Source organism: Patagioenas fasciata, chromosome 1 (assembly GCF_037038585.1).
Source record: "Patagioenas fasciata isolate bPatFas1 chromosome 1, bPatFas1.hap1, whole genome shotgun sequence".
Classification (NCBI taxonomy): domain Eukaryota; kingdom Metazoa; phylum Chordata; class Aves; order Columbiformes; family Columbidae; genus Patagioenas; species Patagioenas fasciata.
Genome location: NC_092520.1, coordinates 89,013,914 through 89,143,811, shown reverse-complemented (window position 1 = coordinate 89,143,811; position 129,898 = coordinate 89,013,914). Strand labels below are relative to the sequence as shown.

At 39.9% G+C, this 129,898-nt stretch overlaps 4 protein-coding genes across 17 annotated transcripts; 2 read left to right on the top strand and 2 right to left on the bottom strand.

The window, feature by feature from the left end:
• Positions 1-14,309: 14,309 nt before the first annotated feature.
• On the bottom strand, positions 14,310-37,042 carry GABPA (GA binding protein transcription factor subunit alpha). Of its 9 annotated transcripts, none has more exons than XM_071810088.1 (11): positions 36,645-36,742; positions 34,854-35,599; positions 32,803-32,903; positions 31,035-31,179; positions 30,244-30,328; positions 25,633-25,878; positions 24,335-24,529; positions 23,482-23,538; positions 22,312-22,452; positions 20,786-20,978; positions 14,310-17,260 (listed from the first exon to the last, which is right to left on the bottom strand). In XM_071810088.1, the coding sequence occupies exons 3-11, from the start codon at positions 32,877-32,879 to the stop codon at positions 17,032-17,034; spliced, it is 1,368 nt and encodes a 455-aa protein (XP_071666189.1). In that variant the 5' UTR covers positions 32,880-32,903; positions 34,854-35,599; positions 36,645-36,742; the 3' UTR covers positions 14,310-17,031. The 9 variants fall into 9 exon arrangements, with proteins under 9 accessions (XP_071666189.1, XP_071666219.1, XP_071666197.1 ...); XM_071810118.1 differs by having other exon boundaries at positions 35,541-35,599; positions 36,645-36,741; XM_071810096.1 differs by lacking the exon at positions 36,645-36,742 and adding an exon at positions 36,083-36,363.
• On the top strand, positions 36,821-42,022 carry ATP5PF (ATP synthase peripheral stalk subunit F6). 3 transcript variants are annotated; one of them, XM_065862664.2, is made up of 4 exons: positions 36,821-36,957; positions 37,644-37,832; positions 39,568-39,692; positions 41,899-42,022. In XM_065862664.2, the coding sequence occupies exons 2-4, from the start codon at positions 37,663-37,665 to the stop codon at positions 41,925-41,927; spliced, it is 324 nt and encodes a 107-aa protein (XP_065718736.1). In that variant the 5' UTR covers positions 36,821-36,957; positions 37,644-37,662; the 3' UTR covers positions 41,928-42,022. The 3 variants fall into 3 exon arrangements, with proteins under 3 accessions (XP_065718736.1, XP_065718735.1, XP_065718738.1); XM_065862663.2 differs by lacking the exon at positions 36,821-36,957 and adding an exon at positions 37,055-37,181; XM_065862666.2 differs by lacking the exon at positions 36,821-36,957 and adding an exon at positions 37,123-37,218.
• Positions 42,023-42,496: 474 nt separating this feature from the next.
• JAM2 (junctional adhesion molecule 2) lies at positions 42,497-79,826 on the bottom strand. 4 transcript variants are annotated; one of them, XM_065862662.2, is made up of 10 exons: positions 79,465-79,822; positions 56,459-56,524; positions 52,064-52,177; positions 50,863-51,015; positions 48,877-49,082; positions 47,529-47,631; positions 45,747-45,854; positions 45,304-45,319; positions 44,379-44,409; positions 42,497-43,243 (listed from the first exon to the last, which is right to left on the bottom strand). In XM_065862662.2, exons 1-10 carry the CDS (start codon positions 79,517-79,519, stop codon positions 43,211-43,213), a joined length of 885 nt encoding a protein of 294 aa, XP_065718734.1. In that variant the 5' UTR covers positions 79,520-79,822; the 3' UTR covers positions 42,497-43,210. The 4 variants fall into 4 exon arrangements, with proteins under 4 accessions (XP_065718734.1, XP_071666241.1, XP_071666263.1 ...); XM_071810140.1 differs by having other exon boundaries at positions 42,497-44,409; positions 79,465-79,826; XM_071810162.1 differs by lacking the exon at positions 45,747-45,854 and having other exon boundaries at positions 79,465-79,823.
• Positions 79,827-89,657: 9,831 nt separating this feature from the next.
• Positions 89,658-97,908, top strand: MRPL39 (mitochondrial ribosomal protein L39). The gene is made up of 10 exons (XM_065842923.2): positions 89,658-89,751; positions 90,166-90,372; positions 90,724-90,863; positions 91,343-91,442; positions 92,458-92,525; positions 93,111-93,223; positions 94,266-94,331; positions 95,469-95,622; positions 96,498-96,545; positions 97,781-97,908. The coding sequence occupies exons 1-10, from the start codon at positions 89,700-89,702 to the stop codon at positions 97,862-97,864; spliced, it is 1,032 nt and encodes a 343-aa protein (XP_065698995.1). The 5' UTR covers positions 89,658-89,699; the 3' UTR covers positions 97,865-97,908.
• The last annotated feature ends 31,990 nt before the right edge of the window (positions 97,909-129,898 follow it).

The following is a 129,898-nucleotide window of genomic DNA, read 5'->3' as shown; positions in this document are numbered from 1 at the left end:
TGGGTGGGACATGTCTTTTTCTCCTTGAAAAGTATGGGTGAAGGTTTTTCAGGCAAAATCTTTCCATTTTTGGAAAAAGAAAAAAAATCTGTCCCACAGAGATGTCAGTGGGAAAGACAGACAAGTCCAAATTCATGTATTTTCTTCAGATAATAAAATTTCTTCTAGCAAAAACCTAAATCTGACAGACAGCTCCACCAGCAGTGATAATGAAATGGAAAAGTTTCTTCTTTCCTTTTTGCCCATGCCCTTTTATCCTCTAACTCAGGAAAACGGGGTATAGGATGTCTCTTGCTCTCTAAAAGCCTGAATAAATTCAACCAGACAGATGTATAATGAGGTTTATTTAAGGGACCCTTTTACACTTCAAATGTTTCCACAGACAAGTGTGCATGTGGAATCCATCCGTTTCACAGGAAGCCCGTAATACCCACTTGAATTCAAAATACACACTTAAGAAAAAATTGCACTGTGTCCTTATAACTGCAGGGGACTTTGGAGGTCATGAACATGAAGAGACAAGTGGATGTATCAGCATCAGGCATTAACTCCCTTTTGTAAGGTCTAGCAGCACATGGCAGCCCTTGCCTTGTCACAGTGCAGTGCTGATTTTCCGATCTTGAGCGGGCCTTTTTTGACGAGAAACCAGTGATCGTAATGAACTATATTGCAGTGTTACTAATCAAACAAACACCCACTGCTGATTTCCCTAACAACTCGCTGGTGTCTTGGGTAAAATCCCATGCACGGTGCCAGCAGGGGTTTAAATGGTAATTCAAAGTTCAAGCCAAGGCTCGTGTGTCCACTATCGGGGCCACCTCTGTAGCTGCCAAGTTTCATATCAGAGTGAGGAAAAGAGAAGAAATAGCCAACATGAGCCAAGTCATCTGTGAATTGCTTTGGTCAAGAAATTACTGATGGCACCCCTGTATTTACAGAACTATTTTCTTTCCTTGATGGTCATAATGAAAGATCTGAAAAAGCACACCTGACATCTTCCACATGTCCACATGCCTTCCAGTGCACTGGGAGATACATGTGAACAATTCCTTACGGCAGGACACAGCTTTCTCAGAGCTCCCAGTCATGAAAGCAGCCCGAGGGCATCAGTGTCACCCAGACACAGGGTCCCTCCTTGGGCTGGGAGTCACTTCATCCATTTGTCTTGTCACAGCCTGAAAGCCTGCTCTGTTTGCAGCTGCAGAAATATTCCCCAGCCACACATTTCCAGCCTGCTGCCTGAGAGCATTGCAGGGCTCTCTGATTTCAGTTGGAGGAAATGCTTTTAGGAGTAGTGTCTCTGGCAACCCATATTTATCATCCTGCTTTCACATTATTTGCCCAGCCTTTTCAGCACTATTCAGTCAATGCTCGATTAATCTTGGTTGCAAACCTTTATGTCTAAATAATTTGTATCTTTCTTTTCAATAATATAAACAGATTTCAAAGCAGGTATCACAGCATAATAAGTATTATTACATGGACAGCTCATGTGTGTAGGAGAAGATTTCATTACGCCTTTAGCTTCTTTTTCTTCTCAAGACAACAGAAGGGATCGGGCTATCCCGATGTCCTTAAAGAAGTACCAGGATGAAAGATTTTGCTGAGCAACCCCTATTCAGGCATATGGCAGCAGGTTGCTAAGACAAAATACTCTGGTTTCCCTTTTCAGCATATGCAGGTGATGATCTCGGAAGGCTCAGAAAGGCTGCAGGGCACTGCTGGCTTTCGTCCGTGCATCAGACTTCTCAGAAATAATAGACTTGTAGGAAAACAGGATAACGACTGGATATTGCCTCCTATTTTAAGGTTGAGCAGGACAGTGATTTATAGCTGCACGTCACCACATGCAAAAAAAAAAAAAATCTGAACCCAAAAGGTATCACAAGGGTCTATTAGGTCCCTGTGAGTATGAAGCCAGCGTTTCACACTACTTTGCTGCCTTTAGTGGCTGCATCTGCCCAGAGTTGAAGGGGAACAAGCTTCACCTTGGCACAAGCTGCTCAAACCCACAGATGTTGTGACAACATGTCAGAGTATCGTTTTTTTTCCTGCACCATGCTGCCTTCACGCACGGCCTCAGTCTGTCAGTGTTGCTTGAGATCAAAGCCTGGAGCAGAGTGCTGAGATGAGCAAACAGAAAGCAGCAGCGTCAGTAACGCACACAGTCATCTTCTTGTCTTTGTTGGCCTTGCTTGTTTCCAGAGAGAGGACTCTTGAAAATCCATGATGTGCTGTCTTGGGGTTCAGCATGATTGCAGGCAGCAGTAGGAAGCCTCTGAAAATGAAATATATCATAGTTTTAACAGAATAGAAGACTAATATGGTGGCTGGAGGAAGGGGGGGGACCTTGTATTTCCTTAAACCATAATGGTTACAAAATGTGAGACTCCTGTGTCTCTAAATTACTGCTTACTGAGGCACTTCCGTGAACCAATCTCTGCAAATAGCGATCCCATTTTAACTTCTCACTAGGCATCCACTAACCCGGCCTCCTGCTCCGACTCTGAATGCAAGAAGTGGCTTACACTGGCTGACGAATTATAGGCTCTGGCATCATCACAGTGACATTTCATAACAACAAAAATTAGCCCGGGTCTAAAATGGAAAAAAAAAAAAAACCAAAACCACAAAAACACAAACCAAAGAAAAAGGAGAAAGCATCTGAGAGCAGAAGGATGCTTCTCCCTTCCAATCACTGTACATGCAACGGCATGGCACCCCCCTATGACAACATAAGCAGGACTTGGTGTCAACACACCGAGATGAGCCTCCTACCACTTCTCATGAAATTAAAGGTGAGGAGGATCCCCTCCAATTGTCTAACAATATCATAAGGCCAGTTATTGGAGTTCAAGTGTAATTTTAGCAGCTGCTGGCATTTTGGAGATGTGGGCAGTAGTGTATGGTGCATACTAATGACACATAACAGTGTCAGCTGATCCTTCATTTCTCTTTACAAATCACACTTCCAGAAAGTCGGGGTTGGACTAGATAACCTTTAAAGGTCTCTTCCAACTCAAACTGCTCTGTGATTCTGTGATGAATCTATGATGCTATGATTCTACAAACTGACAAAAGGAAGCTTTAGGGATTCGGGCTAAGAGGTTAGAGTGTGTCTTAGCATCAGCCTTGTGCCACCTCTCGGGTGCTGGTCCCAGGGACATTGCTGCCCATGGCAAGCCCAAGCTGAGCAGTACCTGGTCGCTGTCACTTGCAAGTGCACATTGCTATCCCTGTGAGATCTTCTCCACAGGGTCCATAAAGCAGCTCATGGGGCCACATCATTGACAGGATCACAGAACTGATTCAGTTGAAAATTAATCCTAACAGAACATATTGGGAGGGTTATTTTAAATAATTTATTCTATGCAAGTTTTAGGTATGTGTAATCATATGTCACATATAATTGCCATATATGTTTTCCTACATGTAAATTTATATTTTTTACTATACCTGTCCAAACATCGAAATTTGTCATTTTGAACATGGAGGAGTTTATAGCTGTGGCTTACCTTCTTGTGAAGCACAGCATTTTTAGCAAAGTCATTATTTCACACAGCCTCTGCCATGCACTGTTGCTATTTCTGCTCAGGCTCTGGTACTGCTTCCCAGCCGGGACTCACAGTCGGATCCTGTCACCTGACGAGGGCACAGCCCACAGGCTGCAGCCAGGACACATCACTTATTTAACTCAGAAAGCATGAAATCCCAGTGGTGCCAATGATGGCCACCCAAGGGATTGCCCATTTCAACCAGCGTTCCCCTGAATCATCTGGCTGGTCCATGACCCAGGGACAGGGAGAAGCAAGGCACGGGGATGCTCCCTGAGAAACACGGAGGCATCTGTGATGCTTGGCTCCGTGGCTGTGGGCAGCCTGGCTGCCTGCAAAAAGGCAGAGCAGGGGGTCAGCAGCGGTTCCTTCTCAGCCTCCCCTCCAAAAAACACTGCTGGAGGTTGAAGGCCTGTGCCTGTGGGCTTTGCAAGGGCCTCACCTTGCTCCAAAAAGAGGTGCAGCCAGTGGAGCCACTGGCCAGCCAGGCCAGGGCGTCTCTTTTGCCATGTGAGCTGTAGCCCCAGAGCCGCCCCCTCCATCCCCCACAGCTTCCTGTGTCTCGGCACTGAAACAGCAAGTTATGTGACTGCGTGACGGAGAGGATTTTTTGAATAAAAAAGGCCCTGCTTTTGAAGGCAGAGGTAAAAAGATCATAAATCTTCAGAAACAGCTCATTAGGAAACTGAAATTAAGCAAAAGCAAGTAGGAATTTTAAAGATGACAACCTAATTTTTTCATTCAAATTATTGATACTGCAATCTTCTATTAATTTCCCTATAATTTCTATATGCACTTAAGAGAACAGATCTCCTCCATCTGTCTTGTCAGGCACATACACACAGGATTTTACCAGTAAGAGACTGAGAGAACAACCCAAGGTTAGTAGAGAGAAAGATTCAGCAACACCCACTGTCACTGGGAAATCTGAGTGCATCTCCAGGAGATACACTGGAGCAGAGTTTTGTAACACAGGGGGCACACAGGCCCTATAGCTTCACAGTTTTGTTTTGCTTTGTTTTCCCCCTGCATCGCTTCAGTTGAAGCACTTCAAGCACACCACTGAAAATGTCAGAGAACAAATCAATATCATCAAGAGGGGAGTGCTGCTAATGCACCGCTGTACCACACGTGAGGAGGAGGACAGCACTCCTGCCTGCAGTGGTTTTGCTGGTGTGAATGCCACTGCCTGACACTTTCCCCTAGGGAAGAGAGAAGTGTTGGGATTTTCATTTTATTTCAGCTAGCCATCCTCAATCTCATTCAGCTCAAAGCTCAGAAACCATGACAAACCATCTCCTGGGTGTGGCATAGCAGACAACCCAAGTGCTTGTTTAGAAAGGACAGGAGTAATTTTCATACACTTTGAAAAAGCCTGGGTTGAAAATAACCATTTTCAGCTGATTCATTGCATCTGCTATCTTCTGCCCCAGAAAACCTGCCTTGCCTGCAGTGAGGAAGGCAAAAGCTCTGTGCCCACAGCCACCAGGTGCAGGTGATGGGGAAGAGGAGGAGGAAGAGGGGGAGGAGGGATGTGCCTCCACCTTCAGAGGTGCAACCCAACCCAGCAGCATCCGAAAGGCTAAGGGGCATCAGCAGCAAATGGGAAGATCTCTGCTGGAGTTTGTGACAAAATGCTGTGAAGCAGCATTAAAACATCCAATAAAAACAGGTGAGTGGTTTATATTTTTCAGTGCAGTTGTGCCAGGCTCCCTGGAAATTCAGACCAGGGGGCCTGAGAATGCTTTGTCACTGTGGTCCCCACCTCCTTGGTGCTACACAGACAACCAGTTAAGTAATTAACCAACACATACATCTTTTCACAGAAGGAAAAAAAAAAGGCTGTCTAACAGAGAGCTGCCATGTGAGATGGTCTTATTTTGGTAACATAAGCAGGAGTTTTGACAACAGTTATGGAATACGAAGGTGTTGGGGTTTTTTTTTACTCTTTTTTAACATCCTGTTACTTGCCATTACTTGCCAATCTTTTATTATGTTATGCTCACCTCATGTGGTAAGACTAATTGTTTTTAATTGCAGATTATCTTCTTAGATTCTTTCCAAGCTGTGTTCTCATGTGAAATACAACCAAGTTACATGCAAAGCCTTGGAGCACATTCGTTACCTGTTTTCTGAATTTAACTTTACCCAAATCCTTGATAGAATTATTCATGTGTTTCTTGGCTGGCATGAGTGTACTTGGGATACGAATGCATGACGAATCTATTGAGATCTGGACAAGAAACTTCCCCTGCTGAGCTGCTAAATACCTGTTGCAACCACAAGCTGCCTGTCCTATTTCTCATGGGGAGGACGTGGGCTAACAGGCTGCTGGGCAATGTCCTCCTCCACCCAGGCCCAGCCCTGCCACAGTGGAGATAAAGCTGGAGGCCACTGCCACATGGCAGCATGAGCCAGGGGACCAAAGAGGATGGAGCCCTGAGGGTGGCAGGTGACCATGGCCCGTGGTGCCATCAACTTGGTGATGTTCCACACCGTGAAGACATGAGGAAGAAATTTTTTACAATGAGGGTGGTAAAACACTGGCCCAGGTTGCCCAGAGAGCTGGTAGATGCCTCATCCCTGGAGACGTTCCAGGCCAGGCTGGACGGGGCTCTGAGCAACCTGATCTAGTTGAAGATGTCCCTGCTCACTGCAGGGGGTTGGACTAGATGAGCTTTGAAGGTCCCTTCCAACCCAAACTATCTGTGATTCTACATTTTTTGCTGGCCCAGCCACAGCAGCTCAGTTCTACCATGGGGCTTAGGGGTGGCTGGTGCCCAATGCTGAGCCTTCAGCTCTGCTGCATGTGTTAATACATCTCCCTCCTACACCCTCAGAATGAGCGTCCTCTTCGTTCAGATTTTACAGAGTGCTGCTATTCTATCTGGTGTGCTTGAATTCATTGTCAGAGTGACATCAGCTGGGAAAAGCTGGTAGTGGAGCAGAGCTTTATTTTAATGAAGTTTCCACCCAACAGCAAATTTCACCTGTGCTGCACAGAACAACTCAGTTCTTCTGAAATCCAAAATTCCCAGACAAATTCAAATTTTCCATAATATGAAAGCAACCAGTGACCTCCCTCTTCGAAAGAGTTACCCAGATTAATACCAAATGAAGCTGTACTTATTTATTCATTTTAAATGCAAATTCGTACATGAAATGAGCAAGAGAAAACTGGAGCACAACAGTGATGCTCAGCCTGGCTGAAGGACAGAGCTGAGCACAGCGGGTTTTTGTCTTTCAGTCATAGAGGAATGAAGCCTCAGCATCGGCTCCCGTGGGGGCTGGAGGTGGCAATTATCACACCGATAGGCTAGCTGCTTGATCTGGGTTTTTTTTGTGGTCCTTCTGGCAGTAGCAATTGTATTTTAATCCTGTATTAAGACTACACTTTTATCATTAAAAAGCAAGGCAGTTGCAACAAGATACTAAGTGATTCAACACATGTTTATAATAATTTCTGCTTCTGGCTGGCCATACGTAGTATTGCATAAGAACCCAATGGATTTCTTATGATATGGGCATAAAATAGGACTACATCTCTTTCTGAAATATATCAACAATTGCTGTAAAGGACCTTGGACAACTATGGCCTACACAGAGGAGCAGGAAATGATAAAGGAATTTTCCTTTGGCGGGAAAGCACGCTTTATTTCTGCATATGTGATAGATGAGGTTGGAGAAATCCTTCTCAAAGAGGAAGATATATCAAGAAATCCTTGGAGACTCAGATTGGCACTGAAAAAGGATACTTTTTCTTGGGGCAGGAGACCAATGTTTACGGATTTTTTTCAGCCAAAAATCTCTGCAGGTGCAGCTGTGCTTGTCTTTTGGGAAAAGCAGCTGTATGAGCTCTTACTCAGTAATGTCTATGATGTTTGCTCCTCTCAAATCTATTATTGATCTGCTGAACCACCACAACCTTGACAGAAGGGCTTCTGATTGGGATTTTGTTTAGCGACTAAAGTTTTGTAGTTCCCACAAGGGACAGTCATTTTCAACGTCTAAGGAAAGCCTTGCAAGGGGAAATGGGCCTTTTTGCACGTAGAAAACTGATTCCCCTGGAAGTCACAGGGGAAAATAACTTCCTAGACACAAGCTAATTTAACAGATGATGGAAAAATCCCATGAAAAGCAGTCTGCCCCCTGCATGTTTTTTGGGAGAGGGGGAAGAAGCTGAGCTTCACAGGAGAACATCATGCCTGGACTTGTTTTCATGCTAGACATGAGGAAGACATGAGGGTGGTGAAACACCGGCACAGGTTGCCCAGAGAGGTGGCAGATGCCCCATCCCTGGAGACATGCCAGGCCAGGCTGGACAGGGCTCTGAGCAACCTGATCTAGTTGAAGATGTCCCTGCCCATTGCAGGGGCGTTGGACTCAATGACCTTTGAAGGTCCCTTCCAACCCAAACTATTCTATGATTCTATGTTTTAGCACCAATGCCCTTTGGTAAAAACGTGCTGAGCTAGCACGCTCCCTGGGATCACTGTCCGGAAAAAGGAGTAGTATTGCTTTTAGTTCTTCCATTTCATAGAGGAGTTTCCAAGTTGTTATAAGGAAAGGGAAGGAGTAAAGTGCTCACTTCTCTAAATAGCTCCAGTAATTTCCCAATTATTTATGAAAGTCAGACTGAGTTGGTATGAAGTTTGCAAGTTTCTCTGCAGTGAACAGCATCTCACCAAAATTTAAAATTTTGCTGCTGATTGAAAGAAAATTATGATCAGTAGGTGAAGCAATGGAAAACTGCAGGAAAAGTGGAGAGCACTACAGCACACTCCTCTCTAGCAAGAGCTCCTCTACAATCACAAGTCCAAATACAGTTTAAAAACAATTAAACACAAGATTCCCTTGTGTGTAGAAGATTCAGGATTGAAGACTTTAAACAGGTTATTTGAAATGCTTCATGGAATAATGCTGTAATAGAAGAGTCTGTTGGAAGCTGTTTGCTCCCCAGGATCACTGGTCACCGGACATATCTGTCAGCTGATAGTGAAAATAATTCTTCATAGAACACTGAAAGTTTAACTAGAGCATGCTTTTGAAAATCTTTCAGTGAAGCCCCAATAAAGAGAGAAGAAATTCTTCTGGGTGTACACTGTTGAAAATGAAAGAGGAGAATCTGCTTTTATCTGTTGATTCTTCCTGGCCCAAAGGGATAACCAATGCCGGTTGCTTCAATAAGCAGCCAGCAAGGATATAACCACGAACTACCTTAACACCTCTGGTTTGGCTACAGAGGCTCTCTGAGACCAGGGCCAACAGGAGACTGTCCCTTGGCAGACAGCACCATGCTACTCCAAGCCAGCAGCTACAGATCTCACTGCGGTTTTCTCAGAGCTGCTTCAGCTGAGTCAGGAGTTTATTTGCTTCCCTGCATTTTTGTTTTCAGTGATGGCTCCATTTCCCCTCCCCTCTGGCTTTCCTGCACCTTCAGTCAACATCAGTGCTCTACCTGCATTTATATTCAGTCTGTTAAATCACGGAATCAAAGAATATTGGGGTTAGAAAGGATCTCTGTAGATCATCCAGTCCAACCCACCTGCTAAAGCAGGTTCACCCAGAGCAGATCGCACAGGGATGTGTTCAGGTGGGTCTTGAATGTTTCCACAGAAGGAGACTCCACAACCTCTCTGGGCAGCCTGTTCCAGCGCTCTGGCACCCCCAAAGTAAGGAAGTTTCTCCTCAGATTCAGATGGAAACTCCTGTGCTTCAGTCTGTGCCTGTTGCCTCTCATCCTATTGTTGGGCACCGCTGAAAGGAGTCTGGTCCCGTCCTCTTGACACCCACCCTTGAGATATTTATCAACATTGATGAGATCCCCTCTCAGCCTTCTCTTCTCCAGGCTGAACAGACCCAGCTCTCTCAGTCTCTCTTCATAAGGTGCTCTAGGCCCCTCATCATCTTCATAGCTGCTGCTGGATTTCCTCCAGTAATTCCTTGTCCTTCTTAAACTGGGGAGCCCAGAACTGGGTGCAGCACTCCAGATGCAGCCTCAGCAGGGTGGAGTAGAGGGGGAGAAGAACCTTCCTCAACCTGCTGGTCACACTCTTCCTAATACACCCCAGGATACCATTGGCCTTCTTGGTCACAATGGCACATTGCTGAGTCATGGTCAGCCTGTTGTCAATCAGAACTCCCAAGCCCTTCTCTACAGTGCTGCTTTCCAGCAGCACTGTACTGGTGTCTGAGGTTATTCCTCCCCAAGTGCAGGACACTACACTTTCCCTTGTTAAACTTCATCAGGTTCTTTGCCCAGTCCTCCAGCCTGTCCAGGTCTTGCTGAATGGCAGCACAGTCTTCTGGTGTGTTGGCCCTTCCTCTCATGTTGGTATCCTCACCAAACATGCTGAGGGTGCACTCAGTATCTTCACCCAGGTCAATTGATTAACAGGTTGAACAAGACTGGACCTAACACTGACCTCTAGGGAGCCCCACTAACTACAGGCTTCCAACCAGACTGTGGACCATTAATCACAACTGTCTGAGCTCTGCCATCCAGCCAGTTCTCAATCCATCTCACCATGTACTCATCCAACCCACACTTCCTGAGCTTGCCTATGAGGAAGTTGTGAGACAGTGTCAAAAGCCTTGCTGAAGTCAAGGTAGGCAATGTCCATAACGTGCCCACCCTCATAACTGACATTTCGGAGCAGCTTTGCATCTCTAAGGAAGAAGTTTTTATTTCTTCCTTCAATTCGTTCTCTTCAGTCAGGTCTCCCTTAAAAATAAACACTTCTCTGTTTAAGCTTTGTCTACTGCTTAGTGAAGTGCAAAGGACACAATACTATCTGACCAAGCAAAGCTAGGAGAATCTCCCTTGCAATGTGTACGTATATATATCTATAAACACGCACAGCACTTTTCTGTCAGGATACGCTCAGTCTCTCAACACAAACCTGTTTTGCTCCAGTCCTGTGCAAAGCCCCTCTGGTTGCCCTGGCCCAGTGTCCAGGCAAAGGCTGACCGTCTTCTTGGCCTGGCCAAGCTCACCTTCTGGTCCAGGGAAAAACCTACCTCTGTTGCCACCTCTCTGGCTTTATAAGCTTTTTACAGCCATTTTCAGAAATTAAATAGTATTGCAGTTTCCATTTTGGTGCCAGACTAGCATCATCAATCAGCTATCAGCATGGTACTGCGCTCTAGGTGGTTACCCTGTCTTCTCAGCAAAGTAGCCTTCTTTTGACTATATGTTTCAGGAGCAACAATGAAATTGATTGTTGAAACCTGTTTTCCAAAATAATCCAGGACTTTCAATCCCAACACACATGCCCAAGAATCACAGTTGTCTTCTGGTTTTTTTCCTTCTTCTCCACCTGGGTGAAATTCAGCCAGTGGCCAGTCCAAAAAAGCGTAGTGTTGATTACAAAAAGGCTGAATTGTGTTTTCTTTTCCTACCTGGGCACACTAATCTGAGCATGATCACACTTAGCCTTTCATTTTCACAGAAACTGTGAACCTTTACTCTTTGTAACCCTTTAGACGTAACTGGCCCATGGGTTGAAAAGTTGGTAGAGCAGGAAAGACAGACACATCTCCTTGATACAAAAATCCCTCTACACTAGAAGAATTCCCCAGCTGATTTTTTTTCCTCTTCATTCTTACAGAGCTCACTTCAAACCTGGTGAATTATTCCTCAGGACAAGTTCAAGCTCCTGTTACAGCTTCTAGCTGCTTGTTGGGTACAGTTCAGGTCATCTCATTAATTTATGGTTGCTAGCCAAGCCGCTTCGCCATCAGCTCCATCTCCCTCAGCGGCTTTTAGCAGATAAGAGCCACGAGAGACTGCAGTTTCACAGTGAGTTTCACATCCCCACCGACTCTCTCCAACCTCCCTCCACTGATCCCTGTCGGGGAATCAAAGCCCTGAGGTGGGTCTTACGGCTTTCTTCTGTACAGCTTCTGTGAAGCCCAACACGTTGGCATGCCTTAGGAGGCACGGAGCCTGCTTCGTTTTAGGAATAATGCAGCTTTGAGTTTCTGGATTAAAACATTGCTTTCATGGGGGAAAAAAATAAATCTGTCCTAACTCTGAAGTTTAAAGAACTGCCCCCTGTAGGTGTCCTTCCCCCTAGTTAATCTCATTAAATCTCATCTCTTGTATCCTCACTCTTGCGGACTCGTTTTTTCCACGCACGCTGTTTGCAGCTTTCAGTCTTCGAAGGTTTTTTTAAAACATACTGGTTTCTCATTGTGTTCTGCAGCCGAAGCTTTTTGCGAACCCAGTTCCTATGAGGGAGCTCCTACAGAACCCTTGAAAATGAGAATATTGAAAAACCTAAGCTTAGTAGAATAAAGGGGGAAACAGCTAACTAACATCTTTTCATCCCAAAAATACATTGCCCTAAGTAGGAAGATTTTCAAATAAACAACAAATCTCCTAATTTCTAATGAACAGCTTGTTTAGTGCCATCCACGCTTGCTTCAATTATAATTGATACATATTAACTATATTATAGATAATTTGTGTAATTTGCTTTTTGTCTACTGAGATGGGAATATTCTAGTTTGGTTACTGATTTCTGATATGTAGCCCACATAGGACTATAAATACAGCTCCTAAATGCTGATTTCTTCCATTTAACTTACAAGGTGGGTTGCAAAGCTAAGAAAAAAAAAGTGGTGTAAGATATCAAATCTATTATGGACAATGGTTGGGTTTTTTTCTTTTTAATACTAAAGACTCCCAGCTCATTCAGATCATTAGTAGCAAAAACCTGAAGCAATTCAACAGACAAAATTAAATGTTTCCATGAGTTTTCACACTCACCAAAGCCATGCTAAACCAAATAAGCATTTCTTGTGCTGTTGATGAACAGTTGTTTCAATGCCAGCAACCTGAAAATGACTATAAATAAAACTGAAATTTTATTACTACCTGCTGTCCAGCAGTTTTTTTGTAAGTCAGGAACTGTTGGACAATTAAAAATGAATGTACTGCAGGTAGTTTCAGCTGTTACTGGTGACAAGACAGCTATTTACATGAGGTTTTCAGGTCTTTCCGATACACAGTTATCTCCTCTTTTAAACTGCCCCTATTTTTATTAAGTAACTGCATAAGTAAGTTGCTTACAACTATGATCAATAGTTAATTACCTTTGTGGTAATTGGATTCTTTCTTTCCCATCATAGCCAGTTACAGTGACACCACCGACAAAAAGAACTTGCTCAGATGTTGTGTGTCACAAACCACAAACACAACCATATTCTTCCAGGTGACTGAGAATGTTTCGTGGTTACAGACCCATCTTCTGATCCCACTGCCATTAGCACCATTTAATTTTGGTTTCCAGAAGATCAGTTCCAGGAGTAAAGAACAATTTTAATTAAAGGCAGACACTCAATATTTGTTTCTCCCTCCTCAGCATTTTTTAAACCTTAGTTTCAAATTATTAATGGCTGAGATGCCAATACTCTAAAATTACAAGATGATAAAATTTCAGTTCGGCACTTGATTAGATCCTGTGGATTTTAATCCTGAAACAATAATGCAAAATGTAATTGAGGCATAATATGTCTAATGTATTGGGTCTCGCATTACAACTACCAAAACCAGTTAATATTTCCTCGCCTTTAAGTAGTTTTCTGCTTAGCATCATCCGTATTAAGAGTTACTTTTTCAGAAGAAAAATAGATTATACAGTATCAACTCAAATATATTGTAGAAGTCCTGATACAGCTTTATCAAAACCACAATCTTCAAGAATATGTATGATCTTGAAAACAAAACCCACTAGTTTAGTCTGTAAAAATATTCCCTGCAGACCTGTGTGAATGGATTTTATATCATGCTGCTTTAAAACAAAACAAAACACTGTGAACCTATGTCAATGGATCTTACATCATCCTTCCTTCACAACGGAGCTCTGTGTCAGCTTATTTTGCTTAAGACTGAAAATCACAAGCTGTTTGTCATTCCCGATATTGTTAAAAGAAAAAAATAGAATTCATTCTGAGAATAGCAACCCCAAAACAAAGTCTCACTGACATAAAGATCCTAATAACTATAAACACAAACAAAAGGTCCTCAACTAATAAGCTACTAAGTATTTTTTAAGTGTACTTTAAAAAAAGGCCAACAAATTATTGAAATGTTCTAAAAAATTATTCTGTCCATTACATGCTGTTGCTGCTGAGCTAAACATAAACATTTTTGAAATTAAATGATCTGGTAGGTTTAAAGACGACAAAATATTTCAGTCTTGAATTTGGCAGTCCAGATGGAGGAGTTCAGAGGTATAATGAGAATATTTCTACTGAGACATTAACTTAAAAATAAGGTAGTAACAGTATAATCAGAATTTTATCTTCTTTTTAACAAGGACAGTACTAACAACTGCAGTAAGTGGGGCTATTTGCAAGAATGAAACAAGTCCAATGATTACAGATCAACACGAACCTTTCCAATTTAAACACTCCTCAGATCATAAAACTATTTTACAGGGCTCCATTTTGTCCTACTTTTAAGATTCCTTCATTATTTTTATCAAAGCACCGTTTTGAGACTTACAATTAGGATGTTAAAGAAAGCTGTTACAGTAATGAAGGACACTGAGTTCCAGTTTAAAAGTAGAAACACGCAGTATTGAGTCAAAGAAGATGCCTCTTCCGAAAATAAGGTAGTTTGCCTTCTCCCTGTAATGAGCTTCTGATCTGAAGAGTAATGAGAATAAAGCACATGTATTCATCTTTAAACTGGTTGCACCTGAATGACATTGCAAATGGCTTTCAGAAAAAATAAGAAAACAGGCATTAGCTGTATAACATTTTTATTTTACTATATTGACAATTTATGCACAAATATTTTATCAGAGTAAAAATAGAAAATAATTGTTTCATGTAAAATTACCAAAAAAAATGCAAACCACAAAAGAAATACATAATTAGCAGAGTATAAGTGTCTTTATTTAAAGAGTAAAAAGTATGCAAAAAACCTTCCGTTTTACAAAAAATTGGGAATATTCTTTCTGTGTTTTCCTTCTGGCAGCAACAGAACAACCTTTGACAGTATATTCTACATCTTCTATTTTATTGAAGACATCAAGTTAGTCACAGACTTCTCCCCTCAACTACAGAGAATGTGGCAAGTGATTTTTATACTGTTTGAAAGATTCCTTCTTTACTAAGTAGAACATGGTGGAAAAGCGGATGATCCCACAACAAAGAACCCAAAGGACTATCATAGCTACCGAAAAGCTGCAAAATAATAATCGGATGTATTTACAAAGAAAGTGTGGTATCAGAAGTTTCCCTTAGTGGGCTCAGTCATGTAACAAGAACATTCAGGAGGAAAAAGCATTGATACAATATTTCCACTTTGCTGTTAGTTTATCCTCCCACAGTCCAGTTTGATCTACAGAGCTGGTATTTTAAGCTTATCTTCTTTTTACACTATGTTTTTACTAAAAAGGGCTCTCATAAACTCTGCTAAATAAAACCAGTGACTTGTATTGGACTTCTGTTAGTAATGGAGCAGTGTTAAACACACAGTTGCTGCCACCGACCTGACACCTTCACCTCATTCTTAGTAAGCAAACCTGCCTCTATTTGCGTAAGTCAACTCAAACACTTGCCAGCAGGCGGAATCAGGCTACTGTAACAGCAGTAAATGGACTGATGGCTGACCTCTCGTGATAGATGCATTTACGTATTTTGCTCAATGCCTAAGATTTTTTTTTAAAACAAAATCACCATGCTCAGTACATGGAGTGCTTTAAGAGCTCAAGAATGAAAACAATGTTAAGAGTTACTGAAAGAATCTGGCAAAAAAATATAAAGAAATTACAATCATCATCATGATGAAAAAGGTAGGCTAGAACAAGATGCAAGATTTCTAGTTAAGCAAAAACCATCTGCAGATGAACATCCTATAAACGAAGAGCTTTGTCCTCAATGCATCTTTAAAATACACGAGTCTTCAGTTTTCTTTCCCCTCTGCCTGCAAGTACGACTGTTCCTTTCCAGGCCAAGGGCAACAGTCCAGAGCTCTCGCTACTCAATATAAACACATTTTATGTTTAGGACCCTACTGTACAAGCACTTTTGATTTAAGGTCCAAGAATAGCTCGATCCCTCAAAGGTTTTCCCTTATACATTCACATTTTAATTGTTACGTGTTAACAGTGGTTTTCACTTATAAAAAGTTGGAAAATATGCACAGTGACATAACGTTTATACTGTTTAATAACATGTAGGGGCAAAAACAAACCCAAGATCGCAGCATTGGTAGCCATCGAAAGAGATAGTCGAACAGGCATCAGTACGGAAGCTCAAAGTTGCAGCCTACTTTTTACTGCACATATAAGTTTGCCTTAAGCACTCGCTGCAGCTCAGAAGTCAGGATACATTCCAACAATTTCTATTCATCATCCAGATTTCAAATTGCACCCAGCTCTGGAACATGCATTTGGCTTACAAAGCTTCAAAAACATCACTTGCAGTTCAGAAAGAAATTAATTTTAAATAAAAAATACATCTTTGTATTTTAATATATGTCAGACTGTACAATAATTTTGGAAATCAAACTCCAGTTCTTTGTAAAACTATTTTCAACTTGCATTATGTTTCTAAACAAGGACTCCTGACTGTGATTAACTTAAGTCTTCGGTTCCTAAGGTTGACTACCATGCAGGTACAAGCACCTTGCAGAACAGAGCACTAAAACCCCCCACCAAAACAAACTACTCTTTGGGTAAGGGCTATTTTGTCAAGTTTTCAAATCACCTGATGGGAGGTGGTAGTGGGGGAAGTTTGTCTTCACTTTTTGCTAAATGGCTCAAGTCAACAGTGTCTTTCAAAACAGGTAAGTACTTGCCCTCATATATGCAATATTATCTACATATTACAATGAAATACTCATAATTGGCTTTTCACCTAAGCCAGATCTAAACCTGGATCTCTTCCTTCAGCACTGATCTTCAGTTCAGTCTAGTCTTAGTTCCCTTTGCTTATAAACACAGATGCTATTTTAAGAACCTGATGCTTCGTAATGTTTCATGCATCTTTCAGCTCTGCTTGATTAAATGAGAATAATGAAGGTGTTTAACTTTGAAAGCATCAAATGCCATTTGGTACTTCAGCAAGGAACAGAAGACTGGAAAGGACTGAGTTCAGATAACTGATCAGCCTCCTTGCTATAGGTACTTCATCTTTGCTAAAAGCACTGCAAAAATTACTTTGTACAGCTGTGGGCAGAGAGTGCTGACCAGTTCCATCTTTCCCACCCATTTCAGATTGCATACCACAGAGGCCCTGACTCAATGTTGCAGAAGTTGTGGCTATCCCTTAACTTACACTGAAATACAGGCTGTTAAAAGATCCAAATTTATGCAAGTCCCAGTTCTTTGTAGAAAATCATGCACTGTTATTTTACTGCCAAGAAACAAAAGAAGCTTCCAATTCTGATAAGGTAAGTGCAGTTGCTGCTCTGGTTATACAGGAAAGGCCTCAGGCTCCCGCATTCAGGTCCCAGTGCTTAGCTCTCCTTCTCTGTTTGCAGGGAGGCTGTGGCCAGAGCCACGGCTGTGACTGGCTGCGCGATGCCGTGGAGCTGCATCTTGGCCAGTTTCTTCTGCTCACACTCTGTGACCAACCGGTTCAGCTCTGCTGCGCTGTAGCCAATGAGAGTTTTCAAGTCGCAGACAAATTTGTACACAAACCTCTTGCCTTGCACTTTGCAGATCATGTCTCCATCATAATAATACCTGTATAAAAAAAACCCAAAAAACAAACAAAAAACCACCATGTAAATTTTCAGTATCTGTAATTTCCGTATACATCAATCATGTACTTCAGGTCACTTGAAGGCAAAAATATGAATCTTTCTCATTATGATTCTCATACAATCTCATATACCAAGGATTGAAAGTTGTCCCTGCACCTGAATACATTAAGGAGAAAATAAACACGTCAGTTATTTTATAAGCTGTAGGAAGCAACATTTCAGAAATGAAAGTTTCTGAGCAGTTTAAGAACAGTTTGGTTGGGGGAGTAGGGAAGCTCTCTATAATGCTTTGCCTTAATAAAAAAATGTTGTCTCTCCATTACTGCAATTTGCTTTCTTTACTCTTGCCTCTGCTTTTCTGAGGGAAAAAAAAAAAAGCTTGAAAATTAGCATTGCGGTTTCTATGCTACAAAAGCAGTCATTCTCTCCCTGATGTTTTCAAAGACGGAAGTAAAACTATGAAAGTGTGGCGTGCTTTTTTTCCTTTTTTGTGTAGCTCATATGCTGGCAAAACTACATCCTTTGCCTTTATTTACAGCTAAAGGCAACTTCTCTAACTACGAATACTTTCTACATTGTGTCATGGAAGAGTTATCAGACTGAACAGAAATGCAGTAAAGGTAACAAACTCTTTATCACCCACTGTACTCCAGAGACATTATAAATCTTCAGGTAAGACCAAGACAACGGAAGTTAGAATTTTACAGTTTTGTTGCTCATCTTGCCTCACTGCAGGCATTAATAGAATGCATGTTACATTTCTCATGAAAGAAACCCAAGTGTCTGGGACATAACTTGGACTTGACGAGCTTAACAAGGCTGTGATAAATTTGGAAAAAAAAAAACAAACCAAAACCAAAAAAACCCCAAACCAAACCAACCAACCAAATAAAAAACAAACAAACAAAACACAACAAAAATATTCCACAAGCAAAACTAAAAAGAACAATCAAAAAATAAATCAATTTAATTTCCTCCAAATCATCAGTCCGCTGTGTGACTTGCTTATAAGCAAAGATGACTGTCATTCACCAGCACAATTAAGTCAATTAAAAGACTGACTTTTGTCTTCTAGCTCTAAGGGAAGAAGCGTACAGGAAATTAATTCTTTTCCCTCACATCCCACTTCCCTACTGGATAATTTAAAAGATGCTGATTTTAGAAAATTTACCAAGGTGTATGTACACCCCGGCCTAGTTTCTATACTGCCTGGTTCTGCTACAGCACGGCAGAAGATCTAGCATATTTAAAAATAATATCAACATCATTTTCTGTATTAATCAACAATTGACACAGTAATTTCAGTACATTAGTAAACAAAACATATTACCATTTTTGTTTTAATAAAACTTTAGCTTGACAACAGAGTTTATCTTGAGAGTAGTAAGAGGCATTAAATATCCCTTCAGACATTCAAGCGTTAGAAAACATGTCAATATTGATGCAGCTGCCAAAATGCCAATGTTTTGAGGAATGTGATTTCTGTAATTCTGTGACTAAAATATAAATTAAAAACTTCTCTAATAGCAATTTATGCAAATTACTGTGCAGACATCTGTTTAATATCTCAGTGATAAGAACATTATACTGAAGTTCTTCAGCTGCCTTTGAGATCTTCTGCAGTTTGACAAAACCCAAAAACCATTGGTATCATTTACGTAATTTTCATGTTCCAGAAAGTTTTCACGTATATCTTCAGTACACAAACATAAAGATTCACAAAAACAAGTTAGAAATACAGGAATGGTACTGCAACAACACGGGCTGGGGAGCAGCTGTACTGGAAAGGCGCCGCTTTGGGCAGGAGGTTGGACCAGAAACCTTGTGAGAGACTGTGACCCTAAGAAAGTAACATGCTAACTTAACACATAAATAATGCAAGAACAGCCATAAAAGACCAGATTAAAGACCTATCTAGAACAGGATTTAGACTGCAACAGATCAAAAGCAGATGTCCAAGGAAAAGCACGGAAGTAGGGCAAGCACACAGCAACGCTATTCCTTGCTTTCAGTGATCTGGGGCTCAGGAACCTCTAGAATGTACATCTTTCCATACCTAGCATCCTATAAAATATTTATTTTTCATTAATTTTTCCACTTTCCTCTCAAACTCATTAAATCATTCTGGCATGCACAATACTATGCCCAACGAAGTTACAAGACAAACAAAAAGGTGTATTTAAGCTGCATATCTGGTGCCTGCCAGTTTCTTTTGATGCCTCCTGTTCAGGTAAATGAGATTCAGAGCAGTTCTCCTTTAGTGACTCTGTGCCACTCATGGTCTTCTAGACTTTGCTCTCCTCCCTTGGAAGTATTACGCGTATTGATGTTATTTAAATCCTCCCTCAAAGATTAAAGAAGACCAGACTATGGTAACTTTACCATATTTCTCATAGAGATATTTTAAAACAGAACTTGATTTTACTTTTAACAATGGTAGATGAGTTTACAAAAATGTTGTAGCCAAGAGTGGAAATGCTGAAAAGTAAATCTTAAATCTCACTTAAACCATATGCAACTTCACTCATATAACTCCTAAAACTGCTTAAATAATTTGCAGGATTAGACAGTAAGTGCTTTTCTTGAAAACGAATAGAGAAAAACAGATTTAACCATATCAGAATAAGAAATTAGAAGTTCAATCTTAATGATTTCAGAGAACTTGGAGAAATTGTCAAATGATTCTAGAGGCCAAAACAGACGGCAAAAGTCATCTAAAATTCAGGTGCTTGGATTCTTCCCTCTCCTCAAGCACTTACCTACAGTGATTCCATAATACAAGTGCCTTTTACCAATATCAAGTACAAAATTGTAATGGAACAAAGGCAGCCTGAAACACTTCAATTTCTTCAGATTATAAAAGTTGGAATCACAACAACTGTTGAAACTTACCCGTCAACTGCATTTTTACATTTAACATCCCTATCATAAGAACAATGGAATGGACTGATTAATATTCGAACTTGGAAAAAGTTTTGTTACATACAGAAAACTACTAATAATTCTGTAACTACAGGAAATTATCACTTTATATAATACCATAAGAAGAGCAAGTGGAACACAAACAAGTAAACGGTAAAATATAAAAATAAATCAATAAATAAATCAATAATCCACATATTTTTGTATCTTTCACCAATAATCATTATTGTTTGGCACATTATGGAAAGCATAAATGCTGAAGATACATCAAAAATAAATATATTACCGAAAGTGAGCTACCCAAATTAACTATCATGTCAGTGTTCAATGATCTTGAAAAAAGAAAAAGTATTTTTACATGTTCAAGAAATTATTGTTCTGGCTTTTTTTTTTTTTTAACAGAAAAAAACAACAAATACTTTGCCCTTGAGCCCAGCATGACCTGATGGGAAGGAGGAGCTTCAAAGAATCTGTTTATCCATTTACTAAAAAAGAAGCAAGTCTTGCATTAGGACAGTTCAAAATACAATAGCCAAGTGGATGCTAATCACTTTGTATCTGATCAGTTCCTAAAGTTTCTTACCTCAAAGCCCGACTAAGTTTCTCATAGTTCATGGTGGGTTTGTTTTTACGCTGCCCCCATTTTTGTGCAACCAGTTCAGGTTGATTCAATTTAAACTCTCCTTCATCACCAACCCAAGAAATACAGTCCCGAGCATCTTTGTCAGTGAGAAGTTCCAATAAAAACTGCCACAACTGGATCTGGCCATTGTTTCCTGTTGAAATAGGGATAATAAGATCCATTTCAATTAGTTCTTCCTACATCCCTCTCTTAGATAAAAATTTTCAACCAATATATTAAAAGTAGAGCAAAACAGAATGTATGATGGAAGCAAAACTTGCACTTAATTTATTCTAGTTATTCTTTTGGGAACTTTTTTTGCAAAGTCATCAGTACTAATCTATTAAAAAAAGAAGCTGATGTATACAGGGGAAAAAATATAATCAAGAGTTCTCATAAATCTGTCTCTAGAACTTGAGAAAAAAAATTATATAGAAGTACGCATAATCATTTAGACATATACCTATCCCTAATATTGTACAGATTTAGCAACAGTGGCTTATTCCTCTTCAGGTATATACACACACACACACATATATATAAATATATGTAATAGAAGCTGTTTTTTTAAAAATAGTTTAGTCGCCAATTTTCAACATTAATATTAGAAATACAAGGACAAACAAATTTCAGCTTAAGTCAGTACGAGATCTTTCATAGCCAATCAAGTATCTGCAGCTAAATTTCTAGACTCTCAATGACATACAGACAGAAGACCTAATGTCTAAAGGGAGAAACAAGAAACACAGAGTATTCCCCACTGATGGCAGCCAATAAAACCTTGGCCTAAGAATTCTGAATGATATGATAATAGCTTTCTATGGATAGTCTAAAACAAATAAAAATTCAAGGGAAAGGGAAGGCTTTAACAGAAAAATTCACAACACTGGAGAAAACCAAAGCAAAAAACGGCAGCAAGAAAAAATAAGATAAAGAAATTAAGATGAGTTATTTATAATCAGAGACTATGTATACGTAACAGTAATTTCAAAAATAAACTTCAGATTTAGTGTGCCATTTTCCAGAACGTGCAGTCATTTCACAAAATAGGAATCTGAAAATTGCTGATTTCTATAGTCAACAAACTGGGTCGGGAGCAAATAGAGCATGTAGTAGCTGGGCTAGGATTCTACAACATGCAGTTTATTTTCTCCCCTTTCTGCAAATGGAAAGAAGTTAAAAGCTTGAATAAACGCTATGCAGTGGTTTGAGAGGACAGACTGTTAAGTGATAAGAAGAGAAATTATTTTATGCATCTCATTTGCTGCAGGACTAAAAAGCTGTGGCACCACACAAACATGGTGCCTGCATGAGCAAACCAACATGCCAGCCCTGCATGTGCTTCTCATATATTTTGTAGCTACGGTCCACATGGACTTCTACAAACCTCACATCTAGAGTGACAAAGATGTGTCCTGCAAAGCTGTTACTCAAATTAATGAACAAGTGTTTACTGCATTTGCATTTGAAAATAACGGAGACAATACCTGTTCTGTTCCCAGGGGAACTTCTGTCTTCCCCAGAGATCCTTGGAGCTCGCTGTACTTTAGCTGCCTTTGCACTGCTGTTTATTACTTTAATGGTGGTGGGGGTAGCAGGCTGTACAGATGCTGGAATAATCTGCACAGCTGTAAAGCAGAGAACATTGTGGAACATCAATTATAAATTGCTGGCACAGAAACAGGCATATATTATTTATTACCTGTATTACCATAACATCTAGGAACTAGTTCTTTCCTTTTTTAAAAAGACACACTGTGTAAGTTGTAATACTAAGAATAATTTAAAGACTTTTTACCTCTTATAGTGGAAATTGTGGTTTTCGAGTCATAGTAGAGATGCAATATTACAGATACAATATCGGCTTTCGTTTACTAACATGTTTATTACATGTTTCCACAGAAAAACCCCACCCTCTCCTGCCTTTGTTTTCATCTTTATGCTGTTCCCACACAATTTATCCTAATGCACTTTTCTCAATAGTCACTGTACCCTCCATACTTGCTATTCAAACAGCAATTAAATACCCTTCTATTGCAATGGGGCAGAAGGATGCAAATGCCCCACTCTAGGTGGTTTTAACTAGACACAAACCCAGCATGTAATACACAATCTATCTATTTAACATATAAGCTGCTTACAAGTCTTCTGAAAACTGGTTCATTTTAATAATTGATGACACTGCTTTAGCTGGAAGTTTCAAATAACTGCAAAGTTACTTTAATGTATTTTTTCTAGTATCAGTTTCTAAACAAGTCCTCTCTTCCACACTCCCTTTCAATTGTTGGAAACATTGTCTTTTGAAATCATAACATTTTAATATATCCATTAACTAATGCAATATATAACTTAAAAAATATAGAACAACTCAAGACTTCATATATGTATCCTAGACAGCTTATTTCAAGAGACTGGAAAACCTACCATTCAAAATGAAAGTTAGAAACTTTCATAGTTCAGGTCATACACCACCTTCAGCCAACAATAAAATACTGAGAAACCCAAAATTTTGCTTCGAAGTTTAAAATATCCCCTTTCTCCCCTCACCAAGTAAAACTACTCTCTCAAGTGATTTTCTAAATGTCATACTATTATATTGTTGTGCTAAACACACAAAGAGCTAATTGTGTGAATGAACTGCTGGCAGAAGTACTCACGCTGATCGATAGTAACAGTTGCTATTTCTCCAGAATGCTCTTGGCTAGCCAAAACATCTGCAAATTAGAAAAAATAATTGTAAGTTTTTATTTAACCAACAAATTTCAAGTCACCTGAAGATCAAACCCTTTCACATTTCATAGAGTAAAAAAGTGAAAATTTGGTATCACAAGAGACATGCACAGCTCATGGTCTTATGAGTAGAGACATTCAACATGTATCATTTGGTTTTTAGAAATAAGGATGTACATGGTGAATTTCAAGGTATCTTATGCATTCTGCATCCCTTAAAACCTTTAGCTATATCATGTAAATGAATATAGGAATAGTTCTTAGTCTGCCAAGTTACATCTAAGCATGGTAAATCTCAAATGCACATAGATATTGTTGTATTACGCATGTACAATGAAGCGCTTATCTGTTGTGTACAATCTAAGGATTTCATTGCCTATGCTTAATACTTCTCACTTCCATACGGCACAGAGATGTACATTGTAACTCACAATCAATATTTAATTATAAAGCTGTCAATTCCAGGAGATGCACAAACTAAAAATCTTTATTAAAACAAAGGAGGGATCATCAGTCACTACCTTCCTGCCTATTAGTTATGAAGTTTGATGAAAGACAGGCAAGCAGTATTCAGTATCCAGACATGTTTCATAGCAGCAGACATTCTCACTAATATCTCCTGTTGTCTTATATTGATGCCCTCATTTTTACTCCCAATATTAAACAGAGGAAAAACAACCGTTCACAATTGGTTTCATCTTTAAAGAAAGAAGGAAAAAAAAAAGCTAGGAGGAGGGATGGGGAATATGTAAAATCAGTTACAAACAAAGCCTTGCATACACTTTCGAAGAAGCTCCAAATGGCTCCAGAGGATTTCTCCCCGCGGGACGCGCTGGAAGAAGTCTTCTTGGCTGAGGCTGCAGAGCTCCCGCCCGGGAATGCTGAGTGCATTGAGGTCAATGTCCATCATGCTGAACTCCTTCATCACCCACAACACCCAATGGAGCACCTGGTCCGTCGACCACTGCACTGGGTCTGGGAAAAGAGAGATAAAACTGCAAATTGTCCCATTATATAGGGCAAGGCTGTTTCTCAATGAGGGAGATCACGATGAAAAATACCAGTATCCTTCTGGTAATGTCTCGCTGTTTTTTTTTCCCCCCAAACATTCTGCATCAAAACCCTGATTATCAACAGACATAGCATAATGAAAACTATTTTGGAAGTGCTTGCCAATGAGAACAACAAAAAGGCACGAAAAAGCCATTGCTTTAGTTATCAAAAATACATCCAAAATATTGGCAAGCTACATGTCCTGCAAAGACCTGTGATTTTGCTAGAATTCTCAAACACTTTCAAATATCTCACTTGTCAAATATATTCCAGTTTTGCCAGTCAGCTTAGATATTACAGCTTCATGTGCTGTCTGTGCCTTAACAGTACTTTTCTGCAAGTCAAAACAAGCAACTCAACTGGATAATCTCCTGGCCATGATGTAGGCCTAAACCCTACAGTTTCAGTTCAATTCTAAGCAGACATTCAGGGATACTTTTTCAAAGCTAACATTAAATTAGCAGCCTGCTAAGTAACAACACTAATTCAAAAGAGATTATGATCTACCAGAATATTTATATTCAGTTCTGAATCGTCTTTCTCCAGTATGTCAAAGTAAAGTATGGCTTTCCACGAAAAAAAATCTGATTTAACATCATACTCAGCATCCTACAACCTATAAACAATTTGTTTCAGTACCTTTAGAGGCAACCTCCACAAAGTACTGTGTCTAGTTCAAATTCAGACACACATGAAAAAGAGCTTTACCACTAATATAAACATTTTAAGGAAGGAAAGAAGAAGAAAATTGCTTTCCAAAAACTGCAATGACAAGCAGGTTATGAAGCAAAAAGCACTATTTTAACAAAACTGTTACAAGCACTTCTCTTTAGCCTTCTCTTATGCAGATATTTGCATTGTACTTACCCATACCATAAGAAGCCCCCTCTGAAGTATTGAAGCACTTTAACTATACAACCAAAATTAATTATTATTTATGAAAAAGCACTAAATCCCAAAACGAAAAAAAGAACTCAGTCCCTACCTGAACACACGTACGCACATACAGAGAGTTGTGTTATTACCATAGGGTATTCCAAGACGCTCCTGCTCCTTTCGGTAGCCTTCCAACGCTGCAGCCCATCGTGTCACTTGTTCAGAGGTTTCATCTGAAATTGTTGTGATGTGTTTTGTTCCATCCAAGGTTATCACTTGAGCTTCCTCAACAAGGTGAGCTTCAGCCTCTGCATGATGAGCATCTGGATCAATCACCACCTCCACAGTCTCCACAGGCTTCACAATTTCAAGGATGTTTAACTTGGGCTCTATCCCTAGGTATACAAAGAAAAACTCAAAACTTAAAGATAACAATGCAAATATGACAAAAATGTTGTTTTAAAGCTTTCTGGGTAACAGGTGTTATCACGTTTCGGAAAGAAACATGATACAAAAGCATCATCAAATTGCTGCAAGTGTCCTAAATTAGAACTACATCTTCTGTCATACAGTATATACTTTAGTAAGGTGAATACAAAGCTGTCCCTCTTTCCTCCTCCAATATTGCAGTTTCCTGTTCTATTTAGGTGGTCCATTTCACCTATCCTGAACAGAATGTTCAGCATGTAGGCATAGAAAACACGTATTTTGGTCAGTAAGAAAGATACAAAACCAAAGAAAAAAGAAAAAAGTAAACCTCAAAAAACCCAGAACAAGCATCCACATTTTTTTCCGCCTTTAAAATATTCTCCAGAGTCTACATGCAGGAGTTAACATTTTCATTCAGTACCCTACAAGAGGCACTGTGTTCACCAGCAAGTTGAAAGAAAGTAGAAAATTCTTCATGTTTTAAATTTCATCAGCTATTCATGTTTTGGTTTTTTATCTGTCATTTACGATATTAGACCATGGAGCTGGAAGATATGTCTGTATCTATTCTGCAGCAATGAAGAACACATTCACTAATGCCACCAATGCTTTGTATCACCACTTTCTCTGTCATCTTCCGAGAAGGTATTTTGCCCCACTGGTGCCTCGCCAAATTCCTGACATCGTATAGAAGAATTTTCTTGTCATTATAATATGTTGAACAGACAAAAACTATTTCCATTTTTGTGACATATAATTTCCATTAAAATTACAACTAACAACCTCACTTCTTTAAGATATTTTTATGAAACACATTTGCACATTAAAAAACCAAACCAAAACAAAAAAACAGTAAAATTCCATCTTATTATGACTTGGAAAACCTTGACTAGGGTTAGGCAGTTCAAAGCAGGATTCACAGAACATCACATGGCCAGAATAACTTCAGTATCTTGTGCAGTAAAGTATTACTTTGTGTCCCATCTCAACTATATTAAAGCTCAATGTGAGATGGTAGGTTCTGTAGGTGATGATGTTAAAAGCAAAAACCACAATCCATTCACAATTTCAGACAAGTATTGCTCTCGACTTTAAAATGAATTCAGCTGAGAAAAATATTAGAAAGGAAACACTGCAAAGACCATAAGTACAACATGCAGTAATACGAAATTAAGGAAGTAAAAAGAGATGGAGACAACCAGTAACTGGTTGATTAGGTGAAGAAAACGCTAAGAAGTACCTTACTTAGGAGAGTGTTTTATCTAGGCCATCGAAGATTAAAATGCACAGCACAGGCTTGCTTTAAAGTCAGACAGAAATAGGTAAGGGAAAACACTAAGGGTTAAGATTCTATTTTTGATCTTCAAAAAAAAAAAGTAGAGAGAAAAAAGCTTTGAGAGAGGAACAGTTCACTGTTGCTCAACAAAATAATTCGCTGTCTGTCAAATAACTATATGTCAAAAGAACTGTGAATCTACTCCTTTATCCATAATGCAAACATGGAGATCAAAGTGATGAGTCTCTGTAGAGGAATCAGCTTGTAAGTAAAAATGTTGTGAAGTAACAGTCTGCCAACTAACCTGCTGCAATGTTATATCAACACTAATTCACTGAGTTTGTCTGTATCTCTTCTCAGACCCCTCCTTTTACCTACTGCATCAGAAAACAGATGTCCAGTCTCTCTCGGACAGCACAGAAGTTACAAAACATCATGTGACAATTCCACAAACCCCAGAAGTAGTTGACTGCTTACTGTCTGAAGCTAGAGAATATATCAGGGTTAAGACTGATCTACAGAAAACCTGTTTTTTTTGTTCCCCTTGAAATATCTAGTATTAACCACAGCCAGAGACAGGACATTAGTCAAACCGCACCTTTAATCTACATCAATATGTCTCATTACACTTACGAATCACTCCTTTACATACTAAAAATAATAAAAGCCTACTTATTGTAAAAAATAAAAAAAAGTTTAGCAACCATAGTCAAATGAGGAGTTACACACTTAAAACAGGACTGGGACTGTCTAAATCCAGCTGTCTAAATCCAAAGAAACTTTTGTGCTTAACCACCACTTAGTCCCAAAATGGCAAAATGTTAATCTGATATGATCTATAGTCAGACAGGCAGGAGAAAGCCTTGATCAGATATAGTTTGTGTGTGGACTTAAAAAAAAAATTACTATCGAGGTCTTCCAAATTAAAGTTTTTTTCAAATTCTTTGACATACAATGTAACACAGTAATTCAGATCTCCACAGACTTGCAAGAGGCTTTGTTCAGAGCAGTACAGGGCAGGGCTGCACTCACAATTGTTGTTCTTTCAATGGCAAGAAAACCATACACATATCTGTTCTTCAAACAGGAAGAAAGGATTTAAGGCAAGGTAGAATGACAGAATAGTCTTTCTAGTAAAAAGAATAAACAGGACTGATATTTTACCTGCTGTGACTTAGATACTGATAATCTTGTAAGAACTGCTATAAAAAAACTGCAATGGACTGTATTTCAGCTGGTGTTTATTACTTTAACTTTACAGATGGCTAATCAAAATTTGGTAGAACACTGTAACTGACAGCAGTTCTTCTCTTAAGAGAGTCCAATCCATCATAAGGACTGGCATCACTGATTACTGCTACCTGAATTGTATGTATCATACAAGTTGGGAAAAATAAAAATAAGTAAATCGAGAATCTTTCAATACCTCATCCATACAAGAAAAATATGTGGATGGCATTAGATGCTGGTTTTTTTTCCCCTCAAATGGACACTGCAGTGAGAATAACAAGTCCGCTTCCCTGTTAATGATTCAAATATCTTCCTCTTATTTTTTACATCCATGCTGTTTGTTTTCTGATAATTTGTCCTGCCATATTGTACTTGCCTTCAATAGACAGATCTCTTACAAGATGCTTAAGCGTCAAGTATCATGGCCTGAAAGACAACACTGAGGATCGCTCTGAAGTTACAGAAAAGTACTTAATACACAGATGTTTCTTTTAAGGAGAGAGGAAAAAAAAAAGTGCTATATAGTCATGCAGCTCAGATTTACATTAAGAAAAAAGGAAAAAAAAAACAACACAGGAAGAAAATGGAAGATAATAGTGGAGATATTTATTCACCTTTTGAAAATGGAAGTCTGAGCACTGCATACTACAAGTTTAAAATTAACAGCAGTTATTCTAGTTCCCAGAAAGGTATTTCTACCCTATTTTTAAAAACAGAAAGGTAGTTCAACCCCCATTACATATGGGGAACTGAGGATTCAACACAGCACTAGTCACCTGACACTCAGCATTAAATGCAAATTGTCAGTCTTACTTACTATTGTTAATAAAAAACAGAAGGGCTTTCTTCTGCCTAATCTACACCAAAGCCGCAACAAAACATGTTCCCCGAATTCTGCTAATCTGCTTTGCTGATATAACACAGATAATCAAAGATGGCCTACACCAGTAGGAACTTGTTGTCACTGTTTATTTGAAAACATGGCAACAAAATCTGTAGCTGTTCTCAGAGCACAATGAGAACGTTGTCTTCAGTGAGTGGTGGTAGTCCTTCCACTCAAGACATATAGGGGGTCAAAGAAAAAGAAGAGGACAACAAGCAAAACAATGAAGCTACTAATTCCTGAGGATTTGACAGGGGAAATCCTGTCTTATCTGATAATACAAACAATGCATCAACAAATCCCTATCCACCTGGTTAATGCTCCTCTGTTGCAACCGCTTCCTCTAATGTCTCATTCGAAGAGAACGGACAATAGATAGCAAACCCAGCCTTTCATACCAATTTTCAGTTAGCTACATATACTCTCTTAATCTAATCATTCACGAAGCACACAAGCTCCCTCACCTGACAAAGATGAAATTGCAATTTACCTAGACAAAAACATTTTGCCTGATTAGATACTTGTTCTAGTATGAGCAACTACTCACCCTTAATGAAAGCCTCATACTGTAACTGTCACCTGTCACTCTTTGACCCAGGTTTGTTTGGTGTAGTGGTTTGTGTATGTTTGTTTGTTTCTTTTGTTTGGTTGGTTTTGGTTGGTTTGGGTTTAGTGTGTGTGTGTGATTTGGTTTTTTTTACTTACAATTTTAAATGAAGTAATTATAAAAACATTTCACATAACATCAGTCCATGGCATTTATTTTAATTACTACTACTTATAACCACAGTACACAATGAAAGAGACATTCTGAAGCTATGTGACCATTCAGTGATTTTCTCAATTTTATAGCTAGAAATCTAACAGTAGGGGATTAGGTTTGCTAATGAGCACTCCTACAATATTAATTTGTCTGTACAACAGACAAACATAACTGTTTACCTTGCCTAGATATTACTTGCACACTGAGTTGCACTGTTCCATCTGTTTTTACTCCTTGATCAAAAAGGCTTCGATCTGGGTCCAGCTTGACGAAAGAAAAAAAAAAAAAAATTAAAAACATGTATTAGTCTCACTATTGTAAGAAAAGCAGCAACGCAATACCTGGAAGTACCTTCACTTTGTGAGAAGTATCTAACAGTTGTGTTTCTCAGTTTTTAACACCTTCACAAAAATTCTTGTCTTTAAAGCAGTACTCTCCCTATTGTTTCTGGAGAAGTCACAAACGTTTGATTACAACTACAAATAAAACATGCAGCTAAACACAATGCAAAACAGTTATACTGTCTAACATGTGGTTATGCCTGTAAAAATACTGTGGGGGGGGGGGGGAATTTTTTGAGTAGTGTTTTGCTGTCTATGCACCTGCAGAGTATAAAAATTTTCTTGCTTATTCAGATTCAAAACAAGATTAGTCTCACAGAAGTTGAGGCAGCAACAAGTGATGTAGGCTACCTCAAGCGAAGATAGGATTGCCATTGCCCTCATTCTTCGTCTTGCAAGGTGGTAATTTTTTGCTTTTTTACCCTCACCCCAAAAGTATTCTGATTTTATTCACACTGAGTTTGTCTGTACATGTTAAATGGTCTGATGATAATGAACCTGACATAACTGTTTGTTGTAATTAAGATATCAAACAAAGCATGAATTCCACAAACAATGGAAGAAAGGGACAAAGTATGTAAAATGCTTCTCTATTAAGAAGTTAAGTCTTTCACAGCCTTTTAATTTACCTGGATATCTTGCAGGCAAATTTCATGTGCATCCAAGGAGCACTGCAGTCTGGGTTCCAGCAGCTTCTTAAGATTTCCAACTGGTTCATTGATGTCAATAGCTTGACTTACAAACTCTGCAGTGGTGTAGGTTTGCTCAACAATGCTTAAATACCAAATTAATACAGCAAATAATTACACATACGTAATACAGTAGGTATAGGAAAGCTTAAAATAAGTTAGAAGTAAACTACATGTAATACTGACTCTGAAGCCTTAATACCATACAGAAAAACTCTTAGCTTGAGTAAAGAGTGAATTACTAAATTGGGTCCCATTGATTTTGCAGTTATGTAACTCTTCTTTTACTCTATCACTGTTAAAAAGGTAGGTTAAATACCAAGATTACTTTCAGATCACTGTTTTCAAGAGATTAAGTCATGATTAGTATATTATACACTATTAACTTGCATGCAGAGTAAATTAATTCTATTTGCATTGCCTAGACTATTTAAAATATATTCAAGTTAAAAACAAACACAGAAACTTAACAGATGGGGAAAAAGGAAGTAAAAAAATGTCCCCTCTCATAGAGAGTAATTGCTCATGTATTTTCACCAGTCAGCACAAGGATAAGCTTAATGCATACAAGAGACGACCAGAAGGAACTACAGCAGCATGGAGCCTTGAAAGAAACATCAGTCACATGTCATGGTTGTCCTGCTCTAAAATCACGACAGTATTGGCATAGGCATATTCAGAAACATCAGTGTCATGGGACCCATGTCTTAACAACAACCTTAGACAGTTGGTCTCTCTACATTTATGCAGAAGGAAATCAAAAAGTACACAGGTATAGTCAATTTGTAAGTAGTAAAAATATACAAGGTGCTCAGAATAAGAAGAAACTAAGTGGTATTGAATCAGTTCTCTAAAACAGGTTAAGGAGCAGGACATCTAACATCCTCAGCTATTTCTATTCAACACGTAAACTGCCTCTCTGTGCTTTCAACAACAGTGGCAAGAAGTAGAACGGAAGCATTAGGAATTAAAAAAAAATAGACTGAGGTAATTAAGTAAAACAATATCAGACTTCAGTATCTATGGTTTCAATGGCCCTAACAACAATATAGTCAATAGATACAGGATATGATTTCTGCTCTGTTAAAAGCAAATTACCTTGTACAACAGTAAAACAATGAACTGGATAAACTGAAAGGTTCATCTCAATTACAGAAGGATACACTGAAGCTGAAAGGTTTGAGGCACATACATGTAGACATACTCCTAGGGACATGAAAGTAGGGGAAAAGAAATACTAAGAATGTAGTAAGAGATAAACAAAATAGTTTGGGATTTAAGCAATTAAGACTGAAGAACATGATAGCACCATACTGGTTTCCTATAGTGGTTACAGTTCCACTTGAAGAAAACCACCATTTAATGAGATAAGGAACAGAAAAACTTGAAAAAGCACAAACAAAGCTAAGATCTTTGTATACAGCAAGAAGGATGAAAAACTGTGGAAAAAAATATTAGCAGTAGGATTACGGATATCATACTGAACCAGTTACTTCTGCCAGTTTAAAGTTACTTCTTTCGCCTTGCTAGGAAACACTTGTACTTATTTCATAACTGTGGCCATCTCTGAAGCATTACACAATACTCAACAATAAATCTGAATATCCAGACTTCGTGTGTGCAGCCACAAATATCAAATTAATTAAAGAAACAAAATAAATAAACAAATTGCAGCCTAAGGACCTCAAAAAGCAAAGATAGTACATACCTTTCTTCAGTGCATTCCTGTTTCTCAGTTCCATCAATTTCTATTTCTATCAGCTCCTCTGCCTCTCTCTTAGTCATGGCTACAACGTCTTAAGAACAGAGCTATGAACAGAAAATATTTTTTTTAATAAGTGACAGACCAACAAAACTAGATGGTGGGTTGTATCCTATCAAACACTTCTTAAGTCAAATACCAGGATAGCTTTCTAAAGAAAATAATTCACCTAAAAATAAAGCCAAAAGCTAATACAGATTTCACAGAACGGATGACAATACCTGTTCTTCAAACAAACATTCTAGGGGCAAAACCAGGACTATAAGTAGACATTAGCACAGAGCCCAAAGCCTGATTTTCTTGGAGGCACTCAAATTTACTGAATGTTTTTATTATGGGCCAACAGCTTTCAGTGGCTGGTTGCAAAGAATTTCTGAAAATTCTTTTAAAGTTATTTTGCTGTCTAGATTCAGTTGCATACTATCTTCTCAGCAAGGCTGAAAGATGCTCGTTATTAATTTACACCTTACATAAAATGCTGCAACAGGAAGTTAGACAGAAGATCCATCGTTTCCTAATAGGTAAATAAATTCAACAATAAAGTGTTTATTGACTATTCCATCTTTCCACCCATCCCTCTCATGGGCAATCACTTGATGATATGTGCCTAACAAATACATCTTGTTAAGTCCCAAACTGATGCAGTACGTTAGCAATTAAAAGGACAGCTATTCTGTGATGATATTCTCATTTACACTACAGATTTTCATGCCCTGTAGAACACTGGAGTCTGATGGAATGTGAGGGAGGAAAAAGAATTACAGCATTTGGCCTATAAGGACATAGTTTGAATAATATGATCATGGTTCATTAACCATCCCATACATCATAAGTGTGAAATACATATGATAAAGAACTAGGCCAAATTATATTAACAGTTTACAATAAATAACACCACCAACTCATATGAAAATGAATAGGAAGTAGGAATACAGAGGAAAAAAAAATCACAGTAGAAAAAGCAAAACATTCTATTACTTAAATACCCACAACAGAAGAGATTAGTAAAATTTCCATCTTGGAATCATTCTTTCCCAGGGACTACTCTATCCCAAATCCAACTGTTACTAAGAGAATTTATTAAAGACAGGTTAATAAGGGAACTTGTTAAAACTTCAAAACTTCTCAGGATTAGCAACCAACTAAGTTGTACAGTTGTTACAGAGAAGGTTTAAAGAAATTCAAACTACTCATCTTCTTATATCCCTCAAAAACTACTAAGCAAAATCAGTCTTGAAGAAATCAAGTGCTGCATTTGATATCAATTTGTATGAAGCTATCAGGGCTAAATAGGAAGTGAACAGCACCTCATTAACATCTTGCCACTAGAAGCAAAACCAGAATCTGTTCTGCTTACAGATCTGGCTCCATGAAAATACCCCAACTGCCAGGCCAGGGTCCACTGAACAGAGTCCTTGAAGTCCAATTTCCCTATCACTTGATTTTGTATATCATCTTAATGATAAATGGGAAAGACTGAAACACCACTTCTGAAGAATGCAGACAAGCTTACTCAAGTACCCCAAAGAACTGATACCTGCATGGTTACAGGTGATCTGGTTGACTGTTAAAAGGTTTTTAGACGTTAAGTTTTGAGCAAAGTCCCTTCCCGAAAACTCCCAAAGAAGCTAACTGGTACCATAAAGAAGGAAGAAATTGTTTCCTGTATTAGCAATCAGATTAAAAACCCAAAACCATAAAAAAAGTTATCTTCCTTTTGTGTGTGTGTGAGAGGGAGTTTACCAGTAAGGTCACAAAAGGGGTTAAGCTAGGATTTATTTTCCTTGACATATGGGAAAACTGTACAGATCTGCAGAAAGAACTCACCATCTTTAATTATTTCTGGCAGAAAATGTTAAGCAACGGTAAATGCGAAGTGATGCACAGTGAGTAAATACCATAACAGCAGAGTAACTGTATAGAATTACGTAAGACATTTTGAAGTCCTTATGGATTGGACTCCAAACTGGCAGCTGGACTAGTAACTGTTCACTTACTCTTCCAAAGCAGTTTGTGGTTGCATCTCACAGGCTCTACAACATTTCTGGTTACCCTGGTGAGGTAGGAGAGGGGAGCAAAGAAGGGTACAGAAAGAAGGGGTACAGAAAGAAGAAGAAAGATGGTTCCATTGAACACAGAAGTAAGAAAGGGAGATGACAGGTGGAAAGAGGAAGAACATCACTATGAAAATACGTAAAGTCATTAACAGTTCAGAGAAACCTAACAGGGAAAATTATTCATTCACTCTTCCCTATGCTAGAATAGAATCTTGATGATATAAACAATTCACATGAAGCCTAGCAAATTTTTTTGCTAGAGGATGATGCAGAGATTGAAAGCATACATAGGTTCAGTTGGGACTAACCTTCCTGAGCCTTCCCAGAAGGCTACTAATAACCAAGAGTACTCAAACAGCCTGGTTTGCTAGGAGGGTCAATGTGGCAGGAATACCACAACAGCAGTGTTTGGAGGGACATATAAAACTGTGCTTGATTTGCGTAAGCTACAGCCTAGAGATTTCTGTTTGTTTTTCTTATTCCTTCAACCTAAAAAGGCCCTAAGACTTACCTGTTGTCCAAGAAGGAACATGGCCATAATGTCCAAGACAGACTGCCCCTAACATAAGATACAGCACCTGTTAAGAGCCTTTTTTTCCTGCATGACAGCTCAGTGCTTGTCAGTACCTTTTGGCATTCGCAGTCAGGGGAGAGACCTCATCATTCTGTTAAGATCTATCTTTTACCTGGAACACATGGAATTAAGCAAGTAACAAGCCCATCATGATAGGGGCATAAACTCTACAACTAGAGTTAGCATTTGCTATACTACCAGGCAACTGCAAAGTGGGGGCAACTACTGGAACCCATATACATTATCAAGTAACACTGAAGCCCAGTCACTGGAAATATTTGTGATTCTGAGATGCTCTGGTGGTTCAGTTATTCATGGAACATTTGGTACTACCCATCATTTGAACTGGTAAATACCAACACAGACAACGTATCCTTTACAGATCAGCTTTTGCAAGTTATCAGCCAGCTGGGAGTTAAGACAAGAACATGGGAGCACTAAAGGGGGTAGAATCATGCCAGATTTCAAGTGTTTTTCTCCCTTATCAACATTAAGAAGTTAGAAAATAAAACCAAACTGGGAGAAGTGGTTGTGCGGCAAGCACCTGGCCAAGCGCCAGGAAGCAAATCATGCCAGATACCAAATACCCTCTTACGTTTTCACCCGAAGTAAGTTTTTACGAACGGAATGAGTTTCTACACCCCAGGGAGGACCCACGGGCCTCGGCCCGCGCCGCCCGACTCAACCCCAGCCGAGATCACAGGACATGCGGCGGGAGAACTTGACCACCTCCCCGCTCACGGCGCTGCCGGAGGGACGCTACCGCGCGCCCCGCCGCCGCCGAGCTCCATCGCCCGCTCCCGGGCTGGCCGGCGGGCGGCGACCTGACCCGGCGGTGCCGAGGCCCCTCGGGACGGGCCGCCCCCGACCGCTCCTCCGGCCGCGGGGCCACCGCCACAGGCCCTCCCGCGAGCCCGGCGGGCGGGCAGCCGGCGCAGACCCGCGGGGCCGGGCGAGGCCGCTCCTCCTTGCAGGCCCCGGTTCTCCCCCCGCCACCCCGCCCGCTTCCCGCCCCCCCCCCCCCCCTTCCTCCTCTCCCCGCGGCGCCTCGTCGTTGTTTGAACCCGAAACGGAAATGAGACTCGCGGCGCCGGGGAGAAACGGAAACAAAACACGGGCCGAGGCCACCGGGCCAGGCCAGGCCGCGCCGCGCTCACCCGCCGCCGTCCGCCGCGCCGGCCCCGAGCGGAGCGGCCGCACGACACCTCCCGCCAGCCACGGCCCTGGCAGCTCCCGCGGGTCCCGCCGCCGCCGCCCTGAGGAGGCCGTCGCGCGCTCGGGATTGGGCAGCGCGGGCCGGGCGGGGAGGGCGCGCCGACACCAACACCCCCCGCGCGAGGGCGGGAACTACAGCTCCCGGCGGCCACCGCGCGGCGCTCATCCGTGGGCGGGGCTGCCGGCACCTGTCACTCCGAACGGTTTCACCTCACCCGGAAGCGTACCGCTTACTTCCGGCGGCGGCCGTTGGTGGTGAGCTTTTTCTGTGCTCCCTCTCCCCGCTCCGGTTGGCAGCTGAGCGGGACCACGCGGCGCGACGGGGCGGGTGCTGTTATCCCGGGGACACCGTGCGCGCGGCCGCGGGGCTCAGCGCGGTGGCGGCAGTGGGGCGTGCGGCCGGGGCGGCTTCCCGGCGTGCATTGGGCGGGGAGAGGGGGCGGAGCCAGGACGACGGCGGTGGCGGCGATTCTCCCAAGGTGACTGGAGCTAGGTCGGGGTGGCCCCGCGGCGCCGGTGGGTGCTGGGGAAGCGGCTGCTTCGCCTTCGCTTTGCGTTTGGGGCATCCGGGCCCTGGGGCTGACGGAGCCGGCCAGCTCCGCTGCGCGGGGCGAGTGAGGAGGAGACCGGTGGGGGTTCGGCGGCCGATGCTGCTGCTGGGTTAAAATTGTCGTGTTAAAATTGTTGCTTTTTATTTAAACAAGTCATTTAAACCGTGTTTATTTCGGTTGCGGTGCACATTGAGCGAAGGGGTAACTGCTCGCTGTCATGGTGCTCCTCAGCCTCAACGGCTGCTCGGCTTGCACCCCAAGCTGCATGCCGGTTTAAATACTCTCTCTGGTTTAAAGCTTATCTCTGAACGAAGCTTTTTGTTTCTTTATGCATTTATATTGCAGAAAGAGCTAACTAATCGTGTTTCTGTTTTGACTTTTTATTTTTAGCTAAAACTCTAGTGTCATCATGATCCTGCGTCAGATTCTGCGACTTTCTTCCACTTTTAGCTCTGCTGTTTCCATTCACTTGCGCAGAAACATAGGGCTTTCTGCTATTGTCTTTAATAAGGCAAAAGAGCTTGATCCAGTTCAGAAGCTCTTCTTGGACAAGATCAGAGAATACAACACAAAGAGCAAGTATGTAAAGGAAATTATTTTAAGGCAGATGGCAAAAGGCGGGGGGAAATGTTTATTCTGACAAATGTTAAAGTATGTTCGCTCTGTAGCTTTATCTGTAAATACTTAAGGTATGCTTCTCTGTCCACAGGCAATGTTCTGTTATGTGCTGAGATCACCTGGGAGCAGAATGAGTTCTTTCAAAAGACATTTGATTGTTTGAATTCTTACTCTGATAACCTTGCCTCTGTCTGGTAGTTACTGAAGGAAAGTGGAAAGGACAGTCTCTTGAGTCAAATTTAACAACTTCTGAGAGCCCACATAAAGCTTGATAGAAGTATTTCACATAAATATTTTAGCTTTAAAAATGAGTGAAGGATGGCACAATTCTTTGCGGTTTTGTTTTTTATAGAAACATAATTCTTCGATGCAGCTTTCACTAGCAGACTTCTTTGGTATAAAATGATAGCTTAGGCAGAAAGTATTCCCAGGTTTAAACCTAAATTTAGAGCAAATCTAGTACTTGTGCTTTGAAAGAACACCTGAAACCACCAACATATTGGCTGATAAGTGGTGGTAGTTCTTCTCCTGTTCATGGTATATACTGGTGCAAGAATGTATTGAGAAGGTGGCATTGGCAATGTTGCAAATGGAAAATTCAATTTTTTTTTTCCCTCTGGTGCAGGAGAAAGTTGTCTTATGGCATTGGCCATTCTGAAATGAGTTTCTGGTTTGATCACAAAACAAGCTGAGTGGGTTTAATTCTGCTCTGAGAGTTCTTGCTTTCCAGCAACACTTATTGATGGTGTAATGAGTTAGAATGCTTATTCTTGTGTACCTGACAGAAAATGCCCATTTTTTCCCCTTTGAAAAGGAAAAGAATAAAAGTAAAACTGATGTCATTCTTCTTAGGGAGACAGTGGAGTGGTTTGTTTTTTTTTTTTTTTTTGGGTCTGGAGAAAACAGCTGTTCTTCAGTCTTGTTTCCAGAAGCTGAATGAAAAGGGCCTCCAAGAGCTAAGTACTTATTTCAGATGGAATCTTAAGATTCCTGTAATGTTTAAATGAACTATTTAACAGGAAAGGCTAGAGTAATTCCTTGTAATTTGTTCTTGGGAAGGAAATAAGCCACTTCTTAGTTCTGCTGGAGGAAGATGTATGTGCACACACCTACAAACTAGCTTCTGTAGGGAAGCATACTTTCAGTGGCTTTACCCATCATATGCAATAACTGTGGTGCTGCTACTGAGCATTGGCAATCTAAAGAGTTACTTTTTAAATTTATATTTGTATTCCAAGAAATTCCTTTCTGAATCTGTATGAATGCATGGTGCCCTGTCTCTTGTTTTTTTGCTTGTTCAGTATTCAAATCATGTTTTCTTTGCAAAAATACTTAAGCTTTATTAACCAAGATCACTAATTCAGAAATAGCAGAGGCACAAATCACAATTTTGTCAGGAAATCACACCTGGAACAAGTCAAACTAAAAGCCTGAAAACCTGGATATTTAGTGTAGTTTTGTGTCTCAAAAGGCTGTTTCTGAACTTTACCCTGATAACCTTGTACCTGTGTCAGGTAAGCAGGCCCTATGGTGTGTCATATCTCGACTTTCGGAAATATTTCAAATGGTTTGCTTTAGCGTGCTGTCAAAATATTTTTAAATTTTGGCCATGAAATGTAGATGGCCATGCAAATGTAGAACTTGCACAAGAAATTTCAGAACATAACTGTTAACCAGAACTTTCAATGTTTTTCAGGCAAGCTGGAGGGCCTGTTGATGCAGGCCCTGACTTTCAGAAAGACATGAATGAATCCCTTGCTAGACTTCAACGGCAGTATGGTGAGGGAGATCTAACCAAGTTTCCAGAATTTAAATTTGAAGGTGAGTTAACAATCTTACTGAACTCCTAACTGAAAGTAAGGGTATGTTCAATAACTGTTTTTCTTAATTAATTCCCATTTATTTTTTATTCAGACCATTAAATTCATGTGAGGTGCCCTCAGTGAATCTCCTTACTTTTGCACAGTTCACATCTGATTCTCTCTGACTGCTTTTTTTCTTTGAATTATTTGCCTTTATCAGTAGAAATCATAGAATACCAGTTTGGAAGGGACTACAAGGATCATTTGGTCCAACCTTTCTTGGCAAAAGCACGGTCTAGACAACGTGGCCCAGTCCCCTGTCCAGATGTGGACTTGCACTGGTGCTTGGCCAAACTTGCAGTCAGATCAGACCCATCTTAATTAGCCTTCACAGACTCTAAAGAAACAAACCAAACAGAAACAGCCCAGGGCTTACTGTTCTGTTTTCTTCTCATTCTCCCAAAGAGGTCAGCAGGCTAAAATTTGAAAACCAGTTGTCTATGTCTTTGAAAGTGCAGTTTGAAAACTTTCTAAGCTCATCTGGAAAGCCGGCAGTTTCAGAAAATGAACAAATAACTTTGTTAATGATTACTTTGTGACTAGATTAAACATTTTTCTTTGGTTATTAGCATATAACTTCTGTTTAACTGGTCTAGCTTTGAGTGCAGAGACTGCACAAACTCCGTTTGCCTTGGGACATAATGGCAACTTAATTGTTTTTACGGACAGGCTGATTTCTGTAGTTCTTTTTTTCTTTTGCTTGCTTATGTAAGGACAGCTCAAAGTCTTAATTGCTCACAAGTAGTTTTAGCTGAAGTCAGGTTTCGGGCGGGTAAGATGTCTTTCCCATAAGCTGTAAGCAGCTGGTAGCTGGGATTCAGCAATCTTTTGAATGTCCCAGAGAATTTGGTTCATGTGTCAAGATTTTGGTAGTGGGAAGCTGCAGGGGTGGCCTTTATGAGGAGAGGCCAGGAGTTGTCCACATGTCAGACAGAACCAGTTCCAGCCAGCTCCAAAATGGACCCACTGCAGGACAGAGCTGAGGCAGTGAGCAATGCTGGTGGTGCCTCTGTGACAATGTGTTTAAAAAAGGGTGAAAAATACTGTCTCTCTTCTCAACCCTTCAGTGCAGGAAGCAAGAGAAAGGGTGGAAGAGCATGATACTTTGTGGGCATCTGGCAGCCAGCCAATGTCAAGCCACCATAGTCACAGACTTGTAATTCTGATCAGACTAACTGGAAATTCTAATTTAGACCAGGAACTTAGCCCAAAACATTTTGGTTTTTGGTAGCATTTCAGGTGGATTAAGGAAGAATTTAGCGTCCTATTCTTACTGGTGCAAATGAAATAGAGCATTTGTAAAGTATGATCTATGGTGTTTCTTTTTTCTTTCCCCAGTTTTAAGGGATATGGTTTCTTTGTATTCTTATTTCTATGTAGTCTGAAATAATACATATTCAAGTTTAGGTTTGTTGGTTTGTTGTTTTTTTTTTTTTTTTTTTTTTTTGTAATGAAGCAGCATTTGTGCAACCATGGGAACAGACCAAAGGGGATGAGACCATGTTCTTTTACCACTGTTGCCTCTCTTAATCTCATTTCAACAAGTTTTCAAAATTAAGTGGCTAGATGGGTAGAAGTTTTTTTTTTTTTTTTGTCGTAGTGAAGATTATTATAAGCGAGCCTTACCTCTCAGATTCATTGTTTCACAGAGAACAGGCATTAATAAGCCACCTGTCAAAAGCCCTAACTCAACCTTTGACTTTGGAGTTGAAATTGTGCGCTCCATTCTGTTATTCAGCTAGAAGACATGGAGAGAAAAGAAGAGCTTGGTTACTTGTTCTTGAATCAGAGCTATGTTGTAAATACTAGTGTCAGGTCCAGCAATGTTCTAGTTGACTTCAGTTTCTCTGCTGCCTTCTCCCCTACCCCAGGTATTACTAAAAGCTGTTTTGGCAGAATGCATGTCTGTCTTAAATCTTATGCATAATTCCCCTAAGGTGGAAAAGACCTGTCTCCCTGGTAGTTTTTTAGTGCTGCCCACATCCAATCATACCCTGATACATTGCAGTCTATACCACCACTTGCTTTGTACAAAAGCTTACTTTAGCTTGCCAACTTAATGCTTCATTTTCTTTGAATAACAGATGAATTGTGGTGTTTGAGGCTGGAATCAAGAGACTAATATGACTTTTTTTTCTTTTCTTTCTCTCCTCTTCCTCTTTTAGAGCCGAACTTTGAGGAGACTCCAAAGTGATCTCTGCAGGTTGTACACCCGACAGCAGTGTACATCAATGGAGTTGCTGAATGTGGCGCCAGTTGTAATTTAATAAATGCAGAGTTTCAGTTTGATTTCAGAAGCGTGAATAAGTTCTTAACTACAGGGTGAGCACAGTTAGCTACAGTTGTTACCTCTTTAAGTGACTGAGGCATCTGGGTAATGTTTCTCAATGTTAACTGCAAAGCTCCTTTGCCAAGTTACATTTTAGTGCTGAGAAGTTATAACACTGATACTGATACACCACAGTGGAACTACTTGTTTTTCTGAGTTTGTCACATATCAAAAAGCTTCTTCAGAAAAAAAAACAAACAAACAAACAAACCAACAAATCAAAAAAACCCCACTCATAACATGAGCCCTGAATCCGTAGCAAAGCACATAGTAATAGACCTGGACAGCCAAAAGCGTAGCCACAAATTTTCTAGTTTTACACTGCATTAATGAATGCACAGGTGATGAAATGTTACTCTTAGAAAAGCAACTGAAACCTGTTAAGGAGGTTGTGAGATTTAAATTTTAAGTAACTGAACTATTGACACAAGCACTTCAAGTTCTGAGAAACTATTTATTTGTGAAACGTCAACAGTTAGAGTCCAGATGCTACAGCTTGAGTTGTACTGGCATGATTTTTTCTTCAGAATGGAACTACATATGCAGTCTACAGAGAGATCTACTTCCTTCTGGAAAAGAAGCTGTAAGCATTTCATATTAGACAATAAAATGCTGCTTGAGCCTCAGTTACAGGAAGCCTCATCCTGTCAGGATAGTGAGTTTAAGTCTGCATGACCACTTATGCACTCATAGATGGCTTTGGCAAATGAAACACAATGTCAAGGTACTAATAAGTCAGAATTGCAGGAGACTTTGAGCCCTTGACAATGGTGCAGACATAAGTAGTAGCAGTAGCAAGGTCATCCATGCAAGTTATTTGAACAGATTGTTCCAAGCTATAAAAATGAATCCTGGATTGCTGTATGTGTACATGGACAAAAGAACAACTAGAACTCTTCACACCATTTGTTTTGTGTATTCAATTTAGTTCTATCTTTTAAGTTTTGTGTGGTGTGTTTTTGGGTTTTGTTTGTTTGTTTTTTGTTAAAGCACTCACAGACAGGTTGACTAGATCTAAACATCAGCAGTTTCTTTTTTCAGTGTGTAGTATGTGGGAACAATATTTACAGAGTAGAAGTCAAAAGATCCCTTTGATGGTTTTGTATAACAAGTAGTCATTTGATGTCCCTCACAGAGGCTGAAATCTTCTAAATAACAAAGGACTTGGTATGCTTGAAATCCTAAATGAAACAAGAAAGGTTACATAAGTAACAGTTCCAAGCTCTTAACCAGCTTAACATTTTGTGTACATTTCAGAAGAAATGAAGGTATCAAGACTGAAGAGAAGCATGCCTGAAACATTGTTAATGTTTTCTCTTTTCTGGAAAGGGAAGCATGCAAAATGCACTGCTACACAGAACACAAGTAATAACCTATTAAAAACCAGAAGTATCAAACAGCTCTAAGCATCTGATTCACAAGTCCATTAATACTGATAAACAGCTACCACAGCTCTTTTAAGTTTGCTCCTTCCCCCTCAGACCAGCCAGGTAGCTGGCCTCAGTAAGTTTCTTACATAGATACTAGGTGAAGAAATAAACTAATGCTGCTTAATAAGGTCTGTTTTAATTAAAGAAATGGGTGGTGTTTAGTAAGCCTTAAAGGCTATTAATGTCCTAATAATACTAATGTAAATTTCACGATCTGTAGTTTAAAACAAGTTGCTCCTAGTTGAAGTTTTAGCTGGAGCTCCATTCTTTTTACACCAATCTGAAAAGCCGGACCAATGTACATGCAGTTAAAGCCCTTGAATCCTTTCAATGAGCTTCCGTATTTAGTCAAGCCTTTTGATCCACATTAATTTAGAGGAATTAAGACCCAGACTTTCTCTTGCTGCTGCCTTTAACTGTGTCTGAGTTACATTTCCTTGGTTAACCAATACGCACAAGAAGCAAGGCAGAGCAGAAAACTTCACAAACAAGAAATGGCATCATTAAGTGGATAGCATAGAGATGAGATTGTCAATAAGTGTAAGGGTGTTGCCTTTCTGGTTTATCTGATGGAGGGAAAGTAATCATGAAAAGGGGAAAGAGAAAGAATGAAATAAGGTAATAGACCGGGGAGATGCAGGAAGAAGTAGGTAAAAGGCAACCAGGTAAAAGTCTGGTTAGTGTGGTAAAGAAAAGGATGGTGAAGTATGGAGCAAGGTGCTGTAATTGTGTGGCACTTAAGACTAATAGGAACCTATACACAGAGAGATGGTATCTCCAGCTACTGGTGGCATATAAGGTTTGGGAGTGTGTGCAAAAACAGATATGAGGAGTTTTGAAGACATCTGAAACTTTTTAAGCACACTACTGAATGCAGAACACTTGCCTTTTCACTCGTAGATTGATAGTTGGTCTTTCTGTTAATAGGAAAGGAACATAGGTTAAATAAGGACTTTGCTGGTATTTGAACCCTTTGAGAACCTTATTTATGAATGTATTTTTCCTGTTTTCCAGCAATTCTTAAGAGTTTTATTCCCCTCTTAGAAAAAAACTGTTGAACGTTTTTAGACAGCTGTCATTATTGCATGAACCACTGCCAAATTACCTTCCCTGGCTTGTCTTTTCAGTGCATCCACTTACACTTTTTGTCTGGCTCATGGCCAGTATAAACAGCACAGTATTTTAAAGTCGTATTTGTATTTCTCTTTAGTATTTTTTTTTACCTGCTATAACCTAGGAGTGCTAAGATAAACTTTTAAAAGAAAAAAAAAATTGGAGGACAGCTTCCAATGAAGCACACAAATTTAGCCTTGTGCGGGAGCTCTAAAATAGCTTGAGGAATCCTGACTTGCTACTAAGAAATCTAAGTGCATGAAATAAATCCATATTAGAGTAGACAAGACACCCTCAGAAAGTCTCTACCCATCATATTTTTACAAAATATTTCCTGAAATAATCTGCAGACATAGATACGAGGACAGTTCAATTCAGTTCTGAGCATCTTTTGTCCAGTTTGAAGAGGAAACAAAGGCAGGCCTGTAGCTGAGTTAGGGGTGTAAAACGTAACTATGTAAAAAGACTCATCTCTGCACATTTATCACAATAATAAGTCACAGTTAAGTCACTATCGGACCAACACAGTAGTTCTAATAAGGCGATCAGCTGGTGTGCAGGATAAGGGTTGTTTCAGTGTTTGAAATAGCCAGTGTACAAGAATAATGGGAGAACAGCCTTAAACAATCATCAGTTATCATCAGAAACGTAAATGAAGTTTGCAGTGATTTGTGTCCTACTTGCATCAAGATACTTACTGGGAAGAGCTTCCCTCTGAAAAAGAAAAAAAGGGGGAAAAATTAGCACAGGAACAGTTTCCTTAGCCAACTTAAAGTGCACTTTCGCCACGACCCAGAAGAGGGAGCCAGTCATTTAGTTTTCCCTTCAGAATTCAGCCACTCAGATCTTTGAGACCTCAAGCAAACCTGCCTGGCTTGTTTTTATGTCGCTTTTCTTTGCTGTCCCTTATCAAAAGCCATACGGTAGCCTTATGCAACTGCAGAAACGTCTCTGTGTCATTCATAGAGTATCATTTGCACTAGAATTTACTGAAATAAAAATCTCTGCACTAAAAAAAGTTGCTGTTGCAATGCTCTTTAGCTTCAGTACCATGGAGTTAGAGCCCTCGTGAAAAAGAGGACATGTTACAGTCAGCAGAACTGACATTTTTTTGACACAAGAAAGAAGTGATTTTACTTACTTGCAAAGTAGCCCTTTTTTTGGGCATAAAATACTCCAAGGCCACACAGTGCCATTACCAGAGCCACAAATACTACTGCAGCGATGATACCACTTACGTTAAGGTCATCTGTAATTATAAAACATAAGTCCAATATTGCAAATTGTAAAAATTTCCATTGGCTGGATTTTTTCCCCTAATTATTACAGACACCTTTTGTATCTATAGGTGGTCTTCAGCCCAAGCTGCATAAGTTAATTTGTAGATAAAAGCATTACTGTATCACAGCCACATTAAGAGGAGTGCTTGATACACTGCTTAATTTGGGCCAAAAGTAAGGAAATAAGAAGAGGGGTCAAAGGATATGTACTCCTTGTTATACCTATCCCCAATAAGGATTATCCAAGTCATATGTCTCTAAGGGAAAATATCTTGAAATCTTTTGAAGTCATAAAACAAGTGTCTTCATATAGTTTGCTTAAAATAACTGAGGCAAGCTCATGGCAATGTCAGGTCCCAGTTCAGAAGAACTCTTCAGGTGAGTTCTCTAAAATTCAATTTTTTTTTTAAACAGCAAAGCTTTTAAAATTAAACAGAATAAAGACCAACAAATATTCTAGCCCAGATGTTTGAAGTTGAACACTACGCCGGGCTACCAAACCATCTAACCATTTTTATTTTGAAGGTGATGACTCGTGCCCATTTCCTGATATAATCCCTAAGAGCTTCATCCGTTTCAGGAAAGACACAGACATTAACAAGCAGAAAGGTTTTCACAGGTTTTTGTTTTATGTCCAATTACTTATTTGGCTCCTGACTTTAAGCATACATTAGTATATGGTAGGGAGTTTGATCCCCAAACCTATACATTTGTGTGCACTGGTTGACAGCAATTTAGGACTTAGATGAGTATTTCCACAACAGGGGGATTCTATTCTATCTTAGTACCTGGTGGGACACTTGCTTATAATCAACCAGGAATGCATTAAAAGCTGTGATACAGTGATTTTCACTTAAGTTCTAAGAAGGCACCAAACAATTGCTTTATAGAATTCTTGGCCATGAATTTCTTGCAGTATTTGTTAGGAACTTTTAGAAACTTTAGGCATTTCTTTACCATCCGTTTTCCTATCACATCTGCTCAAGCTAATTTTATATTTTGCTAAACTACTTATACATTACGGGTTATTATAGACTCTGCCCTTCCAGCTTTTGCTAAATGCTTTATTAACTAACCAACATAACACTTCACCTGTGCTGTACAAGTAGAAAAGGAACAGGCAGCAGGATTTTTTCACTTTTAAGATACACTGATTTCTTCAGTATTCCTCTGGCAGGTATAAATGAGTCATTCGGTTCAATTTTTGATCTGTTACATTAAGATCTCACATGAATGCATCTCAAAACAAACGCTTTTCATAAAGAAGATAACCCCAGTGGACTGACACATCCTGTACACCTTCCACAAAAGCATTCTGAAATGTTAAAAAATCTTGCATAGGTAATGCTGTTCTGTGAAGTTCAGTGTTTGGCAGCCTAAAGGCTACATACTGCAATAATTTTAAGGTACTAAACTTGTTGCTTTTCTGTGAAATGCAGTGAGATACGTTTGTGCTGTAAGAAAGGCATGCTTGAAGTATCCAAAGCAAAAACATATAAAGGAACTCATTATTCCTCCACCAAAATGTCATAATCAAACAAAAAGATATAATTCAATCTGGTCGTAGCTTCTCGGTTGCATCATGCAATAAAATCATTAATATTGCAAGACTGTTTTCTGCCCTTATTTGATTTGACACATACCAACTTGCATTCGCTTCGCTGAGCATTTCTGAGATAATCCAATCCCATTGGAGGCTTCACAGAAATACTCTCCAGTGTCATTCTTTGTAACTGTGTTAAATAGCTGTTAAGACAGAGTCCAAAACCATTATCAGAATGGAAAATAATTCAGAATTTCCTGTGGGATAGAAATTTTGACATGTCAACCGGGTCGGTTTGTTTGTTTTAAGCAAACAATAACAAAACCTGAAAGTGAGAAATTCTGGTCCAGTTCAACCCCATAATTCAGCTCCCTAGTCATATTCCCTGGTTCTTAACTTCAGCTTCTGGTCTAAGAGTGTCTTTTAGATGGACATTTTAAATGGAGTGTACCTACAAGGAGATTTTTTTCAGTGGATCAGTACTTTCCAATAAAATGCATTTTCTTGGACGTGCTGTAATTTCAGAATCCCTGAAATCAGAACATTTTGTTCATATTACCAAAAAAGCAACAACAAGTTAGTTAGAAAATAATCACATACCACAAGAAAAAAAAAACCCAAACAACAACAGCTAGTAGTTTTGAGTAGCCCACCTAATTTCCACTGTGTGCTGAAAGATCCACAGCACTTCTGAATGCTTAGTCGCATTTCAATTTCCAGGTTAAATCATGCACAAAAGCAGGGCATTCCTAGAACAACTCTTCCAAAAAATCTCAGTTGCCAGTGCATCATTAAGTAGTGTGTTTTCAGAAGGATCGGCTAATTTGGGGGGAAAGGAGGGGATGGGAAAGAGATGGAAGAGATGGCCACCAGTTCAGAGCTGATGGGGCAGAGGGAGGGCAGAATCAAACAACAACTAAAACAAACAAACAAAAAAACACTAAACTGTCTTAAAGCCCTGACTCATTCCCACTGACTTCATAAGAACTGAATGGGAACTTGTGAACACCACTGGATTGCACAGATTCTGGACTGCCCTTAGTGCTGCATTCCCACTGAAGCAAGCGAAGTTGCTATTGCAGATTTTAAGGCGCTATCAACTATAACTCTGTTGACATACTGAGAGACCATTTTCACCTGGCACTAGATAGCTAACTGACAAGGTGAAATTTGTCATATATTTTCAAGATTCTGCTCATTGGTCATTACTGCAGCCTTGCAACTCAACTCACTCATTTTGTCTGTATCACTCAACACCTACAGCTTGTCATTGGTCTGAGGCAGAAACCACCTTCTACATTTGTTAGCAGGTTTTTTCAGCATGACACTGATGTCTGACAAAGACCTTGTGCATTTTTGGATTAAGACCCCTGTGCATCGTTGTACGAAACAGTGAATTTGGTCTTCTTGATATAGCTGGTTTTGACAGAGTTGCTTATTACACTTACCAGGGTGCCAGACTTTTTATTCATGGTGTAGGTGATGTTTGCTGCTCTAGCACTGCCTGTTCCTGTCTTTTCCAGTAAGGCAACACCGTTCTTGTACCACTGGTACTCAGATGGAGGAGACCCCTCGGTCTCCCTACAGCTCATTTCTACTACTGTTCCTGTCATGGCAGAGCTGGGCACCTCACATACTGGAGTAGTCGGAGCAACTGGAAAATGAAATTACACTGGTTACAGAGTCTTAATCTTATCAGCCCTGTGTATATGACGACTGTTTGACAGTCACTGGTGAGGAGATGAACACTTGTGTACATGCTTAGCAATTGCCATGTTAATGAAGAGAGGTGCTGGAAAAGGGGATGAAGGCAGAGTCCTGCTACTGGAGAGCACAGTAAAATTTGTGAGTTGCTAAAAAATGGAAGAAAGAACCTTGGTCCCAGCCTTCCCTGTCACATGCTGTGTCATCTTGTCTGCAATCTACACGTTTTCATCCAACCCGAGAGGTTGTTTCATCCTATTTCTTACAGGCAAGAGAGCAGATAACTCGGGGAATCTGTAAGTTCAGAAGCCTCCCCCTCTCTAGTATTTAAAAAGTGAGAAAGAATAAAAAAAAGGTTTTTTTGTATTAGAAGAAGTCAACTGTTAATTTTGAAAAATGATTGTCAGAAAGAATTACCAAGACTGGCCATCATCACAGCCATTGTGCAAATCCCAGGTTGAGGATCAAAAACAATTGGCTACTAAATTTTAGTTTAAATTGGAAATAAACATTCCCACACATAGAGATGCTGGAGAACTGCTCATTCCTTCTGCCATGAAGATGTACATCTGTTTTCCAATTATTCTTATATGAACAGTTTTGGGGATTTTTTTTGGTAACTTGAAGCTATGTGGAAGAAAACTAAGGGTGAAGAGGCATGCATGCTACATTAAAAGCACAAGTGACACCTTAACAAAGATTCATAGTTTTTTTTCTTGGTTGCTTTTAAAATAGGAAGCAAAAATAAAGACAAGTTAAATATTAACTAATTCCCAGTAATTTTCAAAAAGGTTGGTCAGCAAACATACACACTCTCCCTTCTCTCCTTTGAGCTCTAGAGTTTCAACTTTATATTAACAAGTCACATGTAAAAGAGTAAATCTGTTGAAAGAATGGAAGAAGGAAAAAGTGGTGTTACCTCATTGGAGCTAATCAGAAGTTCATTAATTTATCATCCTTTATGGAAAACTTTGAGACTTTCTGTATAACTTTAAAAGATCAATTATTTTTGTATACAAAAAATAAAGATACTAAAAAAGAAAGTATTTTCTTTCTCCCTACACAGAGAAAACAACAAAACTACCAACCTCTACCACTCATGTATTAGGAAAAATAACAAGAACAATGTAAGAAGAATGTGCTCGGTATTCACTTTTCCCTCCTTTCCTCAACTAAAAAAGAAAACAAACAAAAAAACACAAAGAACAACCACCCCCCTAACGCAACACCATCTCTACTGTAAATGAAGTCCACAGATTGCTAGCTCACTGGCTGGCATTGCGCAGACACTGCAGCAGTTTCTCCTTCCAAAACCAGGAGGAGACTGTAGCATATTGGAATGAACCTCTGCTTAGGAATATTTGAGAAGTGTTGACAGATGCTGACTTTCCAGTGCCAAACACCATGATCAGCTTGTCCAGATTTTCAGCCACTGAGTGACTTTGGTTTTAGTAGACATGGAAGTTTCACCATACCATAAATTGGCATACTTGCTAAGTTTTGAGAACCCAGCTACACATTTATATAAAAAAAAAACTAGTTATGTTCCTTTCTGATGCAAGTATGTATTTTGCAAAAAGTTCTTCCGTGAAGTAGGTTGTAGAATGCATGTGTGCACATGTATTTACAAACTCAGCTGCCACACACTATTATGGACACCCCTATCTCCAGCACCCCTTGCCATTATTCCATTTCTTTACAGAAGCCCAAGTATTAAAGTTCGTTTGTACCCAATACTGTGAGAGTAATCGTAGCCTCTCCCAGGCGTTGCCCCTCTTCACTCTTTGCACTGATTTCGCAGCGGTAGGTCCCAGAATCCTTTCTAGTCACATTTCTAATACGGATTCCTGTATTCAGCATCTCTGCTCGGCCTTGAAGATCACCTTTAAAGGAGAACAGACAGAGGGTCTTCTGCTCTTTGCTTATTGCAAATGTCTACATCTCATTGCCTTGCTCTGAAATCCTGTACAATTATTAACTATTGCTCATTTGTTCAGTGTTAGTTTTCTGTCACCAAGAAGCAGTATGTAATCCCCTTCCCAAGACAGTAAGTACCTTCTACAAATTGTCCAGTTAGTCCAAAACCATTCGGTTCAAAACCCTACATCTGTCATACATTTTCTAGCTGGAAGATGGAGTACTTATTTTCTGCAGACTTTTCAAGAAAACGCATACCAGTACTCAGGTGACAAAAAAAAAAAAAGTCATTTTCCACAAGAAGGATGGTCATCACTAATTCTAGCCCCTTACAGAAAAACTTCTGCACGAGACCACAGCAAAGTATTTGACATTTTAACTTGGCATGAAAAACTTGATGGATTTAGCAAAGATATTGCCATCAGTCTTTTTACAGTGAGGTTTTTTTCATTCCACAGGTTGTTATGAAATTAAAGTTACTTGCACATACAGAACAAGGAGTTCCAGTATCTCTCTAAATTAAGTACATGCAGAAAAAAACAAGTCCAGAGCAGCACATCTGGCAAGCTCTACAAAGTAACAAAATTGTTGTGCTTTTATTTTACTTCTCAACTTTCATTTATTGTGTACAAGGTACCAGAAACCCTTATTTTCTTCAGCACATAAAGCTGAGGTAAGTCCTTTTAAGAGCATATAAACAGAAATTCCACTTCTGAAAAGAATACAAATAATTTAAAATATACAGCTGAGTTTATATTTTATGTATATAAAAATTGCTGCATTATTCATATCTAAGCCTCCAGCTCTACAGAAGGCTTCAGAAGCCTCTTTGGAAGATACAAATGCAGAGCTTGCAGTAATTTGGGGGAGTTCATATTTGAACATAATTTTTGAAAAACTTCAAGGAATTTGCAGTGCCATTTTTCATAGTCTTTGGTTTTATTATCTTGAACTTAATTAGAAAGGTAACTAATCATTGATGACTTTATGAAGAATTTTTTTGTAGTACTTTACCTGTAAATTCACCATTATAGTAGACAAATGAGACTCCTTGTGACTGGATTTTCTTCCATTCTATTCTTAAGCTCATTCCTTTTGAAAATTTGTGCTTGCAACTAAGAATAGCCTCTAGAGGGGAGAAAAGAAAAAAGTGCAAAACGGAAAATTAGAAAGTTTAGCATTGTGCTTGGCACACATTCAGGCCCATGAAATTAATATTCCCTCTTCAAAAGAATTTGAGCAGTCAGCAAGAGCCAGATCTACTTCTCAGGGTGATGCCATCAGACCTTCTCCAGATTTACACACACGCAATGGGGAAATTTTCTCATATTTCAGTGGCTTTTGGATCAAACTTCAGTTGTTGGGGACTAGATATTCCCACATTGGATGGGCACAGATTCTGTATTACTACCCTTATTCTAGGGTAGTAATGCAGACCTTGTTAAAATAAATATTTTGTGAATTGACATCCTGAATTCAGAATCAATAGTTTAACTGTTTAAATTTATAACTTAAGGCAAATGGAAAACATACCAGTAAGATGGTTAAATAGCCTCCTAAGTAACTTAATTACAATTTCACATTGGTTATTGTAAAGGTATGTGGAAGGTGAGAATCTGCTTCAGGAATGTTACCCAAACAAGGGCATTTTAAGTGCAAAGGTGATAACAGGTAAAGGAGGCACTGACAAACAAAACCACAGCAACACAAACGTGGTACACAAGGACTACCAGAGATGATGACAAAGACCATCAGTCTCCAAACAAACCAATTGGCCTGTGGTGTCGGCAACTGGCATGAGTGAGGGTCTCTGTGTCAAAAGATGGAGGAGGCACAGATCTTGGTGAATCTTCCAGCACGTGTGCCTGGAGTGCCAACTATTCCAGCAGAACAGGGCGGCTTGAGTGAATTTAATGCCAGCAACTGGGGTCACACTGGGGGTGTGAATCAATGTTTTATGTGAGCCCAGGCAGTGTTGTATGTGGGTGCTGTTGAAGGCAGTGCCTTGTCTGAGAACGTCCACGTAGCTGGCAGTGTCAGGGTCAGTGTGTGTACCTGTGGGTGTGCACACACAGGCACACATCTTTGGGGTACACGCTGCCTTGCTACTAATAGAACCTAGAAACGGGAAAACAGCAGCCATGTCCACAAGCCTGGCACAAAGATCCAGGTCTGCAGGAGCACTGGGCTGGGATCCAGTGGCCAGGCAGGAGGAACCCTCAGGCCTCAGAGCTGCTGGAGGTAGCAGCTGCTCATAACATCTCTTGGTGGTTACCTTTTATTTGTTCATCCAATTGTTCACCTTTCTCTCTGTTCACTCAGGTTTCCCTGACTTATGTATAGCAGGCATCACCAACCAAGTTTCACAGCGGCTAAGCTTTCAAGAGTTGCTGGGTTTTGCAAAAGTTGCCATAACTGGGCAAGATGCAAACCAAAATTTGTGCTTCTAGTAAAGAACGGGTCAATACCAGGAGCTCAGCTGTTTTTTTTTCCCTCCCATCTTGAATATGTAGCTTGTATCACAGTAATTGTGGTCTATGGTCAAGTGTGTAGTTATGGGGGAACTGAGGAGGGAGAGAAGACATGACAAACTGTATGGGTGATTTACTGGGACAAACTCAGTGCATTTCAGTAGTTTTGCTCTCTGTGGAAGAGCATGCTGGAATTTTTTTTTCCTCTTCCAGTAAATGACTCTTAAGCCAAGGTATTAATCAGAGTTGTTGGGAGACAGTATCAGAGAAAAGAATCCAACCACACATCTAATTGGCTCCTAATCTATCAACAAAGTAAAATTTAGTATCTCCCAGAAGCTTCTGTGAAAGAAACCAATACAGTATTGATCTTGTCACTTTAGACTGCTCATCTTCCAATATAGGCCAGAGTATCACAGATCAAAGGCCTTCATAGTTTTGGCAATGCCTGTCTAGCTTCAGGAGACAAACATCTATTGCTCAAACACACAGCCAATCTACATTAACCAGAACCCTCGTTTCCAGCCTCAAACAAGGCTGAAGAGCAATTAGGAGCTACCGACAAACCTACTAACTCACCCTTTAAATTCCCAGGTCTGTTCTGCAGAGGAACAAAAAGCTTCCAAGGGGCCAGACTGGTAGCCTTGGTGATCTCTCACAGAGGAAAAAGTGTTCAGACTTGAAAGAAAAATTGAGGTAGGAGGGCATCCTTTGCCAGAAACATGTTACACACACACTGGCCATGCTGAAAAACATGCTGTGCACTCAGGAAGCCCAAGGTTCCTGACTTCAGGTTGAGTGGATGGGTGGAGACTTCCTGAATCTTAAGATTTGCTAAAGTTTCCTTTCCATTTTGTTTTTGTATCCTTCTAACAAAGAAAAGCCATCATTCAAGTTCTGCTTGCTTGAGCTAGTGACCTTGTGACAGCTGGCTGGTCTCATGAGTTAGTCTGTATTAGCTGACAGAGACAGCTCAGCTGAAGTGTTCTCAGCTGAACAGGTCACCTCCATCTTGAATGAACTGCCCCTTTCTTGCATACCATGTTTTTTCATTTCAGAAAAAGCTAGCACTGATGCCCTTCCACTAATCTTATTCAGAGAAAGAAAGCTGAATGGAAGAAGGGGAGCACACACAGAACAGAGACAACATAATTAAACCCTCCTTAGTTACAGTTCCCTTCTCATATTTTTTCCGTACTAGCAGTGTCAGCAAGAGGTACTTCCCAGGTCTAATTGACTTGCATTAAGGTAGGCCCACAGGATGCTGTGCATCACCACAAACTCTGCCAGGCCTGGAAGAACTTTCTGGGAACTTGGAGAGGTCTGGACAATGTTTAATTTGGATTTACATCTGGTTTGGAGGCTATCATTTGATTACAGAATCTCAGGTTGGAAGGGACCCATAAAGATCATTGAGTCCAACTCCCTTGCTCCTCACAGGACTACCTAAAACCAAACCATATGACTCAGAGCATCGTCCAGATGCTCCTTGAACTCTGACAGGGATGGTGCCATGACCACTTCCCTGGGCAGCCTGTTCCAGCAACCAACCACCCTTCTCTACAGTAACAGGAGTTGGAGGAGAAAACAAGAACACATTCCACAGAATCACAGAATATTAGGGATTGGAAGGGACCTCAAAAGACCATCTAGTCCAATCCCCCTGCCAGAGCAGGAACACCTAGAAGAAACTACACAGGAATGTGTCCAGGTGTGTTTTGAATGTCTCCAGAGTAGGAGACTCCACAACCTCCCTGGGCACCCTGTTCCAGTGCTCTGTTACCCTTACTGAGAAAAATTTTCTTCTCAAATTTAAGTGAAACCTCTTGTGTTCCAGTTTGAACCCATTACCCCTTGAGATTGCACCAAGGATAAATTTTTCCATCACTTTCCCAGGGATGAAGGTGAGGCTGACTAACTATAGTTACCTGGGTCCTCCTTCTTGCCCAGATCAGCTGCATTCAGTTGAATAGCTACATCTGTCAGCACCTGCCATTCCCTTAGTGCTGCTACACAAAAAGAACTCAGCAAGGTATCTGAACCATGTTAAACTGATATATCTTTATCATATACATAACAACAGAACAAAACGCAAGCCATACCATATAAAAAGACAGAAGCTAATCAAGTTTTAATATTATCTGAAGAGCTTCTCTTTCCTCTTGCCTGTCCTGAGCTCTAAATGCATTAAGTTTTTCTTCCTCAAAAGTGACAAGAATACTTGACAATAGCCCGGTTGACAGCTTTAGAGACCACGAAATACTTGACTATTCTCTCAAACAGATCAATAAAGCCTAAAGCTCAGCAAACAGTCCTTTCAATTCCCAAATTCCCATCTCTCTCCATTCCAACCAATTGCAAAGAAAAAACAATCAAACAGAAAAACCCACACAACCCACAAACCTCACATACACACTACTAGGATCCGTTTCTCATCTACCCAGCAAACATCAGGTTTTCCTCCCTGCCTCTTAACTTCTCTAGCACATTATCGGAAGTCATTTGTCATTTTACGTATGACACATACATATATAAATAGCTATTATAGTTACTGTCAATTAGATGACTTACAGTTGTTCTCTCTTACGTCCCTCACTTCTCTGTCTTGTAAGATAACTAATGCTTCTCTCTTCTGTCAGTTCCCAGCGTTTTAGATGGAGGGAAACCAGGCAGAAGTTACAGAGTGAGCTATCAGGACTAACGAACAAGTCACAGAATAGGTGAGGCTGAAAAGGACCTTTGGGGAACATCTAGTCCAACCCCACATCAAGTAAGAGAAAACAAAGACAAGACCAAAATTACACAGAGTCAATGGAGAAAGTAGGACCAGGGCCCCTCAGGAAAGAAGACAATCTCTACAGTTGCACAGCTTCTGCATGCATAGCTTGCAAGTGTTGCGTATGTATTTAAAACAATGACAGCAATGCCCATACTGTACCCTTAAACTCCTCTGCTTTTACGTTTTTGTTATCCGTTTCAATGGAAATTCCAGACACTTTACGATCTGCAAGGGGACAGAAAGAAGAAAAGACAATTTAGCAATAAAGAGTTGTAATTTCACGTGTGCTTCAACAGCTACAAGTAATACTTTAAATATGTCCTTATACTGGACAGAATAGATATTGACTACTAGAGACACCACGGGACAAAAAGCTACATCAGGCTGGCCACGTGGGTGGCCTTGAACAATTCATCTTTTGCTCCCCATGCTCTGGCACCTGTAAAAAATAGTAATATTTCTCTTCTACAATAGCACAATAATATTTACATGTGAGAATTTCTATATAAACAGTAGGCATTGTTTTATACTGGAGTAATATCTCAGTCTCTTTCTAACTGGGGAGACTTGTGTTAATCCGTGTGTTTTCCATTGTACTCCTATTACAAGGCAGGTGTGTTTACTGAGGAATACCATGTACAGCTTCTACAGCGTTTAAAAAAAAAAAAAAAAGTGTAATCAAGAGTTACCTAAATTTTTTGTTGAAATGAAAAGGAAAACATTAGTCAACGTTTCTATAGTTTTACATTGAAGAGAGGAAAAGAAAACCTAGATGTTGTTGGATATCTATTTATAGGGGATACTGAAATTCCAGAGAGAACAAGTGAAATAACCATTACCCTTACATCAATCCCCATCTAGCTGACTCCTCCCCCACAGCATCTCACTATACATCCTCCCTCCTGAGCTGCTCTCCTCCCAGGAAAGGACTCCACTGTGTTCCCTCACAACCCAGAAGCATTCCTGCAGGGCCCCAGAGCCAGTCATTTATTATGATTACTCCATGGCAGGCTACAAGTCTACTGAGTGCTTAAGAACAGCTAAATACAGTTCTTTACACAAGTTTACCTTAGCTTTCCCCCCTCCCCGCTGCTCCACCAAGCATCTCCAGTTCCACTGAGTTTAGGATCAGGATTGAAAACAGCATGGACAATCCTAATACAGTCCATTTCCTTCATCCGCATCAGCCAAGTGAACAATCGCTACAGAGGGTACGAACAAGAACCGAGCCCCTCTCTCCATCAACAATATTTAGAAACACAGCTTCTTTAAGAGCCTAATGTTCTTTTAACTGACAGTAACTAGTCTTGCTTTATTTCTTCTAGTCTAGTCTTGTTATTTCCCTCTCTCACACACACAGACCTCCTTTGTTCATCCCCAAAGAATTTATTTCCCTTTCCCCTGCCTAACAGCAGAAGAGTTGCACACAACCTAGTAGATAGATATCCAGTCTTGATCCAAAGACACAAACAGATCAAGAATCTTTTGTTTCTTATTGTTTTCTTCTGACAATTGATTACTTCTGTTGAAGCATGTGCCTTGTTTCACACTGGAGCAAGTCCACTTGGGCTTTCAGCTACGGTTTCTCACAGCTCTGAGATAGGATGCTGCTTTCTCTCTATGAAGGTACTGTCACAGAATCATAGAATGTTTTGGGTTGGAAGGAACCTTCAATGGTCATCTATTCCAACCCCCCTGCAATGAGCAGGGACATCTTCAACTAGATCAGGTTGCTCAAAGCCCCATCCAGCTTGACCAGGAATGTTTCCAGGGATGGGGCATGTACCACCTCTCTGGGCAACCTGTGCCAGTGCTTCACCACCCTCAAAATACACAAATTTGTCCTTATAACTAGTCTAAATCTCCTTTAGTTCAAAACCATTATCCCTTCTATTGCAACAGGCCCTATTAAAAAGTTGTCCCCATCTTTCTTATAAGCACACTTTAAGTATTGAAAGGCCACAATAAGGTCTCCTCAGAGGCATTCTCCAGGCTGAACAACTCCAACTCTCTCATACTTTTCTCATAGGAGAGGTGTTCCATTCCTTTGATAATCTTGATGGCCTTCTTTGGACCCTCTCCAACAGGTCCATGTCTTTCCTGTACTGAGGGCTCCAGAACTGGATGCAGGACTCCAGGTGAGACCACATCAGATCAGAGTAGAGGGGCAGAACCATCACCCTCAGCCTCCTGGTCACACTTCTTTTGATGCAGCCCAAGATACAACTGGCCTTCTGAGCTGCAATTACACATTGCAGGCTCATGTCCAATCTTTCATCCACCAGTATCCCCAAGTCCTTCTCTGCAGGGCTGCTCTCAATCCCTTCATATCACAACTTGTGCTGATACCCAGGGTTGACCCAACCCAGGTGCAGGACTTTGCACTTGGCCCTGTTGAACCTTATGAGGTTTGCATCGCCCCACTTCTTGAGCTTGTCCAGGTCCCTCTGGATGGCATCCCAGCCCTCCAGTGTGTCAACCACACTGCTCAGCTTGGTGTTAACTTGCTGAGGGTGTACTTGATCCCACTGTCTATTTCATTGATGAAGACACTGAACAGTACTGTTCCAAAACACCATCATGGCTCTCTTCTCAACTAAAGATCATTGCTCACGCTTCAAGTCTGGCACTACAGATGGCATTCTCCATCTAAATTGTTCCTATGACCATTTCCCTCCAACATTTTCTAGTTTTTTTGCAGCATCCTTTAAAAATACAGATTGCAGTTGGTAACTGTAACTGTTGCTTGATGACTCACAGCTGCAACAATCAGAATAGGTATTTGAGTCCCCAGTCCTATAGTAGAAGTTCAGTTACTCATTCACTGTATCCTGCTGTGGCAGGTCGACCTTGGCCAGCTACCAGATGCCCACCCAGCCACTCTCTTACTTCCCCTCAACACAATGGGGGAGACAAAATGAAAAAGCTCATTCATACATCAAGAGAAAGAGAGGGAGATCAAGTAGTAATTACTACCACAGGCGAAACAGACTCAGCTTAGGGAAAATAAATTTATTGTAAATTAAAAATGAATTAAGTGCAGGGGTTGTAGGGATTGAGGCTTATTGCCAACCCATAGCAGCTCCTCTCTGGCATTCCTTGCTCCACACACTTTTCCCTTGCGCCAGCATGGGCTTCTTTCCATGGACTGTGGTTACTGTCAGGAGCCTGCTCCAACGTGGATCCTCCATGCACTTCAGCTTCCTTAAAAGCACATCCACTTGCTCTGGTGTGAGGTCCTTCACAGGGTGCAGGGTGGATATCTGCTCCAGAGTGGTCTTTACCTGGGCTGCAGGGCAATACCTGCTCCACTATGGTTTCTACAGGGGTTGCAGGGGATCCTGCCCCTCTCCCCTCAGGACTCACAGGGCTGTTTCTCACATTTTACCCTCACTGTTGGGCAGCATTTTTCCCTTCCTTACACAGACTGTTCCTGAGGTGCCACCATGGTGGCTGTGGGGCTCAGCCATGCCCTGCGGTGGGTGGGTTGGAGCCACTGGAACCAGGCGTGTCCAGCATGGGGCAGACCCAGCCACTCCTCACAGAGGCCCCAGCAGACCATGCACCATGTACCCCTGTATTACTCTTCAGAGTTGCTGATTTCCAGATATCCCACCATCCCCTTCCAAATGTATGTTCAACATTTGTTTCTTGCTTCACACCTAGCAACATAAAGTAAATTTTCATGTGAGCACATTATGAAAAGATCCACACTTGCATGCAACTTATTGTCTTTCCTTAATGTTTAAATTACATTGCCACTTATGTGTTACCCCAAGATAGCTACAGCAGAAGTTTATAATACAAAAATAAATAAGAAGAGAAGACAACAATTCCAGCAATGCCATTTGCGTATCCTTAGAATACTGAAATAGCAAAAAAATATTTGCATTACAAATATCACTTGGAAATTTTTTCCACCTTATCAAGAAAGGAAACTTTTCCTGTTCAACTTTATAAAAAGAAATAAAAACCAAAAATGACCCCCCACACACCCTTTTGAAACCAGAGGAGGGAACCATTTCTCTAGCACCTCACAGAATAACTCTTACTCCTGCATGTCCACAGAGAGCCCATCTCCTTGGTTTTGTCCAAGCTTGGCCTAGAACAGGGATGTCAAATTCATTTTCACCCAGGGCCACATCAGCCTCATGGTTGCCTTCAAAGGGCCAAATGTAATTTTAGGACTGTATACGTGTAACTACTTTTACATTTCTGGTCTAGAATAAAGCCTGAAGTCATTAAGTCATTTTCCTTTTAACCTATTAAGTCCTATTTAGATTTAAAGAAAAAAATTAGCTTTTGACTTTCACCCTCCTCCTCCACCATATCCTATATGACAACAGATAACAAACCACATTTATCTATTGAAATAATAGAAGAGTATTTTGTTCTGAGGCTCTGAGAGCAGCTAACACTTAGGTAGGAACCATTTCTAAGGTTCCAGGATGGGGGTAAAGCCATTTATAAAATTAGTGGCATATCAACATTCTCTGGACACAACACAGCTCGAACACATGCAATTCCCTACTATACTATATTCACTGTTTCATGGACCTGGAAATTGTTCTCTTCTTTTATGCAAGTGTCATCTAGCTCACTGTCACAATCTAAGTATTCACAAGCTAGAAGCCACACTAAGAAAACATGTTTTATGACTTCTGGGGCAGGATCGTGGTACTTACATCTTACTACATAAGTTATCACAAAATTACTTTGCCTACTTTGTATTAGGAGCTCGCAATTGCACAAAGCCTCCGTATTTCCCCTCGCATCAAAGGATTTATAGAATACATGAAGATCCTATTATGCAATGCCATTAAGTACAAAACACGCCAGAGAAAAGAAAGAAGTTCAACATATATACAGACCTCCTCCTCTCACACACAAACCACACATATGCATGTCCCTCTGCAAGAAGCAGTAGAGTCTGTTTGGACTTAAGGTGGTACAGAGACAGCTGACCAGATTAAAACCATTATATATTCTGATCAAAAAGACCGGAGAACTCTTTAAAGCTAGAACATCTCTTTCTAAAATGTCCTTTTAGAAATGCCTCTGCCAATTACTCAGAATCTAAGGTTTAAGTTTTGGATTTTAGTTTGTCATATAGAGAGCAATAGTGAAGAAAATGACATTACTGTACTAGTAAACCTTTCGTTCAAACACTTTTATACAGACTTGACAAAACCCTACTCCTTGTGTCAGTAACTTTGCTTAGAAGTAAACCCCAAAAATACACACTTTCCATCTGATAATCACTCATACAGCTGTAAACTGATACTACGAGCTGGAGGAATCATTAAGGAAAAGCATATTAGTCAAACCAAATCAAAGGAAACAGTGTGCCTGGAGGAAATTACATGAGAACAGAATCAAAACAAAGTTATAAGTACAAGAGAAAAAGCAGTCTTATGGTATTTGCTTTGCCAAGTTCTAAATAGCAGGTGGTCTAGAGCAAAGCTTAACAAAGGATTTCAGAGGATACTGTAGATTTAGGAAGTCCGCTGTCCCAAGAATAAAGCAATATTGAGGCCAATTTTCTTACTGAAATCTCTGACAGAGAATAGGAAACCAGATATTTGTTTGGTGTTAGCATCCTTCAGACACGTGACCACCATCAGCAACGTGCTTAGATGCTGATGCAGACTTCTCAGCTGTGTAACTACCTACTATGAGGTACTCAAATACCTAGAGTTTTGCCACAGTTACATCATTTAAACACTCACGTCTGGTTTGGCTGTCTTGTTACCGTATTTTTTTCTAAGAGAAGTAGGCCATAGTGGGGAAGGGGGAAGAGAAGTTATCCACCTCTGGACAGAAGTAGTTGTGAATCACCTAAAAAGAATAAACACAACAAAAACCACTAACTTGTATTCTTCTTTGTAGTTTAAGATGCAGTTGTTACAACCTAAAGGCTACCAACCCTGCTCATGGTGGTGTTGGCAGGCTAGACTATAGTAACTCCAACAGTTAATAACAGACAGGCAGGGCTCAGACCCACCACTCTTCCCAACCATGTTGCTGTCAGCAGTCAGTGTTTAAGCAGCCTTCATTTTCCATCAGTTCTGCTTGGTGAAGTCTGACCTCCAGCAAACATGCTGGAGAGAGATCCTGAGTACTCACAGCCTCCGCAAGAGTCTCCTATGTTGGCCGAAGTCCTTCACCAATCTCTGAAACTGGCGATTTAGGCACCAAAACTTAGCGTGAAATAATTGGAGTAAACCCAGCTTCATTAAGTGAACATAAACATAGCATGAAGAGTTCAAATTTTGGACCAGGGCTAGAAGTTATCCCACATCATGGGAAAAAACAGAAAGAGAAGCTCAGTCTTTCAGTTCTCAAGTCACAAAATTTCTTGAATTTTAAAGAATAGTAATAGAGTAGGATTTATTTTGAGCAGAGTTTGTTTGATTCACAGAAAAACAACCCTGCATATCTTCAGCCACAGAAAACAAATAAGGGAGTCACTTGAAGGAGGAGTCCACAGGGTAGGAATAATAAACCCATCTAAATCCAGATATGGAAAGCAAGTTTGAATTTTAATAGGTGTGGTGTCACTGCATAAAGGGTGGTAACCTAAGAGAGAAGGCACATTTTCTGGCTGACCAGCTAAAGGGGTCTAGAACATAAAAGGAACTTGAAGAGCCACCCCTTCACTTACACAGTAGCTGTCAGCGGCACTTCTGTTGAATTTTGGAAACTGTTAGACTTAAACACAGCAAGTTATAGTCCTTCAGACTCTAGAGCTGCTACAATCCACTGAGACCTGGTGGCAACAATTACAGCTCTTGAGAATAGCTTAACATGCTGTGAAATACGTGTCAAGATTTTCAACACTCTTACTGGCTAGTTAGGACATAGACCTTGCAAATGTTTTAATCAAGGAAGAAAACCTGTGGATCATACACTATGTACACATAAGAAAAGTTTTTCTAGCAGCTTGAAGAAGCTGCTTTTAACAAAGAAGTTTTTAGTCTTGACAACAATAAGGAAAACTGTTCCTCAATACAAGCAGATGCAGTGCTGGTGTTTCCTGGCACTACAAAGAAATTGTTCTAGTGTATCTGTGCTGGTAATGTTTCAAGCATTAGGAAAAAATATGGCTAGTTATTTTCACTCCTTAGACAGTACTAGAAATGCAGTGTCTTTGTACTGACTCTTTGAAATGACAGAGATGCAGTAGAAGCAGCAAGCTTTTGGATACTCAGACTGTTCAAAGAATAGGGGCGTGCAAGGACTAAAAGCTTACTGGCATAGTAACACAGCTTAACTTTTCCTTACGGAAAAGGCACTGCCTACAACATAGATTTAGTAGTAACCTCATGAAAAGCCTTGTAATAAACCACAATTTATGTACATAGATACCTGCTAGATTTTCCTCACCTCCTTCTATACAAGCCCTCTCCAAACTCTTGACAATTTTTTTGTTTATGCAGAAATGGGCTAGGTTTTTGGACCAAAAGAGCAGGGATGGTGGGGGCAGAGGGAAGAATACAGCTAAATCCAATATTTGGTTTGGCATCTCTTTTGGAAGAGCAGTTACCACAAAATTAAAATTCCATCTCTACAGCTGAGTATCTGAAACACACAAAATTGACCCTACTTCTGCTCCCAGCGAAACCAAAAAACATTCCCCAAAACCCAAAGGCATTTTCCTCCTCAGCCAGGGCTCAGAGCCATGCACAATGGAGTAATCCTCCACTCCGTTTACTCTCCTGAGCGGAGCTATACATTTGAAGGCCAGCATCCAGATGGTAGGTCAGTTAGATATATAAATACACATGCTAAGTGTCTTTCTGGGAAGTCAGCAGATACTGTCTTCACCCTCTTTCATTAAAATTAAGGGCAAAAGCAGTCAAATTAAAAAAAAAAAAAATCTACAGATACTCAGGTGAGACAAAGCAGCCAAGTTTTAGGGTATCCTGCCTGCAGGACCTCTATTGCAGCAAAGCAAGGTGTCATCCAAAAGTGTGTATTAGTGTGGCTCCTTCAAACAGAAAAGCCTGACACATAATAGATTGTTTCAGAAGAAAAAACAAAACAAAACCAAAACACCATCTCCACTCCTCCCTCAATAAACCAAACCAAAAAACCACAAAACAAACAAACAAACAAAAAAAACCCAACCCACCCACTCTGGCTAAAGTGACAGAGTTTAAATGGCCAAGCTGCTTAAGTTCAAGTAGTTTTTCTTGGGTTTACTACTTATTACATATCCACAGGTCTAGAGCCTAATAGAAAACAGTGCTATTTTGTTCAAATATACCAAAAATAAAAACAATCCTTCATGCTCATCTGTTACAGAAAGTAGGTTTTAATCAGCTTCAGTAACTCTACCTTCATAGTGGACATCACACAAGAAACAGAATGCAGAACTGCACTTTCATCCAGCCAGGAGCTTTGTCAGAAAGTGATTAAGAGTAGGATTTCTACCCACATTAAAAGCTGGTATTGGATGATCTCAGGAGCTCTCAGTCTCACCGGGGAAAGATGTTCTTGTGTTAAATGCCTCAACTATAGAGCAGACTAGCAAAGAGGTTTTCATTTATTATGCCAACCTAAGAAAGAGTTAATCCTTAGTTTTGTGTTGTACTGTTTAATGCAAACTGGAAGGCTAGCACACCAGCTGATGGTGCCTTTATTCTTAACTTTCAAGGTAAGCAAAAAAAAAAAAAATCTTGGAAGTAATAAGAAGCTGGAATTTTCAGAGCCAATTACCTAAAGTTACCAGTAATAATCTTAAGAGTTTAACATCATATTAATGATTCATTTCAGAGCAGAGCCCCAAGGACAGTTGGCCCTGGAAACACAAAACTGGAAGTGCCTGTAGAGGAGAAAGTAGGGAATAAAAATCAAGTGGCACAGGACAAGAAAGTAGGAGATTATTTAGGTCAGCCTTTCAGAAGAAACTGAACACAAAACCACAACAATTCCAGATAAACTGAACAACCTCCTAAGTGCTTTCAGCAGTCCCAACACTGAAAGACTACTACAAGAGATGGTGTGGGAAATTCTGGGGCAGGGGGCAGGGGGGGGAGTATATATAGATATATATATCTGTAATTAATAATTAAAATGTAAAATTCAATTCCCTTCAAAGTTTTGTTTGCCTCCTCTTTTTCATTTCACACAGAAGAGATGAACAGTTTGAATGCATAGCTTGCAAATGTTCAACGTAGCATGGAGTTTATCCCAACAGAGAGACAATTCAGAAAGCATGTGCTATTAGCCAAATAAATATTTATAGCTTGCACTTTCACAAGACTCAAAACTCCACTACTCTTCTTGTCTCCATGGCAATTCATAGGTTGCTTCTGAAAGTGGGGGATGGGCTTTTAACCTAGTCAGGCTCTCACAAAAAAGCCTATTTTCCAGCCCTCTCCCAGTCCTGCCCAACATTGGTTTCCACAGCAACTCAGCAGTGGCTCAAAGGCAGCTTGTAAATGCAGCGCAAGACTACAGCTGCTTCAGCTGCTGCTTAGTTTAAGATGCACCAGGATGCTGAGGATTTGTGTCTAGTACATCATGTTTCAAGAAACCACAAGAACAGGCTATAGGAATAGAAGCCCCTCGCTACTACTGTCCCACCCACCTCACATCACACACTACAGAAAGGATTTGAAAAACAAAACAAAACAAAACCACAACAAACAACACAAAAAAAAACCCACAACAACCAACCAGATTTCCAGTTGCATTACCAGGTGTAACAATTCAGCAAAACACTTGCCTGTGCAAATAACTAGAGAAATTGTTGTCAAATGATTATTAAATCAAAGCAAAGCTATTCACCCAGTACAAACTAGCATGTTTCTCTGAAGTCAATAGTACTAGCCTGATTTACATCAGCCGTAAAAATCAGCCCTGAATCACAACATAGTTGGGAAACTACAAGAAACAAACGACCCTTCCAACCTCTCCCTCCCCACCCCCAAGATTCTAGCTCACAGTTTTGATAAAGATCTCTGAAATCTACAAGGTTTAAGTGACTTTTGCTGGAATTGCTGAGCAATTTGAAAAAGATAAACACGTTCAAATGTCGTATCATTTATACACCTACAAATACACACACTACTTATCTTAAAAAAAGCCTGAAAACAGATTTATTTTATTTCCAACTGTGCCAACCAGCATTAGTCAGAGTTCCAGTAAAGACCATATGAAACTGGAATCCCAGCTCATTCAGAACCAGTGAAGTCGTTTAAGCTCCCTCACTTAAGGATCCCCTTTCCAGATGCCAGGAAGAACACCAAAACACTACAATTTTAAATCATTCTAAGTAAATACATTGTTATAGCAAAGGAAAGTCTCTTCTTCATTTCAGCTGGAACCAAATTTCCTATGCATCCTCAGTCCATTCTCAAGTTTATAGCAGTTTTTCCTCAGTAGGTCTCCTCAACACTTCTACAAAGCAATTTCACTGCAGAGGATGAGTAACCTATAAGTATGCATTAAGTTCTGGCTTCTAAAGGCATAGGAATAGCTAAGTAACCATAACTGTGCATTGCAAACATATCTTAAGCAGCAGGTAAGATAGCTAATTGGACCAACCATGCCCAAATGTCCATTTTTGGCAAAGTATAATAAAGCCAAGTCAGCATTGTCACCTTATGACCCCCACTGAGGGGATGATATATCTGAAACACATTAATTAAAAAAAAAAACCACAACACGTTCTCTCAGAAGCAAATATTGACCTATAATACACTTTATATTAATATGCAACAGATGTAAGAATAGCTCCTTGTGGTATGTTTTTAAGAAAGGGCTTTACACAGGCTTTCTTCCATTCAGTTTTTGCTGACTTTGGGACATGACTTCATTCTAGCTAGCATGTCCATTACCAAAAAAAAAAGTTAGAGCCTTTCCAAAAACAGTAGGATGCTCTTTAAATACAAATACTCAGCAAGAGCTTTGTGCAATGCTTTGTGAATTCGTGATTTCTGAGGAGATGTTTCCAGTAACTGGGGGTGGTGGCGATGTTTTCATTTGAGCAAATTTCACTCAAACCAAAATTTTAGGACTGCATCCTGCTAATGAGAAACAGCACAGAATTCAGTCTTTAACTTTTTTCCTCCAGGCTACAGACCAGATTCTTTGCTAATATGAGATAGGAATACAATAACCACTTCTCTCCTGGACGAAATAATTTGGTGAACCCTTCCTAATAATCCAAATACAATTGCCAAATTAGCTCATCCCATTTTCATTCACACATGATCTCTTACACTGCCAAGTTTGCTCAATTGTCTCTTCCTGCCAGAAGCAGCTAACAGTCATGTTTGATGACTATTACTTTCAATCAACATCATAGTTTACAGTAGGAATATATATATTTAGCCTAAATTCTACAGGCCTTTAACAGACAATTTAGTTCTTTAATATAAAATTTTATAGAACCACCTTCCAGCACATTTGAAAAAGACTGAAGCTACTCCTTCAATTCAGTTAAGCCTGATAGTATCAAAAGGAGCTAGAACAAACAGAAGATGTTTTGCACAGTTAAAGGAGAAGGGTGATTAGAAGAAATCCTCCGGAAGGTAGAGCTAGGAACAATAGGTCACAGTATAATAGGTGCCAAGTTTTCCTTAAAGGGGATGAAGAGGGCAAAAAAAACCCCCACAACCCAAAGCAAATAACACAACAAAAAACAAACCCGCTGCAGTCTTCATCACATTAAAAGCTAAACAAGCAAAACAACTCATGGGTATTCAGATCAGAAAACATTACAAGAACAACACTGGAAAGTTACACAGGAAACAGGAATAAACATAAGAGTAATTCTGTGCTTTATTTATTTTTAAATCAAGCATAAATGTTAACTTGGTGATCATCACAGCTTTTCAGCAGAAGAGTTGTGTTAGGAGCCACATCCTCAAGAATATTTGGGTAAGGTTTGCTAATGAAACTCTGCTGCTTTGCATGAGAAGGGAAAGCTCAGTATGTGAGCTAACATTCAGAATTCACTGGTTTGCTGTTTTATGTAACAGGATTTGTTTATCTTGTCTGCAGGTACTTAAACTACAGAAGTACCAGCTGTTTCACTGTCACAGATATGAAACAAGCAAAAATGTCAGCAATTCCGTAATGCTGTGAAACTACAACAAAAAATAATCCAGGAGATAGATTTGTATGGAAGACAAATAGTCTTGTCAGTATTAAAGAGTCAATCTAGTCACAGTTCAGAGACAGAAATAGTACCAGGAACATGCGGAGGCAGGAATTTTTTACTTTTTTAAGCCATTAGGTGCCTTTAAAAAAAACAAACAAACAAAAAAACCCACCATATCTGACAAAGGATTCAGCCTCCTGGGTCTCTTTCTTAAGTGCAACTTAGTGCTTTAAAGTCTGGTGGTTAAAATGGTTACATCTGGAATACTCTACAGCACACAAAAAATGGAATATCATCAAGACACTTGTGTTATATTTCTAAAATACTTGTTAGAGTCAACAGATAATAGATCAACACTTTTCATGAAAACATGACTCCCAGATAGGCATAACCACTACTTTAAACTACTAGTTTGCCATCTGCTTTGCCCACTTCTGTCCATACTCCTTTTACAACCATGAGATATTGATGCTGTAGAAACCTGTGTAATGCTATTATTGCTTAAACTGAAGTTTCCTTTAGAAATAAGGCTAAATAATACCACTTTAAAGGTGCTTATGCTTCTTAAACTCAGGCCAACTAATTTCGGTTTAAGGATCTCTCTTTCAGAAAGGTGGCTGAGGAACAGGCCAAGGACTATGCTGGCGAACAGATTATACAAGAAAATGCAAATCAGCATAAGCACAGTGATCACGTGTAACTCAGACACAAAGGTTTCAGAGTTCAGGTCTAAATTCACAGAAAAATGTATTTTAGTGAGAAAAGGATTTGAGAATATTTGCATATTTATTCCCACTGTTTTTGCAGGATTGAGCTTCTTCACTGAGTCTGCATGGTACAGCATCAGCAGAGCTATGAGTGGCCAAGAAATCAGGAGAACCAGATGGCCTGTTGAATAATAGATTGCTACCAGCATTTCTCTTCTAGAAGAGGTACTCATCACCAACTATGTAAAAGTTCAACGGTTCTGCTGAAAGCTTCAAAAGGGCAAATTCCTCCTTACCCCTTCCCACTATTTCCTTAATTGCTTGTAACATCTAATTTCTGCTGGAATCCATAAGTACAGCACTACTTCAGTAATAAAGAGCAGCTCCGTTCCTTGCCCATCCTGTCCTACCTTCAAGCTGCTCTTTTGCTTTGGGGGTGGGAGGAAGCATACACACACATATACAGTCAATTGTTAAAGATGCCAATGAGATCCAACTTCAACTTTGCCCCCTCAAAATATTATAAGACATTAAAACCAGTTGTGTTCAGAGTTTACCAAATGCTAGGCTGATCCTAAATACTGACTTATTCCCAGCTTTCCAAAGTGAGGTATAAAACAGTTTTTTCATTCAGTAGATCTTGTCTCTTCTTTTAGGTTCTATTGTTTTAATAGAAGACAAATTATGTCTTAAAGTTTCATGACATTTTCATAAGAAAATATAGGTTTTCTGTGACTTTTTTTGTTGGACTGGAGGCTAGCTTTAAAAGGTAAGAAAAAAAACCAAACTGTGTAGCTCTGATGTTCCATGGAAGACACTAAGTTTAAGTAAAGAAAAATGTTCTGCACCTGAAAGTCTGTACATACAACAACTGGCTATCCCCCTCCTCTTTCTCTGTTTACATAGCCTTCAAAATAATTGAATAAACTGTAAGTAAGTTCAAATGCTTACAAAGAGACACCACTTCATTCTTCTCTCCCCAAAAAAATCAGCAACTGTGTGTGGATTGTTACAGCCTTGAGGACTTGGCTAGAGATACAACTGGAACATGAATGAAATAAGAAAGAGAGTATGCAGTGACAGGGGAAAAGTAGAGCTGAAAACAAGTTTTTAGTTAATCTCTCTACATACAGTGCTGATTCTCTGTTGATCAACAGTTCCCCAGATGACTTTTATCCCCCAAAACTTTATTTATTGAAAGGCACCAAAGAAAGAATGCTGTAAGTACATTAACTTTTGGAAGTATCCCTGAGCCATCATTTCAACAACACCAAACACACAGAAAGAACAGAATCCTATTTACTTTTTATGCCTAATACATTTCAGAAGACTCCTGTGTCACTTTATTCAAACAGCAGTAGTTGATGTCCAGGATTTAAGTCTTGTTCACAAAAGAAAAATAAATAAATAAATAAAGCAATTGACTTACAAATGGAATTATGTGAAGGCATCTTAAATTGCATGGCAAGCAGGAAAACCACACACTAACACAGCCCAAGGGGTCACTTCTTGATGACTCAGCAGACTTCCACTATAGCCACTTCTGCTTACTTCTCTTTACCTCCTCTCCATGGCACCGACCTTGATGTTACCAGTGAATCTGAAGTGTCTGAATTTGCTTGTGTCATTAGTCACTCCGATACTACAACAGCATAATTTTAAAAATCTTATGAGCCCTTTCTACCTGGTTGTCCCAACCCTTCCTCTCTTTTACATTTGCAGATGCTGTACTGCTCTATTCCAATATTGAAATATTTATTTTCCTTTCAGGAGCCTCTCAAATGATTATGACATTCTTGTGTATCAGTGAATCACATTACACTAGGGAGGACCATTATGTTGGTAAACAGAAGGCAACGACAGCATTCACTGCAAGACACAAAGGATTCTCAAATACTGACTAAAAATAATTTACCTTCCACATAAAAGTATTTACTGACATTTAAATTGAAAGCTACCAAGTCTTCTGGAAGATTAAAGACTTTCTGCACAAAGTCTTCCAACATCTAAGCACTGCTATTAATGATATTTTAATTGGACTTTATGCAGACATTAGAGGAGAAAGAAAAAAAAAGGAAAAAAAATTAGGGACACCCCTTCTCCACCTTCCAAGAAGAACCCTGTGATACATGCTTGTTCTTTAAAGAAAAACAGGCGAGATGGACAGACAAAAAAATCCCCAGTCAACAACACACAACTCAACTCAGCAACATTTATCAGGTGTTTTTGTTTCTGAACAGTGTTAAGCAGATACCAGTGATGTCTTCGGTTTTAGCGGTAACCCTCCTCTACTTAATTATTCCTACAGCTAGGAGCTGCAAATGCCTGAAACAGACTGGAGTTGTTTATGTGCAGCATAAGTCACTGATTAGTTATAATCTTCTGTGTCTCAAGCAATGAAATATATGCATTTATCTGTTAGAAGTTACTAAAATTTATACCCTTTTCCACATCTTGGCATATAACATCTTAATTGGTGAGACATCACATTAAAATGCATTTAACTCAGTAGCAGCAGCAGCATTTAAAGAATTTTCAATCATGTCACATTTATTACAGAAAACAGATTTCTGCTTAGAATTAACTTGCATAAGTTAAGAGTTAACTTAATTGACGCACACTCTTCTCATGTAGCATGGGCCTGACCTTCCCCCAATCTACATTTTTAAAATGTTCAGGCTCTCAGGCAAGCCCAACACTGTAACACCAGTGCATCAGACCCAGTAGAGCTCTGCACCATGAGATTGGTGGCTCAGTGTCCCAGCTGACACCTCCAGCCAGAGATGCTGGAGCTGCAGCCAGCAGCCCGCCACAGGCCTTGGAACACCAAACCCCACACTTCTCATCCCCAGCCACTGTGCTCTCTCAGATTTTTATGTATCTAGGCAGGGAAGCAGCCTCCCCAAATACACAAATATAGCCCTTTGTTATTAAATACATGGAACAGCTTGCTTGAATCCCAGTTTCAGAAGAGCTCACCACCACCAGCTTGAATGGTGTCAAAGCTACAACAAAGCCCTGTCACATCCCCATAATCCCAGTCAATCTGGCACAAGGGTACATAAAACAAGAGCCACAAACAACAAGCCAGGAGTTTAAGAGAGAATTTTTCACCTCTGTGGTTGACTAGCTTAAAGACTGGAAGATGGGTACAAAAATTAGTTAAGTGTCCCAACAGTCAAAGGGTGAAGAACAAATATTTACTTTCTAAGACCATTTTATAAAAACAGAAAGGGTACTGGAGCACAAAAGCTAGCCATAGAATGCACCTAAACTCACCTATGCCTTCCGCAGATATCATTATAGATTATGTATTTTTACTCATTTTTCAATACAGCCACTAGAAGGCTTCAGCTACAAACCAGGGCCTCCCAGAGACAGGTACTGTCTGTACATTCAAGTGGTAAACTGCTGTCAAACTCACATAATATGTATTCAGACTCCGGTTTCTATATAATTTCCTTATATGTTTACCAGTATGACAAGCACTAAGACTTCTCCAACTCTAAGTCAGCTCTAGCCAACATACAAGTCCTTAGAATACCACCCCCCAATAACTTCTCCCAGCTCATACTGGGCACTTTCTGCAGACTGAGAATCAATACATAATAATTTTTGTTTATTATATTAATTTGAGCAAAAGTAACTTCTCGAGAATGTGTGTTCTATCATTACCTCCAAGCACTATACTAGCGGTTTGAACAGCAAAGATAGCCCTCATATTTAACATTATCTGGTATCAAAACAACCCTATAATATATCACTTTCCATCCAGACAATAATATGTTTTGTTTCCCTTTGAGTCTGATCCAGTGATTTTGATGGGCTTGAGAGCATGTTCAACCCTTAAAAAGTTAAAATTACATAGCTTTTGTTTGAATTATCTATTGAAACTTCATACCTGTAGGATCTGTTCTTTCCACCTCAAGTCTGACCATTTCTTACTTTTTCAAGTAGCCACAATCAAATTGTAGCTATTTCAATACAAGTTTCATCTTCCTATCTCTTACTGAAAACTGTTAAATTTTGAACTCATAAAAAGCAAGCGCTCAAAAAAAGCTTACTACCATTTTTCCTACCATGTTTTCCCCCGCAAATAATCTTTGAGAGAAACTGGATGCCTGCTTTAATTTCTATTAAGCAGGAAGGTTTACAGACCCAGTAGTGGTTCAACAACTACAGCTGTTGTTTGGAAATTGTTATTTTCCCCACCTTCCTTCTCCAAAAGCTCCTGGACCTCCCAGTGCGTGTTAGAAACTGACAAGCGAACAGGACCAGATGTTCAGCTGCCAAGCTCACCTTCTGCCTGGTTTAAGACATTTTATATAAGCACTTGAGTGCTCAATGATATACTGTGAGCATAGAGGTGACACAACCCATCAGAGCCTTCCAGAAAAAAAGAGTGGCTTTGGAAATACAGGTGAGCACAAGCACTGGCAATCATCCAAATACTCCTCCAGCCTGATCTGCTGTCTCATTCTCTGAAATACATATTCATTTCTCTAAAACAAAACCAAAACACAACCGTATTTAGATAAATGAAACAAATCATTTGTCTTGATTACAAGACACCATAATATTTGCTTTAAGCTTCCTGTGGTGGAATTACAGGACAATAATGTACAAAGCTCTGAGGAAGACATGACAGGCTTTTCTGCAGAAAAGTTTTGTTAGAACTGATAGTTCTTTGAAAAGTAGTGGGGATAGGAAAAGATATGCCAGAAAGCAAAACTGTAACAAAGCTAACTACAAAATTGGGGGTAGGGAGAGGGAAGGAGGAAAGTGAGCTAACCAGAACAGAATTAATTATTGGTAAATGAATTGCCTTTCACCTTCCACATAATACTTCCCTCAGTTTCCATTAAAGTGCTCACCTCATCATAAATTAGTCACTAAACTAGAAAGTTATAACTTGTAAACCATCTGTTTTCCCACATACACGCAATAGTGCCACAAAGTTATCACACTGGAGAAGAAAAACCCCAACAAGCCAAACACAAAAAGACAGCAATAAGATAGTTCATTGTATACATCCACAGGGACACTATTTTAAGAATTTTTGTTGTTGTTTGAGATCATTGTATAATTTCAAGGGAACCTTAATTTACCCATTCCATATGGCCCTGGCAAATAGTCTGCAATGAAAAATACAAATGTCTAGCTTGTGCTTCAATTGTTTTGATATATAGTATATTTATACTGTGATGTGGACACTTCTGGCTGTGTGAACATTTCTTAGGAATCTTACTTTACATAAGCATTTACACTGGAGTCACCTCTAACATTGCTAAGAGAAAGTACAACATCAAGCCTTACTTTGAGAAAAGTACTCCTAAAAGGGATTGCCAACTGCAAGGAACTGATGATAAACTGTCTTCAGAAGCACTCCAACAGAAAGATGACATTTTGAGTGTTGATGGACTAAGTAGATCACACCATATGTAAACTTTTAAATCCCAATTTCAGAATTAAATTACTAGTCCTTTTTGCCCCTCCAAAAGCACTGACAACCCAAACCTACACACCCCAGCACAACAAGGGAAGCTTGCTTATTGCTGCTGCAGAAGATTCACATGCATGTCACCATCCATCTTCAATGAAGAAATATCACTATTCTTTACTTATGCAAAATTATGAGAAAACTGGATTTTTTTTTTAATATCTATTTTACAAGAATATTCTCCCATACATAAGAAGAGTACTTCTCTCTTGTGACCACCAGCACTTGAGAAGAAACTAAAGCACTCAGGGCACAAAGCCTTCTCTAACATTTTTAGCTCACTTCTTTAAAAAGGGTTCTGCACACACCACCAATAACAGTTGGGTTAATCAGTGGATGCAGATCGGTTTGGTAGCTCTAAGTCACAAAAGATGATCCCACGTGTTTTGTGAAGTCAGTCAGCTAACAAGTAGAGGTGAAGTCAAAGTTCAACTACTTGTGAGTTCTTACATTTGTGATGTCGTCAGCCAGTTTCTGCAGCAGAACCTGGCAGCTACCATGCTGCTGCCAAAGCAGTCTGCAGTAGGAAATCTAGGTATAATACAGGAAACAATTGGAAAAATATCTTTGTGTAATTCAGCTAAATAGCCAATGAGAAGACCTCATCCAGGCTCAATTAGATCTGCTAATCACAGTGGTAGTTTTAACTCTCATTATTAATGCCAGATACCCTATGCTATTCCTAATTACCAGAAATACATGTCCTATGACATGAACAAAGAATTATTGCATCATTAAAGCTGAGAAAAGAGGACCTCGGAGGCCAAGCGACAGCAAAAGCAAGTCCTCTACTTGCATACGTCCACCTTAAACAGAAGAAAATGAGGAATTTCAGTTGTCTTGACATGACACTTTCAGATACATTTCCTGTCTCCTGTATTCAGTGGGATAAGATAGTCACCCTCATTCTTAATTTGCACATCCAATAGCAGGCTGCAGGGCCAGTAACCTGAACTAAGGAAAAGCCCCTTCCAAGTAGCATGCTCAGGTTTAAGGGAAATAGTGCGACTTGCTCAAACACAGCAAAGGCTATGATTTCCAAGAAACATGCCAACAACACACAGCCAAAGTTTTTTCTGAGCCCTGAGGATCTAACCAAGAAGCTGAAATTGTGAAGGTTGTAACATAGAGAGAGGAACATGTCTCCCTTTTAAAGACAGGAAGGTCTTCCAACCAAGTCCTCAATTTTTATCAATTTTAAAAGCATTCAGGCATCTCATGCAGTGTCACCACAGTCATAAACAAAAAAGTTAGGCTGAACATTATAAACAAGCATTGATTTTCTGTAGTTAATTTTCATTTGTCCATTTATATTTAAGAAGCTTACTGTCATCTCAGCCTATGTTATGATGTCTAAGAGTATGTGCAGGTTAGTAGACCACTAGTGGCCTATAGCAAAAGAATACTGCACCTCAACTGAAACAGCAAGAGAAAGAACCTTCCTTTGATGTCTCTTCCCCCCAGTTCCTCTCCAAAAAATAAGTAGGGTGGTTTACAGTATTATGTTGTACAGACATTACTAGAGAATTATGCGGTCTTAGAAATTTCCCATCTCACCTGAATATGGACTCTAATTTAGAAATCAGAGTAAGTCTCTATCAAGTTAATCCAGCAAATGAAGAAGCTTCAACAAAAGACTAGGGATTGACACTATTCCCAATTTTGAGTACACCAGTTGTACATCACACATAATCAGGAAAGCATAGTTTAAAGACTTGCATTGCCATTTCCTACAGCCAACTCAGTCCTGCTTTATGATCTCTTTTTGTGGGTGTGGGGAAGATGCAAGAGGCTTTTTTGGTCTAGAACCTCTGTATCTGGTTGAAAGATTCCTGAGCCTTAAGGAGCAGTTTTTTAAAAGCCAAAAATAAACAAACAAACTCTCACCTTTTTTACTGTTCAAACTACCTCAGTGAGTTCCATCAAACAGGCAACTATTTATTGCCTCTGCATTGTCCTCTGACAAACACATTGTACTGGATTTGCTTCCAGCATAACCAGCTAAAGTCTAATTTCTAATGTACATACCACCTCTTCCAGAGTAGTCACAAATGATTAACAATCATTTCTGTACATTTTCTAACTGCCTCCTCAATAGAGCTCACAAGTCCTCCTCTGTGGCACCTTTTAAAACTTCTCAAATAACATGTTTCAGGAGCTCATGCTGACAGAGAATATGACTGAAGACCTCCAGTTCCCTTGCTTTCCCCTGAATTAAAGGTGAAAGTGAAGCTTTAGCTCACAGAAACCACTATTGCTGCAGGTCAATATTTCTTAGTAGGTTCTTACTGAAAAGCAATCCAAACCTCATCTACCTCAGCACTGCTATGGCTATGCTGACATCCTTTGACGGGCTTATACAGCTACTAACTTTTGCAGTTAAACTATCAAGCAAGTTCTCTAGACCTGCTCCGTAATATAATGTTCACATGCTTCAAGTATCACCCACTGCTTTCTTTCCCTCATTAGTGTCCACCCATTCTTCATGGCACATTGGGCCCCAGTCCCACATAAGAGGCCACTCAACCCATACGTCTGACTCAGTCTTATTGTTCACATGAATATACTCCAGCTACAGGAGCAGCAGCAGACTCCCAACTGCCTGGATTTCTGCCTGGACTTCCTCTGGCTCACACAAACAATCTGCATTTGCACTCCCACCTACAGTCACTTTCTTCATGTGACGACTTCTTATCAGTACCTTGCTGGTAAACTTTCACTCCACCTGGTGTTTCTTAGGAAGTGGGACAGGAAGAAGGAAAAAAATAAAATAAAAAATGTAAGTCTGACCACAATGTAGTCACCAGACTTTGATCCACTGTACTGCTTCCAAACCACCCTCTGTCTTTTTCTCACTGGTCAAAACCCACATTGCCAACAGACACAACTAACCAGAAAGCTGAGCAGCCTGAAGACACTGAAACCTGTCACCAAAAAGACCCCACAGCAGCTCAGATATACCCATGCAGCTAACAAAAAACAAGCAAACAAACAAAAAACAACAACAAAAAAACCATTTTTATTTACTATATGAAAGAGAAAAATCTGTACTATCTGCCCATCTAACAGCCCAAGATTTCCATAAGGTTTCATAGAAGCAAAGAGAAAAACTGCCATCAAACCAAAGACCTAACAGACACATATCTCTTCAAATCTGTCCTTGACAGGATTCATCCCTCCTCTGCAAAAAAATGAGTTTACACACACATGTTTCTGTTAGGTAAGGAGGAATGAAAGGTAAAATACAAAACATATCCACCATCAGCACTGTGGATGCCCCACATCCACAACAGAGTGGGAACCCATTCCACTGTGGTTCCTGGTGGTCACTTCATTGCAAGACTGTGCTACCTGATTCTTTTCACAGTTTCTATGTACAGCTTCTTTCCCTAAAATACCAGCAAGACACAAGAAGCATACAACAGGAGCACAGTAAGACATGATCTGAAAGTGACAGCATTATCATATGGCACTGTTAACACTGTATATTAATTCATTGTTTCTTCACAGGTATGTGGCCTCATGATAGAGGGAACTAACTAATGCTTTAAGGGTGCCTATTTTAGAGCTTTGTGTAACCAATTATGCTAAGAAAAAACAGAACCTCGCTGAATGCCGAGACAAGAAGTTTTGCAGCACCTAGCTGTAAACTTGAGAAGAATGAGATAATGAAGATTTACAGCAAAAGGGAGGAAGCAGTCTGGTTTCAATCGACTTGGCAGCTTGGGTTCCAGTCGATTCAACATAGAGCCAAAGGTAAAAAGCTCACTGTGACAAAGCTGAAGGAGCCTTCATCCAAAGACCCCTCCTCAAGACCACCAGATGGCACTGCACAGGCGTAACAGGGAGGGGTCAAGGAGGAGACTATGGAAATGATTACCTCGGACTCATTTTAATAAGAAGCGGGGAAAGATTATGGATATGTATAGGCATTCCTGGGGTTATTATGAATATGTAACACCTTACTGTATTTAAACACACCTCATATTGTTAGAAGTTGCACATGAATGGTGGAACGATCCCTCTTGCACCCGACGTCAAAATAAACATACCTGCTTTATAATCTTGTGAGTTGTAAAGTTTTATGACTTTATAGGTTGTAAAGTTGTTTCTGCATATTGCTCACGCTGCATTTTTTTTTTCTTATTTCAGTGTGCTCTCTGGATGGGGCAACTTATGTCAACTTATTTTAACATCTTCTCCGCCCTCCCCCCTTCTATTTTTTAATGAGTTAGACAATAAAACCACAAAAACATTAGAAACATAAGTCTGTTCTGAAGCTGCAACATGCAGCATTGGCACCAAAAAACATGCTTCCATCTCTTTCTCATTCATCTTGTAGAGGCCATTAAAAAAGCAAACTACGCAGCCTGCATCCTAAAGTTTGCATCACTGCAGAAACCCACTAGCTTGTGCTGAAACAGGGCCGGCTTAAACAGGTTACATCTGAGCAAAAACAAGAGACACATGGAAATAATCAGCGCGCACTCCCCCGGCTGCAGCGAACGAGGCGTTCGCTTTTATTTCGCTGTTGGAGACAAGACTTGGCTCCTCTCGCTCCGAGGGCGAAGGAGGGGAGAGGACATCCCGCCGCGGTCCCCTCGCCCTGCCCGCAGGCTCCCTGGGCTGGGCAGCGCTGCCGCGGAGGCGGGCGCAGCTCTCGGCGGGCAGAGTCCGGGAGGCGGCCGGGTGACCCCTCGGCCCGAGCCCTCTCCTTCTCCCCTTCAACACACCCACCCACACTTTAGGGGAACCGCCACCCCGGCGGCCGGGGCGCTGACGGAGGGAGCGGTGCGCGATAGCCCCCACGCCTGCTCCGCGGGGAATGGACGCGGCCACTTACAGCTCAAGAGCCCCAAGTAACCGAGGAGCAGCAGACGGAGACTGCGACTCGCCATCTTCCCGGCAACGGCCGCTCCCCACCGGCGGCAGCGGCTAATAACGGCCGGGCGACGCCGGCGGGGCGTGGGGCGCGGCCGGTGGTGGGGGGGCGGCCCGGTTCGGCCTCGGCTCGGCCCGGGGGAACGGGGCGGCGCCCGGTGGGCCGGGGGCGCTGCCGCGCAGCAGGTGCGGCAGCCCCTTCGCCCCCTTCTTCCGCCACCCCAAAAACTTTTATGTTGTCCGAGAGGGCGCCTCCCCGCGCCGCGCCGGCTCCAAGCGCAGGGAGCCGCGCCTGCTGCGCTTTGGCCACCCTGGCGGGCGGCAGCTCCGCCCCAGCTCCGAGCGCATCGCTCTCCTCTTCATCCTCCTCATCCTCGCCGTGGGGCCGACGCGATGTCCCTGCGCATTCCGGGGCTGTGCCGTGCCGTGCCGTGTTCGGCAGCTCTCAGCTCCGTTTTATTTATTTGCAAACTGTGAGATCTTCACAAGCTCAAGGACATTTGTTGCAACAGAATGAACTTTAAATTACGAAAAGCTTAAACTTCTCGGAGAGGACCATAGTCTCTGTTGATACATTTCCAGAAGTTAAATTCACCCGGGGTGGTAGTAGCAATGACAGGGTGAAATCACGAAACAACAGTGTAGATGTTGTGGGTGAAAAGAGCGCGATGGGTCACTGTTTTAAGTGGCGGACTTAAAACACGGTCACAGTGACTCCTGGTGCCTGTGCAGCTCCACTGGACAAAATCTCGCCAGTCGCACGGCACGCCCGCTAACCAGCAGACGATGGACTACTCGGTGACCTTCAAAGCTGTTTTTATTAATAGTTTATACCAGTCTGGGAGATTCTTGATTAAATATACAGGCGGTGTAATGGCATTTTAAATTTATGAATCAAGGAAAGTTACTCATCGTGACAGTTAATAGTATATCTGAGCAGCTTCTAACGACATCTTAAAAATACCTTACCACTGATGTAATACAGTTCTATTACAAGAAAAATATCATAAGTATTTCTTTGATAATCAGAACAGCAACATTGGCTATATTTTGTTAGACTGTAGTAAAACGAGTAAAGTTTATTTATAAATAAAATTTCTGACAGCTATTTTAATGGAAACTGAAGAAGTGGGATGCCACAATGATCTTCATGTCAAAATCTTCTTAGCTTATATTTCATATGCAAAACCATAGATAGAATACAAGTAATACAGAGTGTTTCAAAATGATGAACCTAATTTCAAATGGATAGTGATTTCAAATTGGGTCCATCTTTTCGAAGCACCCTGCAAAAAAAACCAAACAAACCATATATAGGTATGTCCAGTATATATTAACACATATAATGGTGACATGTGTTTAATAAAATCAAAACCGTTCCAGAGGCAACAGAAAAGTTATCTATTTCATGTGGCCCAGCACATTGTAACTTTAAGCATATACAAAGTTTCATTGATTTCAGTTGCACTGCTTTACTGTTTAAAGCCACATGTTGACAGAAACCTTGTGTTGATATGAAACTTAAATGTGTGGGAGGAGCCTGGTAGAAAAAGATCTAGAGGTGCGGAATGTTAAGAAATGGCAGTATGGGATTAAATTAAGGATCAGCATAAGATGACTGCTAAAGCTGATGTAATGACAATGAATTGATGAGGAGGATGAAGAGATGCATCATGAGGAGAAGGTAACCATTACATGATGGGATCAAGTTTAGGCTACTGCAATAGTCCTTCCACCACAGTGAATACTCAGGTCCAAATACATAGACTTATATATAGGGTTTAATTTGGATTTCATTAATAAGACTCATGTCACAGTATATTAACTTAAATGTGTATAAGCAAGAGGTCAGAGTACAGTTGCTTTTTTATTTATTTATTTATTTTCCTCTTTTCAGTGTTTTGTTTCACTTGCAAGTGAAGCAAATACCCAGTGTACAGGGTTGTCTCCCCAACATTCCTCTGACTCTTTCTAGTACAGTTTCACAGTACTTTCACAGTTTCTTTACATTCCCCCCCTTTTTTTTTTTTTTTTGTTTTAGCAACATCTAGATCATGGTTTCTCTACTTGCTTTACACAACTGCAGAAAACACCAGCATTTACATGTGAGTATTCTGAATGCATTTACAGAATTATTGGAAAAAAGTTGTAATGCATATAGTTCAGTTAGTATATATACTTTTTCTTTATGTACTTTGCTGAAAAATGGTATTCTTAAAAATACTGTTAAGTACTTTGTTAGAAGAGCACAAGACTACTATCCATATTTTTAATCTTTTAAAGTTAAATGCAGTAAAAATATTTTCCTTAAACAGCACATAGAGCCAAACATGGAAAAATTCATTTGAGATGCTCAGTTTAACAGTTATTCTTGGAGAGCTTTCCATAGAGAGTCCTTTTTAGAATAATAAAAATAGTCTATGATTAACATCTGCACACAGAATGCCAGTCAAAAATAGCTATCTTATTTTGTAATAACTATTCTAGTTAAGTTCTTTGTATAGAAAAGCCTTTAAGAATTGTGTGGAAGTGCAACATGATTTCAAGACTCAGATGCTTCTTAATGATCTCAGTAACTCATAAACTGAAAGGTTACCCTCATTTCGTTAGATAATATTTTAGATAAATCTACATTCTTGCATTGCAATGGAATTCTTTCTCCTTTTAATGAAATTTTCTATTGCAAATATGGAGTGCTGATGATAATCTGTTCTAACAAAACAACTTAACCTATTTTGTCATGATACCATCACTCTGTTAAAGAGCTCTGTGAAAAAACAGTTTTGAAAAATAATTTGAAAAAATTCTGTGAAACACTATAGGCCAAAATTCTGACTCTTCGCTTTGGGAACATTTCATTTTTCTTAGCTATAAGATGACAAAAATGAATACAGATAAATTAGCCTACATTAAGAAAATACTCCTGTTGGTGATTCCTCCTCCACTCAAAATAGGTTTTATTTTGCAGGTGGAACAAAACCAAATTGCCCTAGATTGATTTTTCTGCACCTTGCATGCTGATTTCCAGAATAACTTTGAGGTATAATAATAAAATAAATAGATGCAACAAATTAAAACTTCTAAATTTGATTACAAAGGTGTTGCAATGTAAATATGTGAACACATTACAGATATTTGAGAGAGGAATTTTATTATAATTGCTCTTCTCAAAACCATGCATAGGATGTGGGAAAGTAGTGTGCTACAAGATGGCATTTAAAATAAAACTTAGAAGAGTAAGATGTTAATTCCTATGTAATCACGCATCAGTCATGGTTTACACATACCAACTAGAAGACAGCCATGTGAGAGCTAATGAATATTCATCCTTGCACCACCCAAAAAAACTAACCAAACCAAACCAACAACCAAACCAAACCAAAACAAAAACAAACCTGAAGTTTAATGAAAGGCAATACTGCCCTAATATATCCCATTCAGGCATAAACCTGACATATCTCACATTTACTCATTGAATTTAGTGTAACCCTATTGAATTTACTCATTGAAGTAGTGTAACCCTAATGTCATGTATGCAAGTACGTATTTGTTTATTCTGTTGATAGGCAGGTAGTATGGGTGTGTGATGATCTGTGAGTAGCTCATCTCTCATTTGCAGAGTGAAACGTCAGTGAAAGCATCAAAGATTACAGTTCTGAACTACTTTTTTCTTCCTCTGCTTTCCTAAGTTAATAGTTCTTGCAACTTTTCAGTGTCTCTTAGCTGATCTATAATAACACGTAGCCCAGCAAGGCTGCTGATAACTGTGCCTGGTTATGATGAGAGGATCAGGGAGGAAGAATCTGGAGCCACTGAGGGAGAAAGTAAAAGACACAGGAAAAAAAGTACTCCTGTGCATAAGCATTCCTGTACATTTATGTATATGGAGAACTGGAGGGCTGATTGTTATTGGAATTTACATTGTTTACATTTTGATCAAGAAGAATCTTTGAATATTTTTCCATAGAAGAAGAAACAGATTTTTTTTCATATTTCTAGAAAGAGAAACGTTACGTTTGAGGTCGTCAGTGATGCCACTTGAGACTCGGTACCATGGTTTGAGCATTCAATCTCTGTACACATCTTTTTTTCTGAGCACACTAAACATATATGTTTGTTTTAGTAAGTGCTGAAAACAGGAGCACATAGCTGTAGACTGACTGTTCTGGTGTGATTCTGGGTATGGCAACAGGACAAGTTGATGGAAAACTATTTTGTAAAACTGCTAAACCAGATTCCATTTAATAACTAGTTTAATCACAAAAATACATAATTCATTATTTGTGTCACAAATATTTTCTTCTGAAACTCATTAGTCAATGTGCTGTGTATTTTTTGTTGTGCCCATGCTACTGACATGCAGTACATTGAATCTATCAACTTGAAAGTCTTGCTCTTCAGTATGAAGAATTATCAGCAGCTATGTGTAAACGGGTGGAGAGGCTGATATCTACAATTTTAACTATCAGCACACCTAGCTTTTTATAATGTTCCAGAGTATTGCCTTAACAGCTATCCCTCCCCTAGTTACAGTAGGCCTTGCCTCCTTTCTTCTTCTGTGGCATCTTGTTATTTTGTTTCATTGCTTCACCTTAACGGCTTTAACTGCTGTCTGTGAAAAAACCTGATCTAGCTGGCAGATTATCTGCTTGTTTTGTACTTTGAAACTTTGAACTGAGCAAGTATAGTTTTGACAAAATAAGCCAAAAAAATTTTAAAAAAATCAGAAATTCTTTTTATCCAACAAGTTATTGTTAATGGTTATTTAAAGCCAGAGTATGGCATAGATTATTTCCCTTGCTATAATGAAATGGACTAGAATGCTGTGACAGAACATTCTATTACACTGGTAGAATATTTCAAATCTGATGTGTCAGCCAAACTTGAACCAGGAAAGCCACAAAATATGAGGAGAGAACAAGATAACAGTAATACAAATTACTTGTTCTCAGTAGCTTTTTTTTTCTGTGAATTCCACTCTCCATTTTCTGGAATGTCTTGTATAATTTTATCTTTGACTTGTAAACTACAGTATTAATGCCATTTTTTTTTCCAAGTGAATTTGCAAGACTGCTGCCACTGAGTAGACAGCTCAGTAGCAACCAAAGGCACATTTTGAAAAAAGATCCACCAAATTGGATGCCATTGTAGGATGCTTTCAGCCTAAGGACCAGAGGGCAACATGTTAGCCACTGTGCTGATGGTGGTAGATTCATAATTATTTTGCCACAGTGTTTAAAATGTTCTGCTGCTCCATGGTGGCATGAAGAATACAGCTCTTAGGATGTAGTTACACACCATGTTGTCTTCCACAGCAATTGTTGCCTCTGGCCATGGATCACTGCTACCATTTCACTTGTGCACAGAAACAAGTATATGAAGCTGTACTTTAAGCCAGGTCACTGAAATAATGTGAATAAAACATAATCCTTCAGCAATACTCATCCTGCAATCGGTATCACTCTGATGATCTTGTGTTCAGTGCCTTGTTACAGTGCTGCTGCAGTTGTCTACCCAAAGCGTATGCAGTGAGAAACAGCCAAGAGTAGTAAAGGGAAGAGCAGGAATTTTTAAGCTGGTTTTGCTTTTGAAGCAATCTCTAAGTGAGTTCAGACCTGGCTTTGGGACCATGAGGTGATAAACCATTGTGGTTTGTCACTTCTGTATTACTATTGGGTCACATACTATGGCATAAGAGCAACCGCAGGGTTCCTGTTGCCTCATATGACAACCTCTCATTTTCTGGCCATTATAAAATAACATCCACAGTTTTCCTGAAAGTCAAAGGGTTTTATGAAGACCAGTACCTTTTAATTATTCTTGGACAGTTCTGTTACCCATCTTTTTGGACCACAAACGTGCTCAGTGTTCTGACATGCTAAAAGCCACTGGAATTCAGCCAAATCCTTTCCAGAATATTTCTCAGTTGGGCAGCTTTTTTTTTTTGGCAGTGAGGTATCAATAGCTGGGGGACTGCAGCTGGCCTTTATGTCTCCACAGGCTGCTGACAGGGCCATGTTTGACAGCTGAGAGTAACCCCCAGCTGGCTCTCGGCTCAGTCCATTGGGTTTGAATGGACTCAGGGGGTTTTACCCTCTCACAGAAGCCTCAAGTAAATATATTGTAGTAAACAGAAATGGTATTACAGTTGCAAGTCAGCTGTGCCAGCACGAGTCAAAAATAAGCTTGAAGACTGAACTTTTTAATTAACTACAAACCTATGCTAATGTTGTCTCTCTTTTCTGCTTTTGTCCAGGGGATGTAGAGATGCCAGCTGAACCCTGGGTGAGATTTCCAGCAGTTTTGGATGTCTTTTGATTTCCATTGGGGCGTAAAGCTTCGCACTGTCAGTCTTTAATCCAAGGATTACCCAAAGACAGAGGGATATGGCCATGCTCCTCATGTAGTCTGCAGCGTGATACAAATCTCAGATGGCTTTTTATCTGCATTGTGCTTCCAGAGTGACACCAAGTAAGTGGAAGGAGTGACTAGGTATTCTACCACCATTTTCCTGAAGACTAAGCTGAATAAAAATTTGCAAATGCATGTACAAAAGAAGATTTAGAGATTAGAAAGTAGCAATTTAAAACAGAGAGAAAGACATATAATAAAGTGTGCAGTAGCAAATAGGATTTTATTCCTGTCATTCAAGGCCTCAGCAGAATCACAGAATATGGTTTGTTTCTCTGTCATTCTCTGAACATTTTGAATTTATCTCCTTATAGTGTAAAAATATTATTTTCATACCCTACATTGTGAACTTTGTTTTGTTTTTTTTTTTTTCACTATTTAAAACAAAACAATTATGTGGTGTGATCATTAACCACAAATGATTCCTCACGCCATAGAATAAAATGTTAATAGAAGAAATGGTGGCTGGCTGAGGTAATTGCTGGACCACTCTTCATCATCTTTGCCAAGTCTTGGGAAACGGGAGAGGTGCCTGAGGACTGGAGGAAAGCAAATGTCACTCCAGTCTTCAAAAAGGGCAAGAAGGAGGACCCGGGTAACTACAGACTGGTCATTCTCACCTCCATCCCTGGGAAACTGATGGAACGACTTATTCTTGGTGCCATCTCAAGGCATATCAGGGATAAGAGGGTCTTTAGGGGCAGTCAACATGGCTTCACCAAAGGGAAGTCATGCTTGACCAACCTCATTGACTTTTATGAGGACATAACAAGATGGATGGATGATGGCAGAGCAGTGGACGTGGTCTACCTTGACTTGAGCAAGGTATTTGACACAGTCTCCCACAGCATCCTCACAGCTAAACTGAGGGTGTGTGGTATGGATGATTGGGTAGTGAGGTGGACTGCAAACTGGCTGAAAGGAAGAAGCCAGAGAGTCATGGTCAATGGGGTGGAGTCTAGTTGGAGGTCTGTATCTAGTGGAGTGCCTCAGGGGTCACTGCTGGGGCCTATATTATTCAATATATTCATCAATGATTTGGATGAGGAAATAGAGTGTACTATTGGCAAATTTGCTGATGACACCAAGCTGGGAGGAGTGGCTGATACGCCAGAAGGCTGTGCTGCCATCCAGCGAGACCTGGACAGGCTGGAGAGTTGGGCAGGGAAAAGTGTAATGAAATATAACAAGGGAAAGTGTAGAGTCTTGCATCTGGGTATGAACAACCCCAGGTTCCAGTATAAGTTGGGGAATGACCCAACTTATTAGAGAGCAGTGTAGGGGAAATGGACCTGGGAGTCGTGGTGAAGAGCAGGATGACCATGAGCCAGCACTGTGCCCTTCTGGCCAGGAAGGCCGATGGCATCCTGGGGTGTATTAGAAGCGGGGTGGTTAGTAGGTCGAGAGAGGTTCTCCTTCCCCTCTACTCTGCCCAGGTGAGACCACATCTGGAATATTGTGTCCAGTTCTGGGCCCCTCAGTTCAAGAAGGACAGGGAACTGCTGGAGAGGGTCCAGCGTAGGGCAACAAAGATGATCAAGGGAGTGGAGTGTTGCTTTATCCATGCGAGCCACGGAACCTGACACACCAATATGATGTTCACAGAGTTCGCTTTATTGTCAGACCGGGCTGGCTTTATAGCAAAGCTGCCCTGTCCACGCGCCTTACAACAACGTGATTGGTTGTAACTCGTGTTATACAATAACATGATAGGCTGCATGTGCTGTCCACGCGCTCTGCACGCATGTGTCCGGCGATTGCTCACTCATTATTACCTTCTAATGGTGCTCCTTTAGTTTCTTTTGTCTCTGGCTTCACCTCTCAGCCAGGCTGGCGACAACCCCATCCCCCTGGGGCGGGGGGGGCTCTGCCACTACAGTGGAGCATCTCCCTTATGAGGAAAGGCTGAGGGAGCTGGGTCTCTTTAGCTTGGAGGAGACTGAGGGGTGACCTCATTAACGTTTACAGATATATAAAGGGTGAGTGTCACGAGGATGGAGCCAGGCTCTTCTTGGTGACAACCAATGATAGGACAAGGGGTAATGGGATCAAGCTGGAACACAAAAGGTTCCACTTAAATTTGAGAAGAAACTTTTTCATGGTGAGGGTGACAGAACACTGGAACAGGCTGCCCAGGGAGGTTGTGGAGTCTCCTGCTCTGGAGGCATTCAAGACCTCCCTGGACACCTTCCTGTGTAGCCTCATCTAGGTATTCCTGCTCCGGCAGGGGGATTGGACTATATGATCTTTTGAGGTCCCTTCCAGTTCCTAACATTCTGTGATTCTGTGAAATTGTGTAGTTGAGCTGTAATGATGTAAATCATTATAGCACCTTTGTGTTTTCTCAGGACCTTTCACCTCAAAGCTATAAACCATTTTACACATGCAAGTATGTAGCCCTGCAATATGCCTACTGTGCTAAAAAGTAACTGGGTTTAAAAAATGAGGAAGCAGGATGATTCACTTGATGAAAATCTTAATCTATCAAATAACATAATGAGGGGCATGAACAGCTACTGTACTCACACACCTGGTATTCTGGATGAGAGCCCGGGTGAGCAGAGAAGCTGGTGCCAGGTACCAAAGCAAGAGGAGCCAGCTGTCCCACTGCTCCGTAGACATGCTTCCACAGTGGAAAATTCTCTGTCTGTTACCAGCACTTTCCAGTATTAACACATTTTTTTTAATGCCAAGTTTAATTACATCCTTTAGCTCCTAATGACACTAATTCAGGGTCACTCGTTGATACTGGCAGTCTTGATGGTTGTTTTTTTATCTTCGCCAATTGGGGATTGGGCTGAAGACCACCATCAGTTAAACTGTAAAGCAATGAAACAAATCCTGAGTTATTTCACAAATTTTAACACATTTAAACACAAGTCGTGATTTTCCTACCTGGTCAGTAACTGGTTTGTGCTTGGCTTCAATCTTTTGGGTGGGAAGGGTGGCAGGGAGGTCAGTGGTGGCCAAGGGGAGCTGGTGGTGAGGAACTGCGGTTTGGAGGGGCTGCCTGCAGCCCTGCCCCTGCGAGAATGCTGACACCAAACACCCTTTTGAATATTTTGACTATTAGTGTTAATGCTGTAACCCCAGTGCTACACATTCGTGATCCTTTCGACGAGATGGCTCGATATACAGCTTAAGGACACCCAAAAGCTGCTGGTTGTAGCATGGAGGATTGCTGTTTGTCTCTTCTCCCAAGTAGCAAGTGACAGGATGAGAGGAAACGGCCTCAAGTTGTGCCAGGGGAGGTTTAGATTGGGTATCAGGAAACAGTTCATGGAAGAGGTTGTGAAGCACTGGAACAGGCTGCCCAGGTAAGTGGTGGAGTCACCATCCCTGACGGGGTTTAAAAGGCGTAGAGATGAGGGTCTTAGGGACATGGTTTAGTGCTAGTTAGGTTATGGTTGGACTCGATGATTCTGAGGGTCGCTTCCAAACAAAACGATGCTATTATATTACCAGGCAGTGTAAGGACGCCTGTTGAGGATACAGAAAACGGCTGCGTGTTGTATCCACGGCTTAGCAGGTCTCATAAGTATGTAATGGGGCCTCCAAAGAGAGTCAAAATCCGTGGCGGGAGCGGACAGCTCCCCGCTGCACTCCAGGCAGTCGCCGATCGCCCCACACACCCCGCGTTGCCGCGCAGGCCTCGCATCGAGCCCCGGCCCCGCGGCGCCGTCTGGCGGCGGCGGGCGGAGAAGCCGGCGGAACCGCGCTGCCACCGCCGCTGTTTCCGGCGGAGCCGGGGGAGGTGGCACCGGGTCGACGGGACTCGGCCTGGGGATGGCGGCGCGCTGGGTCGCCCGCGGCCTGCGGAGCGGGCGGGAGGGGCGGCGTGAGTTGCGGCGCGGCGGGCTGGGCGCGGACGCAGCGCGGCGCCGGGTGTACGCGGGAGGAGGGCGGCTGCGGGCTCGTCCTGCGCCGGGGCTTGGAGGGGCCCGGCCTGGCCTTGCGGGCGCCTTGGGGCGCAGGGCGGGCAGGTTCGCAGGGCCCGGTGGCCTGTGTGAGGGGAGTGCCTTTGCAGCCGGGGAACGGCACTGAGCTTCCCTTGCTTAAAAAAGTGTTTTCTGTAGCGACTTCATGTTGGCATGACAGTGGGTGGGCAGTGAGGGCTGCTGAAGCGCTCGCCTCACGCGTATTGAGACATAGATTAGCAGTGTAGTGGCATGTCTTCCTGCCTTCAGGACCCAAAATCTTACAAAGAGGCTTTGAAAACTCCTTACTTATTTTAGGTCATTCCTTTTACCAGGGTTCATCTCCACGCAGACCGTCTCTCGACTGACATCAGAAGAAGTTATTCAAATGCGTAATGAGCTCTTTACCAAAGAGAAAGAGAGGCAGTTGTCTCTGTATCCACGAATTGAGAAAATTGAAGTAAAATACACTGGGAAATCGCACCCTGGCACTGTGTTTGTGATGAACAAAGCTTTGTCTACTCCGTACAATTGTGCCATGCGTAAGTGAATGGTCTCTTAAACTAATGTTGTACCACTAGTGATGAAGATTGTGTTGACAATTGAAGTATTTGTTGTCCAAATTTCAAACGTTATCATTACTAACATTTCAATAACCAACGTAACAGATTTGCATTCAGAATATTGGTAGTTGGTATGTTTAAAATGCATTTGTACTAAAATACATCAGCGAAAACTGAGTTCAGTTTTGGAGGCTCTGTTTACAGGTCATCTAAGTCATTTACAAAAGTGAAACTTGCCATTTGTTGTTACAAATGTAGGAGTCTAAACTGCTGACTGTGAGTAGTATGGTTAATAATTGTGTGGTATAATACTTTTTCCACTTTCTTTAGACTTAAGTGAGTGGCACTGCAAGAAATCTGTTCTAGCTCTTGTGGATGGTGAAGTCTGGGATATGTACAGACCCTTGACCAAATCATGTGAAATTCAGTTCCTTACTTTCAAAGATGAAGATCCAGAGGAAGTAAACAAGGTAACTCTGCATCTTATCCCATTGTAGATGACCCTGATTATGACCACTCGCTTTTGTATGCTGCTTTTAGTTTCATGTCCATCTGCTTTCGTGAACTTTGTTGTAATGAAAGCTCAAATATTTTCTAATAGTCGGTTGGCACATCACAGTTATCATTAGCTGGACCAGTGTGTGGGCTAGGTGATGTATACGCATCCCTTTCAGCCTGTGTTGTTGTATTCTATGATTTCAGGTTTAGATATCTCCAGGGAAACATCTGGATTTCATTTTAAGTGCACTTTTGATTTTCTCGATTGATGTTTTAATCATCTCCAAATAGAAGTTTAAGTACTAAAGAAAGTAATACTTGGATTGAGAGCTAGGTTTGTGCCTAATTCAGTTAAATACTGGTATTCTTTTGGAATGAGTAACTGATGTTCTTCTAGTGTGGGTTGTTAGCTTCTACGTAATAAATCTGTGTTTTGAAATTCTCTTTATAGGCCTATTGGCGTTCCTGTGCCATGATCATGGCATGTGTTTTAAAGCGAGCATTCAAGGATGAGTACTCAGTTAATCTCCTTAAAGCTCCAGAAGTACCAGGTGATATAAGTGTTTTCTATTGACTGCCTTGTATTTTGCTGCTTCTTAAGTGGGTGTCTAATAGTATTACAAAAAAAAGTCAGAGACTTCTTCTCAATGGTTGAAGGCACTTACTGATGTGCGTATTACCTGCTGTTGTTGTAGCCTTCAAGTTATAGCAATCACACTGAAAACAATTTCATTACCAAAGTACAGAAAATTGGTCCGTGTGGCAACTGGAGTTCGGACCACTTATGTTTTCATAGGTTAAGTTAGTAACGTAAGGACATAACCTTTTTATTGTGAAATTACACAAGTAAGGTATTTAGAAGATGTGATGTGTTTCTGTGAAATTTGAAACATAACCTTGTGAGCACTTGAGTTACTAAAAATTATTTGTACATCATGTTGGAAGACTACTGAAGTACGAACAGGGTTAGTAACAACTTTTTCTCATCTCGGTCTCTTTAGTTTGGAGAAGAGGAGACTGAGGGGTGACCTTATTAATATTTACAAATACGTAAAGGGTGAGTGTCACGAGGATGGAGCCAGGCTCTTCTCGGTGACAACCAATGGTAGGATAAGGGGTAATGGGTTCAAACTGGAACACAAGAGGTTCCACTTAAATTTGAGAAGAAACTTTTTCTCAATAAGGGTGACAGACACTGGAACAGGCTGCCCAGGGAGGTTGTGGAGCCTCCTACTCTGGAGACATTCAAAACCCGCCTGGACACCTTCCTGTGTAACCTCATCTGGGTGTTCCTACTCCGGCAGGGGGACTGGACTAGATGATCTTTTGAGGTCCCTTCCAATCCCTAACATTCTGTGATTGTGTGATCTGTGACGTGATACAGGTTTAATCTGCCATTTGACTCTGTAATCATAGCAGAAAATTTATATTTTATGATGGCTTCCTTGATATCATTTGGGTTTTCTTCTCATTAATTTTTATATATTTGTAAGTGTGTGTTATGGCAATGAAATAGGTACTTTGTTACAAACATAAATATTTTTCTCTTTGGAAATGGAATTGCAGTGATCTCTGGAGCTTTCTGTTATGATGTAATTTTGGACAATAGACTGAATGACTGGAAGCCAACAAATGTAAGCACAATAACGTCTTCCTGTAAAGTTATATGACTTTGATCTTTGTTCAATGGTCCTTTTTTAAAAGGGGAGAGTAATGAGGTTTTTTTTCTTTCCATGGGGTATATCTACACTAGTATTTTATTTTAGGTCTGGAGTATTTTTTGGAAACTAATCTTCTCATTTACCACATACTGGCTTTCATGGCAGAAGTGTCTCAGAGCACATGAACTGGGTTCCTTTCAGATGAAATTAAAGTTAGAACTGTATTCCAAATACTTACAGGTTTTAGGTGTATGGGGCTAGAGTAGCTCTAGTCTGAAATACAGTTTCCAAAATAGTTGGCATGGCTATTGGAACCTTAGTACCATCTTTGGCACTATTCCAGGTTAGTGAACCTGTCTTGCTAACAGTGGTGATCTCTAGCAATCTGTTGTATAGATACATAATAAGAGTTACAATCCTACAGCAATATTCTTATATTTTGGATTTATAGTAGATGATCCATATTTTTTGACTAATATTTAATGTTTCCTATGCTTTGTCTGTTCAGAACAGCTGTGAAACAGTGGTGGCAGTTTTATATGTCTCAATTCTTTTTAGGACAACTTCCGTTCTCTTACAAGGGACGCCAGAAAGCTAATTAGTAAAGACCTGCCATTTGAAACACTGCACGTTGAAGCAAAAGTAGCGTGTGAAATGTTTCAGCATAACAGGTACTTCTCCCACTACTCGAGTGAACATGCTTCCATTCTCTTTGTCACTCTACCTTATTTCATTTTTAGTTCTCTCCAGAGGCCAACACCAGGCATCTTTACTGGATGTAGTTTTGTGACAAATGGAAAGACCGTAGACTTCGTAGTTTAATAGCGACCTTCAAGATTTCACTACTTTTAAGTGAAGGCTCTGGTGGTTAGACTTGGTGTGCTAGTTACTCAGCCTTTGCTGAAAGGCTTTCATATTCAAAGAAATGTAGATTTTTCGTGTCTTGGTATCTTCAAATGAAGATTTGAAGAAATGCAGTTTTTGAGCTCTGCAGGGGGAAAATGGGAAAATACTCCGGCTTCTGCTATAAAAGAAGGCTTGTTAAAACACTCCAATGTTCTTGACTGGAAAAACACTTAAGCAGTTTGTTGGGATAGAAATTCTCTGGTCCACAGCTTATTGGTGGTTGAGAGAGGTGGGAAGAAATGATAATTTATCATTTTGTGAACCAAAATAAATAATGCTTGAAGCTAAAGTTGCAAATGTAACTAGTGTTTTTAGCTTACGAACAAAGATGATATTGATATGACATACAGACTAGCATCTCCTTGCTGTGTTGGCTGGCAAGCATTGACAGCAGGTGGAAGCTAACTTTTGATAATAGCTTTAGACATTTCGTGTGTGTAGTAGAAAGAGCAAAGAACACTGTTGTCTTGCAGATGACCAGCTGTTGAGGAAGCACATTGAATAAAATCAGTTTAGGAGATCTGATAGTGTCTTCTAGTCTTACGCATGACCTGAAAGTAAAGTGTTCATTTTATCTTTCTGAATAAAACTGCTGAGAGAGCATGCCTCTCCTATTACATAGACATACTTTATGGAACATACCAGTATATGTTGTCATATAAAATTACAAATTTAAACCTGTTTCAAAACTCAAGTGAATACGAGCATAACTTTTAAGAATGTTCCTTAAATCAATTGCTTAAGTGTTACAAGAACTAGATGTTAAAGATTAGGACTTTTTTTAATCTACTCTTTTGTCATGTTCAGGTACAAAATGGATATGATAGAACAGAAAGCTTCTCGGAATGCAGAAGGAATTGTAACATTACATAGGTGAGCAAAACTGAAGTTTCATTCTGTAGCGATTCATTGAAAGGTTTGATTATATTGCAAGTACTCTCCACAAGTGAAAAGAGTAAGTTACTTGTGGTGGTTTTTAATATAGAAGTCACTTGTATTCATTTCTGTCTGAAGTTGTTGTTTGTTTTTTCTTTCTTTCTTTATACAACCTTTGTTTTGTGATACTTAACACTTGGTGGATCCCTCTACATTTCAGTTTCTTGTTATGTTAAAGGTGGTAAGGGCCAGAGAAGTCTTACTACTTTAAATGCATTTACATAAAATCCAAGTAAGTCTTTAGAGCTTGATAGGTTAAAATACAAAGCAAATACTTGTTTGAAAACAAGAGTTAGCATTGTAGAGTGGATTTTTCTTCCAAAGTTGTCAAGATCTTCCTAATTGACAAGCTACTGCCTTGTAGATCTGGAGATGAGAATGGAGCTGGCTCCTGGGCTACAGTGTAAGATACAAGGTTCTTAGGCTGGAGGCAGGAGGTTTGTATTGTATCACAGGCAAATAAAAGAATTTGTGACCAGCTTAGGCTAGTGCAGGATATTCAGTTTTCTAGATATTTAAATTGTCTGTTTTTCCTCCTTCTTCCCACTCTCTAGTTTGCTCAATAAGAAGGAAGATGGCCTCACCTATTCATTTCTGGGAGAGATTTGTTCTGAATGTTCTTTTGCTGTACATCTTTTTGTCTTTCACTTTTCATAATTGCTTTGCAGTTTTCCAAGACTTGAAAGGGAAATAACCTGTGCAAGTTGTAAATGTACATGCTGTACTGTGGAAAATACGTGGTCTTGGAGACAAACCTTTTTTCTGGTGAATGACAGAGTTATCCTAGTTTTGAAGCCAATATGGCCTCAAAGATTTGTTAAACCTGGGATCCTCTTTCTAGACATGAGGTTTACATTTCATAAATTCATTTCAGGAAATTATGTCACCTCTACTTTTGTTTCAGGAAACCTAGAAATGCTGAACTGGGGATTTGTTTAGATTTGGTTTGGGATTTGTGTGAATTTTCCTTAATCTGTTCTGTAGATAGGAATTTGCTAATCAAAAATCAAAACAGATAGGCTTGTACTTCTCTCCGAATATAGTTGACATAGGGTTTTTTCTCTATCCCATCAGGTTTGGTGACTTCGTAGATGTTAGTGAAGGCCCTCATATTCCAAGGACAAGTTTCTGTTTTCAGTATGAGATAACGGCAGCCCATAATCTTCAGACTAACCAATCTGAATTGATAAGGAGGTTCCAGGGTGTGTCCCTGCCAATCCATTTGAAGGTAACTAATGTATTTCTTACAGATTTTCCCTCAAGTCAGGGCATTTGGCTTACTTTCTGGTCTTTATTATATGCTGTCCTGGTAACTGTAATTTGGAGATGAGAATAGTAGCAGAAAGGGGAGGCTCATGATGATGGCTGCATTGTATATTTGGAATTTGTTTTCCTGGAACTATTGTGAATGTCAAATCAGAACTAGAAAAGTTTGCATCAGAGAGCCGTTGATGTTATTTTTCAGTACTGAAAGTGTTATTACAGTTATGCATGGATATTTCATTTGCCTTGTCTTAGGTAGTTGTGGGTGCTAATCTTCTGGAATTGAGACTGCTGACAGTGTTTATTCAGATTCAGGAAAAAGCAGACCCTATGACAAAGGATACTGTTTCCAAGTCTGTTATGACACCAGAGTAAAACTTAACAACAGTAACAAAATAAGTCCTAGCACTGATCAGTCTTAAACAAAGGCTTTGCAGAACTATAGGTGGAGGCAGGAGTCTTTCCTGCCCTTTCTATTGACTTACATGATTTTGATCTGTGGTGTTGCACATGTGCTTTTGTCTCAGTTGGTCAAGTTTTCAAGGGACAAGTGGGCAGAGGGTTCCTCACCTCTGTGTACCCTTTCTCATAATGAGATTTTAATTCCCATTTTTGCCCACTATCTCCTCAGTAATTCCACAAAATTAATGGATGCGATCAGCAGACATTTATTCAAGTCCTCCAAAGGAATGCTGGCAAATTGGACACTGAAATAGTAAGCTGTAGCATCTGAATTAGGAATTGTTGTAGCTTTGTGCCATCATTTCTATACATTTGTCAGAATCTATTAAATGATATTTTTATGCCTGCAGTAATATTATTTAATGACATTCAATACAGGCTCATCATGTGGTGTGGCACAAACTGCTGGAAAGATCAAAGAGACTGGTGAGTGAAGTACAGATTACCAAATATAAAGATATGCTATGACAGATGAGGATTTGAATGATTAGAGATGGGTAATGTATTCAAGAACATATCTTGAGGAATGGAAGTGTTCACAGGTGAAGAAAAGTTGGATGCAGAGGAAATGTCACTGCTGTGTAGTAGAGGATGTGCTAGTATTGTTTCTGAAGTCTGGTTATTAAAATGGATTGTACTGTTTTAAAAAATACACTATTCAATTGATGTAATTTTTACTGTTAAAAAAACCCAGAACAAATTATATCAGACCTTCTGCCTATGACTCTGAAGCTGTCTGCTTCTGAGAATCCCATGCACTTTTTATAATAATCTCTATAAGCTGTTGTTAATTACCACCTTAAGCTATATTGGTATTTTTCAAATTCATCTCTAGAATTAATGTTGGTGTTATATGTATATAAAATTTAAAATGATTTTTTCCTGTTTTAATCTTGAACATTAAATGAGAAAGCTAACAATTGTAATAATGTGTTTACATCTATTTAGATGTTAGGTAATAGTAAGTTTTCTGCTACAGGTTTGAGTGAACACATGTGAACATGTTTCTTACAAATAAATGCAGGGATAAAAACTAATACCACTGGGTGAACCTATGTAGAAGTTACTGGAGAGGAAAGGACATGCCATTTCAGTAAAGGGCATAAAGGCACTATTTTGAATATTTTTTGCCTGTTTAAAGCCTACACAGAAAATAAAGAGTTCCTTGCAAACATTCTTTTGTTAAACAACCCATGTTTCAAAGTTGAAATGTGCTTATCGAAGAGAAGCCTTATAATGACTGAATAAATGGAAAAGGCAAGTTTTTAAGATAAATACTATATAATTATAAAATATTATAAACCACGTACAACCAGACTCACTATCAAGGAAATCTTACTAAGAATTAAACAGCGGATGTTTTGGAGCCTTCAGATTAAGTGTTTTAATTATTTGTGTGGCAAGAGAGAGGGAAAACAAACTACTGTATGTTTACTAAAACTTGTTAGCCAAGGATGTGTTCAGAGCCTAACCCATTATATTTTTCTATGAAATTAGTTTGAAGATGCTTGTCGTTCAGCCTGTTTAATTCTGTAGACAATAATTGTTTTTGTAGGCTGTCCTTTCTTGTTGCAGTGACAGTATGAGGGGAGGGTTTCCAGGATCAAGGACAATTAAATAATTAAAAAAAAAAAAATAACAAAATTGATATGTTTATGCAGGTCTCTGAAGAAAAATTGGGAGCAGCAGCAGAACGTCTTGAGGCAAAAGATGGAGCTGAAGAAGGAAAAAGTGTATTAATTTAAATTAACCTCTAAATGTACATAATAAAATGTGTATTTTTACATGGCTTATTTGTTCTACGTATAAAAATGTCTTGGCTAATTCATTTGAATTCTGTGGACCTAAATCATGGATAGATACAAAGCCAGTGTCAGAACTTTCAGTCCACTTGAATTTCACGTAAAAAAAAAAAAAGGAGAAAAAGTTATTTTTCAAATTCATTTGCAATAACTCAACTTGCAAGTTACCCTTGTCCTTATCTCGAGAACAATTGTAGGTGTCCAGATGTTGTCCTCTGATTAGTGCAGTTTGGCCTACAGACTGTAATTGAACTGGCAGCTGGAATGGTCATCCCCTTTATCTGGACATAATTTCAAGACCCCTTGTTTGGTCTTCCATGAAGAAAGTATTTCTTTCTAATTTCTGACCCGATGTGTCTGTTTCTTGCTGGAACTTCCAGATGAAATTCCACTGAGTTCTTTGCCTACTACAACAAAAAGTTGAGACAAACAGTATCTTAAAAAAACCAAAACAAACAAAAAAACCAAAAGAGAAAAAAAGAAAAAAAAAAGCCCTTTCAGAAGCCCCTGAAGGGTTACAAATGGTTATTATTTTACTCATCCTGATTTCCTGTCAGAATTGAAATAAAATACTCTTGTCTTCCCAGTTCAAAAGACTCCATTCAGTAGGTAACTGCATGATTGCCATTGCTTTACTTATACAGAAATAGCAGAATGTAAAAGCTGAAAAGTCCCTTGAGTTTAATATTTTCTGCTGTACAAGTGCAGTTAAAGATAATTTTACAGAATAGTACCAGGAATGTAGCCTATTACTTGCATCCTCAGTGTAGTAAGATTTATTATGCATTTTCATTCTTCGATATTTAAATATGGTAATTTCAATTAAATTTCAGAAAAGGTTTTTGTTAGATGATGTTGTCTGCCATTTTATATTTTCATCCCTAGCTCATCAGAAATGTTATACCAGAAGAGATTCTTATTACTATTTGAAGTGCAAATATTTTCTCTCGATTTTATCCCAATTACTGTTTTTATTATTAACTGTGTCACTTGCTTTCTAATCAATTGACACTATAGTTTTGTAAGAGCAAGATAGCAGTTCAGTAAAATACATTTATACATTTAGGCAAGGAAATCTTACCTAGCTTAATTGAACTGAATAATAAGTAAGTAAATGCTGAATGTGCCAGAGCACAGAAGAGGAAATGCAAGCAGTAAAAGTAGCAGAAATCTGCTTAAGGTATGTGTTAAAATATGTTTGCTCCTATGCATTTCTGTGCTTAGTGCATTCTGTAGTTGTTCAGGTTTACTGACACACAGTGGAGTGTGGGATCCCTCAGTGTGCTAACAGAGCATGTTTCCTGGCAAATGCAACACATCTTTAAAGGACAGCCCATGCCTTCTCAGACTACTTGAAAAACTGGTTGTTGTTGTTGTGTGCTTTTTTTTTTTGTCAACTAATATTGCAGAGGACTTTTTATAATGGTATCAGATGCTTATTTTTTTAAATAAGATTTTTTTATCCTAAGTTTACTCTAAGAGTACACACGCTACATATATTTTCTTAAGACTATAAATGATCTTTGAACTGAACTTCAAATATTTATGTTTCTCCTAAATGAAACCTTCTGGAATATGCTTTTGCTTTGGACCTGTTGCTCTGATGCTACTGAAAAAGCAGGCATTGGTTCCTGTCCTGAGGAACACGGATGGCAGGTACCGCCATCTCTGATTAACCCAAGACCACAAGGAAATGATACCAGTGGGATCTGATGTAGGTGGTCTGTTTTGAATCTTAAACCAACTTAAGCCAGTCACCAACCCATGCAGTCTCCTAATGTCTGCTCTGTATTTTGGGAATCCAGTTCAAAATTCCTCCTGAATTCCCCCACCTGCAGAGAAAGGTGAAAATGTTGCTTCCCCTTAGGAAATTTTTTAAAGCGTAACTGGAATTCCGTATTTCAGAGCTTTTCTGTTTGTGTCCCCCAGGGATGTGGGTAACCCACTTTTATGGTCTGCAATGTTAAGAAATGGTTTGAAAGGCATACATCTAGGCTGAAAAGTCTGGAGAGGGAATTTCCCTTTACTGACCTTTGCCGAGTAAAACACGTGTGTGCAGGACTGGCGGGGGAATTCGCAGCAGAGCATGGGGAACCTGCAGAGCTCCTGCCGCTGGGTGGAAGCAGCGGCTTGGGGAGGAGAGAGGCTGCCTCACTGGTGGGAGAGGAGCAAGAAGGTCACCCTATGGGGACACAGGTGAATCCCCATGGAAGGGACAACTGCAAGTGCAGAACTACATTACCGGAACTGCTGTCGAGGGCTGCGAGCTGAAGTTTACACAAGATTAAACTTCCCACCAACACATCCTTCCCCAGAGGTCTATGTATAAGAAGGTGGAAGCTCAAACTTCTGCAGACCATGGTGCTAGCTCACTTCTCAGCTTACGTGGGCTCCTAAAGGCAGTTTTTCCTTTGGGAGAGATGGACCTGAAGGATGTCTTTGAAGAGCAGCAGGGTTCTCACAGAAGACAGTGGTAAAAAGAGAATCAGGTAACTGGAGGTAGCATCCACTTCTTACCACCCGTATGGTGGTGATAGCACTGTTTGAAGAAGGAGGAGATGTAGGTTCAATTTCATATTCTGCCACAGAGGAACTGGGAGCTACCCTTGCAGGGGAAACATCTTCGGGGGATGGATCATAAGGTACTCTCAGTACTCCCAACCCAATCAGTATGAAGTGATGCCATACTAGAAAACAGTCCTGAATGTGCCTTGGAGAAGCAGGAGAACAAATGGGAATCGTGCTCAATACTCATGGCAGGCACAGAGCAACAGGGAGATCTGATCCTTGAGCTCCGTATTTTAATTGTTGGCATAGAAAATGCCGAAATTGCCTACCAAGATGAATGTTACCAGCAGCTAGGGTAGAGTAATGCTTCCCTTCTCTTCTTGGCTTAAGGATTTCTGAACTTTAGCTGAACTGCAGAGTCATACCAGCCTGGCTGGCTATTTGGGACTGTGCTCTGACATACACCTGGAACTCTATGCACCAAACTTAAAGTTATGGGGTAATATAAAATACCAAAATGAGCTTGGGTATGACAGAGCTCTCGCTGGGTATGGATTCAAAGTGTGTGTATAGGGTTGTGATCAATGGTGGAAAGTCTGGTTGAGGACCTGTAGTTAGTGAAGCTCCCCAAGGATCACTACTGGGTCCAGTCCTGTTCAACCTGGTCATCCAGTGACCTGCATGAAGAGACTGAGTGCACCCTCAGCAAGTATGCTGATGATACCAAACTGGGAGGAAGGGATGACACACCAGAAGACTGTGCTGCCATTCAGCAGGACCTGGACAGGCTGGAGGACTGGGCAGAGAAGAACCTGTTGAAGTTCAGCAAGGTCAAGTGTAGGGTCTTGCTCCTGGGAAGGAATAACCGCAGGCACCAGCACAGGTTAGGGGTGGACCTGCTGGAAAGCAGCACTGCAGAAAAGGACTTGGGAGTTCTGGTCAAAAGCAGGTTGACCATGATTCAACAATGTGCCCTTGTGGCCAAGAAGGCCAACGGTATCCTGGGGTGCATTAAGAAGAGTGTGATGAGCAGGTCGAGGGAGGTTACCCTATTCCTCTTTCTGCCCTGGTGAGGCCACATCTGGAGCACTGTGTCCAGTTCTGGGCTCCCTAGTTTAAGAAGGACAAGGAATTACTGGAGGAAATCCAGCAGCAGCTACGAAGGAGATGAGGGGCCTAGAGCACCTTCCTTATGAAGAGCGACTGAGACAACTGGGTCTGTTCAGCCTGGAGAATGTTGAGAAGGGATCTCATCAGTGTTTATAAATATCTCAAGGGTGGATGTCAAGAGGATGGGACCAGACTCCTTTCAGTGGTTCCCAATGATAGGATGAAGGGCAATGGGCACAGGCTGAAGCACAGGAGGTTCCATGTGAATATGAGGAGAAACTTCTTTGAGGGTGCCAGAGCACTGGAACAGGCTGCCCAGAGAGGCTGTTTAGTCTCCTTCTCTGGAGACATTCAAGACCCACCTGGACACATTCCTGTGTGATCTGCTCTGGGTGAACCTGCCTTAGCAGGTGGGTTGGACTAAATGATCTCCAGAGGTCCCTTCCAACCCCAGCCATTCTGTGATTCTGTCATTCTGTGTGTACTGTCCTGCCTACCATGGAGCCTGGCCCAATCTCCATTGAAAGCAGCTGTAGGTCATTTGAAAAAAGTGACAAAAAAGTAGATATTGTTATTTCTCTGCACTGAAAGCTATATATCCCAGAAACTAGAGGAATTAGGGGAGGGTAGATGGACAAAAGAGACTGCAGAATTAAACCAAGTCCTCTCCTTGGTTATTTCTTCTCTTTATTAAATTGCTTTTCAGGTTTAAAGAGGCAGTTTTTACTGTAGCTATTCACTAAAAGAAATGTAGACCCAGCTAAAGGTAAAGAAAAATCTAGGACAGGGGTGTCAAACTGATTTTCACCAGGGGCCACACCTGCCTCACGGTTGCCTTCAAAGGGCTGAATGTCATTTTAGGACCGTATAAATGTAGGAGTAGTTTGACACCCCTGATCTAGGAAGACACCATAATGCAAGATACAGATGATGGAGAAGGGGGAGGGAGGGATCATTTAGGCCAACGTAGATGAGCAGAAAAAAACGCTGGCCAGATTCTGATAAGCAATAAATAAGGAAGAATTTTTTTTTTTTTGTTATGAATATGGTGAGACACTGGACCAGGCTTCCCAGAGAAATTGTGGATACCTCAACCCTGGAAGTGTTCAAGGGTAGATTGGATGGGGCTTTGAGCAACCTGGTCTAGTGAAAGATGTCACTGCCCAAGGCATAGGGGGTGGACTAGATGATCTTCAAAGTTCCCTTCCAACCCAAACCATTCTGTGATTCTATGATGACAGGGGAAAAGGCAGGAACTGAAGTCACCTTCCAGTTTGCACATCTTAGTATTAGTTCCATAGCTTCTCACATTCAAGTTGTTCCTTCTTCTGCCTCTTGTTTGAAAGAGAGTTGAAACTTTTCCAAATTGCATAAAATTTGCTCTGAGCTTGGGACTCTTGAGCCTTCCCTTTTCTTTTTTGTTTTAACCAAAAAGGAAACTCCATATCAAGGTTAAAGCTACTTGGTGTCTTGGTCCTAAGAGGTGTCAGTAGAAAGGTTGAGCTGAGTCAGTTCCAGCCTTGCGGTCGCATTGTTTACCAAGTGAGGTATTTTTTCCAAAGAAGTATTATGAAATCCATGTTATCGTGGGTTTTGGAGGTAGAAAAGGCAATTACGATCTAGTCTGACTTCCTTCATAACAGAAGGAATTGAATGTCAAGAGAGGGTTATTTTTTTCTTACCAGGGAAGTGAAACTCTTCCCTGGGAAATTGAACATGTGCAAGTGATGAAAATGCTCAATCATCGATAGACATCACTCCTTTTATGACAGCAGCCAGAATGAGCTTCCCTTTCTATTTGAACTTCTGGCAAGAAGTAATTTCTTACTGCTGTTTGGTAACTTACCTAATGCTATACCACTCAGCTTATCGCAATATTTTGCTATAGTTGGAGCCAGTGAACTTGCTAGGGCAGCTACATTTATTTTATTAGTTTTTTAAGGAATCCAGGCACAGGAACTCAATATCATAGAGGCATTCAATGGAAAGAGCTAATAGTGTATAATTCTTGGAGAACACCAACCATCTGAAAATGGTAGTGCTATCATGCTGTGGTCCTTCATAAGATTTAACCCCAGTCATGGACAGCATTAACATTTTTTCAGAGTAATATCTGCTAATATAATATCTACAAGTTAATATGTCTGCTTTTCTGGGGAATCAGCTATGCAGAAAACATACGTATAAATGGTCTAATGACCATATTTATATCTATTTATTTCCTAAGTTTGCAGGTCACTCAATGTATTTTAAAGAGTAAAAATGTAAGGGAACATGCATTTGACATTTATAGCAAGACTATGAATCAGAATAGTGAGTGGCAGGGCCTGTTTTCTTCCCTAATATCCCTTCTGTTGTCATGTGTTTATGTAGCATAGAAATGGGAAGTCCAGGCTGGGGAGTGGCAAGTTGGGGTCAAGTAAGGAAGCCACAGCTGGTCATTGTTTCAGTACTGTGTCAACTGCATCATTCACAAGCACTGAGGATGATACTGTACTCCAGATACACGGCTCTGATGTGGGTTAAAGCCTTGGAAGAAGAGAAAAAAAAATCACTTACTGGTTGCAGGCTTGAGGTGCTGTGCAGTGAATGAGACTTCTTTGAATACAATGAGGATCCAAGAAAAATACCATGTAACATTTTCCCTTTGTGAGCACAATTGACATGACAAATGTAATCAATTCATGCTGCACTTTCTACAACCCATGGGGGAGTTTAGGTTGTGGAGACAAGCCCAACAGCATCTCCAGATTTCTGTGTTTCACCAAAATCTTAGTTTTAAAATTTTCTGTATCAGTCATGCAGCCAGGCACTCACTAAGTGCTGCAAGCAGGTCAGGGCAGTCCTGGGCTTGCTGCTGATTCTCTGGTAGCTGCACCATGGAGATGACAAGCAGCGGTGCCCTGTGAGCCTGGGGCTCCCATGCTCCTGGGGACTTGGGTACCACCTGGGCTTCAGTGAGAGAACAGACACTGCCAAACCTTGCCTCAAATGGAAATCAAAGTGTGCTTCACTGTTTCACCCTAGTCCTAAGAAATGAGAATTTCTGTCAACTCTCCTCCTCTCTTTTGCCACAACTTCCTCTCCACTCTCAAAGGTATTTTTCTTGCAAAATAAATAGGAATATGCTTTTCTTTAACAAACCCTGCTTCACCACATGGAGAATCCCCTCTTGGAGCTCTGGGCCTGACTTTGGAAGTGATGAAGCTGGTTTTTGCTTTTTGGTGGTCATGGCCCCCAGCTGTATGCATCCCTGGGGAGCCACTGAACTTACAGGCTGATTTGGAAAACATTCATGCCCTGCAGGGGCTCTGTCTGAGTGGAAAAATCATACTCAGTGAGACTGCTCATATGTGAGACTGTTTTACGTGTGAGACCATTGATTCATAAGTGTCTGCGGTCTGGAGGTGTTCTGTAATCATACCTCATACTGGGGGTTCACAGTCCAAACACCACAAACAGAAAAGGGTTATGTGTATTGATACAACGTAAACATTAACCTTATTTTTTTAATTAATGATGAGTACTTTGAGGGTCTTTTTTCCTCTTCTGCTCCCCCATCAAATTGATGTTTCATAACTAAACTATTTGTTAAAGAGATTTAATCAGACATAAGATAGAGAGTTTTAAAGACTGGTTCTGTCACTCAGTTTTTGTGACTGTGTGTATTCCGTGTCTATTTTGACCTTCCACAACATAAATATAACAATGCTTTCCTGTTTCTCTTGAATTTTATGAGACTTCTTCTGAAAGTTTGGAATATGCTGGTAATCCTAAAGTAAAATAAATGTATTTTCAGTTTCTCCTAATGACCCATTGACCCATTTCTCCTAGTGAACTGATTATAAAATCTCAGAGAAACATTCTCTGTCATTTTTTCTCTTACATATAACACGATTTTATGGAAATGAATAGAATACACAATTATACATACCAAAAGTTTAATTCATAATTTTTCTTTCCTAAATGAAATATCTGTTGGGGCGTAAAGCCAGAAGAGCTGAAAAGTGACAAAACAAAAGACAGGTTGTTGGGCCCAAAATGTTACATGTTCTACATCCTGGTAAGGACTTATTGATAAACAAAGCTGCTTTTTTCCCTGCTTTTTCCAGCGAGTCTGAACCTAGCAAACATTCTAGAAAGGGTGCCTGTATGCAGAACAACTCATCTTTTTACACATAGAACAGAGGTTTTCCCAGCATAGCTCTGACTGATTCACAATTTCTGTTCTCCTCCCACAGCAGCAGTTCGTTCCATGTGAATTCTGGTAAGAGGCATGATACAGTGTTAATGCTAATATGTAGGAGTCAGTCAGAGGTAAAAACCCCTATCACGATTAGCATTAACAACATACAGCCTACAGAAGAACTCCAGAGACTAGTGTATGAGACATAAAGAACTCAAACCACTGTTTTTTCTCCTTGATATACCTAAAAAAAAAAAAAAAAGAAAAAGACAGAAATACATATAAAAACTTTCGTCAGAGAAAGGACAGACATCTGAGGAAAAAAGATTCCAGTTAGTTAAATAAACACAAGCCATGTGCTATGTATTTTAAAACAGTCAAACCTACAATTGTTTTAGTTACTTTTATAAGAGAACTAGAGTTCATTCACTATTATTCTTCTCTGAGGGACTTCCATCATTCTGCTTATTGCACTTTTTTGTGCTGCTTTATTTGCTTTGAGCAGAAGGAATACAGTTTGTAGCGCCGTCTTGCCTGATTTTGTATCCCTTCAGATGTCAGTTAATGAAGACTTCTAATATCAACCAAGTTCCTCAAGATGTTAAGAACCAAATATTTAAAAAACAAACAACCAACCCCCACAAAATGACTTGGTTTTATTTTTACTTAAGGCAAAATGCACATCAGTAGAGCTTACTGTTTAACAGGATATAAGAAACGCAGCTCAGAAATAATCATACTTTCACCAGTATGCAGTGTTTGTAATTAAGCAACAAATATTCCTTTGGATTCTGGAATAAATGAGCACTGAGAAGAGAGAAAACCTGTTGGAGATATTTAGTTGCTGATGTAGGATCCATATACAGGGCTCCCACACCCCTGTTCCAGTAGGCTAAAATGAGATTTATGATTATATTGTAGTTGCCTGTGTTGAACAGTACATTGTTCACTAATCACTTCTTAATATTAACCAGTCACTGACGCTTTGACCATAAAATTCATGTGTTGAATTTTTTTGACCTACGTTAAAATTTTTTTTTCCTTCTTTTAGCCTATCATGAGCTCCTGCCTGAAAACTAACAAGGAAAAGATAGTTTTAGAAATCAGTAATTCTATAAAATATTTCAAAAATCTGCAAAGAAATAATATAATTAAGTAGAAATGTACTTAATAGAAGAAAGGTTAAAGAATCCTCATTATATATCCAATTACCCCAAATTTTTTTACATTTTTTCAGTTACTTACATCAGCAATAAGGATGGAATTGTTGAGATAGTCATTCCAAGCAGGTTTTATAAAGGCCTAAGTAATGCCCTGTTAATGGTCTGCTAAGTAGGTCTTGACTGGAATGTATTTTCTTTTCTCTATCCTTCTAATTCAAATATCAGCTCCTGGGCAGAGTTCAGAAATGGTTGAATCTTGTTTGCTTTCTGTTTGGTCTCCCAGTAACCACTTAAAGAAAAAAACCCCATTTACTGTTGTTTAAAAAAAAAGTAACAAGAAAACCAGTATGGGAGATAAGACATTATAAGACACAGTTTTGGAGATATTTTCTGTATGTAAATTTAAAGAAACTTATGTACTTTTATAACTTCCCTACTCTTACTAACACATGCTTTAAGAGGAAGTTAAAATGTCATAGTAAGACTATGATCTAATTTAGAGATTTTAGGGAAATTACCTTTCACTTTGTGACACTCTAAATGAAACCAGCCAAGTACACGGTTGTGATCTGTAAGTGGCAAAGAAAAATTCCAGGATGAATGTAAAATTTTGGTAGGCAGAAAAAAGTGGTTTAGAAATTTCCAAACCTCAAATTTAAAATGATGATTCAGAGCTCTGTCGAGTGCTCAGGCTAAACTCCTACAGAAATCAGACACTGAGACCTGTGGTGTAACATTTGCATTTGTGGGCAATGAAGTGAACAATTTCTAAATCTGTACATCTGTACTCCTAAATGTTGTGTGTGCATATGTGGCATGTGTGTGGAGGGTGAGGGGCGCAGGTCAGAGGAGGATGAGAGATGTGAGTTAAGGTATTAATGTTATTTTTTTTTTTTCTGGGAAAAATACAAATCAATTGTGTCAATAAAAGCTTATTGTCTTATCTGAATTTATTGTCTTATCTGAATTTATTGTCGATTGAGTCAGTTTTGAGCAGGGATTTGGATTTGATGACCTTCAGAGATCCCTTCCAACCTGAGATATTCTCTGATTCAATTATTGTACTTTTAATGTCTTTAGGTCCCTGACTACTTATTCACTTGCTGTCACCAAGTAAGCATAGATCTTTATGAAAGGCTCAATGTAAAATGTCTCTTCCTCTTGTAGAAACACTACCTTTGGCTTCATTAAGCTTTGGATAAGGATCACACCAAGTAGTAGGACAAGGGCTTTGCTACAAGAAGCTTCTGTCACCTCTGAGTCTGTTGCCCCAATAATATTTGTAGGACATGTTCATAATTTTTCACTCTCTTACATGTATTCCAGGTTGCTGTTCTTTACACCATGCTTCTCAAAGCCTAATTCTTTCATATCTTTTTAGGGTTTGCCAGAGCCTCCTATGGGTTTTGCTGAAAAAGATAATATTTTTATCAGTGGTTTGCAGCAGCTATTTGTGGTTGGTAGCACTTTCCTCTTCAGTCTGCCTTCTCCTGTGTTCATTCTTGGAGAAGGGATGTTTTCCAAATCAGTCACTTGAATGGATCTAATAATTATTTCTCTAAAGAAGCTGAATGGGTGCTGTAGTTGCACATGCCTACCTCCAGCATTACTGTTGAGCTGTGAGGGAAACAAGGAGCTTCAGGTAGCGTTTGTTCTCTGCAGCTTTTCTCCAGAGCCAGCCCGTCTAGGCAAAAGTGGATGAGCAGGTAGCCATAGCCACGAGGCTTTGTCTTTAGTGCTTTTCTACTCCCATGATCCTGGATTTATGTAGTGGAACAGTTTTGCCTAGGCTGGCACCCTTGCATTTTAATTTTTGGGTTTAAAAGCTGCAGAGCATCTCTAGTGTTGCGAACTGTTTGCTTCTGTGTGCTAAAGGCAAAAAAAGAGAAGCATGCTTTATCAGGAAGTGGTGAGAAATGACATGTGTTTCCTCTTGCTGAACCTTCCTAACAGCCTTTTGTACAGCTGTCAGATTTCCATTACATGAACAAATACATGTATTGCTGCCTGTCTTCTCACACAGCTCTAAAATGTGGCCCTGCCGTCAATGGAAATGATGACCATCTAGTCATGCTTGAATATAATAAAACAAAATGCTCCATTATCTCCCTTGCAACACTATAAAATAAAAAGATCATAGGATCTGTTGTGTTTTCCCTTTCCCTCTTTCCAGCACTCTTTTTCTTCAGTCACTAACATCAGAATAACACATCTATTTTTCTTATCTGCTGATCTTTGGTCATCAGGTCACATCCACTCATCTGCTTTCCTGTTCCTCTATCTGTTGTAGTGACCTCAGATAAGTGTGTATTTTAATTTCATTTTCACATTTCATATCTGCTTTCATTGCTATTGCCTCCACAAAAGCTGTCCATATCAGAATTGATCTGTTAGGCTACATGCTCTACCCTTTGATTATTTTATCTCTGTTTGACAGTCAGATATATGTGAAAATGTTGTGCCACCTTGCCTTTTTGTGACTGTTCTTTCTTGGTTCTCCTCTCACCTCACTGGCCACAGATCTATATCTGTATTTTAAGCCTTCATTTGATCACTGACTTTGCCTATTCCTCTGAGATGTCCCTCTGTTTTTTTTAGTAGCAACATTTGACTTAAGACACACAAACCACAACACATAATCTTTCCTTCAGTGTCATCTCTGCTTTAGTTATTCTCCATTTGTATTAAACTCCTAACACCTCCTTTTCTGTCAGTACTATACAGAAGTGATCTGTTCCACCAGCCATGTTTCTTGCTGTACTTCACCTACTTGGAAAAGGGTTCCCAGAGAGGTGGTTGATGCCCCAAGCCTGTCAGTGTTTAAGAGACATTTGGACAATGCCCTTAATAACATGCTTTAACTTTTGCTCGGCCCTGAAGTGGTCAGACAGAGGGACAAAATGGTCACTGTAGGTCTCTTCCAACTGAAATAGTCTATTGTATGCCACTTCTTCTCATATTTCTTAACAGATCACCCTCCTTCAGACAAATATTTTTTTCTCCGCAGTTCCTTTCTTCTATTTCAAATGCCTCCTAAAGGTTGGCTTCTGCTATGACAGCTTCAAGAAATCTGCTAGTGCTTTCTGAAGAGCCTTGGAGGCAGTTGGTGTAAACTAAAAGGCTGGGTGATTTAGTTTGAACTATAAATGATAAAAACAAAAGTAAAGGTAGTAAATATCGACCAGATTTTCTCTACTCTTGTATACAAATATCCACATATATTTATTTTTTTGTCTTGTAATTTCCTCAGTATGTGACAATATTTATCTTCATTTCTGTTACCATATTGATGCACCTGATTGAGACCTTACTGAGATCGATGGCATTACTGAAAAAAAATGTTTACTAGTAATTTTACAGACTACAGTAGTTTTACTTTGCAATATGTCTTCAAAAATATGCGAGAATGGACGTAATATTCGTAACTATTTTTATATTACACATATTTTTTAAAAATTCCACGAGTTATTGAGGCACTTAAGAATTCTGCTCAACTGTAGGTAACTCATTGTTCTCTAACCTAGGATTTTCTTTGGTCAGTGGAATATCGATTGTTAATCAGTTCATCCATATCATAGTGTACATTCAGATTCCCTTCAGAAAGAGTACCACAAGTACAGCTCAAACTACTTAGTTTAAATGCAACAAGTGCTCATTTCCCCACTTGTACTTTTGTACAACATTGTACGGTACCTCAAGAACCTGAGTGGACTTAACACAAGTCCACTGATGGACTAGAAGCATCCAGCTTTTTAGTCTAGATAGGTGGTTATTAGCCAGTTTTGCCCCTCTAGTCCAAATGACCAGATTCTTATTTACCTATTGGTCAATTAGAGGTCAATTGTCATAAATCTGGAGTAAAACTCAACCTTTTGTCTTTGGATTTGTAGTGAGGGGTTACGCCAGCTTTGATAGTACTTCCCAATATAATTTTTTTTTTTGTGAAAACCACATGCAGGTTAGAAGAGTAATTCAAGCTCTGCAAAATTTGGTAGCCAATGTAGAAAGGATAAAAGGTATTCTCCAAACAGCCAAATCAGAACTTTGCCTTTTGGACTGCCTATTCTGAAGGTGCTTAGGGTTGTGCAATTAGTTCTCTTCCAAAGCCACTCTTCAATGGGAGGGTGCGAGGGAGAAAAGGCACCAAAGCCAGAAAGCTGCAGTACTCCTGCACGTGTGTACAGTCATATTGGAGGAATCAGATTGTGATAGGCCCCAAGCCTGAAGTTAAAGAATAGAGACCCACACTGACAACAACAGGCTTTGAAACAGACCTAGTGAACCCCAGTCTTTTATTTCCATTTACCTGCATATAAACAAGACTTAGCTCACAAGCGCAATGTCAGATTACCTGCCAAAAATAAACTAAAGGCCTGATTCTGGGAGAAAAAAACTTCAAGGAGGTTTGGGGTCTTGAAACAGATGTGCCAGGAAGAAGATTGTGTGAATAGCTTTGTAGGGGATGTGAGGTGGGACTCGTATCACTCAACTGCTGCTATAGAAAAACCAGTTCTTAAGTTTATGCTATCTGTCTGTGTATGCTCCCTCAACATTCACTAGAGAGAGAAGTGGGCACTGGCCAAAGGGTAACATACTGCACCTATTTTATATCTTTTTTAGAATGTTGCAGATTGGCCTCTGGGGGTGCCTATTTCCTTTTATTTGACAAAACTAAAGCTTGATATAGTATATGAGAGTGGCTTTTGAGTCTGTCTTATTCTGTAGTCATGAACAAATCCTTTTTTTTTTTTTTAATAAGATGAAAATGAAATGTACCAGTTTCAGAGATGTTTTTACTCTCGATTAGCAGAAACCTAATTTTGACTGAAAAAGAACTAGGGCTAATACAGTTAGCACACTCTATAATTCTTTTAATAGCCTACAAAAGGCCATTACACATACATGGTACACCAGACATCCATTTTAAGGTATCCTATTTACATTCTTAGGAGGATTTAAAGTCCTCTATTCTTCTGTAATTTCTCAGAAAGTAAAGCTATTGTTTGTAAAACACTTAGAAAAATATTGAATTCAAGTCTATTTCTTAAGATACTGGAAAACCTCCAAAGATGTGCACGTGGATAGAAGAGGCTTTTCTCTGCTGAAAACTTCCCTCCAAAATCAAATGTAACTCTATTTCACATTTGTGGATCAAGTAGAAGGTTTTTTTCCCCCCCCAATACTATATTTCAACTACTTTGCTTGTTCCTTTGTAAATCACCATATTAATACGCTAATAAAATGAATTATTAATCTTAGATACTGTCTGCCAAGTTTGACTTCAAAACAAATTTTTATGACCAAATTAAACCTTAGAGTTTTTACCAGACAGATACCAATGCTGAACATGGAGCTCCTCTTTTGTCAGCATGGATATACATTTCAAGAAAGTTATCTGAAGTTTTTATATGGGCATTTTAAACATCTTTGTTTTAAAAAGAATTTAAACAAACCATAACAAACGATGCAAGTCTAATAAGTATACTTTAAAAAAGCCATTTCTCTGTTTCTTATTTAGAAAATGAGGACCAGAACTTGTCCCATGTCCAAAACTACTTGCATGGCCAAAATTAAATAAGTCAAACTAGTCTGTACAGTTACTTTTCCCCACCTCAGAATGTCTCTGGCAAGCTATAGGCAAGAGAATAACTGCAGATTATTCGTAAAGCTCTTACAGATAGATAACTGAAACACTGCAGGAATTCTATTCCATATTGCATGGTCTTCTAAACTCTTCATCTGAAACAAAAAAAGGAGCGGTGCAGGAGCTAAAAAGCATTGTGCATCACCCATGTCGTCTGCTGACACCTTTCTCACGTATTCTATCCCAGCAGTTACGTGAGGTGTAGACACCTACAAAAGTGAATGCACAGACAGCAAGGGGAGTGGGTTTGTATTCAATCCAGACTGGTTCTCCACGTGTAATTCTGGATAGCTGACAGCATATTTCCATAAGGATGCCCGCCTGAGTAGTTCTGCATGTGTGCAAATATTTGAAGTTTAGCCTCTCTGACTCCCGAGGCTTCTAAACCCTGCCCTAGGGCCCCCTCCTTTGGCCTGTTCCCATCTCCTGTAACATACGAGCTTCTCATTAAAAAAAAAAGAGCACACACAAAAATAAACAAAAAAGCCAAAGAACCAAACTGAAAAACCTACCTGCTCTGAAGCAGTTTCTTTACACAGAGATGCAAGCAAAACCAAAGCAGACAGAAGGCCACAGACTTCCTTTGTTCCATCTCACAGGTTAACCATGATCACTGAGAGAGAGAGAAATAAGGCAAATGAAAAATGAAAAAAAAGCAACGGAGGCAGGAGCAGTTGCCACAGAGGTCTGTTGGTCTGGCTGGTTGCCTGATATCTCTGCAGCACAAGTTAGGTGAAGAAAGCCGGCTCCAAACAACTTGGGACCCTTTATAAGTCATGAAGGTGACTCATAACTAACCGACTTGCCTTGCCTTTAGTAAATCCCCTGCTTTCCTTTTCTTAGAACAGACCTTTAAAAAAAAAAAAAAAAGAAAAAAAAGAAAAAGAAAAGAGAAAACCAAAGGAAAACAGAAAACTCCAATCAAATTGAGGGTTTTTAAAAAATACACCATGTACTTTCCTTCCCTCAGACAGCTTGGCATCAGCCTTTGAACTGAGTAATAGTAATAAATGCAAATGATTGTTTAGTAGTGACGGTACACTTAAACAAGTTCGGGGTATGTCGTGCGAGAAAGAGTTCATGTCAATATCTTCAGAGATCTAACTGGAGAGGGAGTTCACTGTGGTGAGCTGTTTCTTACTTTTCTCTGTATTACTTTTTCATTCAGAGCTGTCCTGCACAGACTTTTCATATTACAGTTAACCCTGGCATATCCACGCAGAAAAAAGTAAAATAATCAGAGATGGATAAAATTCTCCATGTCCTCAAGAAATGTGCAGAGACACCTAACAGCTGTAGCTGGAACAGTTGCAAACTTCTAAAACCAGGGACAAGTTCTAGCCAAATTAGGGTGCACAAGGAAGACTGTAAAACAGTGGATTGTGGAAACCTGTTATTAAAACTATACGACATTTTTAACAGTCTTGAAAGACCACTGCAGACAACTGGACAGACAAGTTGGTCTAAACATACAGGCTGTACAGTTTTTAGGTTCTGAACATATTCCCAGAAAAATCCAGTTTATGTGACTTTCCAGCAAGGAAATGTGTGGCTGCTACGTCCTGATTTTCCTCAGACACTAAGGGTTATATGCTCTCAAAATACTGCACTTTCACTATAAATAACAGAAGTTCTTTTGCCTTGCGCTTTGGAAATTCAGTGACTTTTTTAAAAAAATATTTTAATTTCGGAACTCATTAAAATGGCTGAAAGACATTGGTTTTGTATGTCAACCGTTGAAATGCAAGGAAATAAAAAAAAATCTGTCAAATTCCATCTTACACATGCTGTTCTTGTCTTTGTTTTGGGTGTGTAATTAGGACATCTTCATTTTCCCTGTTAAGCCTGTATAAGTTTCGGGTACTTGTCCGCAGATCTGCACTTACATGGCTCCATCAGACACTTGCGCCTCATTAACGATATGATGGATTTTGGCTCCCGTGGTTGTAGAGAAACGTTTAAAGCTGTGGCTAGAGCAGTGGTGTTTCTCAGACACAACTCAAGCAAAGCAGCTCTCAGCAACACAAACAATTGATTTTTATCTCCCACGTCCCCATCCTGGGGACATTGCCACCACCCACACTGCTGGAGGAGAAGAGGGCAGTGAGCCCAGCTGTACCTCAATGCTCATGCATCTGGATGGGTGGGGAGGTTGTGGCAATCACCTTTCTGTTTTCTTCCTATGCCTGGGGGTTGGAAGGAGACTGGATTTCTCTCGGGGCCTTACCTAGGAAAAAGAAAAACCACGGAGCTACTTGGTCCTCTCCCCAGAATGTCTTCTTTTACTTGGTACTTGGTATAGGGCCAATACTTGGGGCCGTCTTTAATGGGGAAGAAGAGGGAGGCTCATTTCCATGAGAGTAGACCGTGGCATTGTCTCCAACCTGATGGTACTACAACACAAAAATCTTAATTTTCACCTCGAATTCTTTTTTTTAACTTGCATTTTTACTTGATTTCGGTATAAATTGGTAAACCTATATTCCAAAGCAGACGAGACTTATGGAATCACACTTGGCATGTGCATGTCTGTGTGTGTATGTGTTGGTCTCCTCTCTAAAGACTCAAAATCATGGGTTAATTTGAACTCACAATGACAGAGGGACATCTCAAGGATGTGCAGCTCCTGTGATTTTTGCGAAAACAAGTGAGCAGATTAGGAAGGACCTTATTAAAATTCCCACTTGTGAAAAGGATGGTAATTGGAGTTCAACTCTTATTAAATATTACAGAGTCCACATGGGAACTGAAGTAAAAATCCATATGCAACCAGATTTTTGTGATAATGATAAATGCATGAAAGCACCAGTTAATACATCGATTAGTAGACGATTTGGAGCAGATAAAATCTTAATATTGCTAAGAACAATATACACAGGTAATTTAGCAGGGAAACTGTCAATTAGGCATTGATGCCTAATTAAGGGCAGCCTGATTAAGGTTATGTGTGTGTATTTGTGTTTGAAGGCAGGCAATCAGCTTCAAATGCCCAGACTGGCGTGTGCCGTGAGGTGGTCTGATAGCATTGCTGTCATCTAGGGCACTGCTGAGGCCATCCCATGCTCTCTACCTGCTCCTCTGAGTTTCACTCCCTAAACTCTTTTTTTGGACCTTACAGCAATTATCACTGAGGTTGTGCACTCAAGTATGGCACATAGCTGTAGCATAATTTCCTGGGAGAAGCATAAACACCCTTTATATTTTCAAATGTTTGAATATGATTTCAGTGGCTACACCGAGGGAAACAAAACAATAATGCCTTGCAAGAATGTCAAAAAGGACCTTTAGGCTCATAAAAAAAACCAAAAAAAAATCAGTCTCTAAAACTATGCCATATATTTTTAAATTCCCAGAGTCTTTATAGTTGTCTAGCACACATAGAAACATAAATTTCCTAACCAATATGGGATGGTTAGGGATGGTTAGGTCACATCTTCTGTGATGCTCTGTGAGATAGGCCTGACCAACAGAGGGCAATACATTCATGCAAGCAATAGGCTCTGGTCTAAAACTTAGGGAAATCAAGGAGAGTTTGAGCTTAGTATGACACTGGTTAGACCCATAGCACTCAATACTATTTTCACTTGAGATAGTGGTTAAGACTCATAATGACATCTATCAGAGACAGAAGCAAATCACAATTTGACCTCTAGTAGAAAATAAACAATGAAAAAGGTGTAAACACCAGATTTAATTAAAACTGCTTAAAGGCAGAAGTACCATCTTCAAATAGAGCTTGTTGATGAGTAACTGCAGGGGTTTAAAATATGGGTCACTGGAAAAGCTAATAACAATCTAGAAGCAGAAAACTTCTGTTTTAATTAGCTGCAATTTTCTTCAGACTTTCCAGACTCAACTTCTCCTTTTTGAAATAAATTATTTTATTCTTCTAATGAGATTTTTGAGTTGAAAATTCCAAAATTGGTAAAATTAGACTTTGCAATAAAAGTTGAATGTAAATTTTTGTTTTGAGTACACTTTTAATACTCTAATGGAAATAATGACATTCATTGGACAAGAGACTTTTGAACGAAAGTTCTTTAAAAGATAACATTTCAACTACCAAAAATTATTCTTTATGGTTTATCAGTCCTTGTCATATTGCCTAATGAAGTCTATAAAATACACTTTGAGGTGGATGTTTGAAGCTTTTTCAAACCACTTCTCCCTGTTCTCCTCTATCCCTTTCTAACAGCTTCTGGCACTTCAAATTGTGCAGTCCTGGGTCTTAATGACAATGGAGTCACTTTTACAGGAAAACATTTTTTTTCTTGTGGGCACTAAGATTCTTTAACTGCCTAGCACTTCTTCTGTGACACTGAAATCCTACTGGGGAATCACAGAGAAGCCAAAACATGCTTGCTCAGATCTGTCTTCCTTTTCTGATTCAAAGGCCACAAGTTCTGGATGCAGCATTAAACACTGAAGAACATTCCCTTCTCTTTCTTTACAGTCTCTTTTGTCCATGCATTGGAGATGCTGCTTTCTAAAGCTTCCACTCAAGATGCTCTGAGGGATGTACTTTCCAGTGGAATTGGTGTCCTAACCTGAGGAGCTAGGGCTAGATACAGCACCCCAGGAGGTGTGGAGACTTGGGAAGAGCAGAGGAGCTGCTTGTGGTCCTCCTCCACTCATGTGAAAACTGACAGTGAGAAATCATAGAATCATAGAACATCCTGAGTTGGAAGGGACCCACAAGGATCATCAAGTCCAACTCCTGTTCCTGCATGTGACAACTCCACAGTTCACACGTGTCTGAGGGCATCATCCACTCTCTTCTTGAACACTGTCAAGCTTGGGGCCGTGACACCTCCCTGGGGAGCCTGTTCCAGTGCTCCAGCACCCTCTGGGGGAAGAACCTTTTCCTCATATCCAACCTAAACCTCCCCTGGCACATCTTTCTGCCATTCCCTCAGTTCTGTCACTGGTCACCAGAGAGAAGAGATCAGCGCCTACCCCTCCTCCTCCCCTTGTGAGGAAGCTGTAGCCACCCTGAGGTCTCCCTTCAGTCTCCTCTTCTCCAGGCTGAACAAACCAAGTGACTTTAGCTGCTCTTCATACGGCTTCTCCTCCAAACCCTTCAACAACTTTGTAGCCCTCTTCTGGACATGCTCTAGTAGCTTAATACATTTTTTATCCTGTTTTGCCCAGAACTGCACACAGTGCTGCAGGTGAGGCCGCACCAGTGCAGAGCAGAGCGGGACAATGACCTCCCCAGCTTGACGGGCAATGCTGTGCTGGATGCACCCAGGACACAGATGGCTCTCTTGGTTGCCAGTAGCACTGTTGGCTCATGTTCAACTTGCCATTGACCAGAACCCACAGATCCTTCTCTGCAGAGCTTCTTTCCAGCATCTCGTCTGCCCCCCCTGTCTGAATGTACAGCCAGGGTTGCCATGTTCCAGGTGCAAAATCTGGCACTTGCTTTTGTTGAACTTCATGTGGTTGGTGATTGCCCAGTTCTCCAATCTGTCCATATTCCTCTGCAGGACCTCTCTGCCCTTGAGAGTGTCGACTGCTTCCCCCCCAGTTTTGTGTAATCAGCAAACTTCCTAAGCAATCCCTTAAGTCCTGAGTCTAAGTAATTTATAAAGACACTGAAGAGTGCTGGCCCTAAGATGGATCCCTGCAGAACCGCACTAGTGACTGGTCACCAGCCTGACACAACCCCGGGACATGTCAGAGCAATAGACACAAATCCAGGAGGATGTGCCAGAGCAATAGACTGCACAGATTTTGAGTGCATCTTTGGCCTCATTCCAGTGAAAAATCTGGAGCTCAGGCTTTGAACAAGATCTCCAGAGCCTCTATGCTCCAGGCCTTGGAAGGAGGCAGCAGTGATGGAGAAAGCTGCTTAAAAGCTACACCCTAGGGAAAAGAGATTGCTTCTGCTGCTTTAAGGAAAGAATAAGGCTTGGTCCTGGAAAACAATGACAACTAGAGCTAGTAAGGAGGACTCTGGTACAAAAAGGGAATGGATGTTATTGTGAACTGTCTTTGAGATTATCTCTACATGGCAGAATAAGCTACGTTTATAAAATACACGATTTAATGCATCCTGGATAAATCTGAGTGTGACTGAACAGAACTCAGGTATAATTAAAAGCATGTTTGATAATGCTAAATTACTGTGTGTAATTTCCAAGTGCTTTGAGTTGCATCCAGACATCAAAGAATAACTTTTCAATTTGTATCCTAATGGTATTTCTTCTAACTGTGTTGTCAACTTAGAGTTGCAGCTGTCATGGTTTCTGGATATTTTCTTTATTCTTGGGGAAGAACTGATATCTTTTATTCCCAGACTTTCAGTAATTTTAATTTCTAGCAGCCTGTGAGATAGTCTTTTGTTTTTTATTATGTTTAGCATGCATGCATTGTCCACTTTGATTCTAGGAAGGAAGGCAATAAAACTTGAATTGGAAATAATTTTGACATACCGGAAGTCTCTTCCCATTACTTTGCTAGTTGTAAAAACTGCTGTTTCAAATGTGGAAAACCAGAGGCAATATGAATATTGTTGCAAACCACAGGCCCAAAGGATGAGACGGTCTGATGACCATGCACTTCCATCCAGGGTGCTTTGGTAATTCTCAAATCTTGCTGACATTGTGGAGGGATGCAACATTTTTTGCTGATTATGTTTATGTGTGATTTCCGTGTATGAACAGCAGATAGTTGGATTTCTGCTACCGTTTTGCTTGGATGGATTCTGCTCACTCTTCTCGTTTGCGGAAGTCTCCTGTAGGTATCTTCTGTTTCTTCAGGCAAACTAGTTCCTCACACCACAAGTGGTGCCAGGCAGCACACCTGGTACTAAAAGCAATACACATAGGCTTGGTACTCAGAGACATCACTTGATGGAGCAGCCCTGGACGTGCACAGGTGCCTTATGGTGCAGCCCCTGTGGTCCTCTCATATTTAAACTTATGCAGGAAATTTTATATTTGTAATTTTTTCTCCCTTAGTCCTGGTAAGCACAGGCAGAAGGGACTAACATGACTCCTGCTTGGAGAAATGATCTTCACAAATTGCTTAGGTTCCTCACTAAGCTAAAACATCCTCTAGGTGTCTTAGCTGGGAGCCATAGATAAGCTTAAACCTAAACCTAAAATAATTTCTTTTTTTTTTTTTTTTTTCCCCCACCCTGACCCAACTGTTGCACTTGCACTTTCACAGAGAAGGGAAAAAGAAATCAGAGCTGTGCAGAAAACTCTGACTGCTTTCACTGTTGTGGAACCTTCTTCTGCCTTCAGATTATATGCTATATGCCTTCCTTACATGGAATTTGAGAACTTATGTATGCCTTACCATAAATACCCTGAATATTCAGGGCAATACTTGTATGATTTGTAGATAAGCTACACAGAAAAATGTGTAAAGGATACCCACATAAATGACCCCACGCACAGACCAGAAACCAAATCCTTCAGTTCTTATTTGCTCCTGAAAAATTAAGAATTACATTTTTGGAAATCAAAAGAACAATTTTATAGATTATTGATCAGTTAGACCAGGGGTGTCAAACTCCTTTTCACTGGGGGCCATATCAGCCTCGTGGTTGCCTTCAAAGGGCCGATTGTCATTTTAGGACTGTATAAATGTAGGAGTAGTTACATTTATACAGTACATCTACACAGTAATTACTGAAGACTGAAGAAAACTACCAGTCTGTGGCATTTATTATCTTAGAAGTTTTATTGTCTTTCTGAGGGTAATAAACATGTTTTTTTCAGCATAAACCAGGTTGGTGCTCTGAAATAAATTGTGTATTGTCTTGTTCCTGCTTTTCCCAAGATAAGTAGTTTTAGATGTGAAACTGGACTAAGAGACAGCTGACTTCAACAGTAACCATTAGCTATTTGAACTTACGGAAAAATTACAAGGATATACTGAAGGTGCATGGGGGCATATCGTCAGCAAGGGAAGCAGAACAGCCAGAAGATGCAGTTCAGAATTTATGAGAATAGAAGACAGAGTACAAAGCAAAACAAAGGCTGGGCAAGCCTCATGTTTCCTCACAAGAGAAGAGCTGGCAATATTTTATCGGAATTAGGGGCTATCTAGAGCAATTTTTCAGTGCCATTTGAAGGTCAAACATCTCTTCCCTGAAATATGACCTACTTTGTTTTTGAAGATGCCTCTCATGCTGTTTCTTTCTGAGCTGCACCTGTGTACCTGTTCAATCCTTTTTTTTTGGTTGCTTTGCAGTATAGTAAGGTGCAGTGAGATAAGGTGGTCTTGCAGCATGAAATTCTTTCCTACCTGATATTATTCAGTGGTTCTGACAGCAGAGTTCAGTTCACTGTAGAATACAGCACAGATAAAGTATTTCTTGGAGAAGAATGCAAAATGGGTAGTAGACAAAAAATTCTGATAGATGGAGTTAATGGTATACATTCTGTGATTCTGGAGTTTGTATCTTGAGTTTAAGAACACTGCTCACGTCTTATTATGGTTTAAGATGAAGGCCTCCATGTTATCTTCTCCAGTTTGGATTGCAAAGTAAATCTTATTAGTGTAAAATATTACAACACTTTTAAGGGAGTGGGTGTTTTGATAAACCATCATCTGCAGGACTTTAGAAATCATTAAGAATTCCACAGTACAAAATATTTTTATTACAGTTCCAGACTTTCTCTTTGTCTGGATGCCTAGGGAAATTTAGATAAGGATTATGAATTTGTATAGGTTTATTCAAAGCTCCTAATCTCTTGCAGTCCACACATCTCTTAACAATCCAGAAAGAGGTTTCAGCAAGAACTAAATCAGAAATATCTAGCATGCATTGCAAATTAGGAGCTGGATCTGAGCTTGTAGTACAGCTCTATTTCAACAACATGCTGGGCTGTCAAATCAAGAAGCGAAACAGATGTTTATTTTCTAGACTGAAAGAGCATGCTAATGTTTAGCATAAAAAAATAACTATTTTGCGGCTGTTAGAAACATGAATGCTGTAAAGAAGGACCACTCATCAAACCACCCACGAATATCTTCTGTGGATAAATGAAAAAAATTATCCAATAAATACAAAAAGTTTCTTAAAGAAAAAAAAAACAACTCCTCACAAACATTGCTGTTTCCCATTGAGACTGTTTTTCTTTGTTCAAGGTTACAGTGTGTGAATATATCATGTGTTGAAAGGGTTAATGGATTTTATCTGCTGCTTTTATACTCACAGGAAAACTACTGAGGTCGATTTCCTGTAACACAGAGAGCTGCATCACAACATGAAACACTCAGCTGACAGTTTTATGGCAAGAAATGGAAGGAACAGCTCTGTGAGAGTGTGCTTCAAAGAGAATAATGTGGGTGGGGAGTTTTTACAAGTTACGCACAATTTCAGAAATTTCTGAAGAAGTGAGTCTTCAAGCAATGGTCTTTCTTTCTGTAAAGTACATGGGATTTTGTGCTTTTTTTTCAGTGGTGAATATTTCCTTCCCAGAATCCCCTTAATGACAACACTTTTTACTACAGAGACATGGGATTAAAAAAAAGACTGCCTGGTAATAACTACCTTTATGTCACAAACAGATGTTGAATGAAAAATAACATATTTGGCTGTCTTCTATGCTCTTGTATGTTCCCAGGAAAACTGAAGAACTTTAAAAAAATAAATCTGCTAAACATCTTGTAAGCATGCTACGCAATTGCACTTTCTCTTTAAATGTCAGTAAGGTTTATTAATAAATGTCAATAAGGTTTATTAATAACAGCAGCAGTAGTAACAATAGGAACAACAACTAATAATTTAATGCATAACTCTTTTAGAGAATAACACTAATTACACATTCTTATTAATTAAAAGTACTCTCAATTCAAGAAATGTATAAATAAATAAGTAAAATAAAAGCAACACATAAAGAAAAAGAGTGGAGAGGGTTGGTTTCAGTGGAATAACACACCTCTTAAGAATTACTTTAGGCAGGACAGTGTCACACTTTAAATTGTATTTGGGAGCAGAAACTCACTGGGTAGGGAGGATCTCACTGTAACCAATATCACCATAACTATGCTTCTATTTAGTTTTTTAGAAAAAAAGAAAATGTGGAGTCTCCCGTTTTTCAGGTTGACACCCTGAAAGCTACTGGCTGCAGCTAAAGCTGCATATGGGGGTGTTTCAGTGCTCTGAGGAGCCCTCAGGCTCCTACTCCCAACTTTCTGTAACTGGCAATGGGAGAATTAGAATAATCAAGCCTCTAGGGTCTGACAGCATGTTACCAGCATCAGGTTGTTTTGAAAAACCAACTAGTAATTACATGCCTAAAAATCGAGTTATTAAGTCACATCTAACATAGCCTTCAAAGGCTGTGGTATTCAATAGGGCTAACAGTTTTATTTTGAGTCACAACCTCAACTGATTTCTTCTTCATTAGAAGGAGGAATAAAGGAATATACCTGCCTTGTTCGAAAGAGAGCAACAAAATCCTGCACTGAGAAGAAATTACAGATGCATTTGTAGCAGTATGCTCTGTTTTTAAAGAAGAACATGGTAACACTGAGGACTGGGTACACCGTGGTTTTGCTCAGCTGAGGAGCACTTCCTCACATGGCCAGTCCTGTTGTTTGGTTAAATAAGATTACAATTGTGTCTGTTAACTGTAAGATCTGGACCGTGTCTTCCTCCTACATTTCCGGAACTGGAGAAAGACAAAGTACCCCATACCAGAGCCTGACTCAACAGCAAACGTGAACAGGGAAGTAGCATTATACCTAATAAACAGCTAACAGTGTGACAGTGCAGCAGCGTATGTCTGTATCCACGTAGGTCTTGGTTCTGTGAGTGATCTGTCATAGTTTCAAGCCAACCCACCAGGCAAGTATGGCTAACATGCACACAATTTCTCCCCTGCAAAATGAAGCTGGAGGTGTGATTAGACAAGTGTGATGCCGTTGGAGGTCTGGGCTAGTCAGGGGCTGCTCCCAGCAGCTGACAGAGTGCGGATGGGTATTTGGACTCCCAGGGAGTCTCTGGCACACAGGGGTGATTGGAAAGCCCCTCTGGGCACATCCCTGCTATGAGGTGCAAAGCCCAGGACCCAGAGAAAGTCTGGCTTCAGCACAAACTCAATATACTCTGCATAGTGAGGAACGTGAAGACCATCTACAACCAAGGTTCTTCTGCCCTCTGGAGCTGCTAGAGTTTTTCCTAAGGCATCCTAGAAGTCCTACTTTAATTTGGGCCAGCCTGGTCCTGAGGCAGTCCTGGTGGGAGGGAACTGGTACTCTGGGGCCATGAGCCTCAGTGATGCACAGAGATGAGCTGGCAGGAAACCAGGGGGAATGATGCTTTCTCCTTAGTGAAAGTCTTTTGAAACAGAAATGTTTGCACAAGGCTTATGGTCATCATAAAACTGCAGTCTTTTGCAGGATTCTTTAGCAACTCCATGTGATGCGTCCGAGCATGAAGACCTGAAGTCAGAAGCAAAATACAGGCACATTGATTTAGAAGTGGCAAAACAGATTTTCCTGTTCCTTCATATGTTCTGCATTATAGGATCATGTTTTCAATGTGTTTGTGTACAACTGTGAGGGCTTGCAAGCTTCCCTGAGTGAAAACTGGAAGTAGGATGTTCCTGCAGAATTCTTGTGTCTGAGTTTGCTAAGGAAAACACTGAATATCCCAACAGTTCAGTGATGCTCTCTGCCCAGCAAAATGTAGCCACTGCACAACTTCATTCTTTCAGCTTGTCCTCTCTTTCCCTGCATTCTCCTACCCTGCAGGAAGAATAGGTGACTGAGTAGAGCAAGGGAGATTCGGTATCAGTCAAAAAATTTCCCTCTGTCACTTTAGCTCCATGCCATAGTTGACAACAAAGTGAAATGTAGGAGGGATATATTCCCTTCTAATCATTTAAAACATCAAACAACTATGTTGATGTGTATTTGATATTCACAAAGAGATAAATTGCTATGAATAATCAGTCATGTTTCTAATGTTCCAAAACTGAAAAAAACCCCAAGTTTCAAAAATGTTTCTCAAACAAAGAAACCATTTTGGAAACACACTTTCATGTATTAGCGGATCAAATTTGCGGTAGCAAATTTATCTGAGAGGTTGACCAGTTCATCTGGTGCACAACAGCACCCATCTGTCTAGAAAGTTTATTGCCAAAGCAATGTTGATGAGGGGTGAAAATGTTGAAAAGGGGTGATCTAGTTTGAGGAGATGAGGTACTGGTCTACCTGTAAAACCCCTCAACTTGAGGGAAGTTAGTTTGGGATGAGGAAGCTGGTTGCAAATAACAGTGCATTTCTTCTAGGAATTTAGCTGTAATGATGTAGCTCAGTCTGCTGTTGGAGGTTTAAATGAGATCGTTGTGTTTATGTGCATACAGATATATCCTTCCCCTCTCAGCCCATGCCCATGGCAGTGGTTGCAGTGGGCCACCAGACAACTGCATGCCATATGTCACTTCTCAGAATACTAAACGTATGTATGAATGATTTTCAGGAAAGATAAGACAACATCAGCTGGAGGATCAGTAGATTTGTAAATTAATTTATGATCCAAGAAGACATACATGGTTACAGTACACACACACACTCCTATTTCCTGAGTCCCTGAAACTCTAATGACAACTTCCTTTCTATAGGATGTATCTACACTCTAGCATAAAATAAAAACCTTCAGGTCTCAAATATTACTTGTTTCCATGAAATGTCACACTTTGGGAGACGAGCATTTATAATGCAGACCTCACAACTACCAACAAGAAATGTATCTAGTATTTTCATACCCACAGCATACATACCATATCCTCTTTTCCAAGTGACATAGCTTCATACGCAAGACAAATTTCTGAAGTGACTCATGAAATGCATGCAGGCTGTGTTTATGCTTTCTTCTCCTTCTTAAAAAAAAATGCCAAACCACTGTACGTTAGGAAGCATTCCTACTTCATTTCTTAGAAGTTTTTACTGTTCCCCTTTCTAATGAAGGCTGCCGTTAGAGTTGTGTGTCAAGAATGATTCATATAGCACAGGATAAGTTTACATGTGCCTTACTTTGTATACTTTCACTTATTCATAAAATTACACACTCATTCTTGTTTTAGATTTTATTTAATTCCCATATAAGGATGTGTGTTCATTTAATTACAGAAACACCATTTGTCATATTTCATAGATTTCTGTGCATAACATTTGTTGCCTGCGTGCTTGAATACTTAACCTTAGAAAAAAGCTGACATTCAATAAATAATTCTAAAAAACAGCTTGTGAAGGTACATGTATTTTCGTCTCCTGTATGTCACACTACAGGTGGATAGCTTTATCTTATTTTTACTGCTTACCTAATTTTGCTGGTTTAGGTGCTTGATAGCAATTTTTGTAGTAATTTATTTGCCCTGATGCTGCAAGTGGTGATCTACCACATTTCCAGATGTTTGTCAGCACAGGCTACTGGAAATTTGAAAATATCCATGAGAGGTGCCAGGTGTAGAGAGAGGTTTCATATTCCATATGAAAACCAGAACAGCTTGCTTGAGACTTGCTGTGTGTGTGGGTGAACAAGTCTCTTAGTGGAATCGTTTGTTACTATGGATGTTCCAGGGACAATCGTTTTAATGGACTTGGGTCTTACTACAGGAGGAGGACAATTCTGAAGTCCCTTTGAGATTGAATGCAAGCAGGTTTAGACCTTTGACAGGGGATTCATCACATGTAAGATGGACTTTCATGGTGTTGAAAACTGTGTCTGTGTTAGTGTCTGGATTCTCTCTAAGGTCTATAAGGGGAAAGAAAAAGGCTTTTTTGGACACAGTTAATCTGGCCTGGTTTAGATTTCTACTTTAGGGGTAGATGATTTGTACCTTAGAAGACCTATTTATCTCCATGACTACACAGAAAATCTATACTTTTATCTCAGATGCTAAGATGCTATGGTCTGCTTATACTGGATGCTACATTTTTTCAGGTGAATCCTATTCACAGAGCCCAGATCAAATCAAAGGTTCACCAGAAAAAGCACAATGAAGTGCACTAACCTCAGCATCTTCCTCAAGCAGGGGGTAATGTAGCTTTAGTGATCCAGATCCAGTACTGATTAGCAACACTAGCAACATAAACACAATTGCAAAGATATTGTGGAGTTATTCTATCAGATTTAGAGTGTGTATTTGCTCTACAAAATTGCTGTTTAGATTTTTATTTGGTTTTATTTTCAACAGATGTTGTTGCAGATTAATACTTTAATTTACTGTGATGTGATCCAAATACAGTTATAAGATCGCATGATTACAAAATAAAAATCTCAGGAGAAAACATCTGAAATCCATTCATCAAAGCTGCTAGATGGAACTTTTCAATTTGTTGTTTTATTTACAACTGGTTAGAATACATCATCCGACTAAATGTACCTGTAATAATCTCTATTTGCCAAAGACTGTAAATAAGGAGAGAGGCTGGACATTTTCTGGCACTGTGAGGGCATTCTTGGCAGACAGTGATTATAGATAACTGATGTATTTCTTATTTATGGAGTGCAATGTACAAAAATTCATCTTGATCTAAACGTCAAAGCTTTCTGTGGATATTTATATACAGAAGTCTAAATTTTGATAACCATGTTTGAATTCTTAAAGGCTTGTCGTATTCAGATTATCAGTTCTGTTTAAAGTTAGTAGACTGGATTTATTACCTACTTGTCTGGTCCCCTGATCTAGCAAAGCCACAGAGTAAAATTGGCTGATAGGGAAAGAATCTCATCTGTGTGAACACATCTGTATTATTTTGAGTGCAGGGAATACTTTTTATTTCACTCTGAACAGTAAACTAGAGTTACCCCGTCTGTCAGGCTTAGAGCACCATGCCATCAAAGCAGTTGCCTCACTTGAATGTCGCCAGCATTGCACACTCCTGAAAAATTCTGTTGCTCCCCTCTTTCAAACAGGAAATGCCACTTAATTTGTCAGATTTTTCAAAACAGGACTGTGTTTTAACCATAAAATTTGCTATGTGAAACAAGATTACTATATTCTGACTGACTTCTGAGACACGCACATGCACAGTGAAAAAAAGAGTAATTATTTTTTTTAAAAAAGGTCTTAGTTGTATTTCAGCAGAACTTGGGGGACTGGATGACCTATAAGGGATTAGTGCAGAGAAAGGATTTAGGATCTGAGGTCTATGAAAATGAAAAATGTCTCATTCAAGTCAATTATTTCATGACTTTACCTGTCCTGGGGGATAGCATACTAGGTAATTTAATTTGTCAATTAAATACTAAATAAGGATGTAATATTTAATTTGATAACGCAACAATAAAACTTTCTGAATGGTCAACATGGTCCCACTGATTTTTTAAAAGCAGTATAAGTGTTCTAAGCTTTCAGTTGGAACACATTTGCTCAGAAAATACATAAAGTTCAATAGAAGCATATTGTAGAATATAATCTATAACATAATTAGATGGAACCCTGATGGAGTAGGAAGACAATTTTCTTGCAGGATATAATGTGCTATTAACAACAAATAATTGTTACCTCATTAGCTCAATGGATTCTTAAATGTAGTTGGTTATTCAAACCCATATTAACTAATATCTTGTGTTCGGAATACTGAAGCCCACAGGGCATGTACCATAGAAGTAGCAAGTATTTATTTTGTTTGAGTATTATGTAAAATTAATAAAGATTCACTGGAGAGAATTAAATAATTTATTCGTGCTGGTCCCACATATATATCCTAATGTTGTATCTGTGGCAAGACTACACTTGCTTCAGTGTGAATTTTCTTCAGTGAAAGCAGGATACAACATATGAAGACAGCAAATCCAAACTATTCCTAAGAATAAATACCACACACATACCTTTGCAAGATTTATTGTGAAAACACACTGTTAAATTCAGTAGAAATTATAATGTAATCTTATTTTGTCTTGAACTTAGCTATTACTTATATTTGATTAGCCAATGACTCAACAGTTTGATAAATTATTTGGAAACAGATTTCTCTATTTGAAGTATTTTTTTTTTTAATTAAACTTGACACTCAGGTAGTATCTTTTATTCGAAATTGAAAATCAGGTCACAGAATTACAAACCATTTTGAGTCACAAAGATATGGACTATCACAAAAATGTCCCTTCTCCATGTCTCTCAGAAATGAATCTGATTTTTTCAGTGGCCTGCAATTATTTTAATCTGAAAATCCCATTAAACACACTGTTGTGGGGTTTGCTTGTTATATCTCTTGGGAACGTGACAAGGAAAATGTAAAACTTCTCTCACTTTTACGTCTTTCATTCTGAAACTTCATGTACTCACATGAAATTACTCAGGGTTCTTACCAACCACAGGGGAGAGGTGAGCTCCCAAACTTTTCTTCTCACAGAGGATAAAGTGATGCCTTTCCTTCATTTTTGCTGGGACTATAGGCCCATGATATTTCTTTTTGTTGACTTACAGCCTTCAAAACAATCATGATCTAAATACATAATGTAGTGTTGTGGGAAGAGTGATATGTGTAATTGTTATATTTTATTTAAAGTGGACGTTATGTTCCTACCATAACACCCCATCTGCCCTTGTTGGGTTCCCATGACAGTGGTTTAACCAAAGCAGTTTTTAAAGCTTAGCTCTTACTACTTGCTGGGCAGTTTCGCAGGCAAAATAAGCAGGCAAATTGCAAGAATTACCAGAGACCTAAACCTTCCTGGCAGAACAGAAGTGTGAATGGTTGTGTGCACAGAAGTGGGAACCGATGTGTTCAATATGTCAGAGGAAAGTTTATCTGTTCTATTTTTGTGGAGCACTGAGAGTAATGGAAGTAATTATACTTGTTTGTGTTCTCATTTTTTTTTTTTAATTATCTAATTTTTAATTCCTCAAATACAATTCAAATACTTTTATTCCAGCAGCATGTCCATTTAAAACAGGAGGCATTTCAGCAACACTCAGTGTTTGTGGATTAATCCTCAACATGACATTAAGTTGTTTGTGGCCTAAATCTCACTTTCATCCCTTGTACTCTAGCACATTCCTACTCAATGACCTGCTTCTTTCACAAATAGTTTAATGAGCTTTGGAAGGTTTTCTCTAATCATAGAAAGGCTGACGACAGTGCTTGATTTTATGGGAAACAGTAATTCCAGTGAAGCTAACAGGACTGCTCCAAAGTTCAAGGTGGAGTGCATCTGCTCGCAGGATCAGAGCCTGAATTTGTGCAAGATTCATGGACATCACTGTGGTGCATAGGAGAAAACAGCGAAATAACTTTTTTGATCCCTTGTAACACTTGAGAGATGCCATTACCTAAAAAATATTTGCATTTTATTTTTGCTTTGGTAATCTGTTTACTTCTTGGGACCTACATTTGTAATGAGGTTTTTTTTTTCTGTTTTTTTTTTTTTTTTTTTGTGTATTTTA

What these genes read in the sequence shown, in the direction of transcription:
- GABPA (XM_071810123.1), bottom strand. Translation starts at nt 32,879, where the DNA reads ATGACTAAGAGAGAGGCAGAGGAGCTGATAGAAATAGAAATTGATGGA. An exon ending in GCAAGTAATATCTAGGCAAG is followed by an intron (nt 25,879 to 30,243) that starts GTAAACAGTTAT and finishes TTGTATACCTAG; the next exon opens with GGATAGAGCCCAAGTTAAAC. An exon ending in TTTGGAGCTTCTTCGAAAGT is followed by an intron (nt 23,539 to 24,334) that starts GTATGCAAGGCT and finishes TCTAATTTGCAG; the next exon opens with ATGTTTTGGCTAGCCAAGAG.
- ATP5PF (XM_065862664.2), top strand. Translation starts at nt 37,663, where the DNA reads ATGATCCTGCGTCAGATTCTGCGACTTTCTTCCACTTTTAGCTCTGCT. An exon ending in GAATACAACACAAAGAGCAA is followed by an intron (nt 37,833 to 39,567) that starts GTATGTAAAGGA and finishes AATGTTTTTCAG; the next exon opens with GCAAGCTGGAGGGCCTGTTG. An exon ending in TCCAGAATTTAAATTTGAAG is followed by an intron (nt 39,693 to 41,898) that starts GTGAGTTAACAA and finishes TTCCTCTTTTAG; the next exon opens with AGCCGAACTTTGAGGAGACT.
- JAM2 (XM_071810140.1), bottom strand. Translation starts at nt 79,519, where the DNA reads ATGGCGAGTCGCAGTCTCCGTCTGCTGCTCCTCGGTTACTTGGGGCTC. An exon ending in TTACTTGGGGCTCTTGAGCT is followed by an intron (nt 56,525 to 79,464) that starts GTAAGTGGCCGC and finishes GTCCCCTTGCAG; the next exon opens with ATCGTAAAGTGTCTGGAATT. An exon ending in ATAAAAAGTCTGGCACCCTG is followed by an intron (nt 47,632 to 48,876) that starts GTAAGTGTAATA and finishes CTGTCTTAACAG; the next exon opens with CTATTTAACACAGTTACAAA.
- MRPL39 (XM_065842923.2), top strand. Translation starts at nt 89,700, where the DNA reads ATGGCGGCGCGCTGGGTCGCCCGCGGCCTGCGGAGCGGGCGGGAGGGG. An exon ending in TCCGTACAATTGTGCCATGC is followed by an intron (nt 90,373 to 90,723) that starts GTAAGTGAATGG and finishes CACTTTCTTTAG; the next exon opens with ACTTAAGTGAGTGGCACTGC. An exon ending in GGAATTGTAACATTACATAG is followed by an intron (nt 94,332 to 95,468) that starts GTGAGCAAAACT and finishes CTATCCCATCAG; the next exon opens with GTTTGGTGACTTCGTAGATG.